The 144179-nt window shown below is 39.8% G+C and overlaps 2 protein-coding genes and 1 pseudogene across 4 annotated transcripts; all 3 read left to right on the top strand.

Moving 5' to 3' along the window:
* The first annotated feature begins 46592 nt into the window (after nt 1–46592).
* Nucleotides 46593–59590, top strand: Epcam (epithelial cell adhesion molecule). The gene is made up of 9 exons (XM_046424692.2): nt 46593–46866; nt 49591–49698; nt 50361–50601; nt 51642–51707; nt 52954–53017; nt 53382–53483; nt 54489–54689; nt 57436–57480; nt 59138–59590. Exons 1-9 carry the CDS (start codon nt 46791–46793, stop codon nt 59177–59179), a joined length of 945 nt encoding a protein of 314 aa, XP_046280648.1. The 5' UTR covers nt 46593–46790; the 3' UTR covers nt 59180–59590.
* A 7050-nt stretch (nt 59591–66640) lies between these two features.
* On the top strand, nt 66641–128582 carry Msh2 (mutS homolog 2). Of its 3 annotated transcripts, none has more exons than XM_058573286.1 (16): nt 66641–66930; nt 74973–75127; nt 77480–77758; nt 79867–80013; nt 82457–82606; nt 83085–83218; nt 93144–93343; nt 104252–104361; nt 110424–110547; nt 113973–114123; nt 116712–116809; nt 120728–120973; nt 121973–122177; nt 123860–124107; nt 125633–125808; nt 127000–128128. In XM_058573286.1, exons 1-16 carry the CDS (start codon nt 66720–66722, stop codon nt 127087–127089), a joined length of 2724 nt encoding a protein of 907 aa, XP_058429269.1. In that variant the 5' UTR covers nt 66641–66719; the 3' UTR covers nt 127090–128128. The 3 variants fall into 3 exon arrangements, with proteins under 3 accessions (XP_058429269.1, XP_058429271.1, XP_046280626.1); XM_046424670.2 differs by lacking the exon at nt 127000–128128 and adding an exon at nt 128146–128582 and having other exon boundaries at nt 66642–66930; XM_058573288.1 differs by lacking the exons at nt 120728–120973; nt 127000–128128 and adding an exon at nt 128146–128582.
* LOC124079243 (peptidyl-prolyl cis-trans isomerase FKBP1A-like) lies at nt 84171–87949 on the top strand (annotated as a pseudogene).
* Nucleotides 128583–144179: the final 15597 nt, after the last annotated feature.

The following is a 144179-nucleotide window of genomic DNA, read 5'->3' as shown; positions in this document are numbered from 1 at the left end:
ATTTTTTGAGACAGGGTCTCACTAAGTTGCTGAGGCTGGCCTCAAACTTGCAATCCTCCTGCTTCAGCCTCCCAGGTTGCTGGGATTACAGGTGTGTGTCACTGCACCTGGCTTGGTCCTGCCATTTTTAAAGTTATGTGTCTTTAAACAAGTCTTGGCTTCTCTTTTTTCCCCCAAATAGACTGGGGGCGAATAAGACTCTCCCTGTGTACCTTGCAGAGGGTTTGTGAGGATCAAATGAGTCAACACTGTGGTCCCCAGGTAGGGATCCTTAAATAGGAGCCCCCTATAAAGACCCCTTCACCAGCACACAGTGAGATGAGGAGAATGAGGACAATGGAGGGAGGCTTCTGCAAAGGTAAGTTTATTGACCTTAAATGACTGACCTTCCCTCCTAGAGTGTGTCTTTCTTGGGGTTTACTTGCATTGAAATTACACTCATGAAATTAATTATATTGTGAAATTACTAAATTATACAATTATGAAATAATATTTATTTACATTTATGAAACAGTAATGTTAGAAGTTTTTTTTTTTTTTTTTAATTTAAAGATTATGCTGGGCTCAGTGCACATGTGCACGCCTAGGTGCACGCCTACAATCTCAGTGACTCGGGAGGCTGAGGCAGGAGGATCACAAGTTCAAGACCAGCCTCAGCAACTTAACAGAGCCCTAAACAACTCAGGGAGACCTTGTTTCAAAATAAGAAATAAAAAGGGCTGGGGAATGTGAGTTAATGGTTGAGTGCCCCTGAGGTCAGTCCCCAGTACCAAAAAATTTAAAAAAATAATTTATATAGATAAAAAAGTAAACATTTTTTTAAAATGTCTTTACTTGACAAAATAAAAGGTAATGACCCAATCTGAGCGCACATACTTGTCTGAAACTCAAATCATCCCAAGTGAAACAGAAAGGCTCTGCAAACCAGAAAGAGAAATCACCAGGTGCAATTCTCACAGACTCCCCTGGCTGCCCTCTTCCTCACTAAGCTAGGTCCTCTGGGGAGAGCTCTGAGGCTCAAGCCCACTGATATGCTTTCTTTTTTAGCTGGGGACGGTACTGGGGATTGAACATAGGAGTGCTCTACCATTGAGCTACAATATATATATATATATATATATATATATATTTTAGACAGGACCTAAGTTGTTGAGGCTGGCCTCAAACTTGCAATCCTCCTGCCTCAGCTTCCCAAGGCACTGGGATCACAGGTGTGCATCCCTGCACCTGACCACTGATGCGATTTCATCCTGTCTCTAATACCACAGATCCTGAAGCCAGACAGTTAGGGTTTAAACACTGGTGTGGCATTTTCTGGCTGTCTGTGATCTTGTTTGTGTCCTCTGTGCTTTGGTTTCCTTGCTTATAACATGTGCCTGGTAGTAAAGATTAGATGGAAGTCACGGAGCAGAGTGTGGCCCATGTGGCACTCAGAGAATGTTAGCCATGATTATTTTGTTATTTTGCCTCCCAGCCCCAGCTCACCAGGTCACAGCTGCCTGGGCCAAACTGGAAGCCATTATGCCCTCTGCTTCTCCTTCCCCATCTTCAAGACCTGTCAGAACGGCCTCAGAGGCCAGGAAACCGCTGGCTTCTCCTTGGAAAGTTCCAGGAAAGGAAATGGTCAGGAATATTTCTAAAAGCAGGCAGAAGAGGAGTATTGACTGCGTTTCTGTTTTCATATAAAAATATGCTTCTCAATTTGCAAATGAGGAATTGCTTCCAGCTTCTCAGCCACCATTAGTGACAAAAAAGCCCGGAAGCAGAACTGAGAAGCAGACCTGGAGAAGCCTTTGCTTGGCAGAGGCCAGGGGTGCATCGTTTACAGAGAAACCTTTTCTAGTTCAAATATTGCTTCATCGGGATGCAGGCTCTCAATCCCTTCGGCTCCCATGAGATATGTGTGCTTCCGGCCATCAGCCAAGAGGACTTTGCAGCATTTGTCCCTCTCGTGATTACAAGAGCACAGGGTACTGAACTGTGCATACCCCTCCAAGGTTTTTGTTTCAATAGGAGAGAACTTGCAGCTGGCCTTCTGGAGTGGGGCCATCCAATCCTGATTTTAGTGTGTGAAGACTAAATGCCTGGTCCTAGACTTCTAGAACAAGCTGAAAACGCCAGCTAGTTATATGGCCACACTCCTGGGAGTCAGTGACTGAAAAGGCAGAGGTGACATGCTTTTGCTCTCGCCTGTGGCTTTGGAGCATCTGCATAATTGGAAGTTAGAAGTTTATACGCAAAGGTGTATTAGGAGGATATCGAGATATATACTTTGAAAAAAAAAGATACATAGTGGTCACCTTTTTTTTTAATTTAGTTAGGGTCTCTACATTAGTACCAGCTGCTCTAAAATGTATGCAGAGCTTTGCCTTGCAAAGTGGCCTTAATCCAGGGCTGGCTCCTCTCCTCTCCTGGTGGCTCAGTCAGGACAGTAATGTCTCCAGGAAGAAGAGGAAGCAGCCTCTGATTGAGTGGCTCAAACCCCAGGTCCCCAGGCAAAGCAGTGACTGTCTTCAGGGGAATGCAAATGTGCTGACCGGCTGTGCTCACCAGGGACCTCCCCAGGAACTAGATGTGGGGACCCCTTCCCCTGGTGTTTGCGGGCTGTGTGAAGAAGGGGTGGATATGGAGGTGGGTAGGCAATGTCCACTATATCAGCTTTGAAAAGTAGGCAAGATGAGCACAGTGGCACACGCCTGTGATCCCAGCAGCTCAGAAGGCTGAGGTAGGAGGATATTGAGTTCAAAGCCAGCCTCCGCAATTTAGTAAGGCCCTGTGCAACTTAGTGAGACCCTGTCTCAAAAAATAAAAAGGACTGGGGGTGTGACTTAATGGTTAAGTGCCTCTGGGTTTAATCTCTGGTATTAAGAAAGAAAGAAAACTAGCTGAAAGTTTTGGACACTCCCTGAAAAATGAACACATGCAAATAATGTACGATTGCACATTCAAATACCAGGGCTTTGGGGATTCCTGAAAGCCTTCTGTGGCTGTCGGGTCAAGAGCCACTGCACTGTCCTACTTACTCAACATCAGCTCAAACCTGGAACTCCCATCCTAGAAACTGCCACAGCCCCTCACTGAATGAACACTGTCTCCTTGATGGTGGCTCGTGTCCCCTCCATCTGGTACCCCCTTCCTTCTTCACCTCAGATCCGCCCTCTTCTACTTGCAGAGCCTGCTGCTCCTCGAGGTCTATGTAGGTGGCCTCTGTACTGGCTGCTCCTCCCATTTACAATCTTCTCTTTTTTTTTGGTACTGGGGACTGAACTTAGGGGCACTTAACCATTGAGGCACATCCCCACCCCTTTTTGTGTTTTATTTAGAGACAGGGTCTCACTGAGTTGCTTAGGGCCTTGCTAAGTTGCTGAGGCTGGCTTTGAACTCCAGATCCTCCTGCCTCAGCCTCCTGAGCTGCTGGGATTACAGGCATGCACCACCACGCCCAACACTTAGAATGTTCTCCCTGTGGTCTCCTCACAGCCAAACTGCTCCCCTCATAGCTGAGCCTCCCTGAAGGCCGCTGCCTCCACAGAGACCTACCCAATCTCTCTGAAGCATGCAGCGCCTTCCCTAGTTGGCAACGCCATGCTCTGGCTGTTAACTGACCAGCAGAACAGAAGGAAGCATCAGGCCTTTGGAATACTGTACTTCCTTTTTGTTTACTGTGTGCCTTTCCCCTCTAGGAAGAACACTCCATAAGGACGTATTAGTGTTTTGCTCCTGTCTCTACTCTCTAGAACAATTCCTGGTACACGGTAGATGCTCGAAGACTATGTGTTGAATTCATTTAGGAACGTGCTCAACAGGTTCTTTCTTACTGCAGATCAGGTCTCGCTTCATGGTTTGTGGCTCCGGAAGGCTGCTTCTCCTGCTTATGTCAGAGAGGATAAGGGGGTGACTTTGACAATAGGGATTCATTTCATTCTAATAATTAATTCACTTGTTCAGTAACAGAGAACAGGTCTCCAGGTCTCCTGGTGACAACCCCTTAGGTAGAGCAGGAGACTATTTGGTAGTAACGGAAAGAGAGCGTAAGTGACCAAAGCCTGCATTTGCACCACCCCCCAACCAACCTTGCTTAGGTCATCGTCTCCTTCTGTGTCCTCTCTTATTGGTCTGTGAAACTGAGCCAAGTGCCATAACCTACCCAGGAAAGGGACATGTGACTCTGACTCAGAGGTGACTCTGACCTCCCTATTAGCACAGGCCCTAAATAGCTGAGGTACCCAGGTCTGGAGCACCTGTGTGCATAGTTTACGGTGACAGCGAGTCATTACTGCTATCCATGAATTCAAGTGGCAGTGACCCAATTGTTAGATAGAAATGAGTCCTTTTTCCCCAAGTCACCACCTCTCTCTGACCCACACAGGAGAAGCAGCCTCAGAGAGCTACAAATCATGCAACAAGACTGACTGAAGTAAATAAGAACCTGTTGAACGTGTTCTTTAATGAATTCAACATGTAGATTTTGAGTATCTCTCAGGTGCCAGGAATTGTTCTAGGTAGTGAGGATGTATCAGTGAACCAAACAGATGAGCCAGGTGTGGTGGTGCTCACCTGTAATCCCAGAGACTCTAGAGGCTGAGGGGAGGATCCCATATTCAAGGCCAGCTTCAGCAACTTAGAGACCTTGTCTCAGAGTAAAAAATTAAAAGGTCTGAGGATGTGGCTCAATGGTAAAGTGCCCAGTACCAAAAAAATAATAATAATAAAAAAATAAAAAGTACAATATTCAACATGCCTGATGGGATAATACTTTAGAAGAAAACAAATTTGGGGATTGGGATAGAGGTTTGGAATGTTCTACAGGACACTCCGGGAAGGCTTCATTGATGAGGTGACATTTGAGCAAAGCCCTGAAAGAAGGGAGGGATCAAGCCCTGCAAATTGACTTTTTTTTTTTTTTTTTGTACCAGGGATTGAACCCAGGGAGTTTCATCACTGAGCCACATCCCCAGCCCTTTTTCTATTTTACTCTGGGACAAGGTCTCACTGTGTTGCTAAGGGTCTAAGTTGCTGAAGCTGGCCTTGCACATGGGGTCCACCTGCCGCAGTCTCCAAAATCTCTGGGATTACAGGTGAGCGCCACCACACCTGGCTCATCTGTTTGGTTCACTGATACATTCTTACTATCTAGAACAATTTCTGGCACATGCTAGATACTCAAAATCTATGTGTTGAATTCAGAAAGTGAGGCGGGGTTGCACATACCTGTAATCTCAGCAAGTCAGGAGGCTAAGGCAGGTGGATCACAAGTTCAAGGCTGGACTCAGCAATTTAGCAAGGCCCTAAGCAACTTAGAGACACCCTGACTCAAACAATAAAAAGGACTGAGAATGTGACTTAATGGTAAAGCAATCCCCCAATACTACTACTACTAATAATAATACTAAGCTCAAGGACTCAAAACAGGTGCAAAGGGAGAAGGTAGAGACCAGCTGAGAGGCATCAGGCAAGCAAGGAAGGAGTGAGGTCAGTGGGTGCTGAAGGGCATTCATGTTAAATATCAGCCACATTTGCTATGCTATGGGCAATTTTGAATTATTATGCCTTGATATTTTGAGAGACAAATCAACAGAGAGATTCATAATGGGCTAGTATTTCCCCCCAGGAGGGGAAATTCCCTCTGGAGGTTCCTGTATTTTCCTAGTGAGAAAGGTGCTATCCCTGAGCCTCTTGACAACAGCACTCAAGCAGCAAGCAGCCTGGGTGGAGTGGCGAGGAGAGCGTACCAGCCCCAGGACACTGGCTGGCCTGAGAGCATCTTCTACAGAGACTTCAGGAGCTGTCTTCCTTGCAGGCCCAACGGCTCCCATGGGCCCCAGATTTTTCCTGCTCAGCCTCTGCCTCTTGTTCTGAGGCAAATAACTGTATTTGAGCCTATATGATATTTGAGCCTATATGATAGGTCATATTTTGAGCCTATCACACATTTCTCAGTCCTTTGGGTGGGATTAAACCCAGGGGCACTTTACCACTAAACTACATCCCCAGCCCTATTTTGTATTTTATTTAGAGACAGTGTCTCACTGAGTTGCTTAGAGCCTCGCTGTTGTTGAGGCTGGCTTTGAACTCTTGATCCTCCTTCCTCAGCCTCCCAAGTTACTGGGATTACAGGCATGAACCATGGCACCCGGCCCCTTTTTATTATTTTGAGACAGGGTCTCTCTACATTGCTTAGTAGAGAGTAATTTATGAGTCTCTGCATGGAATGAAAATATGAGGTCCCTTCCAAATTGCTGATGCTGACCTTGAATTTGCGATCCTTCTGCCTCAGCCTCCTGACTTGCTGGGATTGCAGGTGAACCCTTGTTTACTTCCTTTTTTCTTTAGTGGTGGGGATCAAACCCAAGGTCTTATGCATGCTAGACAAGTGTCCTACCCCTGAATTACAACCCAACCACCATGTTCCTTAGTTTGTTGTTTTATTCTTTCATTCTTTTATTCATCAACACATTCAGCAAATATTTACAGATCTACTCTCACAGGCCCACTGTCACCCATTGTCCGTGGCTCCCTCTGTGACCCCCATACCCACAGTCCCTAAAGTTTTTCATCTGTGCTCATGAAAAGTCGATCAAACATCTATAACAGGCTGGGGTTGTGGCTCAGTGGTAGAGCGCTTTCCTAGCACGTGTGAGGCCCTGGGTTTGATCCTCAGCACCACATAAAAATAAATAAAGGTATTGTATACAACTAAAAAATAAATATTAAAAAAAATCTATAACAAGAGTCCACAACTTGAGATGTCACACAAACAGAATTGGAAAGTTTCACCCTCTGCTACAGTCAGGGCCAGCTACCTAATTTATGAGTCCCTACATGGAATGAAAATATGAGGTCCCTTGTTCAAAGTGCCCGGGGGGACATTCCCATTAAAGCCATGAATAGAGAAAGCCTCTTCTTCCCTTCCATAGTCTTTTGCCCTCTCCTAGAGTTTCTTATTTGCTATTTCATGGCAGGCTTCCTCAAGCCCAGGGACGTTTGTAGAGTGAGTGAGACCCTCACAGGCACTGGGGGTTTGGGAATGGGAGACAGGTTGACCTGTGACTGCAGATGCATGCCTAGTCCACCAGCCCCAGGCTTCCTCCTCTGGCCAGTCACCAAACTGACATGCCATACTTCAGCCAGAGTTGGGGATGTCAATTCCCCCCTCCATGGGCCTGCAGCTCCTGGGCTGAGAGGGGATGCCCAGGAGATTAAATCTCCATTCCAGAACAATCTCAGCTCCTAGATCAGAGATGCATCAGAGGCTCATGCCTGCTATTGCCCACCACCATTGCCAACATACCTCTCCCTGTGACATGGCAGGACACACATGCTCAACCCAGTTCTCCCTGGGCCCACATCCAGGTCCCTACTGAGGGTGGATGTTGGCAGTGGTTTTAGGGCAAGGGCAGGGAAGGGGAAGCTAGCCATGGCTCAAGGAACCAGAGTAGGCCACAAGCAGCTGGGCAGATGGCCCAAGGAGGCAGGGAGCTCGAAAGAGGCAGATCATGCATGAGTTGAGGCTCCAAGTCCCCAGTGCATGCTTCATTGTCCCCTCAGAGTTCACTTACAAAACATAAATGCAAAGGTAAGATTATTAAGAATTCCAAGACAGTTCTCACAGAGCATTAAAGTCCCAGGCAAGCCTCTTTTGAGCACAGAACCCTTCTGGGCTGGGGCCCTGTGCAACTGCACTGGTTGCAGGCCCATGATACTGACCTTGATTACAACTTTCCATTCAAATTGCTTACAGTTTAGGTCCTCTACAAAAAGCAACTTGCTTTTCCAGGAGCTCCTGGCAGAGCCAAGTCGAGTCCTTACACTGGCACTAGGGGAGGTGTAAAACTTCCCTCTGCAGCAGTAAAAACATCAATGAAGGTCCAAGGCGCAATCCTTGAGCATCCTCAGACTCAGCTCACCAGCTCCTTCCAGATGCTACAAAGCACCTCAGAGTCTTGGGACTCTGGTTTGTGTCACAAAAAGTAACATGCATTTGATTTTGGTCCTAAAAACTGGATACACTTTCATTTGTCAGTCTCTAAATTCAGACCTATGCTTCTTGTTTTCTGGTGTGCCTATGAGTAAGATCCACAAACCCAGACATTTTCCATCCTCTCCCCAAGGTGAAGTTTAACCTTACACTTAATGCCACTGATTATTGAAGGGTTGTGTTGAGAACATCTCCAGGTTCCATTTCTCTTCTTAAGGGACCCACATGTCATTGTGGAAGGGTTTAAAGGCCTCTGACTACAATTAAAGCATATATATACTTACTTATTTACTAATTTTATGTGGTGCTGAGGATCGAAACCAGCTCCTCACAAATGCCAGACAAGTGTGCTACCACTGAGCCACAACCCCAGTCCCAGGAAAGCAGATTTTGAGTAAGACCTTTTAAAGGAAAGAAAGAAGTACTAATAGGGTTTCCACTCTGATTTCAGAATCAACTTGTAGAGATCCAGTTTCCAAACCCAGTAGAGATCCATAAGAATGAAAAAAGTCCCTAAGTGGGTTGGGGCTGTGGATCAGTAGCAGAGTGCTTACCTAGCATGTGCGAGACACTGGGTTCGATTCTCAGCACCACGTATCAATAAATAAAATAAAGGTGCATTGACAACTAAAAAAATATTTTTAAAAAAATATTTATTTTCCAGTTGTAGTAGGACACAATATCTTTATTTATTTATTTTTATATGGTGCTGGGGATCGAAACCGGGAACTTGCCTGTGCTAGGCGATCACTCTACCACTAAGTCACAACCCCAGCCCCCTAAAAAATTAAATAAATAAATAAAGATTTAGGTGTTCTGGTTTAAAAAAAAAAAAAAAGTCCCTAAGTATGGTAGGTTTCCCTCCCTCCCTCCCTCCCTTCCTTCCTCCTAAAGGAACACCAGGCAACTGAGAGAGCAACTCACTTGAGTTATTTGGTCATCTTAGTCTATCTGAATAAATTCCAAATCTCTGCTGGGCCCCTTTTTATAGAAACTGGCACTAGCAGGATTGGTGAATGTGGCAGATTCCTGCTCTGGAAGTGCCAGGGTCAGTAGAGGAACAGGAAATGTCCTTTCAAGGGGCCAGGAAGCAGCAAGAACATGGCGGACTCTTCATGGTGTTGGCAGCCCCAGACCATGAACCTCTATTCCCTGAGAACACTCCAGAATTGCCACAGTCTGGCTGGGCACGATTCAGGAGCCACTTGTCAAAAGAAACGAACTTTATTTTTAGAACCACACATGCCAAACAGGAAAACCTTCAGAGCCCAACTGCCACCACCCGCTTCCCAAAAGCCTCTCCACCTCCCCCACTCCTCCTGCTCTTGAGGCCGATTGGCTGGGTCGCATGGGCGGAGCCAAAAAAGTCCCCCAATGAGCAGCTTCGTGGTCTGAAAGGGCAGGGAAACAGCCCAATGAGCATCACCGCAGAGGAGCCAATCAGTTGGCAGCTAGAAGTTGCTGGGGCCTCTGTGAGCCAATCATCAGCTGGCAGCTGGAAGTTTGCTGGCAGCTGGAAGTTTGCTGGGGCCCCTTCGGCTGTGGCTCTCAACACAGAATCTCTTAGGAAGGCTTGGGAGGGAGTCAAGGTCCTGAAATCAGATAGATGGGTGCAGCTTGGAGCCTTTGTTAAGCCCTGTCTGTTTAAATTCTAAGGCAAAGGCACCAAGGAAGCAGTCACAGTGTCTGAGGCTGGAAGATGGCAAGTTCAAGGCCAGCCTCAGCAACTTAGCAAGACTCTAAGCAATTTAGCAAGATCTGTCTCAAAATTAAAAAATAAAAAGGGCTGGGAATGTGTCCCAGTGATAAAACACCCCTGGGTTCAATCTCTAGTACCAAAAAAAAAAAAAAAAAAAAAAGTAAAATAAAATAAATAATAAAGACATGAATGAATGTTTTCTGAGGGGATGTGATGGTTGAAAAATCATTTCATATTTTACTTATTTCCCACTTCTTGTCTAGAATCCATTCCTGTCTTTCTCAAATGAGGGAAAAGGACTTTGAGAGTCATCCTCCGGGGTTTTTTGTTTTATGAGCTATACCACACTGCGGCCAGCAGAGGGCAGTACTGCATTTCAGGGCAGCAGTATGAACCCTCTGAAAGGTTTTAGATCAAGAATTGGAGCCCCAGGTCACTCCCACTCACTTCATTCCCTTGCCTAGAAGAAAGATCTTGCTTTCCTGTGCTTCCTAAATCTAGGAAAGCTTAGTCATTCTGAAATGATTCTGTTGCCAGCGTGAGAAGGAAAAGATCCACATTGCTTCATTGGATGGCCTGGAGCAAAATTACACATACCAGTGAACACATCATATTCACTTTCTCTCTCTCTCTCTCTCTCTCTCTCTCTCTCTCTCTCTCTCTCTCTCTCTCTCTCTCTCTCTCTCTCTCGTTTCTCTTCCCTTGCCATCTTAAGTCTGCTCTTCACTCTGGAGAGCAAGCCTTTGTACCTTTCCTTTGTTCCCTGTTAAAAGGAACGTCAGGCATCAGTGGGCAGGTAAGGAAAACATTTCAGGAAGTGGGGGGCCTTCCTAGCATACCTGCCATCAATTCTACCTTGAAGGCAGGTCAAGCCAGTATGCTGAGTCCTGGTCCCTGTGCTAGCCAGTTCAGGGACACTGAGATGGTAGAAGCAGGGAACAAGAAAAATGTCCCTGGAGATGAGTCATCATGTCCTTGTTTCTGATAAATCCCATTTACCCATGACAACTCCCACTACTGAGGATTTACCATCCCGCCACAGGTTTGGTATTCTAAAGTAACCAATGGGGGTAAACTGGACAGTATTCTAATTTGGTACCAGAAGGTAACCAATGGGAGCAAATGGGGTAAGGTCTTCAATCAGGTCCGTTTAGGGAAGAGAACACCTTAAAGCTCGGCTTTTAAGACAAGAATTTCCAGACACTGGGGCCTTAAGCTTCTGTCTCCCTCTCCTTTTCTTTCTCTCTACCCACTCTGCTCTCCCTTACAGAGTGCTACTTTTACCTTTACCTTCAATAAACCTGTGCAGGGTCCGTTACTTCTGCCTGTCTTGCCCAGTTCTTTGTTCCAGCCATTAAGCACCTAGACCCCAAATGGACAACCTAACAATATCTGAAGCATCAGCAGCTCTAACTTGAGGTCCTGACTCCCAGCTCTCCTTGGTAGTGACATCACAGCTTCCAAACTCCTACCTGACCACACCAATAACCAAACCAGTGTGAATTTGCCTATGGGTGCCAGAGGATTTCCTGTCTGGAATGTTGTCCTTTACTCTGTCTCAAATTCACAGTATAAGCACAAGCTACCCGCTGGTGTGGGAAGCTATGAGGTCTCTCCTTGCCCCTGCCTCTGCCGTCCCCACTGTTCTGGGAACCAGAGCTACTTCACTGGTTTGTACAGAACCTAAAGTCACTTTTACCATCTCATCTGGAAGGATGTGGTTCTTAACTAGGAGCCCTAATAGGGGAGAATAATATTCATTCACCATTCATGATGAGAAATTCCCTTTTAACAGGGAAATATAACCAGATCTCTTTAACTTGCCTTTAAGTCTAATGAATAATCAAGTAACTTATAGAAAAACAACAGGTGTACTAACCCTGAAAATAAATAGGTGGAAATGAAGGGAGCCAACTAAGAAATACATCAAGAAAGAAAGATCAAGGGGGCTACCTCCTGGCAGGGTCTACTGGGATCATTGTACAGTTAGGATTTATGGCCATAGGTTTCTCAAAGTATTTCCAAAGGGAAGTTTCATTAGAAGTACAGGTGCACTGAGATAAAGTTTGCCTGGTCAAACTTGTGCATGACCCCTGATGTGGGTGACCCCGGCATCTGCATTAACATAGAATTGACTTGTAGATGAAAATTCCTGAATGGGAAGATTGCCATGAAAATTCCAGAAAGGACCAACTGGGATCAACCCCACCCCCAACACACACACACACACACACACACACACACACACACGGACTTGAAGGAGGAGTGAAACAGCTGATCGGTAAAGACCTCAGAAGGTGGACCCCAGTTCTCCTGGTAAACATCAAACAGTAATCAACTTGGAAGTAGCATGACTTTGCTTCCTTTGTCCTCTGCTCAGAGAGGATCTGCTGGGAGCCATTAGCCAAGTAGGTATGACAATTTCCTTGCCAGCGTACCCCATGTTGCTTAGTGGAAGGACTCGTGGAAATAGGACATTTTGCAGTGACATTGAATGTAGATGACCTTGCTCAAGGACCAGGGCGGATCAGGGTGGATCAGGGTGTTCCCGGTTTAGGATAATTGGGTTTAGGGTGTTCCAGTTTAGGGCGTTCCAGGTTTAAGATTATTCCTGCTGGGAAAATAGGGCATATCCTGCTGCTTGAGTTCCCCTTGAGTTCTCACGGGATTCAGACAGTATTTTTTGGGAGACAGAAGCCCAGTGGAGGTGGATTTGGGCAGAGAACGTGGATTTCCCCAGAACGTGATTGTAGACGGCTGGTGTGAGTTCGGGAATAAAGAGTTGCTGTTTGAATCTACAAACGGTGTGGTGGCTCGTGATTGTGTGCCCAGCCAGACTGCGGCATTTGTGCCCAGCCAGGCTGTGGCAAGGATCCATTCTTTTTTTTGGAGAGTGCTCTCTGCTTGAGTCTTACCTTCACTTATGATAAAATTCTCTTGCTTGTCTGACTACATTTTCTCTGGTCAGGACCCAAAGCTTGGAACTTAGGCTCCCACTCACCTGTGACAACGCCAAGGAATGTAATTCTAAAGCAGGGCTCCTAGCTTTAGGAGAGAGACATTTGAGTGGAGGAGACTAGCCAAAGTCCAATTCCATGGAGTGACACCGCACAGGAGAAGGATCACGTCAGCCTTTGTCATGCATTCCCATTACAAACTTCTGCGTGTGATGTTTATATAGGCACTGGCTCTCACCAGGAACTCAAAGCCATTTATGGATCCTGTCTCATTACCTCCCATAGGAGCCCTGAAGGTAGACAAGGGGTAAAGAAGACATGGACTCATCATTCCTTGGGAAAACAAGCCACCTGGAAGGAACATCCAGGCCTCTGTTAAAACAGACTTATCCAACATTCATGATGGTCATGAATCTGAGCTTTGTAGACAACTTTCTTTTCTTTTCTCTCTCTTTCTTTCTTTCTTTCCTTTCTTTCTTTCTACCAGGGGTTGAACTCAAGGGTGCTTAACCACTGAGCCACACCCAGCCCTTTTTTAATATTTTATTTACAGACAGGGTCTCACTAAGTTGCTTAGGGTCTCGCTAAGTTGCTTAGAGCCTCGCTAAGTTGCTAAGGCTGGCTTTGAACTCACAATGCTCCTGCCTTAGCTTCCAGAGCTGCTGGGATTACAGGCATGTACCATGGCACTGGCCATTTTGGTTTGATAATCCTAGGCCATTTTGTGAAACTTGCATTCTGCAATATGATGACCTTCACTCAGTATGATAATCCCCATTGAGTTAAAAAGGCAAATTAAAACACTATGAATTGTGTGGTATGGAGGGACTCACTCCAAGGTTAGTTTAAGGACCAAGGCTTAAAAATTTACCTGAATTGCCATTGGGACATAAGCCATATCAAGTCTCAGGGGATTAAACAGAAATCAGAACAACCTAGATATTGTGATTAAAATGGTGATTCATTATCATACAGGCACAGGAGAAAGATAAAAACCAACATGCATAGTAGCATCTTTGGGAACGCGACATCAGGCCAATAGTGTCAAGAAGATTGAGGGAAAAAGAGGCTAGAGAATCAGGTGGTGGCCAAACCACACAGGTCCCTGTGGACTCTAACAAGGCTGTGACAGTGCACAGCAAATATTTTAATATGAATTCTGGTACCTATTATAGGACTCCTAGGGTACTCCTGGGCCTGGCTATCCCCCCTCATCAGGCCTTTACTAATGATTCTCTTAGCACTTCTTATAGGTCCCTGTATTTTCCATGGTCTCCAAAATTTCCTGATGAATCAGATAAAGATCTTCACCAATCCAACAGTCAACCAGATGGTCCTGGGTAGCTACACAAGACTCCAAGCTGAAAGACACCCAGAGGATCACAGAATGACCACACCCGGAAACTTTAAAAAAAAACAAAAACCTTAAATCCCATGACCCCCATTCCCTGCCTAGAGACCATCACCCCTTCCCAGCAGGAAGAAGCTACAGAAGACTGACTTTCAGCCTCTGTCATAATAAAACAAAAAGGGGAAAATAATGGGATATTCTGAACATTAGTGACTCCATTTTGGTTCTGGAAGTGCCTCTTGGCCCATGGCTACCAAGAAAAAGAAACCTAAGCCAGGTGTGGTGAGGTACGCCTGTAATCCCAGAGGTTTGGGAGGCTGAAACAGAAGAATCGAAAGTTCAAAGCCAGCCTCAGCAAAAAAGGGGTGTTAAGCAACTCAGTGAGACTCTGTCTCTAAATAAAATACAAAATAGGGCTGGGGATGTGGCTCAGTGGTCCAATGCCCCTGAGTTCAATCCCTGGTAACCCCCTCAAAAAAACTTAAAATACCCTTTTCTTATAGCTTCCTCACTCCAAGGTCCCTAAATACAAAATTCTGTTATTGCCCAGCCACCTGCAGTCAAGGTCAATTCTAGCTGTCACACTGAAGGCTATGTCTAACTTGCTCTTATTCCTTGTTAAAAAATATATATAAACACTATTAAGATAACTCTGCTGCTGCTGAGCCATTCTACTGGGCAGCCCGGAAGGCTTTCCCTGTCATTAAACTTTGTTTTTGAACATGAGACTCTGTCTTGAGAGATTTCTTTGAGCATTTCATCCTAACACCAATTATAATCTATCTCCTTTGAGGTACCAGGTATCTAGGAGGGTAATGAAATAAAAGAAGAGTCTAATAATATTTATCAAGAATTCCTATTAGGCCAGGTGCAGTGGTGCACACTTGTAATCCCAGCAACTCAGGAGGCTGAGACAAGAGGATTACAAATTGGAGGCTAGTCTCAGCAATTTGGCAAAACCCTGTTTCAAAATAAAAAATAAAAAGGGCTGGGAATATAGCTCAGTGGTAAAGCATCCCCTAGGTCCAAACCCCAGTACAAAATAATAATAATAATAATTGTTATTATTATTATTTTTCCTATTAGTCAGGCATGGTGGCACATGCCTGTAATCCAAGGTACGTGGGAAGACTAAGGCAGGAGGATCACAAATTCAAGCCAGCCTTGGCAATTTAGTGAGACTCTTTTTTTTTTTTTTTTCCTTTTTAAACTGGGGACTGAATACTTACCAATTTCATAGCAAGACCGTCTGAAAATAAAATCTTAAAAAGAGCTGGGGAGGGGCTGCAGTTGTGGCTCAGTGGTAGAGTGCTTGCCTAGCCTGTGTGAGGCACTGGCTTCAATTCTCAGCACCACATATAAATAAATGAATAAAATAAAGGTTCATCAACATCTAAAAAAAAAAAGAGCTGGGGATATACTCAGAGGTAGAATGTTCCAGGGTTCAATTCTCAGCACTGGGGGGAAAAAAGAAAAAAAAGAACATGGCCTTTGTTGGGGAGGGGTGTTAGAGTGAAAAAGATTAAGAGGTACAGGGGTGCAGCTGGCTAGGAGGAGTAACTTTTCTTTCTTTCTTTGTTTAATTTTGGTATTGGGCATTGAATCCAGAGGTGCTTTACTACCAATTTACATTACCAGCCATTTTTATTTTTATTTAGTTTTTAAAATTTTGAATCAGGTTCTTGCTAAATTGTTGAGACTGGCCTCAAACTTGCAATCCTCCTCCCTTAGCCTTCTGAATGGCTGAGATGACAGGTGTGTGTTACTGGGTCTGGGCAGAAGTAACTTCTAAAAGCACAGTAGAAGAATATGGTTGTCAACAATTAATTGGCTATTTCAAAATAGCTAATAGAGAAGATTTTGAATAGAAGAATATTGCTAGCACCAAGAAATGATAAAATGTCTGAGATGTCAGCAGCTGCAAAAAGACGAGGAAGGATCCTCCTCCTCCAGGAAGTCTGGGCCTGATGACACTGTGATCTTGGTCTTCAGGCCTCCAGAACTACTAGAGAATTGCTATTGTTGCTGGTGTGGTGGTGCACACCAGAATCCCAGCATCTTGGGAGGCTGAGGCAGGAGGATCACGAGTTCCAAGCCAGCCTCAACAATTTAGCGAGGTTCTTAGCAAGACCCTGTCCCAAAATAAATTATAAAAAGGGTTGGGGATGTGTAACAGTGGTAAAGAGCCCCTGGGTTCAATCCCTGCTACCAAAAAAAAAAAAAAAAAAAAAAGCTATTGTTTTAAGCTACTGAGTTTGTGGTCCTTTATTACAGCAGCCCTGGGGAACTAATAATATAATTCCTAAAACTTCCCTTTTCCTCATGCTCCAAGTCTTCACAAGGTGGAGAAGCTCAGCCAGGCTGGTGTGAAGTGAGTGCTGACAGCAGGGTATTAAGTTGACAAAACAGAAGTGCTCAGGAGCACAGGACACAGCAGGAAGGCTGGAACTGGTTGGACTGGTTTTCTCATAAATCCCCATGACTTTAATCTCAACAGCCTGAATATTAAAGTGACTTGATGTGGGGAGTGAGGCCTGAGCAGCAGCCCCACACTGTGTGTGTGTGTGTGTGTGTGTGTGTGTGTGTGTGTGTGTGTGTGGCCGGTCTTAAGCCCACAGGGGAAGCCGGATGAGTCAGGGCTGGGCCTTGGAGGCGCTCTTTCTAATAGCTTACCTCTGTGCAAGGTATAATGAAATAGGCAGCAATTAGTCAAGGTGTGAAGGACAGGCTGTGAAGGCTCAAAATTAAGAGAGTGATTCATTCCACCCAGCAGAGGATCCGCTGGTCTCACTAAGCGGTGCTTGATGTGGAGTCCCCAGTCTGGGCCATATTATTTGTCAGTTAGAGACAAGCAGAGGAAAAGAGCTTGCAGAAATGCTGTCAGTGTTTTTCTGGGCTAGTGCTGGGAGAGGAGGTGCAAAGCTGTGCACCCCTGGTTCACACAGATTCAGAATCTCTTCTCTTCCCTTCTGGCCACATCCGCCTGGCGACAGTGTGCCTGACCATCTTTGCACAGGTTGAGGACTGTGGAGAAGGAACATAGAGGATATGGAGCTGCTACTGAGCTCTTCTCAGCTCGATTGGTTAGAGAGCTGCTGGCGTGAGAAGGCGGGACAAGCCCTTGTCAAACATTTGTAGGAACCAAGGCAAGCAGAAGGCTAGCCAATTAGAGAAATGCAAATTGAAACTATACTGAGATTTCGTCTCACTCCAGTCAGAATGGCAATCATCAAGAACACAAGTAACTAGGGACTGGGGTTGTGGCTCAGTGGTAGAGCGCTTGCCTAGCATGCGTGAGGCACTGAGTTTAACCTGGCACCACATAAAAAATAAAAATAAAAACAAATAAAATAAAGGGATTGTGTCCATCTACAACTAAAAAAAAATTCAATAAAAATACAATGTGTTCTCATAAGCAGAGAACAGAAGAGTTAAAAAAAAAAGAATAAAAGTAACATTAAATGTTGGTGGGACTGGGGCTGTAGCCCATTGGTAGAGCATATTTGCCCAGCATGTCTGAGGCACTGGGTTCAATCCTCAGCATCATATAAAAATAAATAAATAAATAATAAAGGTCCATCTACATCTAAAAAATATTTTAAAACAAAATAAGTGTTGGTGTGGATATGGAAAAGGTACACTCATACACTGCTGGTGGGACTGCAAATTTGTGCAGCCATTCTGGAAAGCAGTATGGAGATTCCTCAGAAAACTTGGAATACCATTTGACCCAGTTATCCCACTCCTCAGAATATATCCAAAGAACTTAAAATCACCATACTACAATGATGCATCCACATCAATGTTTATAGCAGCTCAATTCACAAGAGCTAAGCTATAGAACCAACCTAGATGCCCTTTATCAGATAAATGGATAAAGAAAATGTGGTGTATATACTCACTGGAGTATTACTCAGCTATAAAGAAGAATGAAATTGTGGCATTTGCTGCTAAATGGATGGATCTGGAGACTCTCATGCTAAGTGAAATAAGCCAATCCCAAAACACCAAAGGCTATATATTCTTTCTGATACATGGATGCTAACACACAATAAGGGGAGAGGAAAGAATAGAAGTTCATTGGATTAGATAAAAGGGAATGAAGAAAAGGGAGGGGCGATAGGAACAGGAAAGACTGTGATAGTGGAAGCAAATGTGACTCCACTTTGTTTTATGACTTCATCCTGTAAAACAACCATGCCAAGTAGAAGAGTCATGACTGGGGCAAGATGTTCTTTTCCTTTTGCTATAGAAACCTTTAAGAACATGGAACTACCTAATGGGGCATTGTTTCTGTAACTAGGGTAACGGGGCTCTGTTTCTGTAACTGGGGTGACTGGGCTAACTGTGATTGGTTAGGGTTCCCGCCACTTGAATGCACTCTCTCGCTTCTGAAACCTGGCTTGCTTGCATTGGCTAGACCCCCAAACATCCCTTTTGGGGTTTTCAGGCTTATAAGGAGCGCCCTTGCAATTGTTCGGGGCTGATCAGGGGAACAGCTTTATGCTCTGGTCAGCTGTCACCGGTGTGCTTCAATAAAGGCTTGATTCGATTATACGTGAGTGGTCTGGAAGTAAGTTTATGAAACTCTGGGATGAAGCTTTAACTATAACAGACCGTAGAATGAATTGGACATAATTGTCCTATGCTCATATATGAATACACGACCAGTATAACTCCACGTCAATGTACAATCACAAAAATGGGAAGTTATAGCCCATGTATGTATGATATGTAAAAATATACTCTACTGTCATGTATATGAAAAAAACAACAACAAAAGTATGGCTAGCACATCTAAGAGCCATCAACATTATTGAGAATTGACACTTTGTGGCTCCACTTGGGCCTCCTTAGTGGTATGGCACATAGTCTAGAGAAATGACCCAGAGAAGGAGCCTTGAAGTGGACTTGATCCTTTTGTGCAAGTAACTTTTTTGTCCTGAGAACCCAGAACATGTCTAGGAGAGAAGGCACAAGCTCCAGGGGCATATTCACGTGGCCCTGATGACTCCTTCCCTCATACAAAATGACATGGCTGAACAAGCTCAGAGTAGAACGCTCCAAGGCCTGGTGCCCTGAGAAGGAACAACAAGTCAAAGGTAGCATAGCATTGAGGAGCATTCATAAATTCCACATAAACCACACACACACACACACACACACACACACACAGGCCTCAGCCTCCCAAGATGCTGGGATTACAGGTGTGCACCATTGTACTCAGCAAGAGTGGTGAAGTTTACTAAATGAATTTTTTGTATCTTGAGCATGTGCACTTGAACTTGTTTGCTGAAGGATGCTGAATGGGGAAGGCATAACACCTTAAGTAGTCAAGGCCCCTAAAGAAGGACCTGGAACTTAAGTCAGAATCATCATCAGCAAAACAATTTGGTGAACTTGGGATTATACTATCAGCTGGAATAGATGGGCTTGGGGACTAGCAATTGGCTATGCCAAGCTTTCTAAGACCCGAATTATTCATGCAACTTTGCCACCCACTAGGCTCCCAGTACTCTGCTTAAGGACAGCTCTTCATTCAACAAAATCCCCAATACTTAAGCCAATTGTCTTAAATTTTCCTGTAGTTTATTATTCCCCTTGTCTCACAGTGCTAGATGACCCAGGATATGGGCAGAATTTAGACTTAGGTCTGTGTGACCTCAAAAGCCATGCTCAACCAATAGCCACCTCCCCAGAGTGGCCAGGGTTTGGGGAGGGATGCTTTGAACATTTTACCAAATATTTGTGACTTCTCACACACCCAGCACAGAAATTGGAGGTCAGGGTGTTCTAAACACCACAACCCCAAATACAACATGACAATTTTTTTTAATCTTTTTGTTTGGGTTTGTTTAAATAGTTGTATATGGACTCAATGCCTTTATTTGTTTTTATGTGATGCTAGGATCAAACCCAGTGCCTCATACTTGCAAGACAAGTGCTCTACCACTGAGTTACAACTCCAGCCCTTTTTTTTTTAATTGATTATAGGGGTGCTCTACCACTGAGATACACCTCCAGCTCTTTTTATTTTTTGAAACAGGGTCTACATTGCCCAGGCTGACCTTGAACTTACAAACCTCCTGCTTCAGTCTCCTGAGTCCCTGGCATTACAGGTGTGCAGCACCATGCCAGGCTCATGACAACTTTTGAAGCTGGCATACCACGATCACTTTTTCTAGATAATAACCAGTAGCTATGTCTGCTCTCAGCTTATAAGGAGGTAGAGCCAAGTCTAAGACCATCTCTTCTTTCCACTGACCTTAAAAATTGAGACCATGAGGGCTGGGGATGTGGCTCAAGGGGTAGCACGCTCGCCTGGCATGCATGCAACCCGGGTTCGATCCTCAGCACCACATACAAACAAAGATGTTGTGTCCGCCAAAATCTGAAAAATAAATATTGAAATTCTCTCTCTCTCTCTAAAAAAAAAAAAAAAAAAATTGAGACCATGATGGGCAAGGTGGCACATGCTTGTAATCCCAGCAGCTCAGGAGGCTGAGGCCGGAGGATTGTGAGTTCAAAGCCAGCCTCAGCAATTTAGTAAAGCCTAAGTAACTCAGTGAGACTCTGTCTCTAAATAAAATGTAAAAACGGCTGGAGATGTGGCTCAGTGGTTATGTACCCCTGGGTTCAATCCCCAGTACCAAAAAATAAAAAATTTAAAAAAAAAAATAAAATTTGAGACCATGACCTGAGCAGATCTGGAGTCTAGCAGCAGTCTAGCTCCTAAAGTTTCCTGTTTCCAATATTGTTTTTATCTAAATTATTTCCCCAATAACTAGCTAAGCAAAGAGAAAAACAATGTACTTTCATTTGTTTATTTTTGCAGTGTTGGGCATCAAAACCAGGGCTTTGCACATGCTAGGTAAGTGCTTTATCACTGAACTACATGCCCAGGCCCAAAGAGTACACGAAATGCAATTCTTGATGAGTTGGGGGAAAATTCTCCCAGTTTGGAAATCTTCAGTTTTTTCTCCTAGGCTCTTCTTCATTCATTCCTTCAGCAGATATTTACCTGGCATCAGCTAGACACTAGGGACTGTGCCAAGCACAGGTGCACAGCTATGAAGAGCCATTTTCTTGTACAATATTGGCCAGGCTGACTCCAAGATTTACCATTACAGTCAAAATAGAGAGAAGAGTCTTTTTTTTTTTTTAAGTTTTCAGCGGACACAACATCTTTATTTGTATGTGGTGCTGAGGATGGAACCCAGCGCTGCGCAATGCCAGGCGAGGGCACTACCACTTGAGCCACATCCCCAGCCCCAGAGAGAGAAGAGTCTTAATGAAATATTTGCCATGCAATTTCACCAGAGTTAAAACAACAGTACAGTAAATAACTCTTTATGTTTCAGTTATTTTGGGTGGTATTGAGAGAGAGTCTTTAAGAAAGCGATATCAAGCCAGCCCATGATGTACTCCTGTAATCCCAGGTACTTGGGAGGCCAGGTAGAAGGTCAAAAGTTTGAGGCCAGCCTGGGTAACTTAGTGAGATCCTGTCTCAAAATAATTTTTTTTAAAGGGCTGGAGTTGTAACTCAAAAGTAGAACATTCCTAGATTTTGATCCCTAGTATCACAAAACAACAACAAAAAAACAACAATAACAAACACACACACACACACTCACTCACCAAGAAGCGAGAAAAAGATGGCAGAAACAGAAAAGGAGAAAAAAAACAAAGTGCCTGGTTGATTTTTACAAGCACCTGCATCTGTGCATTTCCTATAAATAAATAGTACCCATTACTTTCGACGTCTGAGAACTACTAGTGAACGTTGGTTTAGGAAAGAAATAGAACAAATCTTCCTTTCCGCAGCAAATTTGATGTTGCTTTTTCAAAAGTTTCCACTGACCTTAAGACTGAGATCTAAGAAACTGGATTCTAGAGTGGAAGGGGAAGGAGTCCCAGAGCTGTAGACTTGCAGCACATCAAAACACACCAAAAACAAAGGAAAATGGGGTAGGAACCTGAAATACTAAGAATCCTGGTCCCTGCCAGGAACCCAGGGGACTGCCAGGAACACGGCCCCATTTGTGCCACGTGATCATGCTCTAGCCTTCCCCTGGGGCCTGGAGACAAAGGAGAGGGGAGGAGACTTGGGGACAAAGAGCAAAAGCTGTAGAAACTAGCTCCAGGATAAGGATGCCACTGTAAACCAGGTCTGAGGTTTCTACCTTAGTATTTTATCTCAACCAAAGGATGTTAAAAATTAACCCAAGCTGTAAAGGGAGTCAGGAAGCAAAGGCACCCGGGAGGACCTCCAAGGGCACCTACTCATCAGTCTATTCGCTGCACTGAGAGCAGAGAGGGAGAGGCTTTCAGGGCCATCTGGAGCCCCCAGCCCCTCCTCTGTTGTCTTGCCTCCCCCCCCCCCCCCCCCCCCCCCCCCCGCCTCCATCTTAGTGTTTGTGTCTTACATTGCATTGCTGTCCCTAGGCGGGATAGATGCATTCTGCCAGAGAAAATGCCCCTGAACAAATGCGTGTCACCCAAAAAAGGTGAGAAAGGAGTTGCTTTTGCTATTTGATGTTGTTTAGAAAAGTGCAAACATCAGGATAATGAGGCCGGTCTCCAAGACAATTGAAAGCAGGACAGAGTCAGGTCTCTCTGAGTACAGGGAAACCATTTCCTAGTCTAGTTCACATTTAAGGAGATTTCCATTATATGGAATGTTTCTCTCTCTCTCTCTCTCTCTGTCTCTCTCTCACTCACACACACACACACACACACACACACACACAGATGTAATTGTAAAGCAAATCTGTCAAACAGACTGGATTTAAATTTTGCAGGAAAGAAATAAAATTCCAGTCTATAACTTAGTGTTGGGCTTATCTGCTGTGTCTTTCCATCAGTAGTTTTGCTGTGGGATCTGGTACCAGGTGGCACCAATACCACCCAGGGGAAATGAACAAGGCTACAAGGCTCCCACAGCTCCATCCAGAAATATTGAAATTGGTAAGAAAACAGGTTTTATTCAAAGCCAGCTTTGAAAGAGGACAGAAGAAAATTATTGTTTCAAAAGTTCTATCTTTGAAATCCCTGAAGGTAAGCAAAGCTTTTAAAGAGGAAGAGGCAGAGAAGGGAGACCAAAGGCAGGAAGTGTACTTACACATAGATTTAATTAGCCTGCACCAAACAGGCCAGGTCACCCTCAGCTTCCTTGGCACCTGTCAGGCCACAAGGGGCTCAGCCCTTCCGCTTTTGTCCTAGGCATGAGGAAGTTATTTCTTAATTTTAGAGGGGGCCCACAAATTCCGTCTGTTTTAGCTCCTACCTGCTTCTACTCCCCTGATTTCTCTTCTGGTTCATGAAGCACAATCTTGGAATTGCAGGCTCTTTCAAGACTCCTAACAGGTCCTGTAGATCCTTTATCAATCACAGAATGAGGATTTGCATTGACAAAGTCAATCTCCTACAAACGGCCAGCTGGGTTGGTGTAATAGCTCAGTGGTAAAGTGCTTGCCTGGCATGCCCAAGGCCCTGGGATTAATCCTCAGCAGGACCAAAAGGAAAACAAAACAAAACAACGCAGGCCAGCTGAGCAGACACAAGATCACAAAATGTAGTTTTTGTTTTTCTTGGTTGCTTATTAGTCTGTTATTAGCTTTAAGGGTTCTTTTCTTTAAGGTGGAGATATAGTTTACATACAATAAAGTGCACAGGTCCTAGGATTGCTGTTGCTGTTCAGAGAGTCTTTTTTTTTTTTATTTGATACTGGGGATTGAACTCCAGAACACTTAAACCACTGAGCCACATCCCCAAATCTTTTTATATTTTATTTAGAGACAGGATCTTAACTAAGTTGCTTAGGGCCTCGATGAATTGCTGAGGCTAGCTTTGAACTCCTGATCCTCCTGCTCAGCCTCCCCAGCTGCTGGGATTACAGGTGTGGTGTTCAGGGAGTCTTGACAAATGTATATACTTGTGTAAATCATGCCTTATCAAAATTAGAAACATACTCATTATCCTACAAAATTTCTTTTCACTCCCCTCCCAAACCCACCTCTGTCCCCAAATTTTTTCTGATTTGTCACCAAAGATTAGCTTCACCTGTTCTAGAATTTCATATAAATGGAATTGTAGGGTGCATACTCTTTTGTATCTTGCTTTTATTGTGTAGCATAATTTTCCTGAGATTCATCCATGTTCTTATAGGTATCTGTAGTATGGTTTGAAGGTACTTTTGATAGAAAACCCCACAAGTTATTAAGTCCCTTTGTACAGGGTCTGTTCCTAGGGATTGTGCTTGATGTTGAGGGAGTATGGTGGCTTGGTGGCTTTCTTCTAGGGCAACTTGACTGAGCTGGACCAAGATTTTCCAGAATCCTTATCCCTGTACATTTCAAGTTAGTGTTGGCTATGAGAGAGATTTGCATGGTATTTTGAAGATGTTAGTGAAGCAGCAACCATGTTTTTTTATTGCTCTGAAGGTAAGGTGAGGATAGTAGGCACCGAGGCAGCTCACATGCGTTGTTACTGAGATGGTAGTTCAGAAGCATGACGCAATGCCCAGACAGCAGCTCCTCTAGCTCCCAAGGTCTGGGTTGAGTGCATGCAGCTCCAAGGTGCACCTGATGCCAGGTACCTGTAGCACCATGTTGGAAAGGATGAGATTCAGATCTGGATTTTAGTTTTTCCTCATAGGTTCTAGTCGTCCTCAATATTTCCATGTGTCCTCTAATTCAAGTCCAGCTTTCTTTCCTGACTGCCAGTGTGGTGACCTACAGTGACTTCAGTCTAAACACTAGGTACAGAGGCAACACCTGATATTTTCCACCAGTTCCCCCAATTTTGTGACTTTTTCTTCTTCTTGCAGTACTGGGGATTAAACTCAGGATTGTACTACCACTGAGCTAAATCCCCAACCCTTTTTATATTTTATTTTTGAGACAAGGCTTTGCTAAGTTGTCCAGGCTGGCCTCAAATTTACAATCCTCCTGCCTCAGTCCCCTGAGAGACTGGGAATATAGGCATATACTGCTGCACCCAGCTCCCCCCAATTTTGATTCTATATAAGCTCCATAATAAATGCTTTGTTCTCTGCTCTTTCCAGTGGCTCCTCTGCTCTAATTAAGTCCTAACTGATTCAAGAGGGACAAAAGTCAACATCTGTGTGGACAATGCATCCAGCATCCAACCTGTCCCTTAGTGCCTTAGATTTGAAACCCAGCTATCATTTCCTGCTGTCCACTTCAGCAGTCTTCTGCTGCAACCACAACCTGGATTCTGGGATCCCCCGGGACTATTCCATCATGATTTCTGCCCACACAGATTCTTGTCCTTCCCATTTTCTAACTCCCTGGACCACATCTAGACCATCCGCCCTGAATTTCTCCTTTTTGCAGGTCTATCAGCCTCCTTCTAGATTCACTTTTTCTCTTCTCCAGTTTATGCCTCATAGAATATCACCTTACCCACTTTCTTGCCAACAGCTTCAGTGCTGTTAAGAAAAAATTATCCTGGGCTGGGGATGTGGCTCAAGCGGTAGCGCGCTCACCTGGCATGCGTGCGGCCCGGGTTCGATCCTCAGCACCACATACAAACAAAGATGTTGTGTCCGCCAAGTACTAAAAAATAAATATTAAAATTCTCTCTCTCTCTTAAAAAAAAATAACATGCATGCATTAAGGAAGAACTCTCATAAGAAATACATAAATATTAAAAAAAAGAAAAAGAAAAAATTATCCTTATAGTTTCATTTTCCTCTTTTTTAAAAAAAACTTCTCTCACCCTAGTTTCCTTAACTCACTCTTTCAGTTCTTTCTTCTTAATGTTCTCTAAGAGCTCTCTATCTTCCAACTCCCCCTCAAATACCAGGGATCCCAGAAACCCTGCCTCAGTTTTCTTTTTTTTCTGGGTAATGAATTCATACATATTTAAAACTCTACTACATGGGGCTGCGGTTGTAGCTCAGTGGTAGAGCACCTGCCTAGCATGTGTGAGGCTCTGGGTTTGATCCTCAGCACCACATAAAGGTAAATAAATAAAATAAAGGTAATATGTTCTTCTACAACTAAAAAGATATATAGATAGATATAGATATATATTTATATATATTTTTAATATATATTGATATCTATATATCTATATCTATATTAACTCCACTACAACCTTATATATACTTGTTTTTGTTTTTTTGTGGTACTGGGGATTGAACCCAGGACCTTGTGCTTATGAGGCAAGCACTCTACCAACCCTTAATAACCTCAGATATTAATGACTCTGATACATATCCACAAATCAATCCTACAATTTCCATCTTAGCTCCAGATACATGTTTTCAACAGTCTACTAACGATCTGTCCCTAGATGTACCACCAGCATCTCAGACTCAAATGTGAACTCATTCTTTCCTTCAAATCCAACATTAAAATTTCCTTCCCCTTCATGCCCTGTCTTTGTAAATGGAATAAACATTGGCCTTGTCACCAAATCTAGAAAGCTGGAGTCATCCTAAATGGATCTCTTTTCTAATCGCCTATGTCATGCTGATTCTGTCTCCCAAACCTGCTGGGTCTGTGCCCTCTTCTCTGTGGTCGCCTCCCCACTGGTGTCTTGGCTGAAGCCATTCTGTGATTTCTCCTTTTACATGATCTCCAGGCCTCGGTCCTCTGCCACCTTCAAGTAGACCTCTGTATTACTACCAAAGGAATTATTAGACACATCTGACTCCCTGCATTAGTCACCACTTACATAACATCCAAACTCCCTTATCTTCTGTCCTTTACCTTCAGCTTTATCTCCCCTTGTACTCTACAACCCAGACATATTCAGCTGCTTTTAGTTTCCCAAACTCATCACAGAGTTTATTCATCTATATTTTTAAAATATTTTTTGTTGTCAATGGATCTTTATTTATATGCAGTGCTGAGAATCAAATCCAGTGCTTCACACGTTAGGCAAGCGCTCTACCACTGAGCCACAACCCAGCCCAAGTTATCTTTAGATCATTATATAAGCTGTTTCCTATGTCCAAAGGCCCTTTCCACTTGTTGGCTTCATAACCGCTGTCCATCCTCAGAACAACTGGAGGACTCCCTCCTCTGTCCAGCCTTCTCTGTGCTCTCAGCGCCCCTTGATATTTCTATGTCATACCACCCACCTTCTACTGCAGGTCTTCTTTCTGCATCCTGGACTGTGAACTCCTTGAGCAGAGGGACCCTGTCATTGTCATTTTATGAGCTCCAGTGTCAGCTGAGCATAATGGCACAGGCCTGTGATCCTAGCTTCTCAGGAGACTGAGGCAGGAGGATCACAAATCCAAGACCAATTTGGTGAGACCCTTTCTCAAAATAAAAAATAAAGGGTTGGGAATGTAACTCAGTGGTAGAGTGCCCCTGAATTCAATCCCTCATATGAAAAAGAGAGAGAGAGAGAGAAAGTCCCAAAGTCAACTACTGAGGCTAATCCCATAAACATTGATCGGGAAGACAGATGATATAAGTGGAAAAAAAAAAAACAAGCCTATTTAGTCAAGAAATTTACTATTAAGGGGCTGGGGTTGTGGCTCAGTGGTAGAGCACTTGCCTAGCATGTGTGAGTCACTGGGTTCAATCCTCAGCACCGCATATAAATAAATAAATTAAAGGTCCATTGACAACTAAAAAATATTTTTAAAAAACTACTATTAAACAAATTAATCTATAAATAAAGGCTGGAGATGTAGCTCAGCAGCAGAATGCTTGCCTAGCATGTGCAAGCCCCTGGGTTCAATTCCTGCTAATAATAATAATAAAACAAAATCAATCAATCTATAAATAAAAATGGGAAAGGAATGCAGAATTATGTATGAATGAATGCAAATTAATAAAATGCCAGTAGACTAAGACCAGAACTTATCAATAAAACAAGCTTTCATTGAAAACTTAAGATAGTTTTAAATTGACATAAGAATTATATATATTTATGGGGGTACCGACCATCTGATTTTTTTTTTGTACTAGGGATTGAATGAAGGAGTGCTTAGCCATTGACCTACATTCCCAGTCCCTTTTTATTTTATTTTTTAAAACAACTTTATTTGCTTTTATTTTTTTATTTTATTTTTTAGTTATAGTTGGACACAATACCTTTATTTTTGTTTATTTATTTTTATATAGTGCTGAGGATCGAACCCAGGGCCTTGCACATCCTAGGTGAGCACTCAACCACTGACCTACAACTCAGCCCCATATTTGCTTTTTTTTTTCATAAAAAAGGGTTGCTGGGGATTAAACCCATTGCCCCATACATGCTAGGCACTGAGCCACATGCCCAGCTCCTTATTTTATATTTTGAGTCAGGGTCTCACTAAAGTTGCTGATGATAGCCTCAAACATGCAATCCTCCTGCCTGTGCCTCCCGAGTTGCTGGAATTACAGGCATGCGCCATAGTGCCTTGTCCATGTGGCATGTACACATTGTATAACATGCAAATCAGGGTCAACATAAATATGTCTTCTCAAATATTTATCATTTGTTTTTGGCAAAGACATTCAATGAAATGCTTTTTTCTAGTTTTTTTGAAATATACAGTTTATTATTGTTATCTATAGTCGCCCTCCTCTACAATAAAACATTAGAACTTAGTAATTTTAAAATCAATTTTTATAAGGTCTTATATGAAAAACAAACACTTGTCATGTTTATAAACAAAATTTTGTTCCCCAATTTGTTTGTTTTATAATTGTAAGTTTCTCTCTCTCTCTCTCTGGGGTGTGTGTGTGTGTGTGTGTGTGTGTGAATTGAACCCAGGGCCTTATACATGTTAGGCAAGCACTATACTTCTGAGCTATGTCTGAGCCCTTTTTAAAATTTTATTTTTCTCCTTCCTTTCATCTCCAGGGACTCACTTTCATCTCCAGGAACTCTCCTTGTCTCATTTTATTTCCAACTATAAATGGGCCATTTTTTTGGGCTGGGGATGTGGCTCAAGCGGTAGCGTGCTCGCCTGGCATGCGTGCGGCCCGGGTTCAATCCTCAGCACCACATACAAACAAAGATGTTGTGTCTGCCGAAAACTAAAAAATAAATATTAAAAAATTCTCTCTCTCTCTCTCTCTCTCTCTCTCCTTTAAAAAAAATATAAATAAATGGGCCATTTTCCTTGGTCCCTTGTATTTTGGGACTGGGTCCCTTGTAGTGCCTCCTCTTTTTCTCTGTCCATACCTTCTTTTTTCCTTCTATTTTTTTGTTAAAGTAATCTTTAAAAAGTCATAAGAAGGGGGATTGGATTAGACAAAGGGAAATAAAGGGAAAGAACGGGGGATAATAGGAATGACAGTGGTATGAATCTGACATGACTTTCCTATGTACATGTATGAATACACCACAGTGAACGTCATGTACACCTACAAGACTGGGATCCTAATTAGAATAAGATATATTCCAAATTTGTATAAATATTTCAAAATAGATTATACTGTCATATATAACTAAAAAGAATAAATACAAATTTTTAAAAATCATGGGAAAATATTCATAACATGTCAGGTGTGGTCATTCATACATGCCTGTATTCCCAGAGACATCGGAGACTGAGGCAGGACAATTGCAGGTTCAAGGCCAGCTTCAGCAAATTAGTGAGACCCTGTCTCAGAATTGAAAGGGCTGGGGATGTAGCTCAGCAGTGGAGCATCCCCTAGTTCAATCTATAGTACATAAAAAAAAAAAAAAAGAGCTGGGTATGGTGGTGCACACCTGTAATCCCAGAGATTCAGGAAGCTGAGGCCAGCCTCACCAATTTAGTGAGGCCCCAATCTAGTGAGACCTTGTCTCAAAATAAGCTGAGGATGCATCTCAGTGATTGAGTGCCACTGGGTTCAAACCCTGATACCAAAAAAAAAAAAAAAAAAAAAAGAAAGAAAAAAATATATAAACACAGTTTTATTTTATTATATTTATTTTGTGTTATTGTATTCTAAGACTAGGTCTTGCTAAATTGCCCAAGCTGGTCTTGAACTTGTAATCCTCCTGCCTCACCTTCCCCAGTATCTAGGATTACAAACATGTACCACCTACTGCTCTTGATTTATGTTATTTTTACAAAAGATTTCCATTTTCATATAGCCACATCTATGAATCTTTTTCATTAAGTTGTTTTCTTCCATTACTTTATGCTTAGAAAGAAATTCCCCATTCAGAAAGCAAATTACATTGGCCAAGGTTTTATCTATTTATTTATTTATTTTTATTGGGAGGGGGAACCGGGGATTGAACTTAGTGACACTTGACCCCCGAGTCACATCCCCAGCCCTATTTTGTATTTTATCTAGAGACAGGGTCTCACTGAGTTGCTTAGTGCCTTGATTTTGTTAAGGCTGGCTTTGAACTTGCAATCCTACTGCCTCAGCCTCCTTAGCCACTGGGATTACAGCCACCTGCCTATTTTTTTTTTTTAAATTTTTACCCATGGTGCTGATTGAACATAGGGCCTTGTACAAGCAAGGTAATTACTCTACCACTGACTGAACTAAATCTCCAGCTCTCTTCTAGGGTTTGTTTTTTTTTTTTCCCCCAGGACTGGAGAATGAATACAGGGCCTAACACATGTTAGGCAAGTGCTCTGTCACAGAGCTATATCCCCAAGCATTCTTCTATGTTTTTAAATGATTTTATTATTTAGAGAATTTCTTCAATTCACATGGATTTAATCTCAGGACACACAGTATACTTTAATTACTGCTTTTTAAAAACTAACTCTAAACCAGGCTTGGTGGTGCATGTCTACAATCCTTCTACTCAGCAGGCCAAGGCAGAAGGAACAGAAGTTTCAGGCCAGCCTAGGCAACTTGACAAGACTCCATCTCAAATTAAAAAAGGATGGGGGATGTAGCTCAGTGGTAGAGAGCTTGCCTAGCATGATTGAGGCCCTGGATTCAATCCCCAATACAGCACCTCCCCTCGAAAAAATGGGGCTGGGGGTATAGCTCAATGTTATAGTTATTAAGTATGGACTTGCATGGAAAATGGGTTCAATCCCAAGCACCACAAAACAAAATAAAAAACACTTGTGGAGATTAGTTTATGGACTTCACCAACCCCAGCCTCATGGATGGATGATGGGGCACAAACAACCCCTGAAGTTTTTCTGTCTTCTGAAAACTCAGTCTGGTACCCTACTAGAGTTGCCTGGTATTTACATGTAGTTCTTTCTTTTTAGTTTCACATATCCATCTGATCTCTCCCCCTGGGCTAGAGATTCCTTAAGGGCCTGAATGTTTTCTCTGATATGCAGATGCTAATTCAAGATAAGGGTAGAAGGAAGAATAGAGGTATTTTGGAATAGACAGTGAATGGAGTAGAGGGGGGATGCGGGTAGCAATGATAGTAGAATCTGATATTATTACCCTGTGTTCACATATAACTACTACATGACCTGGGTAACTCTACATCATGTACAACTAGACAAATGAGAAGTTATGCTCCATGTATGTATGATGTATCAAAATACATTCTACTGTCATATATAACTAATTAGAACAAATTTTAAAATATTTAAAAAAAAAAAAAAAAGAACAGGGCCTATATCTTTTCACCCTTGGAAAGTGCACTTAGTCCAGAGTTTCACATATAAATTAAGTACTTTAAGTGCTTAGTAAGTAGATTACAAATTAATATTAGAAAGGTCTTAAAAGGCCCTGCTGCCTTAAACATATCCTTCAAAGACATGTTCCGGTGCCTAAGATTCCCACTATCACTTGCTTCTTTTGGATAAAACATAGTCACTAGAAGGTCTACATTGGGCTGAGGATATAGCTCAGTTGGTAGAATGCATGCATAAGGCCCTGGGTTTAATCCCTAGCAACACACACAGACAGAAGGCCTCTATTAAAACATAACCGGTCATGGTGGTGCACGCCTGTAATACCAGCAGCATCTCGGGAGACTGAGATGGTAGGATGGTGAGTTCAAAGCCAGCCTCAGCAAAAGCGAGGTGCTAAGCAACTCAGTGAGACCCTGTCTCTAAATAAAATATGAAATAGGGCTGAGGATATGGCTCAGTGGTTGAGTGCCCCTGAGTTCAATCCCCAGTATTCACACCTCCCAAAATAAAATAAAACATAAAAAGGGCTGAGGATGTGGCTCAGTGGTAAAGTACCCCTGGGTTCAATCCCTGGTTCCCCTCCACAAAAAGCAAAACACCAGAACTATATAACTTGGGAGGTGTAACTCACCAGCACTTTGTCTTAGTTTCCTAGCAGAGAGCTGAGTCCCAGAATTGTGTCCAGGGAAAGAGCTAAGTGCCCCTGGAGTTGTTGAAGGTGGAGCCCCTAACCAGAGCTGTGAAAAGATGAGTTCATTGGGCAGGGCACTTGCAAGGTACAGGGGAACACCTACCTGGGCCAGAGGGCATCTCAACACAACCAGAGTTCATCTGTAATATAGAGCCTTTATAAGTCAACCCAGTGCTCTTCGGTATTAACAAGTGTTGGAGTGAATTCCCATCTGACCTTGGTAGACAAATGACTGACCCAAGGTTACATTCAGAGAGTGGTCTTGGTGGTAACTGGGAGCAAGGTCAATATTCTCAGCCAGTTGTTCTACTTTCAGAAACACCTGCTATCTCAATTTATCTCACTGCAAATGCAAGGAGAACCAAAGCAGGGAGAAGAGAAAAATAATTTCTGGGATAACCAGAGGGCTTTGTGAACTCAAGCTCCCCTCTTGAATTGCCCTCAAGAATCATGTTGGAGGGGCTGGGGCTGGGGCTCAGTAGCAGAGCAGTTGCCTAGCACATGTAAGGCACTAAGTTGGATCCTTAGCATTGCATACAAAAATAAGCAAATAAAATAAAGGCATGCTGTCCATCTACAACTACAAAAAAAAAAAAAAAGAATCACGCTGGAATGGATTGAAATGCCATGGCCCTGGACCCACAACTAACAGAGCTTATGAATTGAGTTATTTGTGCACAAACACACCTGTGCTTACATGTTACACTGTAAGGCCTCTGTGTTTTTCTACAAACTTCTTGCAAAGGTGATGGGCAGGAGTCAGAAATCCCAAAGTGAGTGGGAGGTGACGGCCACCAAGCTGGATCCTCTGCCTTGCAGCAATTCCAGAAGGAAGCAGACAGGGAAGGTTCCTGTGGTTACAAGGGCTTGGCTGCTTTATTACATTCATTCTGATGAACATATAAGATGTAAGCAAAGTACAAAGTATTTTACAGCTATTTGGATAGAAAGACTGACACCCATGTGAAAGAATGAAGGCCTTCTGTGAAGATGAGGACCTAGCCACGAGCACTTTTGGAAATTGGTTGGAAATTAAGTGCCAGAACTTATCTGATATACAAATAAGCATTTCTCTTAAGTTTTGACCACTGAGATATAAACTGCAGGGCTGACAGCAGTGAGGCTGCTGGAGCAGTGAGAGAGGACAGGTGTAGAGTGCTCAGGCCTAGGATCAAGCTTTATGGACACCACTCTCCAACAATGGGACCATAAGCACTACTTAAAATTGCTTAACCATTTTGTAATTCATTGGAAATAAGTGATACCTAGTCCACAATCGCTGTGAAGATTAAATGAGAGGTGAAAAGAAAGCACAGTGTGGGTGCTAACCAAATGGTCTCTTCCTTTACAAAGGAAGGAGGACTTTTTACCAGTAGTCAAATAAGGCTTTGAAAATCCCAAGGATAAGAAGAACCTAAAAAATAATGTGAAAAAAGGAAAGTGGTATGTTTAAAATTAGAAAGATTATAGTTATCTTGAACTCGATAGTGGCCATGCCAAAGCAGATTCTGTGCAATGGGGATATCTGTTTGGCCAATGAAGAGGAGATGGAAATTTGGGTCTTTTTTGGGGGGAGGGGGCACTTAACCACTGAGCCACATCCCCAGCCCTTTTTACTTTTTATTTTGAAAGAGGGTCTCTCTAAGTTGCTGAGCTGACCTTGAACTTGTGATCCTTCTGTCTAGCTTCTTAAACCACTGGGATTACAGGAATGCCCCACCATGTCCAGCTGAAATTTGGCTCTTTTTTTTTTTTTTTTTTTTTTAGAGAGAGTGAGGTGGGGGGGGAGAGAGAGAGAGAGAGAGAGAGAGAGAGAGAAAGTTTTTAATATTTATTTTTTAGTTATCGGCGGACACAACATCTTTGTTTTGTATGTGGTGCTGAGGATCGAACCCGGGCCGCACGCATGCCAGGCGAGCGCGCTTGAGCCACATCCCCAGCCCTGAAATTTGGCTCTTAACATTGCTCTAACTGTGTGAGGGATTCGATTCAGCAGCCATTAGCTGCTAGCTAAATTCTAACGAGTTCTGTGAGTTGCTAACTGGGGAGGTGGGGAAGGTAGATGCTAACTGTAGATTTACTTTCTATAGGACTTTATATCATCACATCACCACCACTATTTTAACCAGCTGCTACTCCACCTAATAAATTCTACATGGATGTGGAAATGTGGTCATTACTTTATCTGCCCCTTGCTTTTGCAATCAGGGATCCAACAAGCATATGACATTTCTTACCCTTCCTCTATCTGTTTTCTTTTTTTGCAGGGGGTACCAGAGATTGAACTCTGAGGTACCTGGCCACTGAGCCACATCCCCAGCCCTATTTTGTATTTTATTTAGAGACAGGGTCTCACTGAGTTGCTTAGTGCCTCGCCATTGCTGAAGCTGGCTCTGAACTCTCTATCCTCCTGTCTCTGCCTCCCAAACTGCTGGGATTACAGGCATACACATCTGTGCCGGGCTCTCTTATTCACTTTCTTGATTTGCTTCTCTTACTTCTTTCTGTAATTCATTGCAATTCTTCCTTCTCTTACTCACTCAATCCTCAATGACTTCTGATTCTTTGTGGTAGAGATGGGGACAATCAGGACTCCCAGGAATATTATGAAGTTGGGTACATTCTGAGTCAGTTTTGTGTACAGTGATGATATGTATTGTAGATGGCTCAGCCGAACTATGACATTTGATAACTCATCCTGAGTAGGATACAAAGGAAATTAAGTTTGTGACATCTAGTTCATTCTTATCACACACCCTGATTTTCCAGAGACATCTCAAGGGTTGGGACATACAGATCATTCCAGAAAGAAAAATAATCTAAGTGTGTATTTTCTTTTTTTTTTCCTTATCACGCCTTACAAATAGCCAATGCATTAGCTCTCAACCAGTCCCTTGAGAATCCACCCACAGCCAGACCCACGGCCAGGCCTGGTGGCACATGACTGCAATCCCAGTGACTTGGGAGGCTGAGATAAAAGAATTGCAAATTCCATGTTAGCCTGGGCAAATTAGTAAGGCCCTGTCTCAAAACAAAAAATAAAAAGGGCTGGGGTGTAGCTCAGTGGTGAAGTGCCTCTGGGTTCAATCTCTAGCACAGAGAGAAAGGGGTGGGGCAGGCCCATACTCTAAAGGGCTGAGGATGGTAGCTAAGAGACAGAGTATTTACCTAGCATACTTAAGGCCCTGAGTTCCATCCCCAGCACTGCACCCACCCGGGCAGCCTCAAAATACACACACACACTCAGAACCCACACTGACATTTTTGTTTGCAGCTGACTGGTTACCAGAAGGGGGAATTTCCTCATAATTATGTATATGCTTCATTAGTCTCATTAAACATGAATACTGCCATGTTTGAAAAAAAAATGCTCAGGTTTTCTCAGGGAGGTTGCTCACACTGTAAATGACCCATCATAAAGACCCACACCTTTCCACTCCTGATAAGGGAAAGGTGAAGGTCCAGCTCTGTCACACATTTCCTTCTAAGTCTGAATAATGTTGGAACCAATTGTTTCCTCCCTCGGCTGGTTCAAAGGACACTGTATTTTTTTTCACAGTGTCAAATGCTCAAATTGTACACCAAGTAGATAACCAATAAATAGCTATTAATGATCATGACTCAACCATTCTGGAAGTTATTAAGGTAAGGCCAGTCACCGCACAGACCCTTGTTACCATATTCTCCCAGAGAGTGCTCTTTCCATCCCCCGCTACCAAGGTTGCCACCAACATGTCCTCTGCAGGGGAGAACAGTCATTTATTAGCCCCTTAATCTTCCTACTAACTTTCCAAAATTCGCACCATTTAGGCTGATTTCCCTTTTCTCTCTGACAGCCCCTCAGGCTAATTCCATGGTGCCCTGTATTTCCATTAGCCTCAGTCAGTCCTAGAAGAAGGAACTTCTCGGTCATCCAAGATCATCACTGGAAACCCATCCTGCCACCTGTGTCTGTCCTCAAATCTGCCCAAAGACCTCTCCCTTCCCTTTCCAAAGTCTTTCACTGCGCCCTTTGCAGCTCTGTATCTGTAACTGTCAAACATCCTTGCTGTCTCATCTGCTTCTTTGGATGTTTCTCTGAAGCTTTTTTTTTTTTTTAACTTTTCTCCTCATATCACAAGCACCTGAAAGCCAGAGGTGGTATAGCAGAAGTATAGTAGATTTTTCACTTGCCATTTCTTTTATTTCTTTCTTTCTTTTTCTTTTCTTTTCTTTCTTTCTTTCTTTTTTTTGGTACTGGGTATTAAACTCAGGGGCACTTCACCATTGAGCTATGTCCCTGCCCCTTTTTTTTTTTTTTTTGAAACAAGGTGTCACTAAGTTGCTGAGGCTGGCCCTGAACCTGTGATCCTCCTGCCTCAGTACCCTGCTTGCCATTTCTTTTTTTTTTTTTTTAATATTTATTTTTAGTTGTAGATGGACACAATACCTTTATTTTACTTATTTTTATGTAGTGCTGAGGATCGAACCCAGGATCTCAGACATGCTAGTCAGGCACTCTATCCCTGAGCCACAACCCCAGCCCCGCCCTCTGCTTGCCATTTCTAAACTATTTCTTCACTTTCAACACCCAGCTCCTTTGAAAGTCCCTGTTACCACTTCCCATCCTTTTGGCTCTCCTACTCAAGGACCCCATTGCCACAGTTCTTCAACCTCCTCTGACAACTACTACTCTCAACCTTGTCCTCTTCCCTTCTACCCTCTGCTTAGGTTCCACGGCACATCATTTTCATCCCACTTTTGCAAACACCTTCCTTGATGATTATGCCCCTGTTATGATAGAAATATCATAATGACCTTGAATGTCCCATTCGGGTTGAATCCAAATAACTACCCTATGGAAAGCTGCCCCTAGCCAGATGCAGTGGTGCACTCCTGTAATCCCAGCAGCTCAGGAGGCCAAGACAAGAGGATCATGAGTTCAAAGCCAGCCTCAGCAAAAAACAAGGTTCTAAACAACTCAGTGAGACCATGTCTCTAAATAAAATACAAAATAGGGCTGGGGCTCAGTGATTAAGTGCCCTTGAGTTAAATTCCTGGTACAAAAAATAAAGAAAAAAAAAAGGAAATTAAACAGTGGAAAAATCTGGCAGATATGACCTTTTCCAAGTGATCAAGGTTAACATCACCAGTAATAAATCACATTGATATCATGTATCTGCTGATCTGACTTGATGAGAAGGGTGTCACATGGCTGGGCATTCTTTCCCCAAACTCACAACCTCAGTTTACTCAGGGGAAAAAAAAACAAAACAACATTTGTGGGACATTCTACAAAACACCTGACTGGTACTCTTCAAAAGTGTCAAGGTCATGAAAGATAGGAAAAGACTGAGAATAGATTAGAGAAGACTAAGGGGATGACTAAATACAATGTGAGATCCTGGATTACATCCTAAAAGAATGAAAAGACAACAGTGGGAAAACTGGGAAATTCCAAATAAAGTTTGTAGCTTAGTAATGCCATACCAATGTTAAGGTACCAAGGTCATATAAAGCGTCATTAGGAGCGACTTGGTAAAGGGCCTGTACTATATTTGCAACTCTGATAAATATAAAATTATTTCAAAATAAATAAAAAATAAAAGCCCCTTGGACTGGAGGTATAGGGAAGTCAAAGAGCACTTGCTCAGAAAGCACAAGGCCCTGGGCTCAATCCCCAGCACCATCTTCTCAGGGCCAGCCTCTCTTCTCTGTGGCAGTATGTGGGGTATTTTGAAAACCTCTTCTAGTTTATTCCGACTTTATTTGGCCAACTGCCCTTCCATCTCCTTTCTTTCCTCCTCCACCCCGCCCCACTTTTTTTTTTTCCTGGTTGCTGCAGATTGAACCCAAGGCCTTGTGCTTGTTAGGCAAGCACTCTACCAACTGAACTATATCCCCAGACCCCTCCTGTTTTTAAGAGGGAGTACCTCAGGGTTTAATCCTGAAACTCCTCTTTTTCCTATCTACACCATCTCCCTAATTATTTTTATCCTTCCTTAGCTTTAAAGTACCATCTATATTGGGCTGGGAATGTGGCTCAAGCGGTAGCGCGCTCGCCTGGCATGCGTGCGGCCCGAGTTCGACACTCAGCACCACATACAAACAAAGATGTTGTGTCTGCCGAGAACTAAAAAAATAAATATTAAAAAATTCTCTCTCTCTCTCTCTCTTAAAAAAAAAATAAAGTACCATCTACAGTGGCTGGGTTCAGTGATAGAGGTCTTGCCCAGCATGTATAAGGTCCTGTGTTCTAACCCCAGCACCACAAAATAAAATAGGTAGGTAGGAAGGAAGGAAGGAAGGATGGATACTACATATGTGAAGATGACTCCCACTTCCATACTCTACTTTGACATTTCTATATAATTTTGGGGGGAGGGTTGCTGAGGATAACCCAGGGACACTCTACCACTGAACTATATTCCCAGTGCTTTTTAGTTTTTATTTTGAAATAAGAGTCTCACTGAGTTGCTGAGGGTCTTGCTAAATTATCCAGGTTGGCCTTGAATTTTTGATCCTCCTGCCTCTACCTCCTGAGTTGCTGGGATTACAGGCATAGACATTATGTCTGGCTGTATATATCATTGAAGGGACAAAAGAACTTCCCTCAAGTCCTTTCCTCCTGAAATCCTCCCCATGTCAGCAAATGGTACCATCATTCTCCCACAGCTGCTCAAGCTAAAAATCCTGAAGTCATCTTTGATTCTTCTCTTTTTCTTATACCCACACATGAGTATTAGAAATCCTATTTGCTCTAACTCCCAAAATTCATCTCTTCTATATTGATACTTCTCACCATTGTCACACTGTTCTTGCCCACGTTAACATTACTTCTCACTTAGTGCAACAGCCTCTTCATCTCCATCCTTGCACTTACAATCCATTCTCTACAAAGCGCCCAGAAAAAGTATTCTATTTACAGTATAAATCATGTCTGGCCCCTGCCTCTCTCCCTAGTTAGAATAATAACCTTGATATTCCTTACCTTTCAAACTTGGCCTGAGCTTACTCCTGCCTCAAGCCCCTCCTCCCTTGGTCACCAAATTCCAGCTCCATTGACCTCCTTTCTGTTCTTCCAGTGTTCTGTGTGTATACTACACTTTTTCTATCTTATCAATAGCTATGTTGAGACATTTTATTGAATGTGTTCCTGAATCAAGGTACCGCTATCATTTAAGGAAGTGGCTTCCAAGCAGAAGTGATACTGCTTGCTCTGGAAGGTAGGAGATGTGTGGAGGCTTTTTGAGATTGTTGAAGTGACTGAAGGCATTGAGTGGTAGACTCGAATCTTGAAATTCTATGAAGAATATCCTGTCGAAAATTCCCTTACTGCTCCATGCGGTGACACCCATCTAAGGTATTCTTATATCCAGAAAACCATGTAGGCAAGGATATGCACAGGAACTTTTATTTATCAGAGTCCCAAAGTGGAAACAAGCTGATGTTCACCACGAGAGAAGGACCAAAAAAAAAAAAAAATGTGGTATGTTCATATAATGGAATGCTGTTCAGTAATTAAACAACAAAAAAGACTGGGGGAGGTGGACCACGCCTGTAATCCCAATGGCTCAGGAGACTGAGACAGGAGGATTGAGAGTTCAAAAGCCAGCCTCAGCAACAGCATGAGGCACTGTCTCTAAATAAAATACAAAAGGGGGGGCGGGGTTGGGGTTGTGGCTCAGTGGGAGAGCACTTGCCTAGCATGTGTGACATACTGGGTTTGATACTCAGCACCACATAGAAATAAATACATAAAATAAAGGCATTGTGCCCATTCATAACTAAAAAAAAATATTAAAAAAATACAAAATAGGGCTGGTGATGTTGCTAATAACATCATGAATTTCAAAAGCATTTTGCAATATTTTTGTTCAATCCCAGTACCAACCAACCAACAAATAGGGGCACAAAGTTAAGTAACTTGCTCAAGCTTTTTCCAGGACAAGAATTAGGATCCTGTCTTTGAGTCCCTCTGCCACGTGGGCAGGGCAGACTCCTCCCCTGCTGGGATCATGTAAGAGTCCCACAAAGGCAAGATGCTGCAGATCTTCCTATGTGTGTTTGGTTAAATTCTGTTTCAACATCTTATGTTTTAAACACTGACCTTATGTCTCCCTCCACTGCCCATCCATGTGAAATGGATCCTTGGGCAATGAATCATTCTATAAAAGCAAAAATTGGGGGGGTGCTGGAGATTGAACCACTGAGCCACATTCCAGCCCTTCTATTTATTTATTTGTTTGCTTATTTATTTTTAAAACATCAAATTGTATACTTTATTTATTTATTTTTATGTGGTGTTGAGAATCAAACCCAGTGCCTCGCACACGCCAGGCAAGTACTCTACCACTGAGCCACAACTCCAGCCCTATTTTTTATTTTTTGGTGGTGCTGGGGATTGATCCCAGGGCTTTATGTATGCTAGACAAACACTCTACCAAATGACCTATACCCCCAACCTTTTATTTTTTATTTTGAAACAGGATCTTGCTAAGTTACTTAGGGCCTTGCTAAATTGCTGAGCTGGCTTCAGACTTGCAATCCTGCCTCAGCCTCCAGAATTGCTGGGATTATAGGCGTACACAACTGTGCTTGGCAAAATAAAACAATTTTAGGGTGGGGTTTGAACTCAGGGACACTCAATCACTGAGCTACATCCCCAGCACTATTTTGTATTTTATTTAGAGACAGGGTTTCACTGAGTTGCTTAGCTCCTTGCTTTTGCTGAGGCTGCCTTAGCCTCCTGAGGTGCTGGGATTACAGATGTGCACCACTGCGCCTGGCAAAATAAAACAAAGCTGGAAAAGCTGGGTGTGGTGGCACAAGCCTGTAATCCCAGCAGCTCAGAAGGCTGAGGCAGGAGGATCCCGAATTCAAAGCCAGCCTCAGTTATCAACTTAACAAGGCACTTAGCAACTCAGTGAGACCCTGTCTTTAAATAAAATATTTAAAAGAACTGAGAATGTAGCTAAGTGGTTAAACCTCCCTGGGTTCAATCCCCAGTACCAAAAAAAAAAAGGTGTGTGCGGTGGGGGACTGGAGATAAAGCTCAAAGCACCCTGGGTTTACTCCTCAGCACACAAAAAAGGAAAACTCTGAGATGGTGACAACAGGGCATTAAGTGCAGGACCCTTCTACCCATGGGGTCCTATGAGACTGCCCAGGTTGTACATCACGCAGTCATCCTTGATTTCTAGAACAGGCAAACTAACTGACGATGGTGGTGGAATTAGAATTGGGGCAGGAACTGGAGAAGGCAGGGATTGACTGAGAAGCGGAGAATGGAACTTTCTGAAGATACGAGTTATGTTTACCTGGGTAGAATCTGGATCACAGGAATATGCATTTGTCAAATTCATTTATGTTACACTCAAAATTTTCCTTTTGGGGCTAGAATGTAGCTCAATGGCAGAATGTTTGTCTCACCCGCACAGGGCACTGGGTTTGATCCCTAGCACTGAAAAAAAATTTTTCTTTCTTACAAATTTTATCTCAAAGGGAAAAAAAAAGATTCAAAACAAATACTGTTCTCTAGGTGATGATCTATATACTACGTATTTAGGGAGAAGTATACCTAAGTCTACAACTGACTTTGTTTTTTGGGGCGCTTAACCACTGAGACACATCCCAGTCCCCTCCCCTTTTTAAAAAATTATTATTATTATATTTTTAGTTGTAGTTGTCAGTACCTTTATTTATTTATTTATGTGGTGCTGAGGATCAAATCCAGGGTATCGCACTTGCTAGGCAGTGCTCTACCGCTGAGCCACAACCCCAGCCCCTTTTTTTTTGTTTTCTTAGGAACAAGGCCTAAATTGCTGAGGCTGGCTTTGAACTCGAAATCCTCCTACCTCAGCCTCCTGAGCTGCTGGGATTACAGGCGGGCACCACTGCACCCAGTTTACAATTGAGTTTTTTGGTTTTTTTTAAATTTTTTAAAATTTTGTTTTTTTTAAACAAAAATACGGACAACATGCCTTTATTTTATTTTTATGGGGTGGTAGGCATTGAGCTACAGCCTCAGCTCTACAACTGACTTTTGTTTTGTCTTTGTGTTGGTGGGGATTGAACCCAGGGCCTTGTGCATGTGAGGCAAGCACTCTACCAACTGAGCTATGTCCCCAGCCCTCCAATTGACTTTTAAATGCATCAAAATAATAAGACAGACAGATAGGTACATGATAAAGCAAGTGTAGGAAACATTATTGGTATAATAACTGGGTAGGTATACAATTTCATTGTAAAATGTTTTCAAATTTTATCTACGTTTGAAAATTTTCATAATAAATAGTGAAAACATGTATGCATCTAATAAAGTTTTCAACTACTGAAACAAAAATTGACAGAACTGAAAGGAAATAATAATAATGATAAAAAATTTGGCCACAATATCCCCAATTATAGTTGAATATTTTAATGTTCCACCATTCAATTCTAGTAATTCACATAAGTGGGCAGAAAGTTAAAAGAACTGAACAATACTTCTAATCAATTTGACCTAGTTGATAATTTACTGAACACACCACCTACCAAAATACTCATTCTTGTCAAGTACATATAAAACATTAAACAACATGTACCATATGGTGGGTTATAAAACACTTTTTTTTTGGTGTTAGGGCTGGAACACAGGCCCTCAAGCAAGCTAAGCATGTACTCTACTGAGCTATACCCAAAGCCCCATAAAACAAGTTTTGGTAAATTTAGAAGGATTAAAATCACCCAGTTTGTTGTTGAAATTAATTTAGAAATCAATAGCAAAAATATATATGGACAATCCCTAAATATTTGGAAATTAAACAACATATTAAGTGATCTATGGATCAATGAAAAATCATAAAAGAAACTAGAAACCATTTGGAACTGGATGATAATTACAAAACAACATACCAAAATTTATAGGCAACAGTTAAAGTGATGACATAAGCTTAAATGGTTATGATATGGGGAAGAAAGATCTAAAATAATCTAAGTTTTTACCTTAGAAAGTTAGAAAAAGAAGTTAAGTTCAAAGTAAATAGACGATAGAAATAATAAAAATAAGATTGAGGACTGAGGGTGTAGGTCAGTGATAGAGTGCTTGCTTAGCATGTATGAGGCCATGGGTTAAATTCCCAGCACTAAAATAAATAATAAAGCAAGAAAATCAATGAAATAAAAAATAAAAAAAGTAAACAAAAATCAATAAAACCCCAAATTAATTCTTTTTAAAAATATATACTTATAAATCTCTAACCAGACTGACAATATAAAAGGAGGGGTGGTACAAATTACTCATAAAAGGAATAAAGTAAAGCACATATGTACTTATTCTACAGATATTCAAAACACAGAGGGGAATATGACAAACAACTTTATCTCAATAAATATGTCAATTTAGACACAATAAAAAAAATTTTTTTTAAACACAGACTGCAGACTGTAGCTCTGTGGTAGCATATACATGCTTAGCATGCTCAAGGGTCCTGGGTTCAATTCCCAGAACCAAAAAAATAAATAAACAAATAAAATTCAAGCAAGATTTTTTGCAGAAATTGATAAGATGATTCTAAAATTAATATGGAAATACAAAGGAGCACAAAACAGCTTTGAAAAACCACCACAAAAGGAAAAGATTTCTGGGCTGGGGTTGTAACTTTGTGGAAGAGAGCTTGCCTACTGTGTGTGAGGCATTGGGTTCGATTCTACAAATAAATAAAATAAAGGTGCATTCACAACTAAAAAAAATTTGAAAAACAAAAGGATTTCTATTATTAGATTATAAGACTCAGTAATCAACATAGCATAGTACTAGAGCAAGGGCAGACACATAATGTGCATGAAACAGAATTCAGAATTCAGAAACAGACTTTACATATGGTTAATTTTTTTTTTTTTTAACTGGGTATTGAACCCAGGGGCGCTTAACCACTGAACTACATTTAATTTTGAGACAGGGTCTTGAAAAGTTGCTGAGTGTGGGCTTTGAAATTGTGATCCTCCTCCCTCATTCCCCTAAGCAGCTGGGATCACAGGTGAGCACCACTGCAAAAGGCTAAAAGCATTCTTTAATAGTAAAGAGAAAGTCATTATTAATATCCCCAGTCTATTGCCACCACGCCCAGTTGGCTATCTTTTCTTTTTTCTTTTGGTACTAGGGATTGAATCCAGGGAACTTTACTACTGAGCAACATTCCCAGTTCTTTTTATTGATTTATTTGTTCGAAACAGGATCTCACTATGTTGCCCTCAAACTTTCAGTCCCTCTCCTCAGCCTCCCAAGTGGATTACAGGTGAGATTACAGGTGTGCACTGGGCTGGCTTTCTGCTTGGGTTCTTAGTTGATGGGATGCAGAAGCTGAAAAAGCTTAACTACAAATTTTAATCTTGTCATTTTTCTTTCTTAGTCAAGTACTATTTATCAAACTGACTCTTAACAAAATAAAAAAAAAAAAACAACTACCCATAAAATTGAGAATAATTTTAAGGGTATTATTGGGTGCAAAAATCATACAAAAATATTAATAAACGTTTTAAAATATGGTGCTGGAATTACAAAATGTTCAAAATGAAAGCATAAAATGGTAGTAATTTTCAGCAGTGAATGACAAATTGAGAAGGCATTAAAGAGCTAAAAAAAATAAATAAACAATACCTAGGATGTTGTGAATCAGAGATTGATGATTGGTTTTGTCATTTAATAATCATGTTTACTCAGTTCACTTTATTGAAATGAATAATTTAGTAAACAGCTGTCAAATTTTAAGAGAGTGAGTTTCTCCTTGATTAGGTAATTGATTTAGCCCTGACAATGGAACGCGGTGCAAATAGAGCCACAATAACCAGTTACATTATTCTTGAGAAAAGCATGTGTAGTTAGGGGAGGGAGGTTCAACTTCCTGAAATCATCCCAAACTCAGCAGGCAACAAAAATCTGGTTAACTGGTTCCTGATTTATTAGTAATATTCTCTTCATGGAAACAAATTGCTTAACAGATCACAACGTTCCAAAACCAGATCTGGCAGCTCAAATTTAGATTTAAAAGGCTGACAGGATTTTCTTAAGATGTCAACCATGGCTGGGGTGGTAGCAAATAAATGCCTGTAGTCTCAGCTACTTGGGAGCTGAGAGGAGAGGATAACTTGAGCCCACCATTTAGGAACCTAGACAGTGAGACCCAGATGGGGTGGGGTGGCTTGAGATGCCAATCATTAAATAATTAAATAGTTTATTTAATGTACCAAGTAAAATTCAAATTATAGAGTTACTTATAGCTATGATTATTTACATTAATCAATTTTCTTACACTTAAACAGGAGAGTAAAACTTAAGTTATTGTTCAATAAAAGCATAATCTTTGACTTAACATAGATTATGTAAAAGCTAATCAAATTTAGTTGAATCTTTAAATTGCTTTTTTGTCTCTCCTCTCTTGAATTCTTACTCCCAGGATTTAAGCAGATAAAAAGTCTCTTTTCAACAGGTTATAACGATAGTACAGCTTAAAAAAAAGCATTAAAACAACTATGCTTTAATAGTTATTAAAAACTTAAAATATTACAATTATTTTAAGACTAATAATACAGTTTGAATTCATTTGCATTGAAATATCTTTTGTGTACACTTGCCTACATTTAGTTTTCTCTAATATTAATCAAAACTAGCCAGGCGTGATGGCACACACCTGTAACCCCAGCGGCTGGGGAGGCTGAGAATGAAGAGTTCAAAGCCAGCCTCAGCGATGACAAGGAACTAAGCAGCTCAGTGAGACCCTGTCTCTAAAGAAAATACAAAATAGGGCTGGGGATGTGGCTCAGTGGTCGAATGCCCCCGAATTCAATCCCCGGTAATAAACAAACAAACAAGAACCTGAAGCAAATTTCCCAGCATTTGCCTCCAAGGGAAAACCTTTTCATCAAGATCCCAAAATGTTTATACGAAAAAGGATTATTGATAATTTTAAAGAACACACGAATTTGTCATCGTCAGGAAGCCAGGGAAACTCTGTCTTGTTTCGAAAAATAAACTGTCCGGTAAAGCTCAAAGGTCGTCTTTTTTATTGTGCTCAGGGTGGTTCCCGGTTCTTAGTTTCTCTGTCACTCTCCCCGCCCCCGCGTCCCCCACCCACCCCCTTTCCCGTGTACACTTTAGTAGCGTTCCTTCGGAGGAAAGGAAGCCTCAGTATTTTCAAACCTACTCTGGAGCCACCAAGAGCCCTATCTTCTTTCCTAGGGAGCAAGCACCTGGAAGCCACACGCGAGCGCCCACCTGGAGTGGGGGCGGCGCCCCCGACGGCTGCGGTGGGGATGGGGGATGGGGGATGGGAGCCTGTCCCTTGCCCCGCCCCCAGGAGGTGACTCACTCCCGGCCCCGGCGGGCTGAGTCGAGAGGCCCCAGGAAGGGGCCGAGGGGCGGGGCCGCCAGGTGCCGCGGGTCTGCGCTCCACCCCGCCGCGTGTCCAGAGCGCTCACTCCTTAGGCGAGTTCGCACTTAAGTCCGGTCCACCGACGCGATCCTCGCGCCCCAGGCCTCGCGCGCACGGCTCTCTGAGCCCTAGTCCCTCCACCGAGTCGCGGGACGACGCCGCACCCCTCTTCTCGACGCGCGCGCAGCATGGCGCGCCCCCAGGTCCTAGCGTTCGGACTCCTGCTAGCAGCGGCGACGGCAGCGGTGGCCGCGGCTCAGAAAGGTGAGATGCGGACCTGGAGCGGAGTTGCGCAGTTGGGCCGGGCCGGGCCGGGCCCGCCGGGACCTGGCGGCTTTCGGCGCCGGAGTCGAGAATAACGAGGAAGGGACCGAGAGCCCACGCTTTGCCGCCTGAAGACCGGACGGCGCGGGCAGCGCGCGGGTCGAGGTCCTCCGCACCGTGGAGGCGGTGAGAAGGCGCCCGCCCACCCGTTGCGGACCGAGGGAGCAGCCGCCCTTTGCACTTGTCTCTAGAGAAAGGAGCCGGGTTGGGGCGAAGGGGCAGGCGGGGATCCGAGTGAGCAGGTTGGGTCGCTCCTAAGGCCACAGAACCCGAACCTCAAGCTGGGGCGCGCCCACCTCACCGGCCCCAGCCGACTTTGGATTTGAAACCAGTGGGGTCCGGTAGCGGAGCCTTTGTGGCCGCTGCTATCCTCCCGATAGCAGCTCCTCCCGAGGCACCTGCAGCGGGCCCCGGATGTGGGCCTCGGGCGGGGACAGGTAACTGTGAGAGCCGCTATGCACCTGCGCGCTGGAGACGAGCCTTCTGGGACTTGACTACCAGACGTGTTTTCCCTTTTCTAAGAATAATATGAGTATAAATCAAGTTTGTTGTAGGGAACCCAGAAATAAAGGTAATTGCACGGGGTAAAAATCCCATAATCCCACCACTTCGAGAATCCCATAATTAATAATTGGGTATATGTCTATATGTCTAAAGGCCCCTCCTTTAGACGTTGCTCTAAACACTGCCCTAAATCTAGACATGTAGGTTTTTATATCTCCCCACCCCACTCATAGCATCCAGAGTTTTCCATTTCCTTTAGTCTTTAAAAGCAAGATTTAAATGGTGGGTGAACAATAGGATGGTCAGTATCCAAATGTTGGAATATAGTTTAGTTTGATTCCAGTTCTTCTTGCTCTGAAATAGATTGGCTGTGGTTGTTTGATTTATTTGTAAGATACTATCTAGAAGTAGGGAAAATTGGACAAAGCTCTTAAGTCATGTTTTTCTACCTTGAATCTTGAGCTAAATACTTAATCTTAATTGCAACTTAAATGGGAAAATTAAAACCAATTGGAAACATGGGATATGAAGTGCTGATATAAAAATTATTTTATTTGTCATGTGTTTTAAATGTTTGCACTATCTTAACTAGACAGATAAAGGGATTGGATGGACTAGATGTAATATCACAGCACTGAGATTGAAGACTGGAGACTGGCCTGGGCAATTTAGTAGATCCTGTCTCAAAATAAAAAGGGGAGATACAGCTTAGTTCTAGAGCATCCGTGGGTTCAAACCCCAATACTGTGCCAAGAGGAAATAGTAGAGGGGCCAATTTGAAGTTAAAATGAACTTTCCAGGTAGTCAAGGATAAAACAATTAAACTGACATCCGTACCTCAATGAGTGTTTAGTATCACTTTGAGAATGGGATACTAGGGTTTGATGTAGTTAGGTAACAAAGATGCACCCACATGCAATCTAAAGTGTAATTTTTCCAAGATAGAAAATGTTCTAGCTGGGCTTGGTGGTACATGTCTATAATTCCAAGGACTCAGGAGGCTGAAGCAGGAGCATCACAAAGTCAATCTTGGCAATTTAGTGAGACCCTGTCTCAAAGAGAGAGAGAGAGAGAGAGAGAAAGTAAAAGGAAATGCTCTGAATGTTGAATATGTTTCTACCAAGCAAGCATCCCTTAAGAAAATGGGGTAGAAGCCAGGTGTGGTGTTGCACACATATAATCACATATAATCCCAGTGACTCTGGAGGCTGAGGCTGGAAAATCACAAGTTCAAGGCCAACCTCAGCAATTTAATGAGACCCTTAAATAATTTAGGGAGAACCTGTCTCAAAATAAAAGGGGGTAGGGACGTAGTTCAGTGTTAAATTGACCCTGAGTTAAAAAAAAAAAGGGCAGTAACTGAAAGGCAGGGATTAACAGGATAGAAGAAGGGACAGAGCTGAAAGTAGAAGTATAGCAAAGGCAGAGCTGATAATGACCTTTGGCGAGCTGTGTTTACCAGCATTGTGTAGCTCAGTGATAGAGTGTATGCTTGGAATTCTGGATTCAATCCCAAGCACTGCAAAAACAAAAATAAAAACAAAAAACAATTGTTTAAAAAAATTGAAATGGGGATCCCAGGATGTACTCAGCGTTAGAGGGCTTGCTTCGTGTGTGAAAGGCCCTGGGTTCTATCCTTAGTACTTCAAAAAAGAAAAGAAAAAATTGAAATGAGATCGAGTACAGATTAGGCTATCTGTGTGTGTATAATGTATACAAGTTGTGTAGCAGGTGCCAGGCAGTTAGGAAGCACTTAAATTATAGCTGAAAAAACATTTAGGACCACTTGTTAAGATTTTGTGTCCCTGTCACTTGGGCATTACTGTCAGAACATCATTTAGTAAGGACATCAGAGTTGATAGTTGGATTGGATGCTGAGGCCGGCTTTGAACTCATGATCCTCCTGCCTCAGCCTCCTGAGCCAGGCTGGATCCACATTTTAAATTACATTTGTGGGACTGGGGTTGTGGCTCAGTGGTAGAATGCTCTCCTAGCATGTCCAAGACCCTGGGTTCGATCCTCAGCACCACATAAAAATAAATAAGTAAAAGGTATCATGTCCAGCCACAACTGAAAAAATAAAATTGAATTTTAAAAATTATATTTGTATGAGTGTATGTGTCTGTATGTATGTATGTAATATTTATTTTTATTTTCTAGAATGTATCTGTGAAAACTATAAGCTCGCTACAGACTGCTATAAGAATGAAAATGATGAATGCCAGTGTACATCCATGGGTACAAAAAATACTGTCATTTGTTCCAAACGTGAGTAAAATACTTTTTTTTTTTTTTTTTAATATTTATTTATTTTTTTAGTTCTCGGTGGACACAACATCTTTGTTTGTATGTGGTGCTGAGGATCGAACCCAGGCCGCACGCATGACAGACGAGCGCGCTACCGCTTGAGCCACATCCCCAGCCCGAGTAAAATACTTTTACTACTGCCTTTAAGCTTATCTTTTTTTTTTTTTTTTGGTACCAGGGATTGAACTCAGGGGCACTCGGCCACTGAGCCACATCTCCAGCCCTATTTTTGTATTTTATTTAGAGACTGGGTCTCACTGTGTTCTTAGTGCCTTGCCATTGCTGAGGCTAACTTTAAACTCTCAATCCTCCTGTCTCAGCCTCCCGAGCTGCTGGGATCACAGGAGTGCTCTTTAAGCTTATCTTGATAAAGAGTTTTGTTTTTTTTTTAATTGATATGCTTCAAATTGGAAAGGGTTTTATTGGCTCAAATCTGAATTGTTTTGTTTTGTCATAATTATCCTACATCTGAAGCGTCTTATCTTCAGCAAGTAATTAAGTGTGGGAAAATGGAAATATGAAATAATCTTTGGCCTGGGAGTTTAGTGTTAGATTAAAAAGCGTTTTTCCCTGGGCATGTAAAACTACAGTTATTTTTCAGTTTGACTTTAAACTCTTTTCAGTGGCATCCAAATGTTTGGTGATGAAGGCAGAAATGAATTCCTCAAAGTCTGGGAGAAGAGGGAAACCGGAAGGGGCGATCCAGAACAATGACGGGCTGTATGACCCTGACTGTGACGAGAAAGGGCTCTTTAAAGCCAAGCAGTGCAATGGCACTGCCACGTGCTGGTGTGTGAACACTGCTGGGGTCCGAAGAACTGACAAGGATACTGAAATTACCTGCTCCGAACGAGTGAGGACCTTGTAAGTGGAGCTGCCCATATTACTGTTTTTTTGCTTTTCAGATTTATTAGTTAAGTTTGTTTTTGTATGTAAATATGATTTCATGGTTTAGAATTCAAAATATAGGAAAGGGTGTAACTCTTTCCATCCCATCCCCAGGCCCCATTTTCCCAGTGTACCTGCCTAGAACTGTGTCATCAGCTTATTCCATCAGCTTCCAAAGAGAATATATGAATTTAATATGTAGACAGACAAATATATATAAATATTTTTTTTGTGTGTGTGTGTGTGTACCAGGGATTGAACTCAGGGGTGCTTAACCACTAAGCCACATCCCCAGCCCTTTTATTTTTTTATGTAAATGGTAGCATACTAGGCATAATTTTCCTTTCTTATTTTCACTTAACACTGTTCAGTATTTTAATGTTGGAATAGTGTTAATGTATGTAACTTAAGCTATTTCCATATTTGTTCATTTATTGTGTTGTGAAAGTAAGATAGGAGGGCTGAGGCTCAGTGGTAGAAAGACCCTGGGTCCAATCCCCAGCACCAAAACAAAGATTGGTGGGGAGAGATGGTTGTCTCCAGGATTATTTAATGGAAAGGAACAGAAACACACTAAAGCTGGCTTAAGCTAACAAGACTTTGTTAGAAGGAGCTGGAAACTGGAAAGGTGTCAAGCCCCAAATCCTGACTCTGCAGTTCTTTCTTGTGGAGACTCATGGTCAATTTTCTCTGGTTCTTTCAGTTCCCTTTTGTCTTTTTTACTTGAGAAGGGCCCAATACAGCTAGCTTAGCCTTCACTTTCATGTGACTTTATATGTTGTAGCCAGAGGCCAGAGGGTCAATATGAGAAAGGGTGTTCCCTCTGGATCGGTTCTGTATGATGGATGTGTGAGAATGAGGGAAAAAATTATGGACATATTTAATTACTGCAACAATCCTTGTTCTGTTAGCTCTATTGTAATTCCACTTGAGAATTTTAGCATTTTTTTGTTTATTAGGAAAATAGTATAAAAGATTGAGTTATAGACCATTGTCACTGTCTTTTCACTTTACAGCTGGATCATGATTGAACTGAAACACAAAGCAAGGGAAAAACCTTACAATGTTCAAAGTTTGCAGACGTAAGTGCAATTACACGGATCCTATTTCCTTTCAAAATTGTTTCTCAGATATTTTCATTCTGCACCATTAGAAAAACTAAAATTAAATGCCTTTTCTTACTTTCTTAAAATAATTTTTCGAAATAGATTTGCAATAATTGTGCCAGTATTTCCTCACCAGTTAACAATATGCCCCATTGTCTGTTAAGTGAATGTACTTTATATCTATCTGTGCATGTACAGGTATTTTTCCTAGAACTACTTGAGAGCAAGTTGTAGGTGTCATGTTCCTTTCCCCTACTTGAGTGTATCGTTTCTTAAGAAAAAAAAAAGGCGTTGTCATGTATAACCACTGTATGATGATCAAAGTTAGGAAATTAACCATAATCCCATATCATGCCAGTTTTCCCATTGATGTTCTTTGTAGCAAACTCCTCCACCTCATTACTGGGGATTGAATCCCAGGGTGCTTTACCACTGAGCCATATTCCCAGTTTTTTTTTTTTTTATTATTTTTAAAAAAATTTTGAGACAAGGTCTTAGTAAGTTACTGGGGCTGGCCTTGAACTTGGAATCCTCCTGCCTTAACCTACCTGGTAACTGGGATTACAGGTGCCACCACACCGGTCAGGGTTTGCATTTTTGATATGAAAACTATACAAGTGATCTTGTGTCCTTTCCAGTACTCACGTCAGAAGGTCCATAATGTTACCTTGTCCCTTCACTGGTAATGTTAATTGCTTAAAGTGATGTCTACCAGGTTTCTCCACTGGTAGAGTTAACATTTTCCCCTTTGTAATTAATAAACTGGGCAGATTCTTGGATACTGTGTGAATGTTTTCTCTTTCTATTCAGACTGGCTCTCAATAGTTTTGGTAACAATGAATGAATGATGCTAGCCTGAACCAATTATTATTATTGCTTGCAAAGTATCATGAAATTCTTAGCACTGTGGGGCACAGTGCCTTAGGGCTGTAATCTCGGCAATTCAGGCAGCTGAAAAAGGAAGATCATAAGTATGAGGCCTGCCTAGGCAACTTAGCAAGACCATGTCTCAAGAAATAAAAAGGATTAGAAATATGTAACTCAATGGTAGAGCATCCCTGGGTTCAGTCCAGTAATAGCCCAAATAATAATACCAAGAGTAAAAATAATAAAAACTTTGAAATGATGACTGTAGACCTCAAGCTATCTGCTTAGTTAGAAAGCAGAGCTGCTTCTTATTGCACAAATTTTTTTAAAAACACAAATTTTTAATTATTTACAGTGCAATCCAAGAAATGATGACTACTCGGTATCTACTGGATCCAAAATTTATCACAAATATTCTGGTATGATTTTTTTTTTTAAATATATGAGTTTTATCAGAAAGTTGGTGGGACAGTATTTATTGGGCATAAGGGCAGATGGTGTAGTAGTGGTAAATGCATTTGAGTAGCAACATAAGTCCTGGATACTTAATGTGAAATTCCTGTTGATATTTACCTTCTGTAGCCTTTGAAAAACCCAAGTTTTGCTGTCTTATTCCCTTGGATAACTTCTTCAATTATTAGTGATAAATTTACTTAGTAATGGAAAAGAATACTTCTGTATGTAGATTACAGAAAAACAAACACTAAATATTCTATTGAATGTTGATATTTTCATATGCTTTTGATTACACTAATAATCTGTATTTTCTACTGTTTCCCTCAGTATGAGAATAATGTTATCACTATTGATCTGGTGCAAAATTCTTCTCAGAAAACTCAAAATGATGTGGACATAGCTGATGTGGCTTATTATTTTGAAAAAGATGTAAGTATAAACTTTATTCATGTGTTCAGAAATATAATGTGTGGGGCTGGGGTTGTGGCTCAGTGGTAGAGCCTTTGCCTCGCACATGTGGGGTACTGGGTTCGATACTCAGCACCATATAAAAAATATAAAAATAAAGATATTGTTTCTGTCTACAACTAAAAAACAATATTCTTAAAAAAGAAAGATACTGCTTACTAAAAAAAAGAAATATAATGTGTGTCATGCTTCAGTGGAGTCAAGATCTTTTATTACCTTTTTCTCCACATGTAGTTCAACTTTCTCTCTGATTCTTAGAATCAAGTTTGTTTTCTTGGTCATTCATATACACCTTTCTTACTTGTATGTATATTTGTATGTCTATCAAATTTTTCTGCCTAGATTATTTCATCTTCTTCCTCCTCTTCCTCTTTTTTTTTTTTTTTAATTGTAGTGCGGAGTTCAAACCCAAGTCCTTGAGCATGCCAGGAAAACAGTCGACCACTGAGCATACCTGCTAGCCCTCTTCTCTCTCATACTTATTATTACCTCCCTAGTAGTTACTTTGGGTGTATATTCTCCCCTATTCAACTAATAATTTACATGGGCCAGAGTTTACATTTCTAAAAAAGCTATGTTAACTGGTGTGATTGAAATGTTTTGTTTACAAAAAGTTTTGTTTAAACTTTTATGATAATGAGATATTTCTGTTGAATCTGAGATTTTTTTTTTTTTAAATCCGGACTTGAGTGGGGTACAGGGATAGAAGGACAAATACATGAAATAAGATTGGTTATATGTTGATATTTTTTAATTTGGGTGTTAGCTTCATTATATGAATCTGATTTATATGTGTTTGAAATTTTCCTGTAATTTTTCAAAGATTTCAGTGGGTCAGATCATTATTACTGAAACCATAAAGATTCTTGGCAGCAGTTCTTTGGTACACAATTGGCATGTAATTTAATTATAAGTGACTGAAATTGGTTTGCTTAGATGTTTTCGTTTTTCTCCTTTTTATTATAGGTGAAAGGGGAATCCTTGTTCCGTACATCAAAAATAGACCTGAGAGTAGATGGGGAGCAACTAGAACTGGATCCTGGTCAAACTTTAATTTACTATGTTGATGAAAAGGCCCCTGAATTTTCAATGCAGGGCCTAAAAGCTGGTATTATAGCTGTCATCGTGGTTGTGACAATAGCAGTTATTGCTGGTATTGTTGTCCTGGTAAGTACAGAATAAGTAAAAAATTTCATTTAAGGATATAGCTTTTTTTTTTTTGTACTGGGGATTGAACCCAGGGGCACTTAACCACATCCCCAGCCCTTTATTTTTGCATTTTATTTAAAGACCGGGTCTAACTGAGTTGCTTAGGGTCTCACTAAGTTGCTAAAGCTAGCTTTGAACTTGTAGTCCTCCTGCCTCAGCCTCCTGAGCTGCTGGTATTATTACAGGCATGCATCACTGTGCCCAGCAAGGATATATTCTTTTACTTACATTTTTTTGCCCCCAATATTGGGGATTAAACTCAGGACCATATGTATATGTTTACGAATATATTCCTTTTTTTCCCTAAGTACTAGAGATTGAACCCAGGGGTATTTTACCACTAAGTTGCTTAGGGTCTTGCTGAGTCTGGCCTTGAACTTCTGATCCTCCTGCCTCAACCTCCCAAATTGCTGGGATTACAGATGTGCACCATGTCATGGGCTTTCAGATATATTCTTAAAAGTTAAGAGCTGTGGGTGTAGTTTATTGGGAGAGTGCTTGCCTTGCATCCATGGAACACAGGGTTTGATCTCTAGCATGGCAATAAAAGGGAAAAAAAGTTAATTAAAAAAACTGCAGGGCTGGGGTTGTGGCTCAGTGATGGAGCACTTGCCTTGCGAGGCACTGGGTTCAATCCTCAGCACCACATAAAAATAAGTAAATAAAGATATTGTGTCCACCTATAACTAAAAAAAATATTTTAAAAAATAAAACAAAAAAAATTTGCTTGCTGGGCATAGTGCACACACCCATAATCCTAGCATCTTGGAAGACTAAGACAAGAGGATTGAGAGTTCAAAGCCAGCCTCAGCAATTTAGTGAGGTTTAAAGCAACTTAGCAAGACCCTGTCTCAAAATAAAAAAGGGGATAGGGATGTGGCTCAGTGTTTAAATGCTCCTGGGTTTGATTCCCTGTTCAAATTCCACATTCATGTTCTAAAACATATTAAATAAAGCAAAATTTTTATCCACCCCCGCTAATTTTATAATTCTGTAGTGAATGAATGTCAAGCAGGGTGGTTCTCTTCTGTAATCCAAGCAACTTGGGAGGCTTGCTCAACATCAGTAAATTTCATCAACACAACAGAATTCAGAAATAGATTTGAGGGTATGTAGGAACCTATATATTTAAATTTTTGAAAAAAAAATTTTCAGTTATAGATACAATATTTTGTTTAATGTATTTATTTTTATGTGGTGCTGAGGATTGAACCCAGTGGCTCTCACATGCTAGGCAAGTGCTCTCCCACTGAGCCACAACTGTAGCCCTATATTTTTAACTCAGTAGAGTAATCCTCCTCCATCTCAATAAAACAAATGTTGAATTCCTATTTCACCCCACCAGGGCACAGGCCATGTTGCCCAACTGTGTGTGACAGGTGTATTTAGAGCCTAGTAACGCGAACAGAATAGGCAGAAAGATAAGTTTCAAGAAAATTAACTTAGAAAATGTTTCTATAACTTTGTGATAAGGAAAACCATCTAAGGCAAGAAATCTAAAATCCATAAAAGACTATATCTCTATAAGTTAAACTTTTTTTTTTAATTTCTTTTTTTGGTACCAGGAGTGTTAACTACTGAGTTAACCACATCCCTATCCTTATTTTTTATTTTGAAACAGGGTTTCTAAGGTGCTTTGGACCTTGATAAGTTACTGAGGCTGGCTTTGAACTTGCCATCCTCTAGTCTCAGCCTCCTGGTCTGCTAGGATTATAGGCGTGTGCCGCTGAACCTGGCTGAGCTGGAACTTTTGATCTTCCTGCCTCAGCCTCCTGAGTATCTGGAATTCCAAGCATGTGTCAGCATGATTGACTTAAAATTAAATGTTTGTGACATTTTGTATGTCAAAAAATATTATAAAGTAAAAAGTGTGAAGCTGGGCCCCATGGTCAAACCTATAATCCCAGGTACTTGGAAGGCTGAGGTTCCAGACTCGCCTGGGTAATGTAATGAGTTTCTATATTAAAAAAAAAAAAAAATCAATGATAGACTGGGAAAAATATTTATGATTCTTAAAAAATTGATATTATGCATAGTATGCAAAGAGATCCTACAAATTGATGAGGAAAAAAAAGGGATGGCAACTTGTATAGATATACAATTTATAGAAGAGTACTTTCAGATAGCAAAGCCAACACAAAAGATTCATAGAAATCTATTCGTCCTGTAGAAATGAAATTACAAGTTGCAAAAAGGAAGCACAAAGTTTGTCTTGCAGTGCTGCTTTTAAGGCTGAATCTGGAAAATAACCTGAGTGTATATTAGCAGGAGGATGCATGAGTAAATAGCAGTATTCCATGCTATGCTCTGTTGTCAGTGAGTTCAGTCTAGCTCTTTTGATCTGGAAGATCAAAAAAATCTGTTCCAAGATGGAATTGATATAACATGATCCCATTTTTAGACCTCCAAACTTACATACATGTGTTTCTGTGTTTGTTTTAATATGGAAAAAGAAGAATGTACATCAAACTCTTAAATTGCACTAAAAGATGATTCACTGTTTTCTTGATATATTTTTTGGTTTGTTTCAATGGTTGTGGTGCACTTTTTTTAGGTTAATAGTCAATTTTTGACTTAAGAAACATATTAATAGAGTTTGAAATTGTTCAGATGGAATTATGGTACATTAAAAGCACATACATCAATCTAGACTTTAATGTTTGAGTAGCAATACTAAAGTAGTAATCATTTATCTCCCTTTCAGGTTATTTCCAGAAGGAAGAAAACAACAAAGTATGAGAAGGCTGAGGTAAATGGACTGCTATGTAATTTTAAAAAACCCTGTTTAGTCTCTCATTCCTTAGTAGTAATTGTTCTTTCCTAGATACTGATGGATCTCATTTATACTGAAGGTCCTTAGGGTCTTAGGGACACTCCTTAGGGTCTGAGAATGAACTCTTACCTCTTAATGTATGAGTTTCATGGCAGACCACCTCATATTGAATTCTGCTTCACTAGTGTCAACATTTAAAGGAATCTTTTAGAGCCATATTCTAGTGGAGTCATATTAGAAAAGCTCCTTGTGGTTAATGATCTGATTTATTGTGTCTGTATCAATAAGTAATAATAATTTAAGATGAATTTAATTTGTCATAGTAAATCTATTACATACTAACTAGTTCTGCACACTGGGGTGAAGTCAGTTTCAGATTGTTAGTGTGTTGCAGTCACTTGGAATTGGATGTGGACATATTTGTCCTTGAACTCTTATTAATAACATTTTCTGCATATTCACCAATTTTTGTATATTTGCATATTTATTTGTAGTTGTATAGGTGCCACTTATTAATATTTTATAAAATAACAAAAAGAAATGTAAAAGAATATTGAAAAAAATCTAATAAAACCAGAAAGTTCTAACATTTTCTTCCTGTTCCATAATAGATCATCTGGCTTATCTAATTGGGATCGTAGGCCCAGGAGACTGTCCCTGAACTGAATATTGACAGGCAAAATGATATAATATATAATTAAGAGCAATATAGACCTGGGTTTGGCCACTTACTAACTAGACAGTACAACTTCTTTAAACCTCCATGCTTTCTTAACTGAAAAAAGGAGATAATAGTACAGACCTGCTGTCATTGTTGTTTCAGTTCTACCCCTAATTAATAGTGAGATCTGGGACAGGTCACTTAATTCTGAACTTCAGTTTCCTGCTAGGCTTGGTAGCTCTCGCCTTTAATCCCAGCAATTTGGGAGGCTGAGGCAGGATGATTGCAAATTTGAGGCCAGCCTCAGCAATTTAATGACACCTTGTCTCAAAAACAAAGGAGGGGGCTAGGAACGTAGTTCAGTGATAAAGTGCCCTGGCTTCAGTCCCCAGTACTGCTCTCCCAAAAAAGAACTTCAATTTTCCTCACTTATAAAATGAAAGATCAATAATAGAAAATGATGCTGAGTACAGTGGCACATGCCTGTAATCCCAGTGGTTTGGGAGGCTGAGGCAGGAGGATCTCCATTTCAAAGCCAGCCTCAGCAACAGCAAGGAACTAAGCAACTCAGTGAGATCCTGTCTCTAAATAAAAGAGAAAAAGGGGCTGGGGATGTGGCTCAGTGGTCGAGTGTCCTGAGTTCAATCCCTAATACCACCATCCCACCCCTACCCCCTGCAAAAAAATAATATGATTTGATTCTTCCTTGGTATAAAAATAGCATGCATTTAGTAAAAATCTTGTCTGTTCTTAAAGGTCTAGTTTATTCTTTTCCAAAAAGTCAACTTTGGCCATTTTGATTCGAATAACAGCTTGGATAATGCCTATAATGTGTTTCCTTGTAATATAACTTTCTCTTTTTTATTTACATAAATGAGTCATTCATTTAAAAACCTAAATAGGTTTTTGAAAAACTGTTTTACAATGAACAACATTATTTTAAAATTTCTGTACTTTCCCCCTCTGTTTCAGATAAAGGAGATGGGTGAGATGCATAGAGAACTCAGTACATAACTACTGTAATGTGAAGATTAACTACAAGAAAGGAAGTTATCAAAAGAACTCAGATTACGAACATATGAAGATAGAAAAAAAAGGGAGACCTTTGAGGGTTACTATTTTGTTGGTTAACATCATATATTTGTAATAATTAACTTGTACTCACAATATAAGCAACTTGAAATTGGCATTATCAATCTTAAAATTTGACCAGTGTCTTACATGTGCAAATCTAATAATATAAAACCAGGTACTTTGGCTGAATAGGTAAAATTATTTATGCTTAATATTGAAAAGTGTGCATTAAATATGCTTCCACAGTAGTGTTTGAATGATTTGTGATTGAAACTGCCTTTCTATTTACTTTGACACTTGTACATAAACTTTTTTTATGAAGTATGAAATAAAACATTTTGAATTTCCTAACTTTGTTTGAATCAAATTTTCTAGCATTTACCTCTGATAAATAATTGCTGAGGATGTAGCTCAGTGGCAAAGTACATGCTTAGCATGCTCAAGGTCCTGGGTTCAATCCCCAGCACCAATAACTAAAACAAAACAAAAATGCTCTGAGTGCTAATTACAAGTTAGAATTCTGCATAAATATTTACATGTGTAATATATAACACATGACAATATAGAACTTTTACATAGAAAAATAATTTTATTCAGAATGAATCTTAATGTTCTGTTTTTTGGTCTTGTGTGTTGAGGAAGAATTGATGGAGAATATTGTAAATTATTACTATGGTTGAGTTAGAGCAGCACTCAGTACATGCTTTATCAATCTATCTAGTTTTTTTTTTTTTTTTTCTGGTACCAGGGAGTGCCATATCCCTAGCCCTTTTTATTTTTTGAGATAGGAGCTCACTAAATTGCTTAGGGCCTTGCTAAATTGCCGAGGCTGGCTTTGAACTTTTGATCCTCCTGCCTCAGTCTCTGAGCTGCTGGTGTTACAGGCATGTGCCTCCGCTGCTTGGCCCCTTTATCAATATCTTAACATAATAAACAATTATGGTTCAAATTCGGGCCTTCACATCAGTACTAAGAAAGGATCCTTTCCTTCTGCAGTGCCTCTCTAGTGCCCTCTGCTGACCAAGCTTCAGATCCACTTTCACAGAGCAGGCAAAAAAAAAATGGGTGAATTTTATTCAGGCTTGCTCAACTACCTGTAATCCTAGCGACTCTGGAGGCTGAGGTAGGAGGATGGAAAATTCAAAGCCAGCCTCAGCAAGAGCAAGGTGCTAAGCAACTCATTGAGACCCTTTCTCTAGATAAAATACAAAGTCGGGCTGGGGTTGTGGCTCAGTGGTTGAATGCCTCTGAGTTCAATCCCTAGTACTGCCCCCTCCCCACCCGCAAAAGGGGAAGTTTGAAAGGGGCAATAAATCACTAACTGGCACATTCTTCAACACATTGCTTTCTAGTCTGTCCTATTTCTTCTGAATATATTCTTACTAAGGTTGACGCTGACTAATTAGCAATGAATATTCTCCAAGGTCTGTCACTGTGCTGAATGTTCACTGATTTCTTCTGGTTATTTTTCTCTTCCATTGACCATATCGATACTGATGTTCCCAGGATTTGTCCTTATTTCTTCCACCATGCGGCCTGTGCAATAGTTTCATTAATGAGGTTCTTGGCATAAAAGTTAGCTAGAAGAGATCGAAATAAAGCACACAGACTCAGTTACCTTATTTCTATTGCCAGGTCCGAGACGGCTCCCCTCTCTGGCTGCAACCTCTAACCGCCCAGCAGGGCAGCAAGGATTACTCAGGGCTAGCAGGAGAGAGAGAGCGAGCCCGCCAGGGAGTAGCCTTTTATTGGGGAACAAGAAATTCAGGGGATAATTCCATCCAATGAAGGTTGAGGGGGGGCCCGCACTCCAAGGTCAGGGTCAGTGATTGGGCCCCCGGGGTCAGTGGTCAGTCACACCCCCACACCGACGGGTTCTCTCATCAGGAGAGGGCCAGGAAAATTCCGACACAGCCAGAAGCCTCAGACCCAAACCGGGAGTCACCCAGTCACGCATGAGAATGGCTCCCCACATATTTCTGTCTTTCCTCCTAGAGGACTTCATCCATTCTCTTGACTTAGTTACCATCTGACTATATGATAACAGATGCACAATCCATTTCTGTTCATCTTAAATTTTAGACTGTTTCAATGATGTCACGTCTTTCTCCATAAACCTTTCATCCCTCCCTCTTTTTCCCTCCCTCCCATAAGAGGGTCTCATGCATCTTAGTCAAGTGCTGTATCACTGAGCTACATCCTCAGCCCCACTTTATTTATTGTTTTCTCAGAATCAGTTAATGCCCACACCATGAACCAAGTCCAAAATTCCTTTCCTTTTCACCTCCATTCTTCTAGTTGCCAGACCCTGTGATTCTCCTTCAGAAATGTTTTTCTCTAATGTCTTAAACATTTTCACTGATCTCTGCCACCAATTTATTGCATCTCTCCTGAACAATCTAGTGACCGAAAATTATTTGCCTAAAGTTGTTTTTCCCCCCAATTCTGTATATAGAACCTCATGTATGCTAGGCAAGCATTTTATCACTCAGCTATATCCTTAGTCCCTTGCCAGTTATGTTTATAAATTCAGTTTCCCAAGTGAGATAGGGAATTATATGAAACTTAAGTAAGACACAATTATTTAATATAACGTAAGAGTTTATCATCAGCAGTTAATACATCTATATGGTTGAATAAACAGATACTGTTAAAACAACCTCTTATACAAAATGATTACAAGCACATATTCAACTCTAATTTGAAGCTGGTCTTCAAGCATGCCAAATCCTCAATGACATTTTGTAGGAAAAAATATCTGGAATCATCAGCTATCTTCTAAGTCTGGTTAAAGGTCATTGTCCTCTGTCAGGGCTAATAGCCTGCTGGATGAATTTTCTAGACTTTATGCCAGTTAAAGTCTTACCAGAAATGGTAATGACTTCCTCAACAGGAACCATATGTAAAAAACTTAAAAAGTACCACACAACTTTACTGGGCCTGGTGGTGCATGCTTGTAATCCAGCAACTCAGATGCCGAAGTAGGAGGATCCCAAGTTTGAGGTCAGTCTCAGCAAGTTAGCAAGACCCTGTCTCAAAATTAGAAAAACAAGAACTGGGGCCGGGCAACAAGAACTGGGGCCGGGCACAGTGGTGCATACTCATAATCCCAGCAGCTTGGGAGGCTGAGACAGGAGGATCACAAGTTCAAACCCAGCCTCAGCAAAAAGCAAAGCTCTAAGCAACTCAGTGAGACTCTGTCTCTAAGTAAAATACAAAATAGGGTTGGGGATGTGGTTCAGTGGTCAAGTGTCCCTGAGTTCAACCCCCAGTACTGCCCCCGCCCCCGCAAAAAAAAAAAAAAAAAAAAAAGAAAGAAAACTGGGGATGTTGCTCAGTGGTTAAGGCTCACTGGGTTAAATCTTAGGTACCAAAAACAAACAAGCAAACAAAAAACAACTTAGGAGTCTGAAACAAGAGGATCACAAGTTCATGTGCCACCTGGACAACTTAGCAAAACCCTGTTTCAAAAAATACAGAGGCTGGAGATACAGGTCAATTGGGAGAGTGCTTGCCTCCCCTCGCATGCACAGTTCAATCCCCAGCAGCATCAAAAAAAAAAAACAACAAAAGGGAGCCTGGTGCAGTGGCTCTGGAGGCTGAGGCAGAAGGGTCATGAATTCAAAGCCAGCCTCAGCAACAGGGATATGTTAAGCAACTCAGTGAAACCTAGGCTCTAAATAAAATACAAAAAGGCTGGGGATGTGTTTCACCGGTTAAGCACCCCTGGTTTTAATCCCTGGTACCAAAAAAAAAAAGGGCTGGGAATGTAGCTCTTTGATAAAACACACCTGGCCTGAGTTCAAACCTCAATAGCACAAAACAAAACAACAACCCCCAAATCAGTAGATGTTGATAAAATGTTTGCCACTATTACTTACTATTTTGTATACTGGTGATTGAACTCAGGGGCACTCAACCACTGACTTGCTTAACACCTCACCGTTGCTGAGGCTGGCTATGAACTTGTGATCTTCCTGTCTCAGCCTCCTGAGCCACTGGGATTACAGCTGTGTGCCACCATACCTGGCACCAATATTATTAACTGTGAATAAACATACATAAGTATCATCCCTGTCCTTTCCAGGTGTACAGTAAGAAAGGCAAATATATTCCTAAAACAACATGGTAAATATTGTAATAAAATCTAAGAATTAAGTGGGACATTGGAGGAAAATGCAAATAATTACACTTGTGGAAGCTGAGCAGGCTTTCCTAAGATGTCTGAGTTGAGGACAAGAGGAAAATCCAGAGTGGGCAATACAAAGGACTGGGGAGGGCGAAGTGTGTGAGGAAGTCGCAAGGTGCAAAGGAAAGGAAGTTCTTGGCCGCAGATCAGAGTTAGGGAAAGAAGAGCGGAATGTTGCCAAGTTAGCCACGTTGCTGGGAAGGTCATGTGCAGTCAAATGGTCCAAAATTTCTTCAATTATCCAAAGCATTTGAATTTTAACCTGTAGGCCATTTGTTTCTGAATTGAACTGATTGTCAAGAATACTCAAGAAGCTGATTTATTTTTGTTTTTATACTTAGGGGATAGAATCCAGGGGGCTTTACCCCTGAGTTACATCCCTAGCCCTTTAAAAAATAATAATAATAATTTTTGAGACATTATCTCACTAAGTTGCCCATGCTGGCCTTGAACTTAGGATTTTCTTTCCTCCTAGAAATTCTAAACCTCCTAGAATTGCAGGGAGTATAGGCATTCACCATCACTCCTCCAGACCACAGAAACTTTTAAAAAAAGACTGAAAGGCCCTTTCTTCCAGACATTACAACTCATTATAGGTGAGTGGGACTCAGATATGTGTTTGAAAAGCTGCTAGGGTGATTTTGCTGCAGAATATTTTGGGGCCCCTTCTTTGGGGGAAGAGTGACCACTTAAGAGTGCGATACTTGTAAGTATGGCCTTAGGCTTTAGCCTGAGCAATTCCATTTTAAAACTTCATTTTAAAATAAACCTTCAGGGCTGGGGATGTGGCTCAAGCAGTAGCGTGCTCGCCTGACATGCGTGTGGCCCGGGTCCGATCCTCAGCACCACATACAAACAAAGATGTTGTGTTCACTGAAAACTAAAAAATAAATAAATAAATAAATATTAAAATTAAAAAATAAAATAAAATAAACCTTCAGTCTCACTAGGAAAGCCTACAAAGCTCTCCAATATGTCATCAGGCATAGCCTGATAAAAGCAAGTCACTTTCCACAACCCTGGTAAGAGTCAGGATGAAGTCACATGTCATTTGTTGTAACCCTGATAAGAGTCAAAAGTGTAATATCAGGGCGGAAATCACCAAACCATATGTCCTGACTCTAAATGCAAGATGTCACTAAGAAACCTGGTGAGGGCTGGGGAATGTGGCTCAAGCTGTAGCGCGCTCTCCTGGCTTGCCCGGGTCACTGGGCTCTATCCTCAGCACCACATAAAAACAAAGTAAAGATGTTGCGTCCACCGAAAACTTAAAAATAAATAAATAAATAAATATTAAAAAATTCTAAAAAAAAATGAAAGAGACCTGGTGATAGGGACCCAAAGGGCGACCAGGAGCTCCCAAAATTTAGTATAAATGATGGAACAAATGAACAGACTCTGGATCCAGCTGACACTGATGCACACAAGCTTGAGCCTGATGAGGACCTAGACTGACATCCCAACTCTTCTCATCATCTACCTAATCCTCTGCATTGTCCTCACAACTCTCAAACTCTACAGCAGCCTCTTGACCCTGGTAAGGACTGTGACATTGTCTTAAAACAGTGTCCTCAGCCAGCCACCAACTCCACACCAGGAGAAGCCTCTAAGGGTTCCTGACCTGGTTGCTGCGGTCTGAGGGAGTGTGCATCTGCTGTACTTATGATCTAAGGCTTAAGACTCTAAACCTAGCACTTAAGCTTAGCATGCAGAGGGAATGTCTGTAATAGGTCTGTCATGATTAAGTGTTTGCAGTGCTTAAAAATTAACTTAGAATTGTTCGCCTTGAATTGATCATGTCTATTGCAGTACCCAGCATTAAGTGTTATTTCTTGATTAAGAACGTATAGAGCGAAAAGTGTATTGAGTGATTTTCAATAAAGCATTGAAAAAGGGCATAGCACTTGGACATTCTTTCTCTCTCCCCTTGACTGCAGATGTTACACCTTTGCCTACAGCGACAATACCTTTCTAAGGTATTAAGTCAGCAGAAGGAATACTGACTTCCTCCAGGTCATTGCTTAAGGTTTAAAAATATTCCAACCCCCTCACCTTCTGAATTTTTTCTTACCCAAACACTTGGCAACATTTAGGTTATCTACTACATTACCTGAATCCATTCATTAGAAGGTAAGCAGAACAAATGTTGTGAGTTTTCTTCTTTTTTTAAATTTTAATATTTATTTATTTATTTTTTAGTTTTCGGCAGATACAACATCTTTGTTTTTTGTATGTGGTGCTGAGGATCGAACCCTGGCCGCACGCATGCCAGGCGTGCGCGCTACCGCTTGAGCCACATCCCCAGCCCATGTTGTGAGTTTTCTACTTGCTGGTGATCCCCAGAACCAAGAACACTATGGCACCTTTCAGGCCTTATAAATGTTTTTCCTTTTTTCTCCCCTTCCTTTCCGGGGAAGAGCACTGAACCCAGAACCTCCCACATGCCAAGCACTCTACAACGGAAAGATACCCCCCAGGCCCTAACTTAATTTTGAGGGGGGGGGGCTACCGGGGATTGAACCCAGGGCGCTTAACCACTGAGCCACGTCCCCAGACCTTTTTATTTTTTGAGACACGGCCTCGCTCAATTGCTGAGGCTAGCCTCCAATTTTGTGATCCTGATCCTCCTGCTTTAGCCTCTAGAGGCACAGGGATTAAAGGCGTGAGCGACCACGCCCCGCTAAATCAATGTTTTCCAATGAATTCAACGGATGGGACAATGAAAAAAAAAAAAATCTGGCTAACAGGGAGCAGTAAAAAGGCTGTGGAGTATAAACCTGAAATATTGACGTTGGCAGTTTGCTTAGAAAGGAAAAGGGAGAGTGTCCCGGGAACAAGTTTAAAAACATACTGAAAGAAGGAAGGCTAGGTTTTGTTTTCAAGCTTCTTCGTGATTTTATCACCAAGCTTCAAGGTACAAAATAAACTCAATAGCTTCCCATCTGGTCACCGCCTACCCCAGCTGCCCGCCCACCTGGGCTGCAAGAGGCGCACCCAGGAAAACCCGGAGAACTGATCCATTTTAAGGATTTGCGTCCGAGGGTCTGCAGGTGACCCCGCAGGCATGCGCAGTAAGCAGAGTCCTCAGCGTGCGCGGGAAGCTGGACGGCGTCCGTTTATGATTGGCTACCGCGGCGGACTCCCACCCACCGAGGTACAACACTGGATGCTGATTGGACGCGGCCTCAGAGGCCGGACGCCGCCGGGGGGCCGAGGGAGGGGAGGCGGGAAACATCCTGGTGGGTGCTGGGTCGTGCTGCTCCCTCCGTTCGTCTGTAGATAGGTTCCGAAATGGCGGTGCAACCGAAGGAAACGCTGCAGTTGGAAAGCGCGGCCGAGGTCGGCTTCGTGCGCTTCTTCCAGAGCATGCCAGAGAAGCCGACCACCACCGTGCGCCTCTTCGACCGGGGCGACTTCTACACGGCTCACGGCGAGGACGCGCTGCTGGCCGCCCGAGAGGTGTTCAAGACCCAGGGGGTGATCAAGTACTTGGGTCCTGCAGGTGAGACTGGGCGGCGCGGGTTCCAGAGGACCGGGCTCCCGGGGCCTGTGGGCGGCTCCGGGGCCTGTGGGCGGCTCCCGTGCCCTGTCGGGAAGTGGGCGGCGGGCAGCTTTCCTGCGCCGAGCTCCGGGGGTGCTAACGATGCTTCCCCCAAAGGGAATTCCGCTTTCTTCGGTGCCTGCACCGCCAGGGAGGAGCGGCCGCGCACCTGGGCTCCCAGCGAACCCTCCTGGAATGTTTCTGGAGCCAGGTGCTCGGTTGCATTTTCCCGCAGTCTCGCCTCGGCGGGATAGATGTCTGTAACTGCATCCAGCAGCCCAGGAATGCGACTTACGATGGTGGAGGTGTTGATAACTTCATTGTGTTACCCACTTCAATTTGCTCACAACAACACGCCATTTTTACCGTTAGTCCCTCTCGGGGACCTGTAATGGACCGCTTCAGGTGAAGGGAAGTGTGGAGAAGCGGTCACCACTATGAGCTCGTGCTGGAGTCGGGCTCCCTGGATTCTGGTTGAGGCTCTCTCGCTTTATTTATGGCTGTGTGATCTTGAAGTGGTCATGGAAACCGTGTGCTTCAGCTCAGGATTCAGTGCTCTCTCTCTCTCTCTCTCTCTCTCTTTTTTTTTTTTTTTGTCACCTGGCCTTACCTGTGCAGCATCATTTCTTCCTGAAGGGCTACAAACTTTTCACTGTGTGTGGCTGGATGTTCTAGATGGTTAATGCTAATATCTTTTCTCCCTTGTTTCTTTGCTATTTCTTGGGGTTATGATAACGGAAAGAACATTCTGGGGGAGTAAAGGAGTTCTTTGCTGATCTTTATGCTGCTACGTGCAAATGGGATGTGGCTGGAAAATGTTTTATTCATTAGATAGAAATTTGTTGTCAGGGTTTTGGACGCTAGGTGAAAAGACCGTCTTCGCTCTCACAGAGCTCCCTTGAGCGGCGAGAGAGCAGAAATAATCGCAGTTCAAAGTGAAGCTAAGATGGAAGTGGAAGTAACAAGTTGGTCAGCAGGCATAGAAGCAGGATCACCAAAGACTGGAGACACCAGAAGAGGCATTACCAAAGATGCCAAATTTCACTTGAGACTTGGTTGACCGGGAGTATGCTGGGGAAGAGGGCCCTGAAAGGTTGATTAGTATTACTGGTGTAGAAAATTATGGGTGCAGGTAGATGGGATCAAGATCATGGACTGGGGGTGTGCCTCAGTGGTGAAGCTGTTGCTTGTCAGACTTAAGGCCCTGAGTTTGATTCCCAGCGTGGGGGTGGGGTGGGGGTGGGGAGATCACAAAAAGCTTTTTCTTTTTCGTGTGTGTGTGTGTGTGTGTGTGTGTGTGTGTGTGTGTCTGAGAGTGGAATCCAGGGCCTCTTGCATGCTAAGTAAGTGCTCTAACAGTTAGCTATATCCCCAGTCCATGAAAGGGTTTTTTATGTTGTAGGCAATGAGAGATCTGAAGACTTAAGTAAATACCCAGTAGACTGTTGGATCTCTTTGGCTGTAGTTTGGAGGATGGCAGAAGGGGGCAAGTGTAGAAGCATACAAGGAGTTAAAAGACCACCCAGGAATAGTTTATGGGTTGCTTCATAATTAATTAATGATGGTCTAAATTGCTTTCTAATTTTTACGTAGCTATTTTATGTTTGAGTTAGAGTAGTTTTTAGCATTTGATGTAAAAACTCTTTTTTAGAACAGGGGATTGAACCTAAGGGGTGCTTACCTATAGAGTCACGTCCCTGGCCTTTTTTATTTTTAATTTCCATTTATCTGTCTATCTATTTATTTATTGGTACCGGGGATTGAACTCTGGGGCACTAGAACACTGAGCCATATTCCCAGCCCTTTTTTGTATTTTATTTAGATACAGGGTCTCACTAAGTTGCCAAGGCTGGCTTTGAATTTGCAATCTTCCTGCTTCAGCCTCTCAAGTTGCTGGCATTATAGGCATGCTGTACCACGCCTAGCTGATGTGAAAAGTTCTCAACTTTCTCGTATAATTTGGATCACTGATTTTTCTAAATACCTATTCTAATACTTGGTTTTTTATTTTTTTTTTTCCTCCCTTCTCTTTACTGGGGATTGAGGTCGGGGCACTTTTCCACTGAGCCAAATTCCCAGCCTTTTTATATTTTATTTTGAGACAAGGTCTTACTAAATTGCTGAGGCTGGCCTTGAACTTGGAATCCTCCTGCCTCAGCCTCCCAAGTGCCTGGGATTACAGGCGTGGTTTTTCTGATTTACATTATGAAAGGAATTATGGGTGCTAAGTATTACATCTGTTTATTGGGAAGAAAATGTAGTATGAACATTCAGAAATCTTATTTTGAAGCATAGATTTTTTTTTTTTTAATATAATGCTTTTATTTTGTTGCCCTTGAAGATTAAAATGTGGTTTTTTTTGCTGGGATATAGCTTGGTGGCAGGAGTGCTTGCCTGGTATGCCTCAGTTCAGTCCCCAGTACTGCCAAAAACCAAACAAGCAAAAAACAGTGTTTTGCAGGGATGTTTTCTTAGACTAACCTAGATGGTCCCTTCATCTTAATCATGTTGAGAATGTGGCTAGAGGTGAATTTAACTTTCCGAAGAGGTCAGCAAAGAAATGTGTGTTATTCTCAAGGATCTCTTTCTTACATTAGAGACTTAATTCTGCAGGCATATTTAAATATTGTTCTAGTCTTTATTTGGGCAGTATAATAAGAATTATAAAAAGATTGAAACTTTATTACTAGAAGTTGACAAAAGTAATTGAAAAAGGGAAGAAGTCCAGCCCAAAATGTACCATTGTTTCCCAAAGCTGGTAAATTATCCGAAGTGAAATGTAAGCTTGGAATATTATTCAGGCTTAAAAATGAAGACCCTAACTAGGTGCGGTGGTGCACCCTGTAATCCTATTGGCTTGTCTGGGGCAGAGGCAGGAGGATCAGAGTTTAAAGCCAGCCTCAGCAATTTAGCAGGTGTGCTAAGCAACTCAGTGAGACCCTGTCTCTAAATAAAATACAAAAATAGGGCTGGGGGTGTGGCTCAGTGGTCAAGTGCTCCTGAGTTCAATCCCTAGTACCAAAAAAAGAAAAAGAAGACCCTGAATTTTTTGATATGTATGAAACTTGAGTACATTATGCTAAGTGAAATAAGCCAGGCACAGAAAAAAAATACTGCATGATCTCATTTACATGTGGACTCTCAAAACAGTCAACTACATAGAAACAGTGGAATGATGATTACCAGGAGCAGAAAGGAAATAGGGAGTCAGAGGGTACAGAGTTGTAGTTATATAGAATTAACAACTAGAGATCTAATTTGCTATCTCTAGTGATCCTAGAGGACTATAGTTAATGTTGTATCTTGCAGATTTACCAAGAGAGTAGATTTTAGGTGCTTTCCCCACAAAAGGTAACTGTGAATTAATGGTTGTGTTAGTTTGCTTGACTATAATAATAATTTCACTATGCATATGTATGTTAAATGTGTTTGAAACACCAGCTACTCGGGAAGATCTCAAGTTCAAGGCCATCCTGGACAACTCAGTCTCAATATACAAAAGGGCCAGAGATATAATTCAGTTTTAAAGTATCCCCTGAGTTCAGTCCCCAGTACCACAAAACAATGTGTTGTATACAATTTAAGATAATGAACAGAAGGAAATAGTTCTTTAAATTATTGCACTGAATACTTAAAATCCATCCATATCTGTCCTACCAGGAGACTGACTTCCCGTATTATTTCTGCAATCCTAAATGCATCTAAATTTTCTGCCCCAAAGTCTTCATACTACTTTGTTCTGTCTCTGTTCTCCCTCCTTTGACTCCTAACAATTGTTCCTCTTTTTTTTTCCTAAACTTTTCTGCTGTTTATTTTTAGTTCGTATTCCATGGAAAACAATTTTCTGTTTGTTTCTGGCCTCCTCATCTGCCCAAACCTGAAATCCAATACTCTTTTGAGAAATCCTATTCAGTATTATATACAAACCAGAGCATTGGTATCACTTGGGTGTTTGTTAGAGTTTGGGAATATGAGGCCCCACTCCAGACTTGCCAAATTGGAATTTTCGTTTAAGGATATCCTCAGTGATTTCTATACATCCCAGTTTCTGAGGAGCCTTTTAGAGTAGAATGATTTCCTGGTTAGGCTGTACTTCCAGTTTTGACAAATCTTAGACCTGTCATTCCTCCTTATTTTTTTTAATGCATTTTTCTTTTGTTGCCCAGGCTGGCCTGTAACTCAAGATCTTCCTGCCTCAATTCTAGAGTATAGAATGTATTCCATGTGAGTATGGAATTACAGGTGCATGCCAAAACATCCAGCTCCTTTCCCTATTTTCTCTTTCAAATGGTACTGAGGATTGAACCTAGGGCCGGGCTACGCAAGTGTTTTTTCACTGAGTCATGTCCCCAGCCTCATAGTAAATTTTAGAATATTTTCATCTATTTAGAAAGAAACCCATACCCTTTGTTAGTTAGTCCCTGTTTCCCCCCAAAATCTTTCCAGCCCTAAGCAGCCAGTATCTACTTGGCATGTAAATGGAATCATATAGTATGTGGTCTTTTGTTTCAAGGTTCATATGTGTTATAATTATATTTCATTCCTTGTGTATGAGGGTACTAGGGATTGAACTCAGGGACTCTCTATCACTGAACTATATATACCCCCAGCCCTTTTTTATTTTTTACTTTGAGACAGGGTCTTGTTAAGTTGTTCCAGCTGGCCTTGAACTTGGGATCCTCCTGTCTTAGACTCTGGAGTAGCAGACATGTGCCATCACACCTTATGGATTTTTTTAAATGATTTTTTTGTCATAAGCACAAGAAAACTTACATGGAGTTCAACTAGTTCGATTAATGGAACAATCAGTCAGTCTGGTTTGCCTGGGACTGATGGGTTCCTGAAACAGGACTTTTCAGTAGTGAAGTTGGGGAAGGCTTGGGCAAACCCAAATGAGTTGTTACCTTCTGTGCTATGCAAAAGTGGGAAATAATTTAAATGGGGCCTGCCATTGTATGCTGAAGTTCTGATCCATAGTGAATGCTGGTTAGGATATTTAAATCTGCTGCAACCTAGATAGGCCTCTGAGAATTTGAGTACTGGTTTTGCTGAATGAAAATCTAGAAAAGGTATTTGTAATTTTCATGCAACTTGCTTTCTAAATGCAAACTACAGAAACAGCAAATCTGTTCAATTCAAGAAAATGTGGGTGTGTTGAACTTACTGAGATGAAAACTGAGGCCTAAAAAGTGCTTTGATAAGAATTTGAATTAGTTGACTGTATTTTTTAAATTGGGAGATTTCATGAAAAAAATTTATATTGTGAGATTCTTTTGAAAAATCTGGGGCTGGGGTATGGTAGAGTGCTTGTCTAGTGTGCTTAAGGCCCAGGGCCCAGCACTGCAAAACAAAAATAAAAATCCACCAAGTTGGAAACTTTGGACAGAAATATTCCTGTAGTTCAGCATTAAGATGGTACTGAATAGTAGCTGTTCCCTCTGACCTAAAGAGTCCAGAGTCTTCCTTTATCACCTTTTTGTTACAGGTCCCATGATTACTTAGGTCTTTGTTGAAGCTATATGCCATCTATCAGATCTATTATCTTGGATCTCTATTGCTTATTTGTTATCTGCCTGGTCTGTAGATATTGCAGTTTGGATTAAATTATAAGAAATGTTCTAAGGGACCAACCTAGAGATTTGAGATTTGAGTGAATTTTAGGATGTCTGTTGGCAGTAGGGATTTCTGTCTGGTATGTAAAATTAATTACCTGATTGGGGCCTAAGCTGTGTCCCAAATTTTGAGTATAAATCTTTTCCTTTTCTTTCTTTCTTTCTTTTTTTTTTTTTTTTTCCTTTTTTTGGGTCCTCCTTCTTTCTCTCTCTCACTAGAGTTTGAACTCAAGGAAACTCAACCACTCTATTCCCTACCACAGTCTCTCTGGATTGCATACAGCTTTACTAGATTCTAAGGCTGATTTTGAACGTGCAGTCCTCCTTTTTCAGACTCCCGAGCCTCTGGGATTACAGGCATGTGCCACTATGCTCTGCTGCCATTTATTTATTTATATTTGTTATTTGTATGTTACCCCCAGCCCTGCCATTATCTTTTCATTTTTGGTGGTGATGGTGGGGCTACAGGAATTGAACCCAGGGAAGCTTACCACTGAGCCACATCCCCAGCCCTTTTTATGTTGAGATAGGTGGCCTTGGAACTTGTAATCCTTCTGCCTTAGCCTCCCAAGTCACTAGGATTAGAGGTGTGAGCCACCAGACCCAGCAGCAAGTGTATACTCTAAACTAATAATTCATGCTATCTGTATTTGACAAAAACGGAACACCCCTTCTTAGCATTGAACCAGTTGGAAACTTTGGACAGAAATATTCCTGTAGCTACAATCCTAGCCATTTTTATTTTTTATTTTGAGACATGGTTTCACTAAGTTGCCCACGGAGGCTTGGAATTTGTGATCCTCCTGCCTCAGCCTTCCAAGGCAGGGATTATAGGCATGGGATACCATGTCTGGAGAAAATTTAGTATTCTACTTGACAGTGTGGGTGGTTTTATTTATTTTACAAAGAAACTGATATCTGCCAATTAAAACCTAGCTGAAACACTTATTTTTCATGTAAGACTGCGTCTCCACTGTGGAACTATTAACATTTTGGACTAAACAAATAACTTGATATTGTGAAGAGTGTCATTTTAAATTTTTTTGTGGTTGTGAAACTGGAGTTTCTCCACTTCTAAGCTGACTGGTGGGTCTGCCTAAGCTGCAAGCCTCTGTAGCTCAGAAAGTCTGTTTCTTCTCTATTACCATTAAGTGACATGTTGCAGCTCTTAATGGCAGACTGTGACCTCCAGTGTTTCAGCAGACCCCAGTAGTTCACTGCCAATTTCTTCTTTCTGGGTTCTTATCTCACGGATTGGAAGAATGAAATCCTCAGGCAAGGATGAATGAGTGTAAGAGTAGGATTTATGCAGTGTAAATAGAAACAGAACTCTAACAGGGCAATAGGGATCTGATAGGGGTTGCTGCTTGAGTGTGCTAAGCTGGGGGTTTATATTAGCACTTGGGACACTGCTATTAGTCCAAATTTTTGCTAATCATGGTTTAGAAAAGTACTGATACTATTGGTTAACCATTGAGTTTGAACTTGCGTTCAGGTCTGACCCATTTCTGTGGCTGCTCACCTGCAATCCCGGCTTCCTGGGGGGTTGAGGTTGGCGGATCATGGATGCTTGGGGGAGCTCCAGTGCTGTGTGGAGCAGGTAATAAATATGATTGGTGACCTGGATGTGTAGGGGACTGTGGTGAAAGAAAGACTTTGCAGTACTCCTTTGAACCTTTGAATTTTGAGCTATGTGAATGAATAATGACTTTTTGGGGTGGTGGTGGTGGTTTTGCACATGCTAGACAAGTGCCCTACCAGTGAGCTACATTCCCAGCTCTTTTTTAAATTAAAATTTTTTAATTTTGAGAAATAGACTAGTACTGAACTTGGAATCTGTTTGTCTCAGCCTCTGAAGTAGCTGGGATTTTAGTTGTGGGCCACTATGCCCAGCCAGCTTTTGGTGTTTTTGTTTTTGTTGTAATACTTGGGTTTGAACCCAGGAGCACTTCACCACTGAACCTTATCCCTAGACCTTTTTATGTTTTATTTTGAGACAGGGTCTTGCCAAGGCTGGCTTTGAAATCGTGACCATCCTGCCTCAGCCTCTTGTCACTGTTCCTGTCTCAAAAAAGGGCCAGGGACACTCTCCTGGGTTCAATCCCCCCATACCAAAATAAAACCACAACAACAAAAAGTTGGCTATATGCACGTACTGATTCTTTCGTCTTTATATTTTTTCCAGAATTTTAAGTTGTAGACTCCACAGGACCAGGGGAGTTAAGTCTTTTCACCATTTTATACCCTTTATCTGCTGTAGCTCCTGGGGCATACAGTAGTTCCTCCAGAAACAATTAATTGAGTGAGTTAGTTACCTGGGGCTGGAAGGATTGTTAGGTGCTTGAACACTTATCAAAATTGTAAAAAAATATTTATTTATTTGTTTTTTAGGAGCAAAGACTCTGCAGAGTGTTGTGCTTAGTAAAATGAATTTTGAATCTTTTGTAAAAGATCTTCTTCTTGTTCGTCAGTATAGAGTTGAAGTTTATAAAAACAGAGCTGGAAATAAGGCATCCAAGGAGAATGATTGGTATTTGGCATTTAAGGTAATTATCTTCCTTTTTAATAAACTCTTTTTTTTTAAGGGTAGAAAAAATTGTAAAGTATTTAACTAGATGTTTAATATGTTAGCCAGATTGTGATAATAAAATGCTTTGAGAAACTTTCATATAATTTAGCATGTGGTTGTTAAAAGGTTACAGTTCATGTGTTCGGAAATTTAGTAGCTCTCCATTATAAGATGTTTTTGAATACTCTTAACCTTGTCACAGTTCCTTAAAACTATTGATAATATCCTGTACATAAAGTTGAATTCCAGCATTAAACAAGGATTTTATTTTACTGTAATTAAAGAATAGCAAATAATTTGCATTGTCTCACTTATGTACACTTGTTATGTACACATTTGTATCTTTGTATTTACTCTGTTAGAATGTATATTTATATAAACCTGGAAATTTTGAATGTTGATCATATTTGAGCACTGTCACTGTGCTTCTAATGCCTTCAAGGAAATTAGTGCAACTGATCTTCCTTATCTGTGAGGCCATGTTTTTGTGCACACACAATACTTACATAAAGTGTTTTCTCAAATACTGGAATAAATTAATGGTTAAAATGTGGGGAAGGTGAGGTTTATTCTTGATAGGAATGAATGTGTAGTAAGAGGGACAGTGCTCTGGATTATAGCAGATTTCATTTCCTCTGTCCCTAATGTCTAATGTATGGCAAGTCGTTCAAACTTCTCCTGTATCTGTACCTCATAAATGGTAAAATTACAAGTTTTTTAAAGATATTTTCTGGTTTTAAATTTCTGTGAGCTCCCCCCACACACACACTCATTGTGTCATATAATATTCAGTATTTTGATGGAGCTGCTTCAAATATAGTGTAGTTCAATCTTTATCCCATATTTCCCCCACTCCATTGTAAATGTAGATATATAATATCTGGAAAAACTTAGCATCCCACATTGTAGACTTTGCTAGGAATTTTTTTTTTTTTTTAAGTTTTGTGGTATTGGGGATTGAACCCAAGGGCCCTTTACCACTGAACTACATCCCTAGCCCTTTTTATTTTTTATTTTGAGACAGGGTCTCACTAAGTTGCTTAAGCTAGCCTCAAACTTATTGTCCTCTTGCTTTAATCTCCTGAGATTATAGTTATGTCCTACCATGTCCAGTTTGGTCCAGATTTAATCAGCAATCCATAATTATAAAGAATTAAGAAATATGAAAAGATAAATGAGCATCATGATTATGATGCGAAAGAAATTAAAAGACTATTTGTGGCTACTGGTTGCTTAAATTTGGCTGTTACTGTGCTTATTTGAAGAACTGTGATTATTGCATGTGTAATACATATTGAGTATCCCTTATCTGGATGTTTAAGACCTGAAATGTTTTAGATTTTGAAATATTTTCATATAATATATTTTTAGAATAAGGCTTAACTCTAAACACAATTCGTTCATCTTTCATATATGTATACTTTTTACACATAGCCTGAAGGTAATTTTATACAACATTTTAAATAATTTTTTTAAAGTTTTTTTTTTTTAAAGAGAGAATTTTTTAAATATTTATTGTTTAGTTTTCGGTGGACAAAACATTTTTATTTTATTTGTATGTGGTGCTGAGGATCAAACCCAGCGCTGCGCGCATGCCATGCAAACGCGCTACCGCTTGAGCCACATCCCCAGCCCTTAAATAATTTTTGTGTAAACAGTTTTATGGTATGGAATTTTCCATTTAAGGCACCATGACAGTACTCCAAAAATTAACAGCAACCTGGGTTTAAGTATGTAGAAGCTCCCACTGGCAATTAAATCAGACCATTAGTTAGCTAATACAGTCTTAAGGAGATATTTTCAACCTTTTTGAAATATTGAAAATAGATCAAGGATCCTTTATTTGGAAATCATTGATCTAGGAAAATCTCTGTCTTTTACAGATAGATAAAGTGATCTAGTGAGGTGACTTTCCAAGGTCAATACTTAAGCTAATTATACTGCTCTTCTATATTATATAACTATTGTGTGAAAATACGAGTATATGTAACTAATGGGTAGTTTGGCAGAGTGTAGAAATTTAAGCAGAATTAAAAGGTTACTGGTTTGAGTAGTTTTACAACTGTGTGTATATAAATCCAGTGGCCACACTTAAAATTGAAAATCACTTTTGAAAGAATTATTTTTAAATGTGCCCAGGTGTTGTGAAAACAGCTGAACAGGGAGGATGTTACTTTATAGAACGTGTTAACAATAATTTGAATATGTGGTGATGAGCAATTTTTTAAAAAAATTAATAAAATTAATTAAGGTTGGACAATTCTTGTTTGCAAGTAAGATTTTAAAACTATTGAACAGTTTCTTAAAATTTTTCTTTATTTTTGCATAGGCTTCTCCTGGCAATCTTTCTCAGTTTGAAGACATTCTGTTTGGTAACAATGATATGTCAGCTTCCATTGGTGTTGTGGGCGTTAAAATGTCCACAGTTGATGGTCAAAGACAGGTTGGAGTTGGGTATGTTGATACCATACAGAGGAAGCTAGGACTGTGTGAATTCCCTGATAATGATCAGTTTTCCAATCTGGAGGCTCTCCTGATTCAGATTGGACCAAAGGAATGTATTTTACCAGGAGGAGAGACTGCTGGAGATATGGGGAAACTGAGGCAGGTAAGGAATTGGGTCTTAGTGACAGGGAATCTAAGTCTAGGAAACGTTCTTTAGTTCACAATTTGCTGTTTTATTTTTCAAAAAACATAATTTAAAAGTCTCCTCTTTTTTTTTTTTTTTCTTTAATGGTTTGAGACAGGATCTTGCTAGTCCTTAGGGACCTCATTAAGTTGTTGAGGTTGGTGTCAAACCTATGATCCTAGCCTCCTGAGTTGCTGGGATTATAGGCATGTGCCACCCTGTTTGGCCTTGATGTTTATCTTTGAAAGAAATGTAGTTACCTTTAAGAAGATAACAGGCCAATATGGAAATTTTTAGAAAAGAAAAAAAATGAAGAAGTTTAAGAAAAGGATATCAAGCTAGGTACCATGGAGTATGCCTGTTATCCCAGCGATTTGGGAAGCTGAGACCGGAGGATCACAATTTCAAGGCACGGTTAAAAAAAAAAAATGCGGGGGGGATGGGGATGGGGATGTAGCTCTGTCAGTGGTTAGTGCTTGTCTAACATGAGGCTCTGGGTTCTATTTCCAGCACCCAGAATAAGCTCTTGTAAGACTTGTTCTACCTAACATCTTTTCTCAGATCTCCCTTTTTCATGTCCTTTCTGCCTTCCTTCATTCCGAAAAAGTAACCATTACAGTAACTATTATTGCATGATATATTAAATAAATAGCATGTAGTTCTTTAGGATTTCTTTGCTTTTAGTAGAGCTGGGATTCTAACCCGTTCCCTGGAACTTGTTAAACAAGAGCTAAACATGAGTTACACCCTCAGACCTAGTATTACATTTTGATATTTCATGTAGGAATTTTAGTCTCTTATTTTACTGATTCTTTTTATTTTAATCAAATTTTGATTGTTCCATTTACATAGACATAATTGTTTAGGTTTTTTTCAGTACTGGGAATTGAACCCAGTGGCTTTTTTCGCTAAGCTACATCCTAAGCTCTTTATTTATGTACACATATATGTGCACATACATGCATACTGTTTTTTGAGACAGGTTCTCCTTAAGTTGTTGATTTACTGATGCTTACCTTGAACTTGTGATCCTCCTGCCCCAGCCGCTGAGATTGTAGGTGTGTGCCACTGTGCCTAGCCATTTAGATATTTTTATTTTATTTTAATTAGTTAATTTTATTTAATTTTTGTGATACTGGAGATTGAAACTAGGGGTGCTCTACCACTTAGCTATACCCCCAGCTCTTTTTTTTTTTTTTTTTTTTTAATATACCTGGGATTGAACCCAGGGGCACTTAACCACTGAGCCATATCTCCAGCCTTTTTTATTCATTTATCTGTTTATTGGTTGGTTGGTTTTTTTTAAAGATCTAGTCTTAAGTTTTAGGTGGACACAGTATCTTTATTTTGCATTTATGTGGTGCTGAGGATCGAACCCAGTGCCTTGTGTATGCTAGGCGAGCACTCTACCACTGAGCTGGAACCCCAACCCCGCTCCAGCCCTTTTCAATATTTTATTTTAAGGCAGGGTCTCGCTAAGTTGCTTAAGCTGGGTTTCAACTCGTGATCCTCCTACCTCAGCTCCAAAACCACTGATATTACAGACTTGCGCCACATTGCCTGGCCCGTTTAGATATTTTTAAAAGGATGTTTCCCTTAAAGAATTTTTTTCAGTTTGTAGGCCTCAAATACCATAAGAACTTCTATGATATAGCAAATCTATGTTAAACATTTTTAGCACAGATAGTATCTAATGCAGTTTTCCATGAGTAATTATATCTGTTAAGTTTGTACTTTGGGTCTGTAATTTTGACAGTGTTATAGCCACATTACTTCATACTTCAAATTTCCATTAAACTTTATATATTTAAAACATGTATATTATTAAGTAATAATGCCAATGGCTATCACGTGTGTAAAAGTTAATAAATATGGGGCTTGTGTAAAAGTTAATAAATATGGGGCTGGGAATCTAGCTCAGCTGTATTGTGTTGCCTAGCATGAGCAAGGTGCCAGGTTTGATCCCCAGTACTCCACCCCCCAAATTAATATGGATTAATATCTATTAAACGGTTGTCACTTTATATTTGTCAGTGTTAACAGCTTTTCTTTTATCATAGTATTTTATAGTATTTTTTATAAAATAGGTTATTCAGAGAGGAGGAATTCTGATCACAGAAAGAAAAAGAACTGACTTTTCCACAAAAGACATTTATCAGGATCTAAATCGGTTGTTGAAAGGCAAAAAGGGAGAACAGATGAACAGTGCTGTCTTGCCAGAAATGGAGAATCAGGTATGTTGATTATTAAATGTGAATTTATTCTTAAATTATAATAGTCACTTTTTAGAAGGTTAACTTTGTGCACTTATATCAAAACCTAAACTGTATATCATTGATATTTAAGCTAATTTCCAAGGAAATGATGGAAAATTTTAAACATAATCCTAAATATAAGTTAATTATATTTAAATGAAGAATATCCCTGGGGTATGGAGGGATTTTAGTAGTTTCACATGAGAGAGCTTGATCACCCATCTCAGCTTTATTATTTACCAGCTCTTGGTGTCTTCAATAAATTACTTCACCTTTCTGACAGAGCAGTTTCATTATTGTTAAATTAGTTTATGGAGATTAGTAGGTAATAAAACTGGAAGTTTGTGCAGTACATAATAATTGGATAATAAATGGTACATTTAAGCAATTGAACTAAAAAATTGGCTTGAGTTGTATATGTTCATTGGTGAAAATGAAGATGCTACAGTGTAACTTTCAGTTGGAGTTTCTGTTGCTGGTCAAATCTTAGATGTGTGCATGGCTTTAGAGATGTATTTTTTAGGTAAAATATTGGAAAGTCTTGACTGGATATTTGTGGATTCCTTGTAACAGCCCATGCATTAGTTATAGACTTTAGCAAATAGAGAAAGATAAATGTTATTAAGTAGGAAAAATGGGTACACTAACAATGAAGCTAGTGTTAAGTATATTTTACTTTCTTTCTTTTCTTTTTTTAATGGTTCTAAGGGGGGATTTAACCCATGCCATCACACATGCTAAATACACAGTCTACTATTGAGCCACATCCCTAACCCCTCAAATATATTTTAATAAGTTTAAGTTGTCACTTGATATCAGTTTGATGTATTCAACTTTTTGTTTTCTGTTATAGTGATAACTTAGGCAAAAGGATATATATAAATAATTTAAACTTACTTTGTTTAAATATGCATACGGAGGTGTTAGGGTTGTGGCTCAGTGGCAGAGCACTTGCCTAGCATGTGTGAGGCACTGGGTTTTATTCTCAGCACTGCATATAAGTAAATAAAGGTCCATTGATAACTATAAAATATTTTAAAAATAAATGAATATCCATATAGGAAAGTACTTATACCATAAGTATATAACTGAATTTTCTTAAAACTGATCATACCTATACATGAAACAGAATAATAATGGAACCCTAGAAGCTCTTCTTATGCTTCCTTTCCCTACCAGCAATAACCTTGGTTCTAATCTTTAATAGAATAGATTAGTTTTGCTTTTTTTTTTTTTTGAACCTAGGAGTGCTTAACCGCTGAGCCACAACCACATACCTTTTTATTTTTATTGAGACAGGGTCTCACTAAGTTGCTAAGGCTGGCTGTGAACTTTTGATCATCCTGCCTCACAGTCTCCCAAGTCACTGGGATTATAGGCATGTGACACCACACCTGACAGTTTCTCCTTACCCTCCAAAGGCATAGAGAAGTTTATTTAGGAAAGTAGATACATATTCAAGAAGAATAGGGCAATCTCAAGAAAGACGCCTTTGGGGCAAAACAAGGAATACACCTTCTTGAGTGCTGGCTATCTCCAGAGGGAGAGAGTCCACGCTGGCAGTTTTGCCTATTTTTGTAGTCTATATAAAGGGAATCATGACTTTCTTTCAAGTCTATTTTTTTCCAGTCATTATTATGTTTGTAAGATTTATTTATACTGTTTGAGTTCGGCGATTTTGGGGGGATGGGGGTGGTGGTTACTGGGGAATGAACTCAAGGGTACTTGACAACTGAGCCACATCCCCAGCCCTATTTTGTATTAAAAAAAAAAAATTTTTTTTAGAGACAGGGTCTCACTGAGTTGCTTAGTGCCTCGCTTTTTGCTGAGAATTAGAGGGTGTGCCACCATGCCTGGCTTATGTTCAGTTTTATTGTGTTGTACTTCATACTGGAAACTTGCCAGCGTTTATCCATTTTAGTGTTGATGGGCATTTGAGTAATTTCCATTTTTTACTGTTTTATTATTTATGGTACTGGGGCTCATGCATATTAGGCAAGTGCTCTACCACTGAGCTACATCCCCAGCCCTTAGCTATTTTAAATAATGCTAGTATTTCAAGTAATTTTCACTTTCTAAAAATTGCTTTCTAATCTTCATAGATGTATTTAAACTTTTTTTAATATTTATTTTTTAGTTGTAGTTAGACACAACACCCTTATTTACTTACTTACTTACTTACTTATTTATTTATGTGGTGCTGAGGATGGAACCCAGGGCCTCGAATGTGCTAGGCGAGTGCTCTACTGCTGAGCCACAACCCCAGCCCCATATTTAAACTTTGATTTTCTTGGTTCATATGGGGGAGGAACACCAAGGAAAATGATAGTACTCAGAGTTTATTTTCATTCTTCATTTTTTTTCCTCTCTAGAAGTAGTCCTACTTGTATAGAAATCTTTCATTTTTAATTCTTAATTTTAGGTTGCAGTTTCATCATTGTCTGCGATAATTAAGTTTTTAGAACTCTTATCAGATGATTCAAATTTTGGACAGTTTGAACTGACTACTTTTGACTTCAGCCAGTACATGAAACTGGATATTGCAGCAGTGAGAGCTCTTAACCTTTTCCAGGTAAAACGTGTGTGTTAAAATTATTAAATAGCTATAAAATGTTTTCCTTTTGTAAATACTGAAAAATCTTATTAAGGAATATGAATGTTTTGAAATATTATTATACTTAGAATATATAAATAATTTTGAATTGTTCTAATTTATTTTTCTACTTCCTAGCTATATATAGATATTTGTCCTAGCATTATGAGTCATTTTGTATATTAACAGAAGTTCTTTAACATTACATTTTGAGATGTTTTTATGTCTAAAATTGCAGTAATTATAAGTGATTTTAGTTTGAGGGAAAATGTATAGTTGAAAATACAGAAAAACAGGTTGAAAGTTGATCTCAGTAGAAGGAATTTTTATTGAAATTTCTCATTTTATATTTGAAGAGTATTATATGTTCTTTCTCCAAAATTGTTGAGTTATTTTTCATGGCATAGTTTATTTTTCATTAATGGAGTGTGGCATTATTTTATTTTTTGTTCATAAGGGTTCTGTTGAAGATACTTCTGGCTCTCAGTCTCTGGCTGCATTGCTGAATAAATGCAAAACTCCTCAAGGACAAAGACTGGTTAACCAGTGGATTAAGCAGCCTCTCATGGATAAGAAGAGAATAGAAGAAAGGTATTATTGGTGTGCACTTGTGTCACCTTCAAGTAATTGCAGTTATTTCATATGAAGCCATTTAACTGCATAGAAAGCTATTTATCAATAGAGTATTAATCATTTAGATTAATTAAAGAACTTATTTCCTTAAATAAGGTTTTTTAAACTCTAAAAACATAAAAATTTATTAGGTTTTGTTTGTTTGTTTGTTTGTTTTGGTTTATTTTAAAGCATAAGAGCCAGTTTGGTTCAAACTGAATTTTAGGCAGGTTACTCAATGTGTACTTCATAGGGTCGTTAGGATGTGTATAGAAGACTTTCTTTAAAAAAAAATTTTTTTTTTAAATTTTTATTATGGGGGGTGGAGTACCAGAGAGTGGACTCACATCCCAGCCCTATTTCTTATTTTAGAGACAGGGTCTCACTGAGTTGCTTAGTGCCTTGCTGTTACTGAGGCTAGCTTTGAATTCACAATCCTCTTGCCTCAGCCTCCAGAGCCAATGGGATTACAGGCATGAGCCACCATGCTGGGCTTGTTCTTTTTAGTTAGGGCTTATTCTTTTTAGTTATACACCATCATAGAATGTATTTGACCTATGAATTTTCAATAGGGTCTGACACATGGGAAGCATTTACTCTTCTTTATTCTAGAAAGGATTGAAGGTGACCTAAACATATAATTTTTAAGGCTAGGGCTATAAGTTCAGTGGTACAGTACCTAGCATTTGGCCTAGAGTTTGATCCCTAGCACTGGGGTTGAGGGTGGGAAGAAGTCTTTGAAAATGAAGAAATAAAAAGATGATTCCATGGGGCTGGATTTGTAGCTCAGTGGTAGAGTGCTTGCCTAGCATGTGTGAGGTACTGGGTTTGAACCTCAACACCAACATTTAAAAAAATAATAGTAAATAAAAGATTAAAAGAGTCAAGGGGTGTCCGCAGAGCCGTGGAACAGCCTTCAGTCACTGCCGCCATGGGAATGCAGGTGGAGACCACCTCCCCCGAGACGGGTGTACCTTCCCAAAGCACGGCCAGACCTGTGTGGTGCACTACACCAGGATGCTTGAAGATGGAAAGAAATTTGATTCTTCCCAGGACTGAAACAAGCCCTTTAAGTTTATGCTAGGCAAGCCGGAGGTGATCCGAGGCTGGGAGAAGGGGTGGCCCAGATGTGTGTGGGTCAGAGAGCCAAACTAACCATCTCCCCAGACTATGCCTATGGGCATCATCCCACCACATGCCACTCTGGTCTTCGATGTTACGCTTCTAAAACTGGAGTGACAGAGTGGCTCTTCTCTCAGCTCCCTGTTCTTGGATCTGCCTTGGAGGCATCCGGGCATAATCCTTGCGGAACTTTCCTTGGCATCCCACTACACTTTGTATAAACATCTACTCTGAATATGTTCTGTTACTCAGCTTTGCTTCTGATACCTCCATTTCCTCTTCCCCTTTATCCTTGTATGTGTGTTTACCTAAACTATATGCCATAAACTTCAAGTTAGTCGTTTTGTTTTTATTTTGGGGTGAAGATTCAGTTTTAGTCTTTTGGATCTAGGTTTCCATTTAAGTACCTTGACAGGTATTAACAGCACAAATGATGGGTTAACTTTAGAATAGGAATTGGTGTTAGGGGAGATGAGGTTTGCAAGAATATTTTATTTTGGGGCATGAAATTTTTATCTATTATGTATAAAACATTCTTGCTGCTGCGCTGCAAAGCCATAACAGATTTGAGACGCTGTGGAGGGCTGAGCTATTCTCCAATGTGAGAAGTGTCCTTGGGTAAAATTAAAAGCCCTACCCAAAACTGCAGTGGGGAGGGGAGAGCCTTTACCTCACCAGCCCTGCCAGCCCTGCCACCCTCCCCTGAACCCATCTTCCTTTTGAAAGAAGATCACTTTCACTGTGATTTTGGACACTACAGGTATCTGTCCCTGGGCCAGGGACCTCTGAAGGCACCTTTGTGACCTGGCTGGTTTTGGTTTTGGATTTTTTTTTTTTTTTTTAGTATTTATTTTTTAGTTGTAGTTGGACACAGTATCTTTGTTTTATTTATTTATTTTTATATAGTGCTGAGGGTCAAACCCAGGGCCTAGCATGTGCTAGGCAAGCACTCTACCGCTGAGCCACAACCCCAGCCCCTGGTTTTGGTTTTTTTAGGTCCCCCCCTTCTTTCTTTCCTCCATCTTGTGGTTTTTCTAATGGATTTTTAGAACTTTTGTAATATCGAAGTTATTCAAGTTCCACTTTATAAATTTTAAGAACTTTAATTGAAAGTTTAAATTGAAGGTATTATTTATAGGCTTCAACACCCAATGAAAGCCTGGCCTTTGTGACACATCCTTGGGTGTTCTCTCAGAAAACGCTGCTGGCCACTGCAGCTTCAGCATCCCCTGTCTTTTGATACTTGGCTCTCTGCCAATTTCCAGGTTTCCTGTCTTTTTGTCCCTCAGCCTCTTACCCTTTGCTGTCCAGTGTAATGATTTGGTGAGAGAAATTGTTGCTTTGTCCTGGCTTCCCCCACATCATGTATGAGTTTCATATTTTGCTATTGCAATAAAAGTGCTTTATGCTGGCTTTTCCGAAAGAAAAAAAAAAGATGAATATGCTACTCTAATATGACTAATGCTTGGATACAGTTTAGTACAGTTTATCTTTGTTTAGATAGACATTTAAAAACTTTTAAATGAAGTATAATATACATAAGAGCACAAATCCTAAGTGTATATCTTGAATTTTCACAAAGTTAACATATCTGTGTAACAAGCCAGGTCAAGAAAAAATATAACTAGCACCGCCAATCTGCCCATTTTTCATGTTAATTACCATCCCTCCTTATTCTAAGAGTAACCACAGTCCTGACTTCTGGTATCACAGATTGATTATTTTTGTCTGTTTTCTTTAAATAATGTAAAGTTTCTGTTCTCTCTCTTTAAAATTGTTTTTAAAGGAAATGAACAGTAATTAATTTCCAAGGTAATGGTCATTGGTTTTATAGGGTATTTAAAAAGTGGTTTTCTTCTGGCTTAAACTATAGACATGGCTAGTAAACCTGAGATGTCACTCACATATTACTACTATAGTAACATTATTTGGAAGGCAAGCTATGAAAATCTGATCCCTCACCCCCATAAGTAAAGTTAGTTTTGTAGAACAAAGTAATAATTTTCAAAATCTGATTGTCTTGTTTTGCAATGCTGAGGATTAAACCCAGGGCCTCATGCATGGTGGGCAAACATTCTACCTTTGAGCTATACCCTCTGGTACACATACCAAATCTGGTAGTCTTGACAAGTGGAGGAGACTTATTTATTAGAAATAACATCTAGGAGTGTAGCTTTATAAGTTAGAATTTTATCTGCTGACTAACTCAAGTGTATGGTAAAAGAAATACTTTTTTTTCCTTCTTGGTGAGAATTTTTTTTTTAACCAGCAAATAGGAAAGCCTGTGATTTTTCAAGGCCAAGTATGGAAATTCCACAGAGTAGGAAGATCAAGTTACATTCTTGTTGTTTGAACAATCTCCTTGTTTTTATCACCCTTTCATAACTCTACTTGATGTGGTAACCCCATATTTCTTAGTTTAAGCCATTCTGGTAATCCTCAAATCTGTTTTGTCTCTAAATCTTTTGATCTTCCTTCAGGATTACAGGGGGAAAAAATCAGATTTCTCTTTTCTTTCCTTGCTCTCTCACAATCCCTCCCTCCCTCCTTTCCTTTCTCATCTGACCCAAGGCCTTACACAAGTTTTTGTTTCTTACTGTCATTGTTTTGGGGTGATTTTTCAGGAGGGAAGGTACTGGGGATTGAACCCAAGGGCACTTTACCCACTGAGCCACATCCCTAGTCCTTCTTTTTTGGGGGGTGGGGGTATTGGGGATTGAACTCAGGGGCACTCAACCACTAAGCCACACCCCCAGCCCTATTTTCTATTTTATTTAGAGAGAGGGTCTCACTGAGTTGCTTAGCATCTTGCTTTTTGCTGAGGCTTGCTTTGGACTCAAGATTCTCCTGTCTCAGCCCCCTGAGCCACTAGGATTACAGGTGTGCGCCACCGTGCCTGGCCCTTTTATTTTTTATTTTGAAACAGGATCTTGCTAAGTTGCCAAGGGCCTTGCCACGTTGCTGAGACTGGTTTGAACTTGGGAACCTCCTGCCTTAGCCTCCTGAGTGACTGGGATTACAGGTGTGCGCCACTTTATGTGACTTTTTAATTACTGTAAAGAGGTTAGGATTTAGCAAGGCCCTGAATCAACTTACCAAGACCCTGTCTTAAAATAAAAATTTAAGTGGGCTGGGTATGTAGCTCAGTGATTAAGCACCCCTGGGTTCAATCCCTGGTACCAAAAAAAAAAAAAAAGATTAAGAGAAGGTGGAGTGATACTGGTGTTTACTATGTCCCTGATACTTTGTAAGCAACCTACATTTGGTTTTAATATGGTGGAGAGTAGGTTTAAATTTCCTGGCTGATTCTAGAGCCAGCCTATTCCCCTTTTTTTTTTTTTTAGTTGTGGATAGACATTTATTTATTCTTATGTGGTGCTGAGGATTGAGCCCAGTGCCTCACACGTGCTAGGCAAGTACTGTACCACTGAGCTACAACCCTGGCCTTCATCCCATTATCTTTGTACTATATTGCTCCTTTCAGTTCTATTTAATTTGATTCCAATTGTATTTTTTTTTTCCTTGCAGCCTTATAAATATGTTGTCCTACATTTTCATTAAACTCTTCTAAAGATAAACCAGATATACTGGTTTTAAAGAAATGACAGAACGTTGACTTTAAAAATATCTAGTTTCATGGTTAATTTCATAATTAGTTGAAATTTCAGGGATTAATGATCTTAAAATCTTACCTTGTATACCAGTCAATTTGTAGGTGAGTACTGTTTCAGTTTGTATACAGCTGAGATATTTCATTCAGATTGATGGTATAGGATGTTATGTCAATAGTAACTTTGACACTTCTGAAATTGTGATTTGCAAGTGGCATTGTCATGGAAACAGCTGAGCAGTCTTCTTTTTTCTTTTAGCTAGAAACATAAACTGACACTGTAATTATTTCTGAAATGGTATACTGAATAGACTTGTGAAACTAGCAATTTATTAAACTTTACATGATATCTGAACCAAAGACTGAAGGGGAGTGTATATTGCTTTGTGGGGTTTTTTTTTTTTTTTTTTTTTTGTTGTTGTTGTTTTGTGTTTTTTTTTAAAAAGCTTCCACAGTTTCTTTGCTTAAGGGCTGGAGATATAGCTTAGTGGCAGAGTGTGTGGCCCTGGGTTCAATCCCCAGCATTGCAAATAAACAAATTAAAAAAATAATTTCTTTGTTCATTTTATTTCTTTCTTAATGCTCTTATTGGAACTTTATAAATGAAAATTGGGAAATAACTTGAAGTTCATTTTTTAAGTTAGAAATTACCCAATGTAAGACTGACATATTCCTTTGGATATTATAATTACTATATATATGGCTTTTTAATTTGGTGGCTTAGGAAGGAAAGGAGGAGGATGGTTGTTTGTGAAATTTTGAAAATTGTTAGAAAATGAGTGTGGGTATAGTATGTGTGAAGTCAATTTTAGAGAATTTGTCCATGGCAAAGGAAGACTTAATTCATGATAAAGATTTGTTCAGGATAAAACATTTTGAATCATTTGGAAGTGGTTTGAATGTCTTTAAGATCATTTAGCATAAGCTAGAGATATCACCTTTATTCATGGGCTTTGGGGAAATAACACAGAGGAAAAAGATTATGTATCTTCAATGTAGGAAGTTTTTGTTCTCAGAAGTACTTGTCAATGGTGCATCTCTTTGTTGGTTTTTTTATTTATTTAATCTTTATACTCCCTGTTTCCCGGTTCACAATACTACCATCCTGGGGTTTTTTAGAACCCCTCTCCCACTGGTTTTCTGTTATTCAAGTTTGCTTATAGTTTTTGGCTATTTTTAAGATTCAAATAAGAAGTTACACTGTTGCTGTTTGAGAGAAAGAAGTTTATAACTTTGTTGGCAAACAGATTTGTGAAAGTATAAAAGTGCATTTATGGTTCTTTGTTAATGGCTCCTTATCATTGCTGTCTCAGAATTTAATTATTATTTTTTGGACCGGCGATCGAACCCAGTGGTGCTTAGTCACTGAGCTATATACCCAGCCCCTTTATAGAATATTTTATTTTGAGATAGGGTCTTCCTGAATTGCGTGGGCTGTCCTTGGGATCCTCTTGCCTCAGTCTCAAATTGGGATTACAGTTGTGTGCCACCACGCCCAGCATTTAACTTTTTATTTACTTAAAAATGTCTGCATGGTCATTGTTTTTAAAAAAAGACAAATAAGAAAAGCATTCACTCTACTTGCTCATGGTGGTAGTCACTTTTAACAGTTTAGTATATCTCCTTATCATCTAGGTCATGCACCTGTGCGTACGCAGAAAAAATAGATACCTTAAATAATATCAGGTCATGTAAATACAACTTGCTTTTTTTTCTTATCTTTTTTGTCATCCTGGACATTGAACCCAGAGTCTCATGAATGCTAGGTAAGAATTCTACCACAGAGCTTTACCTACAACTTGATTTTTTTTCTCTCTCTTTTTTTTCTAAATAATATCTTCAGGGTTATTTGTTTTGTTTTTCTAGTATTAGGAATTGAACCCAGGGTGCTTTATTGCAAGCTATATCCCCAACCCTTTTTATTTTATTTATTCACATTCATTCATTTATTTTTGGTACTGGGGATTGAACCCAGGGGTGCTTAACCACTGAGCAACACCTCCAGCCCCACCCCCGTTTTTTAAAAAAATTCTGTGAGAGGTTCTCACTAAGTTGCTTAGGGCTTTGCTAAGTTGCTGAAGTTGGCTCTGAACCTTTGATCCTCCTGCCTAGTAGCTTCCCTAGTAGCTGGAATTACAGATGTGTGCCACCATACCCAGCTATAAGGTTTGTTTTCCATTTTATTATATATCTATTGCATTTAAGATAATTTTAATTTCTAGACATTTTGTGAATGGGTAAGATATCATGTGATATAAAACAGTTCTGAGAGGCACAAAATTGACTTTTTCCTTTACACAGAACTGTTTCAGTTCACAGGTGGGAATATACAGACACCTTTTTTATATAGGGAAGAAAAGAATTTACTTATTTCAGTGGTGTTCATTACATATGAGAACTAGAATGGGTAAGATGCATAAGAAGATTCTCATCAGAAATGTATTCCCTATGGCTTTTGTTGTTTACCTGAGAATGTCCAAGGGTTATAGGAGTTTAGAGAAGGAAGAGAGAAAACAGATGAGGGTGTAGGTCAGCCAGCAATGGGTTTCTTTCATTCTTTTTTTTTTTAAACCTCCCCTTGCTTTATTTAATATTTATTTTTTAGTTGTAGTTGGACACATTAATTAATTAATTAATTTATTTATTTATTTATTTATTATGTGGTGCTGAGGCTTGAACCCAGGGCCTTGCATGTGCTAGATGAGTGCTGTACTGCTGAACCACAACCCCAGCCCCTCGAAATAATTTTGATGCTGGTGATCCTTGAATCAAACTTGGAGAAACCCAGTTAAAGGCCATGACTTAGCTAGGAATTGGATTGTGTGACTTAATTACATCCATTATTTGCTTTTTTTTTTACATATCTAGATGCCATTGAAATCTTTTGGAGAACTGGCTGTGGTGGTACATATCTCCGATCCCAGATACTAGGGAATCTAAGACACGAAAATCCAAGTTCAAGGCCAGGCTTGCAGCTTAGCAAGACCCTGTGTCAAAATAAAAAGACTGAAGTTGTAACTCAGTGGCATAGCGCTTGACTAGCATGTACAAGGCCCTGGGTTTGATCCTCAGTGTTATAAAAACAGAAAAGAAAAAGAAAAGCTTTTTGGTTTTTGGTTTTGGTACCAGGGATTGAACCCAGGGGTTTAACCACTGAGTCACATCTCCAGCCCTCTGTTATATTTTATTTAAAGAAAGGGTCTTGTTGAGTTGCTTTAGCATCTGACTAAGTTGCTGAGAGCTGGCTTTGAACTGGAGATCCTCCTACTTTAGCCTTCCAAGTCACTGGGATTATAGGCATGTGACATCACTCCTGGCTCAAGTTCCTTAAACCAGTGGTTCTCAAAGTGGAACAGTTTTCTCCCCATACTCCAGGAGATGTTCATATATGTCTACAGATAGAAGCCAAGGATACTGTTAAATAAGCACAGAATAGGCTGTTACAACAAAGAACTAACTAGCCTGAATTGTCAGTATTACTGAGAGTCAGAAACCATGCTTTCAGATATATGGTCATTAAATGATTACTCCGAGGGTAGAATATTTTTTCCCTCAAATAACAAGCTGGCACGAACATTTTGATGCATGAATTATAAACTCTGATGGAGAGATCAATAAGTAGTTTAGAGGTTAGAAAGCTGATTTGTTTCCTTTTCCTGTAGTTGTTCATCAGACAGCATTCAGAATCAAATAATTCATTGTACCCGTGGTCTCCAGAAAGCTTCTCTAAAGCTATTGCTAGAGATATATAACATGTACAGGAATTTTTTTTTATTATTTTTTTCTCTTCTCAGTACCAGAGACTGAACCCAGGGACACTTAACCACTGATCCACATCACCAGCCCCTTTTTATATTTTATTAGAGACAGGGCCTCACTGAGTTGCTTAGGGCCTTGCTAAGTTGCTGAGGCTGGGTTTGAACTCATATCCTCCTGCCTCAGTCTCCTGAGTCACTGGGATTACAGGTATTCGCCACCGCACTGGGTATTTTTCTTATTCTTTTTCCCTTTGTTCTTGAGTTTGAACCCTGGTCCTCTTGCATGACTAACCAATTGCTCTACCATTGAGCCCAGTCCCAGGAATAATTTTTCCTATCTTCTGTTAACAATTTGCCTTTCATCTGTTAGTTAAGTAATACATACAACATTGTTTTTCAAATGGCAAGTTGTGACTCAGAGGTGGGTTGGAAATTTAGCATTGTAGGTGATAAAACAGTTTTTTTCTTTCTTTTGAGTCCTGGAATCAACCCAAGGTCTTAAGCATGTCACTAACACTGAGCTACACTTTCAACCCTGAAGAGCATTTTTGACAAGAAAATGAAAATAACAGCACATTACAGTAGAAGTGGAAAGCCTCTGATTTCCGACAGATTTCAAAAGCAGTATGTACTACATATTCTAGTTTTTGAAACAGACATGTTATTTATTGACTTTGTCTGACAAGAGATAATTTAAAAAAGTATTCTAAAAATTAAAAAGCTTCTGATAAAATATAGGATTTGACAGTACTGCTGAACTGTAATTTTGTTTAAGTATCACTGTTTACATGTAAAACAATGTGTTAGCAACAGTCTTGTCCCAGTAATGAAATTCATCAATTTAAGAAATATCAGTTCGAAAGGGTGTGTGTTGGTTCATGCTGTAGTCCCAGAGACTCAGGAGGCTGAAGCAGGAGGGTTGCATGTTTGAGGCCAGCGTTGGCAATAGAGAGACCTGTCTCAGAATTTTAAAAAGGGCTCCAGGGTTCAATCTCCAGTACCTGTGGTGAGGATGGAAGATGGGGGGGGTAGTAAATTGGATGAAAGTAAAAAAAAAAAATTGGGTATGTCTCAGTATCTTATGGTACTACTTGATGATTTGTTATCTAACCAGGAAATTTTTGACTCAGCCCTATGGAGCCTTTTTACCCTCTTTTAAAAAAGCTAACAGTTTAGAATATATTCAGGCTTTTTACAAATGGGATTTTTGAGTTTGTTTAATTTGGACTTAAGAGCCTAGTTGACAGATTGGTTTTTTTGTTTTTTTTATTTTGGGGGGATGCTTAGGATTGAACCCAGGGCTTCGCACATGGTAGGCAGGCAATCTACCACTGAGCTACATCCTCAACCCTTGGTGACAGGTTTAACTTTACATTAAAATATTTACTATTCATTTTCATGTAATTAATTTCAGATTAAATTTAGTGGAAGCTTTTGTAGAAGATGCAGAATTGAGACAAAGTTTACAAGAAGATTTACTTCGCCGATTCCCAGATCTTAACCGACTTGCCAAGAAATTTCAAAGACAAGCAGCAAACCTTCAAGATTGTTACCGACTCTATCAGGGCATAAACCAACTCCCTAATGTTATACAGGCTCTGGAAAAATACGAAGGTAACATGATTTTGTTTTTTGTTTTCCTTCACTCTTACCTGGCAGATGTTGGTGCTAATGACTCCCACTTACCACACATTGTTTTTCTGATAGTTTTGTATTAATATATGCTTCGTGGCAGGAGATATCATGGGGCATCCAGCACCCACCAGGATAATTTTCCTGCTCAGGAGTGATGAGCCACCCGAGAAAAGAAAGTCTGAGATAATTAATGGAGAATTAAGAGCCAAAGCCAAATATTAAATTCAAAGATGGGGGGTGCCTGATAGTTTCTCCAGTCCACATAGGAGCTAGAACAGAACAACTAGAAAATGGTTCTGGTCCTTTATTTAAGGGAGAGTACATCAAAGGCAGGGATAGTGTTTCAGCAGGTGGAGTCTTGTTTCATGATGGCTTTCGATCAACAGGTTGATTGGCATCTTGGAAAGCCACACCCATCTCTGAGAGGCTGTGTGTCTATGTGGCTCCAGCAGATTACTCAAACTCCAGTGCAATGCTGAACCTGGCAGGGCTAGGTAGAATATCACGTATATTGGATAGTCTCAAACCAGCAGGAGTGCCACTGAAAGTTCCCAGATACTAGGCTTCCCTACCTAGTGGCTTCCATGCTAATTTGGTTCACGCAGAGTTCATGGATGTCTTCCGACAATGAGACAAGTTAGAATTTTTGTTGTTTTAAAAATAAATTTTAAAATTACTGCATTTATTATTAATGGGTTAATTGCACTAGTAGTGGCAGTTAAATAGGATTTGATTACTAAAGAAAACTCAGGACTCATAATGACAGTACTTAGAATTGTATAGTTTACAATATTATAGGGAAAGGAGAAAGTCCAGCAACACCATTAAAGTAAAGATGTATATCATGGCTAAAAGCTGTCATAGTCAATGTCTTTCCTTTTGAAAAGTTCATGGTGGTGTGCACTTTTTCAAGATATGGGTGCAGAACACCTTGGAACCAGGGATCCCAAAGTAGAGTCTTGGGTAGACTATATTTTTTACTGGTCAAGGGGGTATATTGCCATTTGGTAGCTAGCCTGTGCAGCAGAGCCCTCTGAGGGGAGCCTTTATTGAGAGCAGGTGCAAATCATTTATCACAATAATCAATGCTGATAAACCAAACAAACCGTCCCAAATATCCCTGGACGCATAATTATAAAATAGCCATATTAATCAGTGTTTCATCCCTTGGCCAGCAGTCCTTGCCATGAAAGAATCTTAACAATATAGAGCAGGCAAAGCCAGGCAGAGTGGTATATGCCTGTTGTCCTGGCTACTTGGGAGGCTGAGGTGGATCACTTAAGTTCTGGGATCAGCCCAGCAACACAGTGAGGACCCATCTCAAATCTCTATCCCATCAAAAGCCCAGCAGACTTATTTCAGACCTGCCAGAATTAACCCCCACAGCACACCTATGACAGAAAGTTATGGCAAAAAAAGTGCTCTCTTAGCAGTAGAGGTTGAAACAAATTCAAGTAAAGTGATCAATGTCACTCACTTTAATCAACATACAGTTGATTAATATATTATTGGTTAATAAAATGAAAGTTGCTTGACAAATGTAGCTCCCCCAACCTCCTTAGTACTGGGCATCAAACCCTGGTGCTTTACCATTGAGCTATATCCACAACTCTTTTTATTTTTTGAAGCAGAGTCTTGCTAAGTTGCAGAAATTGGCCTCAAACTTGAGATCCTCCTTGACTTGGCCTCCTGAGTCACTGGAATTATAGAAATGTACCATTACATCCAGCCAAATAATTTTAATTAAGTAAATGTGAGTTTCTGCAACAACTTTAGTTATTATTGTGTTATTATATTTAATATATAAAGCATTTTAAGCTTTAGTTAAAAGTCTGCATCCATTTGAACTATTAAAACATACCTTAGGGGCTGGGGATGTAGCTGAGAGGTAAAGTGCTTACTAGCATATGTGAGGCCCTGGGTTCATTTCCCAAAGCCACAAAACAAAAATATATCTTTTAAGTGTTATGGGAACTTTATTTATTTATTTAATTTCTTTTGGTGCTGGGGATTGGACCCAGGGCCTTGTGCATGCCAGGCAAGCACTCTATCAACTGAGCTATATCCCCAGCCTTATATTTTGTTTTTATTTTGCAGACAGATTTAAAGAAATTGAACTTTATGATGACAGAATACATAACTATAGATTCAACTTAAATTTTATGGTGACCCTTTTCCCTATCTAACATAAAAGGTAGCTAAGTGCTTATCCTCTCATAGTACCTGTGTTATAAAGAATATTACCATTCTGGTCAAGAATCTTTGTTAGACTGGTAAGACTTTGAGCCCTTGCATTTAGTTGCACCAGTGTTGAATTAAATAAAATGGGTCTTGAAACTTTCCTGCTCCACACTTCTTTAGTTTTGGCTTAGCCAGTCACTTATTTTCTTTTCCTCTATCCTATAAATGAATATCTTTTACTTTGCTTTTTTTTTTTTCTTTTTTGATTTTACTTTGCTTTTTTGATTTCATGATCTTTCATCTGATTGCAATAGATTACTGAAAATGAGTTTATTGTCAAGTACTAGATTGACAATTCAAGATTGAACTTGTGTATAAAGAAGATAGCTCTTTAGACAATGCAGTCTGACAACTTAAATCAGCTAATTTGGATCTTTTCTCTTTTCTTGTCTCATGTATCTCCTTCCTCACACAATAAATAACTATCTTTTTATTACTGAGAAAGTACTGGCCTTGAGTGAAGAACTCTCTTAATTTCCTATCTCCCCTCCTGCAGTCACCTGCACAGCATCAATAAGGGATTCTCAAGTAGGGGCAGCTGGAGATGAAAAAACATTGAGACAAAGGAAACACAGACATTATCAAGTAAAGCTGGGGCCAGGTGGGACACTGCACTCTGGAGAAATAGTGACCCAGAACTAGCTCTGCACGTTTATTATATAGGGTCTCATAATCAGGAAATCAAACTATAGGGGCATTGTAAATTGTTTAAGGATTATGAATTGTCTGAGGCTTCTTTGTGCACTAAAAAGTTACAGAGCTAGAAACATTTTTTGCAACTCTACTGTTGAAGGGCTAGGAACATTCTACTGCTCCAGGAAACCCATTGTCCTGGGACATCTGATAACTGTTAGTGTCTGTGCTGAGAGTCAAAGCTAATAATAATCCTCGCCTTTGGCAAGGAATATTTCCCAGGCTTGGCTTTTGCCAATGCTGAAGGATCAGCCAAAGACCAGGGACTCGTTTGCTCTCCACACCCTCCCTATTCCTTTCCTTCTGTATTAGTCAACTCTTTCATCACTGTGACCAAAAGACCAAATAAGAACAATAGAAAAGGAAAAGTTTATTCACACACACACACACACACACAAAAATCTCAACATTTTCATTTTTTATAGCAAACAGATTGACTTCTGTTTTTTTTCCCCCAGTACTAGGATTGAACCCAGGGGCGCTTAACCGCCCAGCCACATCCCCAATTCTTTTTTTTTTTTAATTGAGACAGGGTCTTTCTAAGTTGCTGAGGCTGCCCTTAAACTTTGGAATCTCCTGCCTCAGCCTCCTGAGTTGCTGGGATTACAGGCATGTGCCACTACACCCAGCTGCATTGACTTTAAATCCCAACTCTTCCTCTTCCAATTATATATACTCTTCTGGAATGAAGCATTGGTAGAACTATTTTGTAAATAAGATGGATGTTCTCATGCTTTCTGATTATGTTGATAGAACATGGACAAATAACTTTTATTTTTAGAACCTGGCTTTACCGCATGCCTTGCAGCATTGCTATGTAGTACCAGGGTTAACCTGTCCTTTCATGTTTTATGCTTTAGGGCCGCTGTTATACTTCTATGAACATAGGTTCTGTTGTGCATCTTCTTCCTGAAGAGCCCGGTTTCGATGCAGTTGAAGACCATCTTTGAACATTATTCTGTTCTTCAGCTTCTTCAACTCTGTCAGCAGTGTGGTAGCACTTTTTCATCAGCAGAAGTGGCCTCTTCATTTTCTTTCCAAATTTATCCCTTTATCCATAACCATCCCTTACTTGTAGTTAAGTGGTTCAGTATCACTCCTTTCAGAGGATCCCTTTCTTAAGTCTCTGTATATGCTCAGTGCTTTCTCAGTAATGTGGTGCTGTCATTTGAAGCATGTTTTGTCCGTGTCTTCCACCCAAAAATTTAGTGCTTTTTCATTCCTAAGTGCTTCCCATACAGTGCGGCCATGCTTTTGCTGTTTGAGGTAAAAATAATCATTTTATGGCTTCTCTTTGGCATATATGAATTGCCAGCATCACTACTCTTAGGTTTTGGAGCCTTAGAATTGTAAAATAAATAAGTTGTAAAATAAAAAGTACTTGAACATCACAAGTTGATCTGATAACTGAGATGACTAGTAAGTGACTAATGGGCAAGTAGTTTCTACAATGTAGTTAGCGGGACAAGAGGATGATTCACACCAAGGATGGACTGGCACAGATTTCACACTACTCAGAATACTGTGCGATTTAATCTTTTGTATTATTTCTGGAATTATCCATTTAATGTTTTTGGACCATGGTTGAACATGGGTAACTGAAACAAGCCAAATAAACAAAACCACAGATAGAGGAGAACTGCTGTATACAAAAGCATACATAAACCCTCCCCACAACTCCCAAAGGGAAGAAGTACTGCTCTGCATATTTGGGTGATTTTCCTTGCCCTCTGGGAAAGTTAATAGGAGTTAGGAATTGGGGCTGAGGGTAACTTGGCTTTCTTCCTTATGTTCCTGAACACATGCATGTCTTAATATACCCAATGAAAGTTTTCTAACAGGTCAATAATTCCCTTCTTTTTGGCATTACACTTAAGTTATACAAAACCTATGAGGGCTCATAACATTTGAATCGAGTGCTGCCCATTGTGGGTTTGGCAGCTGATGTTCAATTAAGGTATTTGAAACCACTTAGGCGGGGAGGCATTAGAGGGGGTTATGGTGTTAGAGCTCTCTTCTTCCTCTTGCACAGAATATTTGAGAATTAGGTATATACCCTAGTCATTGGGAAATTAACTCTCAAGTTCTTTTGAAAAAACATGGAGTGACATCAACTCAGCATATTGATTTCATAGACAAAAACAAAAGTGGGACTGATTAATAAAGAAAATAAAACATAGGATTGCGAGATCAAAGCCAGCCTCAGCAAAAGCGAGGTGCTAAGCAACTCAGTGAGACCCTGTCTCTGAATAAAATACAAAATAGGGCTTGGAATGTGGCTTAGTGGTCAAGTGCCCTTGAGTTCCATCCTTGGTATCAAAAAAAGAAAAGAAAGCAAATGTACTATCTTTAAAAGTAAAATCATGATTAAAAGTTTTTAATACATATTATATAGGGATTGCTGTGATGTTCTTGGTTTTTGATTATTTCTAGGTTTAATGTTATTTTTAAAAAAGACCCAAAACAAAAAAACCTGAAAGCAAGGTAGATTTGCAGGCAGCAGGGGGCAGCAACAGTATTGAAAGTGGATTTGCATTGAGGTACAAAGATTAATAGGAGACCTTTAGTCATTTCTCTTAAGTTTAAAGCACATTAATTCCATAATTTGTAGGAAAAGGCCCCGTTTCTTCACATGGCCAGGCTTCTGCTACTCTGTTCAGTCTTCCCTATATTCTCTTTTCCTCCCTTGTATTCCTTCTTCTGTACCCTTTGTCTTAGTACAATATTATCAGTCTCCAGATATGTCACCTCTTTTATGCTTTTGTATGTCTTAAAGGTCCTATACTACTTTTGTCACCTTGATACCCGCCTCCCCCGAGTAAACTTTGTTAAGATTGAGCCATTCTGTCTTATGAGGCTGTTCCCATGCAGAGTTAAAGATTTCTTTCTCCAGTTTTCTTAACACTCTGTGCTTATCTCCAGTGCTTTTCCTCCTTTCCCTCTCTCTCTTTCTCTCCTTTATTATGGGGGGGTTGTATGGGGGTGTTGTTATTGGGGATTGGACCCAGGGCCTAGTGCCCTACACTGAGCTACATCCCCAAACCTTATCTCTGTTATTTCTTAAACCCTAAAAAAACAAAGATAAGGTACTATCACATATTTATTTGATTGCTAGGAAATAAACATAAAAGTGAATTGTTTGGCATTTCTGGAATGTAGGTATTAAAAGGAATCTGCTTTATTTACTTAGCACTTTTTAAATTTTAGCCAATGGATTTTGTATTTTGGAAATATTGTCTTTAAATTTTATCTTTTTCAGTTTATGAAAAGTGGCATAAGGTTAGGTGGTACATGCCTGTAATTCCAGCAGCTCTGGAGGCTGAGGCAGGAGGATCATGAGTTCAAAGCCAGCCTCAGCAACTGTGAGGCACTAAGCAACTCAGTGAGACCTTGTCTCTAAATAAAGTACAAAATAGGGCCCGGGATGTGACTCAAGTGCCCTTTAACCCAGTACCACCACCCCCACCCCCGCCCAATGGCATAAATTCTTTGATACCATCCAGAGGGGTAGTCATTATAAATATTTTAGTGTGTGTTGTTTCAGTCCTTTTTTGTTGTTGTTGTTGTTGTATTACTGAGGACTGAACCAAAGAGACCTCTATCGTTGCGGGTACATCCCCAACTTACTTTTTTCTTTCTTTCTCTCTCTGTTTATTGGTATTAAATATTGAACCCAAAGGTGCTTAACCACCGAGCCACGTCCCCAACCCTTTTTACTTTTTATTCTGAAGCAGGGTCTTGCTAAGTTGCTGAGGCTGGCCTGGAACTTGGGATCCTCCTGCCTGAGCCGCTGGGATTATAGGTGTGTACTACTATGCCAGGCTGTTACAGACTTTAAGCGAAAGTTCTGCTGTAACCCTTATTTTAAAAACAGATTTATTCCAATATGGTTGATATATTAGAGAACAACTTGAGCATAATGTGAATTTCATGTTTTTTTATGCGTGATTTCAGCCTGGGATATACTAGATGAATGCAGAAAATTGCATCCAGCTGAATATACAAAACATAGACATGTACACCCTTCAGATATTTCCCTCAGTTCATTGTATGCCATGAGTCACATCACAAATGTCCTTTTACCGTCGCAAAATAATTCAAGCTGTAGACCTTCAGAAGTTCCACCTCTAAAAGCAAACCTCAGATCTTTTGCAGGGTACATTATTTATTGTAATAGTTATAAATTTCTTATCCATTTAACTTATATGAAACTATACTGCCACTTTTATTAAATTCCTGTTTCTCTCTCTTGGGGATGGGGGGATTGGACCTTGGGGTACTTATCACTGAACTACATCTCCAGCCTTTTTATTTTGAGAGGTGTGGGCAGAGAGGTGAGGCCTATCTGATGTTTTTAATCTTGTGAGTGTGTGTACACGTGCGTGTACCATGTATCCTTTTGGCTTCTAATATAGCCTATGAACTCTTTCTGTGAATAGTGTTTAAATGCATGAAACGTGGAGTTATAAAGGACATCAGTTATGTTGAAATCTGCCTATCTAAATGTAAGACAAACATAGAGAGAGAGTGAGAGCACTCTACCCCTCAGCTACATCCTGTCATTTTTATTTCTGATTTTGAGACAGCCTTGCTAAGTTACCTAGGCTGGCCTCCAACTTGCTATCCTCCTGCCTTGGCCTTCTGAATAGCTGCAGTTACAAGTGTTCAACACTATGCTCAGCTAAAACAAACTCTTGATATAGAAATATGTCCTTTGGGGCTGGGGATGTGGCTCAAGCGGTAGCGCGCTCGCCTGGCATGCGTGCGGCCCGGGTTCAATCCTCAGCACCACATACAAACAAAGACGTTGTGTCTGCCGAAAACTAAAAAATAAATATTAAAAAATTCTCTCTCTCTCTCTCTCTCCTCTCTCATTCTCTCTTTAAAAAAAAAAAAAATGTCCTTTGTATTATGCATTTAAAAACCTACAGCCTAGCTGGGTGCAATGGTACATGCCTGTAATCATAGCAGCTCTGGAGGCTGTGGCAGAGGATGATAAGTTCAAAGCCAGCCTCAGGAAAAGCAAGACACTAAGCAACTCAGTGAGACTCTGTCTGTAGATAAAATATAAAATAGGGCTGGGGATGTGGTTCAGTGGTCAAGTGCCCGTGATTTCAATCCCTGGTCCCCATCTCCCCCTGCAAAAAAGAAAAACCTGATAACCTGGGCATGGTAGAGTATGCATCTAGTTCCAGCTGCTTGGGAGGCTAAGGCAGGAAAATCACTTGGACCCAGGAGATTGAGGCCAGTCTGGACAAAATACAAGACCCTATATCTTTAAAAAAAAAAAATTGACAGAAGGTCTTCTATCCAGGGATGCTTTACCACTGAGCTACATCCCCAACCCTTTTTATTTATTTTGAGGCAGAGTCTCTGTGTTGCCCAGGCTGGTCTCAGATTTTCAGTCCTCCTACCTCAGATTCCTCAGTTTTGGATTATAGGTGTTCATCATTGCACGTGGCTAATTCTTTGAGTTTTGAAGTAATAATGAGCTTAAATGATACTTTAAGATATCTCCAAAAACTATGATATGAAAATATAGGTTTATTTTTATTAGAAACAAAGGCTCAGATACTGGTAGTACTACTGATGTTTATTGCCTACATTAATAATGGAAGGAAATGCTAAATTTTAGTTAGAGATTAGGAAAATAAAGGTGTAATTGACTTCCCTTCTATGCTCATGGTACTACCCTGAATTCAAGGGGTCCATGGATCTTGTTAGCTTACATAGTGCTTTGTAGGCTCTGGTAACTAGTGGAGAATATAGTTTTCAAAGCATCTAGTGGATAGCTGAATGGTTCATTCCTGTAATCCCAGCGGCTCGAGAGGCTGAGGCAGGAGGATCTTGAGTTCAAAGCCAGCCTCAGCAAAAGTGAAGTGCTAAGCAATTCGGTGAGACCCTGTTTCTAAATAAAATACAAAATAGGGCTTGGATGTGGCTCAGTGGTGGAGTTCCCCTGAGTTTGGTCCCCAGGGCCCCCAACAAACAAACAAATAAAAACCCCAGGTGGAAATTGGCAGCCAGGGTTCAGTAGAAGTTAACAGTTAAAAGAAGGGCTCTCTCAAGATGCTAGTGAAAGCTTGCAGGTTAGGAGGCTGGTGAACTCAGAAGGGGAGACAGACTCTATGAAGAGCTACATAAAGTGGGCCTAGGTGTTTGAGGGGCTAGAGGACATGGTGAGAGTGACAGATTTTAATATTTATACAGGCATTTCTGTAATAATAACCATGTGTGTTTTCTTGGAAAACCTACAGTCATGAGCTAGAAAAATAACAGAGCTTATGGGAAAAACAGGGTTGAAGCAGACCTCAAAATACACAAAAATTTTAAAACCATTACTAACACATGTGTCAACAAACTTCAATAGAAACATGGCCTCCACTGCATTTATACCCAACATTAGTCAACCCTTTGTAGCCTTAGAATCTAAGGATCTTGTTTCATCCTGTGTAAGTTCTTGAGGCATTTACTTCTAACGGAGGTCAGTTTCATCAGAACTGTAAATCCGTACCAGGGATAAAATTCGGTTTTTTTATTATTGAGAAACAATTTTGCACATTTCCCCTACACTTTCACAGTGAAAACGCAGTGGCCATTAAGCCGACCCTTTTGAAGTCTTCATTGCTACAGCTTATTCTTTGTGTGAGCTTGTCCTTGATGGTTTGAAAACATTAATGGGCTGGGGGAAAAGAAATCATTCGTGAACCAATGACACCCTTGCTATTTGTTGCCAGCATTCTATTTACCAATAGTGCTTAAGCTAACTAGGAATAAAGGACCAGACATTGTAGCACAACAGACATTATGTGGGCAAAGTGTTGTTTATAATCTGAGTGTTTCACACATGTGTATTCTTTTTTCAGTATGTGTAGATCGTGTTGTGATTAATAATAAAACATGAATTTTAAAAATAATTTTACTGACTTTGTGGTAGCTTTTTCTCATTCAAGAGCTACTGACATTTCTGTAAATTTGAAAATAATTTCTTTGGTGCGACATGTAGTATGTTAAGAGATTACTTTCAGAATCCCTATATAGGTGGAGGAAGTACTTGTGTTGTAATAGTAATAATGCATAGTAACTGTTTTTGAGGTGCTTTTAAATGTCTGGCACTGTACTAGGTGTTGTATATCCATCTTCTGGGTAACTTGTTATTCTGTTGTACAGAAAAGGAAAGGGGGACTAAGAGTAACCTGTTATAGAGGACAAAGACAGAGGGCAGCAAAGCTGGTACTGGCACTTGGTCTCTACTCCTTTACACACCATCTACTCTGTTGCTTCCCTTCTATTCCTCCTCACATCATTCCCTAGCATGTACTTTTACGTAGCATTAAGCAAAGTTCCAGTATTTAAATATTTGATTTGATTTAACCTCTGTTAATTGGAATATACTGTGTTAATTATGGAAATTAGGAATATAGTTGTTAAGGGTCTTATTTTAAAGGCTTTTGGGCTAGGGATGTGGCTCAAGCGGTAGCGGGCCCGCCTGGCATGCGTGCAACCCGGGTTCGATCCTCAGCACCACATACAAAGATGTTGTGTCCACCAAAAACTAAAAAATAAACACTAAAATTCTAAAAAAAAAAAAAAAAAAAAGGCTTTGATTTTGGGTTATTAGATCTATAAAAAATGAAATGAAATTTAGTTGTAATTGATGTTGCATTTCTGCATCTCTAGTACTCCTTTGAAGGAGATGGCAGACATGCAGAGGAGGCATTGATTTATTAGTGGGAAGCTTTGGGTGCTAGATCACATCATTTCCCTCTCTGTAAAATAAACTTAATACTAATTTTTGAGTTAAAACACCTAAATAAATAGTAACTTTGGAGACCTACTGCACTATTCATGCTTTTCGATCAAATGATGTTCACTATCTAAAATTTTTATGATCAGTGGTCTTGTGTTTTTAATAATGAGACCTTTTTCTTTCTTTCTTTTTGTTTCTTTCAGGAAAACACCAGGTGTTGTTGTTGGCAGTTTTTGTGACTCCTCTTATTGATCTTCGGTCTGATTTCTCCAAGTTTCAGGAAATGATCGAAACAACTTTAGATATGGATCAGGTATGCAATATACATTTAATTTAAGCAAAAATATTCCTGAAAAGTAAAGGACAACCAAAAGCAAAAGTTCAAGCACATTAGAAAATATTTCAGGTTTCTCTTTTAGTACCTAGTTTGGGCACAGTTGTGGCATCTTTGCAGGCAGTGGATGTAAGTTAAGTGACAGAAGAGGATTTTGAGCAGGGGCAGGGGGAGGTGGCTGTACTGTGGATTTAATGGAGGGCCTTGCACATGCTAGGCATGGCTGGTCCACTGTGCACCAGGGTTTTTCTTTTGAACAGTGTTTCAGTGGATGAAAATAAATATTAACAGAAGAGATTATTGAGTGAGTATGTGTGGCCTGGTTGAAGAAAATCTTATATAAGTAAGTGATTTTACATATGCAGCTGAGTTTTACTTTAATTCCAATAGAGAAAGAAAATTATAGTCACTGGAAGGGAGGTAAAGGTAGGACCCAAGAAAACTTCCCTTGTTTATTTTCTATGTAGGGAAGTTCTTTGGGGGAGATGGCTAATTTATTATAAATGTAAAATGGAAATAGTTTCTCAAGTAGGAAATATCCTTACGTGAAAAATGAATTTCAAAGCAAAATTTATAAAATTCGTAAAAAGTTTTATTTTTAAAAAGTTGTTTATGAACAAGTTAATATACAGGAGCCCTATAATGCCTCCAAATTGCATGACTTTAAAAATAGTATTTTGAAGGGCTGGGGATATAACTCAGTTGGTAGAGTACTTGCTTCACATGCACAGGCCTTGGGTTCAATCCCCAATACCACAAAAAAAAAAAAAGTATTTTATTTTGAAAACTTTCTTAATTTCCTGTTGAAATTATAGTGTAGGGAATAAGTGCTTGAATTATATTAAGGTTAACAGTTCAGTATCTGTGTTTGTGTTAATATTTGCCTTATATGACTTTGACTTGTTTTGTTTTTACTGTATCATTATTTGAGACTTTAAAAAGTTAGATCCCATTTGCTGTGTGTTCTCTGGATTTTAAAAGTACACGCGTGTGTATGCACATGTGTGCGTGCTTGTGTGTGGGTATAAAATATTTCCGATTTTTAATATATTTTAGTTTACTTGTCAGTTAAGAAACCAAAGAACTTACATAGGTTACTTATTATTTAGGGTAACTTATATTTAATTACTGTTTCCTTTGTAATGTTGCAATTAGTGGAATGGTTTTAGGTGCTCAACTTTTAGATCAATGGGAGTTAGAAATGCTGTTGAAAGCCATCTGGGTTCTAAATGTGTTTTACTTTCCTTGCTGAGGACTTGGCCTTCCCTTCAATTGGGTAAAATTGGATATTTGTAAACATTCCTTTAAATGGAAAATGTAAAGATACTTCTTGATGGTTAACAGAAACTCTGACTATAATAGGGCATAATAGGGAAGTAAACAGTAAGTATTGAGCTTTTTAGTGTCATTGTAGCTAGCGTGAACTCGCTCTTGGGCATGAGCCCATGCACACACTCTCTCCATACACACACACACACACACACACACACACACACACATTTGAAGCAGAGCCAGAGCCCAGGTGAAGCTCTGCTGAAATGCTGCAGTTATTTTGCCACTCTTAGCTACCTTTATTCTTTAAAAAAAAAAAATTGCCGGGGAGGAGGGTACCCGGAATTGAACTTGGGCACTCAACCACTGAGCCACACCCCCAGCCCCATTTTGTATTTTATTTAGAGACAGTCTCACTGAGTTGCTTAGGGCCTCACTTTTGTGGAGGGAGGCTTTGAACTCTTGATTCTCCTGCCTCAGGCATGCTCCATTGCACCTGGCTGTTCTTAAAATTTGCTATAATATTACCTCAGTATTATGGGTCTCAAACTTAAGCTGGTATTAGAATCCCCTGGAGGTCTTAATTGCTAGACTCCAGGCTTTTAATCAGATTCTTTAGGTCTAGGGTTTCGGTAGAAAATTTGCATTTTTAACGCATACCCCTATTTGTTGATGCTGTTTTTCTTGGCTTTGTACTTTGAGAACTACTTGTTTTTAATAGATAATGCAGTTGACTTCAGCGATAATGAATGCAATTTCTTTCCACCAGTTGGTAGCCTTTATGAAATGCTGCACACTTAGCTAGTCAGTGGGCAGTTTTTACCCCCAAATTACTTTATGTATTGAGAATGTTCAAAAGCTTGTTAACATTTGTAGAAAGCATGTGTTTTGCATTCTTGAGGCTCTGGATCCATCCCCAGCAACGCCAATCCCCTCACCCCGCCACCCCCAATTAGATGGGTATAGTTTGAAAAGCATAGGGTATTTGTCTTAATTTTATTATTGCCACTTTAGACATGATAAACCTCAGTTTCTTTTTTTAAAATTTTTTTACTAGTTGCTCAAAACATTACAATGAGCTTGACATATCATACATTTGATTCAAATGGGGTACGTAATCTTAATCTTATTTTTCCACATGTACAGATTGCAGGATCACATTGGTTATACAGCCACATTTATACATAAGGCCATACTAGTGTCTATTGTATTGTGCTACCCTTCCTATCCCCCCTCCCCTCCCCTCCCCTCTTTCTACCCATTCTACTGTGACATGTTTGTCTCTCTCTCTTTTTTCTTCCCCCTCACACCATCTTATATGTAATTTTGCATAACAGTGAGGGTCTCCTACCATCTTCCGTGCAATTCCCCTTCTCTCTCCCATTCCCACGCACCTCTCGTCCCTATTTAATGGTAATCTTCTTCTCATGCTCTTCCTCCCTGCTGTGTTTTGAGTCACCCCCCTTATATCAAAGAAAACATTCTGCATTTGTTTTTTAGGGATTGGCTAGCTTCACTTAGCATAATCTGCTCTAATGCCATCCATTTCCCTGCAAATGCCATGATTTTGTTGTTTTTTAGTGCTGAGTAATATTCCATTGTGTATAAATGCCACATTTTTTTTTTATCCCTTCATCTATTGAAGGGCATCTGGGTTGGTTCCACAGTCTAGCTATTGTGAATTGTGCTGCTATGAACATTGATGTAGCTGTGTCCCTGTTGTATGCTCTTTTTAGGTCTTTTGGGTATAGTCTGAGAAGGGGAATAGCTGGGTCAAATGGTGGTTCCATTCCCAGCTTTCCAAGGAATCTCCATACTGCTTTCCAAATTGGCTGAACCAATTTGCAGTCCCACCAGCAATGTACAAGTGTACCCTTTTCCCCACATTGTCGCCAGCACTTGTTATTGTTTGACTTCATAATGGCTGCCATTCTTACTGGAGTGAGATGGTATCTTAGGGTGGTTTTGATTTGCATTTCTCTGATTGCTAGAGATGGTGAACATTTTTTCGTGTATTTATCGATTGATTGTATATCCTCCTCTGAAAAGCGTCTGTTCAGATCCTTGGCCCATTTGTTGATTGGGTTATTTGTTTTCTTGTTTAATTTTTTGAGTTCTTTGTATACTCTGGAGATTAGAGCTGTATCTGAAGTGTGAGGGGTAAATATTTGTTCCTAGGATGTAGGCTCCCTATTTACCTATCTTACTGTTTCTCTTGCTGGGAAAAAACTTTTTAGTTTGAGTATGTCCCATTTGTTGATTCTTGATTTTAACTCTTGTGCTATAGGTGTAAACCTCAGTTTCTTAATCTGAAAGTAGGACATTAGTATTTAATGGTGTCAGGAAAGTAAAGGTTTTCTTTTTTCAGTTTTAGTGATTGGGTGCAAATTAAATTGACAAAAGATAATTAGCAAGAGAAATGGCTTTTGGAATTTGGGGCTTATATACTGTCAATAGGGAAAATGGAGAGGGAGAAAGGGCAAAAATGACTTAGGAAAGGCAAATAACCCTTAAGAGAATGCAAGAGAGAGAATAGTTTTGAGGCAGTGTCTGTTTAAGTGTGGTGGTTACTTCTTTCCTGATGAGGAGAGCCAGTTTTCTGTGGTCATTGGAGATGATTTCTGACAAGTTAGTTTTTTCAGTAGACTCTTAAGCCGATCTGGGAATTGGGGGAATGGTGGTATTCTTAGATAATTGCAAAACAAATTTTGTGCCATCATGATATGTTCTAGATGCCTTCAGCCTTAACATTATGACAATAAGATGTAAGTTGTGGGTCCTCCCCCCAAAAAATAATAGATTAACTATCTGAGATTAAACTTTTTATAGTTAGGACTTTATTTTTTAGAACCCAAAACTCAGTCTGTTCTGAATCATGTACTTAAGAGTTACTAAATGGCTTGTCTTGTTTTGGATTGCTTGGATCCAGCCATTTAGTGATGCCATTCAGGAGATATGATTTCTTAATCTTGTCTATCTTTTGGGATTTTAATTTCAACTGCCAGAAGTTTGGGGCAACGTTCCAAGCAAGAATCTTGCCATGATAGAACCATTTAAACAGCAATCATGGCCTGGAAAATAGAGTGTGATGATTGACCCGTAACCAAATTGGGCTGTGAAGTCAGTTTCCCTCCAGGGGGAAACAACTGTTATGTAGACCATCAGTAGTATCCACCCAGAACATTGTCCTATAAACTGTAGACTTTCATGGTTTATAGTAATGCATTACTGTCATTTAAGTAAATCAGATTTCTAGCTAAAACCTGCTCTAGATTCTCTAGGGAGTTGACCTAGTATAGTATCTTCTTTATTCTCAGTTATAAACTTTTAAACTTGTTTGAGGTTATAAGGTGAATTCAACCCTTCACTGTCATCATAGGTACTTGAGATGAATTTAGGCATTTAAATTACATGATTCAGAACCATTTTGAGGAGATCTCCAGGGAATATCAATTGTTTCATGTACAATTTCTGAAAGCGTCATTGTTTTCCAGCTGTGCACTTAGGAGTCATGTGAAGGATCACTCATGTACACGGTGGTTTAGTCTTCCACCCCCCTGGGTTCAAAGAGGGAAGGGAGGAAGGAAGGGAACCACTGAGCTTTCTCAGTAAATAGTCCTGACTGGCTTAGAACTTGGGATCTTCCTGCCCTAAACTCCTGAATTGCTGGGATTATAGGCATTCACTACCATTCTTGGCAAAATTTTAACATTTTACTTAGTCTTTCATTTTGATGGTTTAAATATTTTATTTCCTTTTTTACTAGCTTTCTGTAATTTGATTTTAATTCCTTGTTTATGTGTAGTTCATTTTGGGTGTTTGAAGATGTGTTCTGATTAAGTGGAGAACAGAATCAGTTTATTTCAACCTCATTTATTAAAGATGTTTTTGTCATTTTGTTTTAGAAAACTGACTCACTCTCTTGAACTTTTATATATAATTATCTGTTCAATAGTTTCTAATGCCAAGTATTTCATTAGAATTTTAGTCATTTTGTTTTGTTTCAAAAACAGATTCCTAATGAACAATCACTAGGTATGAAGAGCTATTACGATTTGATTTAGTTTTCTCAGAGTTTGTCTCTTCACTTACCAGTTCTTTTAAAATTTTTAGTAGATTGTCTTAATAAAAGTTCTGTATTATCAAGAATTTATTCTAAATATTTTATGTATGTTTTTGCTATTTTAAGTAAGATCTACTTTTCATTTTGGTTTCTTGTTAACACTGGTAAGAATTTAGTAAAACAAAGTACTTTAGGAGTATGTTTAGAGGGGCCGAGGCTATAGCTCAGTTGATATAGTGCTTTCCTTGCATGCACAAGGCCCTGGATTCAATCCCCAGCAACACACACACACACACACAAAATATTAAAAAAAAAAAAATATGTTAACTTTTTGAGATTCCTAGGATGGATTTTTGATTTGAGTAAAGCCACACTTTTTATTATAGGTTTTGAACACTGAGCATTGTTTAGTAATGTTTAGGGAAGATTTAAGAAAAAGTGAAGACTACTGATGGGGTTATTTGGATCATTATTTCTGTATTTACTTCATGTGATTCATTTTCATATATCTAGAACCCTAAGCTTCTAATAATAGAACTTTACATCTCTTAATAAGTACTTCTTAATAATTGTGACTCAGCAACTTTTAGATAGAGAACCATTCAACTGAAAACATTAGCTGAATTTTTAAATAGAAGAAAATATATGCTTTATGATTTCTGTCTCTACCCATTATTTATATAATGTAGCTACTCTTTATTTTTAGGTGGAAAACCATGAATTCCTTGTAAAACCTTCATTTGATCCTAATCTGAGTGAATTAAGAGAAGTAATGGATGACTTGGAAAAGAAGATGCAGTCCACATTAATAAGTGCAGCCCGAGATCTTGGTAAGAATGGAAGTTCAAAAAAAAATTTTTTTGTACTGGGGATTGAACCTGGGAGCATTTTACCACTGAGCTACATCCCCAGTCCTGTTTATTTTTTATTTTAAGACAGAGTCTTCGCTAAGTTGCTGAGGCTTGCCTTAAACTTGTGATCCTCCAGCCTCAGTGTCTGGAGTCAACACTGCACCTGGCTTGAATGATTGTTTTGTCTACACAGTGTACACAGTGGTGCCAGAAGTATCTTACTTACTTCCCCCAGTATTACCCCACATTCCTGCCAAAAGGCCCTTATTTTTATTTTATTTTTTTATTTTTAATATTTATTTTTTAGTTGGAGGTGAATACAATATCTTTATTTCATTTTTATGTGGTGCTGAGGATTGAACCCAGTGCCTCACGTGTGCTAGGCAAGCACTCTAACCACTGAGCTACAATCCCAGCCCCAAGGCCCTTATTTTTTATTATTTATTTATTTATTTAAGAGAGAGAGAGTTTTTAATATTTATTTTTAGTTTTCAGTGGACACAATATCTTTATTTTTATGTGGTGCTGAGGATCAAACCCAGTGCCCCGCGCATGCCAGGCAAGGGCCCTACTGCTTGAACCACATCTCCAGCCCAAGGCCCTTATTTTTAAATGTCAGTTCCACCATTAGCCTTATTCTCCTAGGAATAATAGCTTATTGATTTGGCTTGAAATTTACAAGCACTTTATTAATTCTTTCTTTCTTTTCTTTTTTTTTTTTAAAGCACACTGAGCACGGTGGCCTTAATTCCACCTGCTTGGAGACTAAATAAAGCAGGAGGAGCATAAGTTCAATGCTAGCCTGGGCGATTTAGCAAGACCCTTTCTCAAAATAAAGAGAGTTAAGGATGTAAACATCTCAGTAGACTACTCCTAGGTTTAATCCCCAGTACTACAAAAAATATGAAAAATAAGAATAAATAAAATCAATGTCTATCTTCCACATTAGACTGTTAATTCCCAAGGGTTCACTCTGCTTTACTCTGGATATTAAAATCTCTTTGTGCTGAGCATCTTGTGCATGTTTGTTGAATAACTAAATGAATCCCAGACTTAGAATGAGAAAACCTCTCAGGACATAGTTTAATACTTAAACTTTATGGAGAACCTGATGAAATTTACTGATCCTTTTCCCAGATACAGATTATAGACACAGAAAAATTTGCACATAGTTTTCATGAAGAGTCATATATGAATTAGATCCCAAAATAAGAGCCTTTAACTTAAAGTTATTGAGGTCTACTTTATTCATTTCAAAGGTAAGGATATTGATACTCTTAAGTAATTAGAGTTGACATTATTATATTGACTTACTAGAAGGATAAAATACCCGTGACTTTCTGTGTTTCACAGTATGTTAATTTGGTTGGTTGGACATTTTTCTGATTGATATATATATCTGAGGGGTTAAGTGCCCCTGGGTTCAGTCCCTGGTACCAAAAGGAAAGGAAAAGGAAACACTGCAAATGTAGGTTAAGGAGCTGGGAAATGGAAATGGAAAACATAAATTCATGTTTTGATTTGAATACTTTTTTTTATTATTTGAAAACTTTTCTTTGGGGAGCTTTTTACCAAGTTATTTAATTTTTCTGGTCTTCAACTTTTTTGCCCCCCCCCCCCCCCTATAAAATTAACAGGTCAGATTTAGTGCTTTGGGTTTTTAAACATACATGCCATCAGAAATACCTCTACACTTTGAGGTTGTAAGCCATTAAATAAAGTTGTGATCTTTGTAGTGTTACAAATATGCAAGTGTTAAGTCAATATAGCATTTATTCCATAAATACCATTGTCTTTCATATTTAGGGATATGCTACTAGCACTACACTGAAATATATACGTGAGCAGCAAATAGTATCACATCTTCTTGTGGTCCTTTGGTTTGAGACTTTGATCACTGAATGACTACACTTTTCACTGGAACAACCACTTCCCTTTGAACATTTTGAGACATTCTTTATTCAAAGCAGATTTTATTTTGGCATAGGTCTCTACTATCTTTTTTCTCCCTGGTCAAGTGAAGTCTGCTCTTAGTTGTTTGCCCCTGTAACATTTAATTACTGTTTTTCAATAAATACATTTGTAGATACTATTTTTCTCTTCTAGTTTGAAGTCTAAAGTTGAATGAAATTATGAAGAGAGGGTATTTAATTACAAAAATTAAAACCTAGGTTCATAAAATCTGATTAAGCACATTACTTGCTCTGTGAAGTTTTCTATATTTAACAAAATATATAAATTTCAGTATTCCTGGAGTTTTGTTGTCAGAGTCCTAGATTTGTTTGGAAATTGCCTTTGGGCACCTTATTTAATTTTATTTTTCGGTAATACTGAGAATTTAATCCTGGGCCTTGTACATGCTAGGCCAACACTCTACTGCTGAGCTCTATCCCTAGTCCCCCCCCACACTACCCACTTTTATTCTTTATTTTGAGACAGGATCTTACTAAGTTGACCAGGCTAGACTCAGACTTGCTATCCTCCTGCTCACTTCCCAGGTAACTAGGATTACAGGCATGTACTGTTGCTTATGGCAGTATCTGATCACTTTAATTATACTCTAATTAACTTTAAAGAAATGATTTGGTTAAGAAAAGGATTCATGTATAATTTGTCCTGGGTGGGCCAGTCCTTACGCATCTTCATATGTCCAAAACGTCGGGTACAGTGTATGCTACCTCATGCTGATGGTCTGCACCCTTTGAGGATTTACCCTGCAAACAACTTCCATCAGAAGCCAGCACTTATGAGGGACTTTAAGGATTTTTATAGATATTCTTTTTTTTTTTTTTTCTTTCTTTTGGTAATGGGAATTGAACCCAGGGTCACTTAATCACTGGACCACATCCCCAGCCCTTTTTATTTTTTATCTTGAGACAGAATCTTGCAAAGTTGCTTAGACTGGCCTTTTTTTGGGGGGCGGTACCAGGATTGAACTTGGGCACTCAACCACTGAGCCACATCCCAAACCCTATTTTGTGTTTCTTATTAAGAGACAGGGTCTCACTGAGTTGCTTAGTGTCTTGCCATTGCTGAGGCTGGCTTTGAACTTGTGATCTTCCTGTCTCAGCCTCCTGAGCTGCTAGGATTACAGGCGTGAGCCACCATACCTGGCTTAGACTGGCTTTGAATTTGGCAATCCTCCTGCCTCAGCCTTCTAAGCCACTGGGATTAAAAGGCATACACCACCATGCCCAGCTAGGTATCCTTATTTCGTGTAGTTTCTTGAGTGAAGTGAAATTTTTATCTTTTCCAGGATGCTAATACTAATAATTTCCAGAATGCTATCACATAATAAAAGTGTATATTTTACTAATTAGATTTAATGATTTTAAACATTTACACTGATAAGTGGCTGCAGGTATTTATGACATACTATTCTTTTTTTTTTTTTTATCTTAAAGGATTGGACCCTGGCAAACAGATTAAATTGGATTCCAGTGCACAGTTTGGATACTACTTTCGTGTAACCTGTAAGGAAGAAAAGGTCCTTCGTAATAATAAAAACTTTAGTACAGTAGATATCCAGAAGAATGGTGTTAAATTTACTAACAGGTTTGCACATCTATATTATATATATTTTTTTTTTTTTTTTTTTTTTTTTTTTTTTATATTTATTTATTTTTCGGTGGACACAACATCTTTGTTTGTATGTGGTGCTGAGGATCGAACCCGGGCCGCACGCATGCCAGGCAAGCGCGCTACCACTTGAGCCACATCCCCAGCCCCTATATTATATTTTTAAGCCTTCAATACTTGCATGGATTCTCTAGTGAAATGTGAATTATCTGTAATCGGAAGATTTTACCTTAGTTATTATTCATTGGTATAAAGCATTAGGTAAGAGTCAAGTTTTACTTTCTTCCAAGAGGCTAGTCAAATGTCCCAACACCATTTGTAAAGTAATCCTCTCCCTCCTTGACTGAAGTGGAAATTTGAGCCTATTTAAGGCTATTTTTTTTCTCTTAACTGTCTCACCATTCTTTTGTCATACTCTATAGTTTGAATCCTTATTTATATTATGTTTTCATATCCATTAGAGCTAGTTCCTCCTAATGCCTCTGCTTTAGTTATTTTGTTATTTTTTTCCTAAGAAAACTTTACTATCATTTATCAAATTAAAAATTTTCGGTATTTCAACTGAATGTATAAATTAGTTTAGGAGAGCCTTCACGAGGCCATTCACTAAATTACAGCTTTTTTATTATGTTCTGTGTTGAAAAAAATTCCTTACCAGTTTCTGTTGCCTTTTCACTTGCTAATTTTAGAAAATTCCTGATGCAAATCATTCATAGAAGAATATTAAGAAATCTTCTAGGTGGGCTTGGTGACACACTGTAGTCCCAGCAGTTCAGGAGGCTGAGATAGAAGGAACACAAGTTCAAAGCCAGCCTCACCAAAATCGAGGTGCTAAATAACTCAGTGAGACCCTGTTTCTTAGTAATACAAAATAGGGCTGGGGATGTGGCTCAGTGGCCAAGTGACCCTGGGTTCAATCCCTGGTAACCCCCAATCTATCAAGTTTGTTTTTTATAACACCTTTCTGAAGTAAATGGAACATGAATATTACTTTCATAGATTTCAGTTCCCCCAAGTTAGACGGCTAATATTAATGGATATGAAACTCAGGTCTTCTGTTGTCAAGTCTAGTTCTGTTGTTTTCCCAACACACTGTATTCCTCCTGTTTTAAGAAATATATATATTTTAGCTTACATAAGACTGAACTTTTAGCCGAGCCTGATGGTGCACACCTGTAATCCCAGCGGCTCGGGAGGCGAGACAGGAGGATCACGAGTTCAAAGACAGCCTCAGCACTTTAGTGAGGTGCTAAGCAGCTCAGTGAGACCCTGTCTGTAAATAAAATACAAAATAGGGCTAGGGGATATGGCTCAGTGGTTGGGTGCCCCTGAGTTCAATCCCTGGTACCGAAAGGAAGGAAGGAAAGAAGGGAGGAAGGAAGGACTTTTGGTGTTATAATCATCTTTAGATCAACATGGGTTGGTTACATAAAAGAAATTAAACTGGATGACCTCATGGTACCAAAAGTTGCAGAAAAATTTTTCACTTGTAAGGAGTGAGCAGTTGAATGCTTCCTTTGTGTGACTCTGTGATCATATCATTTTTCTCCTTAAAACCTCCAGTGCCAGGCCTGGGGATGTGGTCAAGTGGTAGTGCGCTCACCTGGCATGCGTGAGGCACTGGGTTTGATCCTCAGCACCACATAAAAAAATAAAATAAAGATATTGTGTCCACCTAAAACGAAAACAAACAAAAATCCCTCCAGTGCCTATTGATTATTCAGAATAAAATCTAAAAGTCTTCATATGGGCTATGTAATCTGGTCTCTGCCTACTTCAGCTTTTCTTTCAGTTCACTTCTTCACTCAGTGGTTCTGTTTTTACAATGTGTTTGCCTCTTGCTTTTCTTCCTTTAATTATTTCCATTTACCCTTTCAGAGAGAGAGAGAGAGAGAGAGAGAGTGTGTGTGTGTGTGTGTGTGTTTTCCTACTTGCTCATTCTTGAGCTATACTGTGCTGTGCTATTGACCAAGTACACAGTCGCTGCCCTAACCCTTCCACTTCAGATGCTTACTTCCCTCTCTCTTCTAGGTCCCTTCTTTTGGTAATTTCATTCCCTTTCTTTGATGCCAGTGAATATTTTTCCTCTTTTTCATCTTCATTTTTTGTTATTTTAATTTCTAGTTTTATATTCACATTTTTCAATTAATAAGATATAGTTTTCAAAGCATTTTCCTCATTTGTAGAACTTTGGTAGCAAAAGATAGTTATATACAGTCAAAATGAGAAGAAACATATTTGTGTGTTAAAATGGGAATGGCCCTCTTCTTAAGTAAGGATTCATTTAAGTATTTATAAAAGGTCATAGGTCAGAATTTTAATCGAGTGAAAAATCTTTATAGCCAATGCTGTGCCAATGTGTTATTCTAAACATTGGAGAGGAATATAAATAAACAGTTCTAGCCACATCTGCACCTTATAGGTTGTCCCACTTTCTACTTGTATTTCCATTTTAATGATCAGTTTTGATGTTTCATAAGACAGATACTCTGGATATGTTTTAGGTAATGTACATCTAGTAAATATTTTGATGTTTTTAATGATGCCATTATCTTGATTTGCAGTAAGTTGTCTTCTTTAAATGAAGAATATACTAAAAATAAAGCTGAATACGAAGAGGCCCAGGATGCCATTGTCAAAGAAATTGTCAATATTTCTTCAGGTAAATTTAAGAGAACCATTATATTAACTGTTCTGAATGTGACCTGGGTTTTGCTAATAAAAAAGAATCAGGATGTTTGAAGAATGTTTTGTTTTACAAAAATTGTTTTAACCCACTATCTATGGGTTCAACAGATTAGGTTGTAGAAATATAAATTAGAAATGAAGCAAGACATTTTGAGTTCTGTGTGCCATTTTGTAGATGTTCAGAATCTGGTCCACTCTGGATCCACTGTTTGAAATGATTTTTTTAATTAAAGCGATAGCACAACTTGGCATTATGTTGTTGCCTTTAGAACAGAATTCAACCTATGTTACAGGTGACAGTGTATTCCACTGAAAGGTTTGACCACCACTGTGTGTATATTGACCTTTATTGTACCTTTCAGAAATGTGCAAGCAACCGAGTGATCAAAGTTAGCATCACCAGTCATGGGACAAATGACATTAAGTGCTTCCTGATATGGTACAGAGAGGATATACAGTCACCTAGTATTTCCCCACCACCACCACCCAGCGCCCCAAATGCTTGGGATCAAACCCAGGGCCTTGTACACACTATGCAGGTACCCCACCACTGAGCTACATCCCTGGGCCTCTTTGAGACAGGATCTTGCTAAATTGTAAGGCTAACTTCAAAACTCCAGATCCGCCTGCCTCAGCCTCCAGAATAGCTGGGATTACAAACATGTAATCCCATGTATATGAGATTACATGGCCATGTATGTAGTATTCTTAACAAAAAAATATTTAATTCAGCTATAATTAAGGAGAAAAATTGTGGGACTTTCTTTTTTAGGTCTAAACTCTTTAAAAATGTCATGATCATGAAGTAAAAAGAGGAACGGACATATCTGTTCTACATTAAAGGAGATATTTCTGGGCAAGGTGGCACATGACTGTAATCCCAGTGGGTCAGGAGGCTGAGGATGGAAGATTGTGAGTTCAAATCCAGCTCAGCAATTTAGCAAAGCCCTAATCGATTTAAAAAGGGCGGATGATGTGGCTAAATAGTTAAGTGCCCCTGGGTTCACTCCCTGGTACCCCCCCCCCAAAAAAAGGAGATATAAAAAGACAGGACAACCAAATGCAGTGGGGTCTATAGTCATTTACTAGATTAGGTTAGAGTTGAGGACACTTTTGGGACAATTGGGAAAGTTTAATATGAGACCATCTTCTATCAATATTCAATTTCTTGGATATGTTAATGGCATTATGATTAAGTAGGAGGATGTCCTTGTTCTCAGAATATGTATGCTGAATTATTTGAGGGTAAAGAATCTTTTTTTTTTTAATTGTTTGGAGGTATAATTTTATAAATTGGGTTCAGTGACACTTGTCTTTATCCCAGCTACTTGGGAGACTAAGGCATGCAGATACCAAGTTTGTGGCCAGCCTAGACAACTTGGAGAGACTCTTCTGAAATAAAAAGCACCAAGGGCAGAGGGTATGGCTAGCATGTGTGAGACAGAATTCAATTCCTAGTACTAGTTGTAGATTGTTTTATTGTTACAACATAGTGAGGGAGAAGGAAATGTAAAACTTAAAAGATTTTATTTTAATATGCTTTATGTATTGGTATTGAGATGAATTGAATTGATTTGTAAAATTTGCATTTCTCTTGGTGATATCAGATAACTGTAGCACAATAATTTAGCTGAATTGTGTTCCCAAACTTTGTTTGCATTTTTAAGAACCCATGTAAATACTGTGAATCTTTAAAAAAAAAAAAGAACATTCACCACTTAGCTAGTGAAAGGGTCTAGGTTTTAACATTTAAATGGAAGGTTCTGTATATGGAGTTAACCTGAATTGAAACAGAACCTTTTTTAATATTTATTTTTTAGTTTTCGGCAGACACAACATCTTTGTTTGTATGTGGTGCTGAGGATTGAACCCGGGCCGCATGCATGCCAGGCGAGCGCACTACCTCTTGAGCCACATCCCCAGCCCCAAGCCACATTTTGTCGTGCTAAAGACTATATACTTTTTGTTAAGATGCTTTCTAAAAATATATATGTAAAATTATTCTCAGTATGTAAGAAATCTTATGAATTTGAAAATAATTATAGGGGCTGGTGTTGTAGCTCAGTGGTAGGGTGCTTACCTAGCATATACAAGGCCATGGGTTTGATCCCCTGCACTGCTAAAAATAAATAATCATTGTAAATACTCCACTCTTTCCTAGAGGTTTCTAAAGAAAAGATCTGCTAGAGAAAAATATAATAAAAATTTTTTAAAAAACTGGGTCATTTTAGAGATGAGCTCAACATTCCTACCCCTTTTTATTTATTTTGAGACAGGCTCTCACTAAGTTGCTTTAAGGCTTTGCTAATTTGCTGAAGCTATCCTTGAACTTCCTATCCTTCTGCCTCAGCCTCCCAATTTGCTAATATTACAGGTGTGCACCAAAGTATGATAAAACAGAACAGAATTATTTGTACTCAACCCATTCATAAGTAAATGAATTTTTAAAATATTTTTAAATTTTATTTATTTATTTGTATGTGGTGATGAGAATCAAACCCAGTGCCTCACATATATTAGGCAAGTGCTCTACGACTGAGCCACAATCCCGCTCCAATAAGTAAACTTTTATTGTCAAAACATTTTATCACTTTTATGGAAACAATTAAAAATAAGTCCTGCCTTTTGATTAAATTTATAATTTGGGGTTTTTCTAAAATTAAATACTTTACACTTGAATGACTAGTGAAATAGTGTGACATGTGAGTCTGTCATACTGTTGTTATACCACCCCTCCAAACTGTTGACATTTAGAATCTATTCTGAAAATTTGGACCATTGTTACTGTCTTCACATGTTGTCTAGCCTGTGTCGGGGGCTTTTGAATGCTCTAGTGAATAGAATCTTGTGTTTTAAGTGGCAATTATGGATCTAAATTTATGCTAAAATTCTCTGCATGTGGTACTGATTGAAAAATATAAAAACTCAGCTAACAATCTTACAGTCGTTGGTTTGTAAATGCATAAGTCTTAATAGTCTCCTTATAGCTTGCTACTGAGTGCATGCATATTTCTTGTGATGGTTGTGAGGTGTCATCCTGTTTTCAGATTCTTAAAATTCAGGAAAAAGTATGTTTTAAAATTGAGGGTATGATATTTTGTTGGATTTTGGTAAGTAAAAGCATCACATTCTTTTGAAACAGCACTGGACATTGAACCTAGGGCCTTGCAGATGCTAGACAAGAGCTATGACCTTTGACCCTTGAGCCATGACCTCAACCTTTTTTGTGTTCGGGTTGTTTTTTGGTGGAACAGTGTCTAGTAAAATTTTGTTTAAAAAGTATGTTAGGAGGCTCGGCTCAGTGGCAGAGCACTTAACCTAGCATGTGTGAGGCACTGGGTTCAATTCTCAACACTGCAAATAAATAAATTAAAGTCCTAACAACAACTAAAACATATTTAAGAAAAGAAAAGGACTTTCTGACTTTGGATGGATCTGGAGACTCTTGTGCTAAATGAAATAAACCAATCCCAAGAACCATATTTCTGATGTGCGGATACTAACACCCAATAAGGGAGCGGGGAATAGAAGTTCATTGGATTAGACAAAGGGGAATGAAGGGAAGGAAGGAGGATGGTGTTAGGAAAGATGAATGAATCACACATGAGTTTCCTATGTTTGTATATGAATACACCACCTGTGAAACTCCGCATCATGTTCAGCCACAAGAATGGGACCTAATTAAGTTTTACTTCATGTATGTATAATATGTCATAATATAGTCTACTGTCATATATATCTAAAAATAACAAATTTAAAAAGGAAAAAGTATGTTAGGGAAATGGGTTTTAAAACTCCCATATGTGGGAGTTAAATTTATTCTTATAGCTTATATCTTTTTAAAAATTATTTGATATTCCTTTGTACATTTTCTGTTTTTAATTTTATACAGGCTATGTAGAGCCAATGCAGACACTAAATGATGTGTTAGCTCAGCTAGATGCTGTTGTCAGCTTTGCTCATGTGTCAAATGGAGCACCTGTTCCATATGTACGACCAGTCATTTTGGAGAAAGGACAAGGAAGAATTATATTGAAAGCATCCAGACATGCTTGTGTTGAAATTCAAGATGAAGTTGCATTTATTCCTAATGATGTACACTTTGAAAAAGATAAACAGATGTTCCACATCATTACTGGTATTTAAAAAAAAAAAAAACTTTGGGGCGGGTAACATTTTTCTTTTATGTTAGAATACAAATGTTTTAAATTTACGAAGAAAATCCAACCCTTGACATTAGAAAACGAACATGTTCATTCTGGTTAGTAAAATATTCACATTTGGATTAAAGGGAAGATTTGGAGGGGAGATTAAGGCTTATGTGAAAATATTGTATTCTGATTCAGTGGTTCACAGCATTTAAAAACCAGCATCCCCCTCAAAGCTTGTATTTGAGTCAGTTACTTTCAGAAGTTGAGGTCGTTGAAGGAGAGGCAAAATTTGATGGCTAGAAGAACCTCAGCTTAGGTAGCAGTTTCTTTTAAGACATGGCACTATATTCATATTAAACACAGCATAGCCTTGCATATAGACCAATGTAACATATCTAAGCTGAGGTGTTTTGAGAGATCATAACAAGACTCGAGAGATCAAAAGAGGGAAGGAAGTAGGAGTCTTAGGACAGATATATTTGGGAAACAGGATTGTATTTTATTTCTTCAAATATGTTTTTAAGTTATGTACTTAATCTAATCCTAGCAAATAATTTGATGGTTGCCAAAAGAGGAGTTGTATCTTAGAGCTTTAAGATGAAATTTAAGTGATTTGAAGAATTTGACCAATGCTGATCCATTCAGTTAGACTTTGACTACTTTATAAGTAAATAAGGTACAGGCATCTCTGTGAGCTGCAGGGAGATATGTGTATGATCTTTCTAGACCATAGTCAAATTATAGTTGAGATATTTTTCATACTCCTCCTGATGAAGGACCCAGTGCTGGTTTTTCTGAAGAAATAATAGCATTGCCTTAAGGGGTAGGATGGGCAGTGACTTGGTCCACGTCTTTGAGTGGCTTATGGTTCTTCTAATTTGCCATGTGGCTTAGATGAATAATCATCAGTATACAGCTTAGGACTAGCAGTCCACTTATTAGCAGAAAGAAGTTAATAATGCTTTTTGATATAATTTGCTTTATAGGTCCCAATATGGGAGGTAAATCAACATATATTCGCCAAACTGGGGTGATAGTACTCATGGCCCAAATTGGATGTTTTGTACCGTGTGAATCAGCAGAAGTATCCATTGTGGACTGCATCTTGGCTCGGGTGGGGGCTGGTGACAGTCAGTTAAAAGGAGTCTCCACATTCATGGCTGAAATGCTGGAAACTGCTTCTATCCTCAGGTAATTGCTTGTTCTAGTGCCCTGAAGTGGAAATGAATGTACATCTCATAAGAAGTACATTAAAAGATTTATCCATAAAATATCTGAAAACATTATCAGAGTCTAATGGTTGTGTTCCTACAAACTTTGTGCACTTTGTATTTTCTTAAAAGGGTGTTTGAAGCTGGGTGCTGTAACTTGTCCCTCTACTCCCACCTACTAGGGAGGCCAGGGCGGTAGGATCACTTGACCCCAGGAAGTTTTGAGACCAGCTTAGGCAACATATGAGACCCTGTCCCAAAAAAGTGGGGAAGGTATGATTGGTGATTTTTTTTTTTTTTTTTTTAAGTTTTGAGACTGATTCCTTGCTAAGTTGCTGAGACTGTACTCAAACCTATGATCCTCCTGCCTCAGCCTCCCAAGAAGATGAGATTACTGACATGTACCATCCTGTCTGGCAAAGCTTTGATTAATTTTGAAGTTGTTTCCCTACAGTTTCTGGTAGTAGCCCCTCCTTATAAGTCTGCCTCCCTGTGATGCTTTTGCTTCGACTGTTTATACTACTTGGAATACTCCTTCTTGCCCTTTATCCAAGTCCTTTCCAGTCTTTAAGGCCCTAATGATGAAAATTCTGATGAATTTTCTTTACATAAAAAACTAAGATCATAGGTGTTTCTTTTCAGCTACTGCTGTTTGATATGAGTGTAGTTCATTGTTTATTTTATAGGTTACTGAAATTCTTTGTCTTTATTTTACTTTCTAGAAGTTTCCTTGAAATCAGGGACTTTACTTTCTGTTTCTTGGTATCTCCTAAAGTACTTTCAATACATTAGGTTTCTAGTAAATTATGTGTTAATATAGTTTCTAGAAGGATCTGTTGTTCGTGAGGAATAATAAAAGCAATACAAATGTTTGGCATAGTAGTTAGATTAATATTCATAATTTGAAAGATAATCTGGTAATTTACAGAAAAAAAGAAATAACCAAGGATCACTGAAAGGCTGGCAAATTCACTAATTTTTTAAAAAATCCTCATACTTGTTTAAAGATAAGAATAGTAATAACTGGGATTGATGAGGCTTTGGCAGACACACAATTTACACAACCACCATCAGGGTATGTGAGTGTTCATGTCATCAAACGCTGCTCCCATCTTTATTCAATTTTATTTTATTTTTTAAAAATTTGGGGGTGATTTGCTGGGCTTGGTGGCACATGCCTGGAATCCCAGCAGCTTGCTAAAACAGGAGGATTCCAAATTCAAAGTCAGCCTCAGCAACAGAAAGGTACTAAGCAACTCAGACCCTGTCTCTAAATAAAATACAAAACAGGACTGGGAATGTGCTCAGTGGTTGCGTACCCCTGAGTTCATTGCCCTGTACTTTAAAACAAAAAAAAAGTGATTTAGCTGGGTATGTGATGCGTACCTGTAATCTCAGTAGTTTAGGAGAATGGTGACTTCTGAGGCTGGCCTCAGCATTTTTGATTCTGTCTCAAAAAGGGGAGGGGCTCCGGGATTTACCACTCAGTGGTAGAGTGCTCCCAGATTCAGTCCCTAGTACCACACACATAAAATCTTAGAGTGATTAATCTATTATGTTTGTGCTATATATCTTTCCCAATGTATTATCTTAATTTTGGTTTTTGTTTTGTATTACTAAATACTGTGCCATGGCAAATTTTCATGTAATTATGTGTTTCAGGTCTGCAACCAAAGATTCTTTAATAATCATAGATGAATTGGGAAGAGGAACCTCTACCTATGATGGATTTGGACTAGCGTGGGCTATATCCGATTACATTGCAACAAAGATTGGTGCTTTTTGCATGTTTGCAACTCATTTTCATGAACTTACTGCCTTAGCCAAACAGATTCCCACTGTTAATAACCTACATGTCACAGCATTAACCACTGAAGAGACCTTAACTATGCTTTATCAGGTGAAGAAAGGTAAGTATGTACCATTGATGTACCTTAAATTCAGAATGTGACAGTGGAAAACTTATTGAATTTAAAATAATCAATAAATTGCCTTATTCCTTCTTAGTATCAATCATTGAGATTTTTGTAAAGCACATTTAGTTGTAACTTTCCAGTCTCAGGAGCCAGGAACATTGTATATTATCTATATTTCTGTATCTTGAGATAGGACCTCTTATTCCAAACATAGAATAATCTATAGTCTCAAACATCGCCACAGAGGGATTTACCCACCTCTGTAGCAGTATTCCTTGTCAGATTAGCTCTAGCTAATAACGATATGCTTTGAAGTTCCAAGGCTCTAGGTTATTTTATTGTTAATAAAATAATTAATTACTTGATTGGGGGAGCAGGTATCAGAGATTGAACTCAGAGCACTCGACCACTGAGCCGCATCTCCAATGTATTTTATTTAGAGACAGGGTCTCACTGAGTTGCTGAGGGCCTTTCTTTTGCTGAGGCTGGCTTTTAACTTGCGATCCTCCTGCCTCCCAAGCTGCTGGATTTCAGGCGTGCGCCACCACGCCCAGCTAATTTTTTTTTTTTTTTAACAGTTGATATATAATTGCGGCAAAAATAGAAAGTCTGTAATAACTTTGTAGTCGCCATTCATATTAAATGTTTGGAAAGACTGTCTTAATTCACCTTATTTTATATAAATGGGAATGAATATAAGCTACCTACTTGGGTCAAAAATTCCATTATCATTTGTTTTCACTGATTCAGAATCAGGATGAGAGTGTATGCTGGGCAACAGCTCCAGAGGCTGAGGCAGGAAGATTGTGAGTTCAAAGCCAGCCTCAGCAATTCATCGAGGTGCTTATTAACTCAGTGAGAACCTGTCTCTAAATAAAATAGGGCTGGAGATGTGGCTCAGTGGTTGAGTGCCCCTGAGTTCAACCTCTGGTGCCCACCATCCTCCCAAAAAGAGAGTGTAGAAGAATGGTGAACAACTTTTCTAAGAAAAAATACTATAAATTCTTCAATACACTCATCTTACTGATTTTCTTGAGTGACTTATCCCGGGAAAATAATAGGACCATTCACTAGTAATGAGTCAGTATGTCTTGAATTTAATTCTGTTCTTAACTAGTGACACTTGTATATGTAACCCTTTTCTCCTTAGTACTTTTTTCCTCATAAAATGGGAAAACCACAGAGATGGTAGGTTTTTGTTTGTTTCTCTCCCTCTCAGCTTTAGATAGTAGGCCTCTGAGGATTCATCTATCAAGCTTTTCCTCTGCTATTTTTATTTTTCATGCTACATTTGTCAAGGATAAAATACAGCACTAAGTGCCAAGTCATAATCACTTCTCACTTGAAGCTTGATTAAAATCCTTTTATCTAAGTTACTCTGAAACATTTGGCTAATGTATTTGAAAGAATCCAAAATTAAGTTTCCTGATGACAAGGTAAGAAGGATAAATTCATTTACATAAATTGCTGTCTTTCACCGTCTTCCCTCACGCACTCTTTCCCTCCCAATTTCTTTTAGGTGCTTGTGATCAGAGTTTTGGGATTCACGTTGCAGAGCTTGCTAATTTCCCTAGGCATGTAATAGAATGTGCCAAACAAAAAGCCCTGGAACTCGAAGAGTTTCAGAATATTGGAGTCTCACAAGGAGGTGATGAAACAGAACCAGCGGCAAAGAAGTGCTATCTGGAAAGAGAGGTTTGTCAGTTTGTTTTTGTAGTTATTTAATGATCTCTGTGTTACATAAACCAAATCACCAAGATGAATTAGTTTCTTTCCTGTATAAATGATTCCAGTGTTTACTTTCTTTTTTTGCAACCAAGGGTGCTCTATTACTGAACTGCATCCCCAGGCTGCCTCAAACTTGTGATCCTTCTGCCTTGGCCTTCTGAGTCATTGGGTTTATAGGCATTTGCCACTGTACCCAGGCTCTGATCATTCTTATTGGCTTTCACATGTTTCTTTGCATGGCCAAGAATCCATCTCTGATATTTTGATTTCTGTACCATGTAAATCTGCATGATGAAATCATAGCATTTTCAAGGGGTAGCAGGCCAAAAAAAAAAAAATTATAGCATTCAGGACTGGGATATAGCTCAGTGGTAGATTACACACTTAGTATGGGCAAGGACCTGGTTTCAATCCCTATTACCAAAAAGAGGGGAAAAAAAAAAGATTTTAAAATTAGGAATACTAAATCTAGGTTTAAAATTAGTTATTCAAAGGAGCTAAAGATAAAGATGTCCAGTTAAGTTAGATGGTGAAGATATCTAAAGATATTCTTCATTTCTGCCTTCCATTTATTTACACTGTAGTTGAGGAGATAAGAACAATAAATATACCATAGAGTATAAAGTGGTATGAGACAAATGTTTGTTAAAATAAGTTGTTTGTGGGCAGGATGCTTGTTCTAATGGGAGGAATGGAGCTTATTTTGGGCCTTCTCTAAGTAAGGGGTCAAACTTAGATGTTTACACAGAAAGGTACAACATATGTCTAACTTGTTTTTTGGTTTTTTTTAAAGCTAAGTCTTGTATGCCTGTAATCCCAGCAGCTCAGGATACTAAGGCAGGAGGATCACAAGTTTTAAAGCCAGCTTCAGCAACTAGTGAGGCCCTATCTCAAAATAAAATATGAAAAACAGCTGGGGATGTAGCTCAGTGGTTGAGTGCCCTGGGTTCAATTCCTGGTACCAAAAAAAAAAAAAAAAAACAATTATTTGAAGATTTCTAAAAAAAAATTGTATGCCAGGAAAATATTAAGTAAAGAAAATTAAGCAGTAAATTTTTTTTTTCTCTCTCTCTCTCTTTAACAGTTTTTTTTTTTTTTTTTTTTTTTTTTTAGAGAGAGGGAGAGAGAGAATTTTTTTAATATTTATTTATTTTTCAGCTTTTGGCGGACACAACATCTTTGTTTGTATGTGGTGCTGAGGATCGAACCCGGGCCGCACGCATGCCAGGCGAGCGCGCTACCACTTGAGCCACATCCCCAGCCCAGCAGTAAATTTTTATAGACACAAAATAAAAGAATCTTAATTGATGCACTGCCTAGTCCTGTAACATTTATTGCAGCATTTATTATGACAACTTTTTACTTGGCATTATTTTAACTTTTACCCAGTGAGTTTTTTGTTGTTGTTGATTTTTTTTTTTTTCTTCTTACTTGAAGGATAGATGGTTGCTACAATATCAAACTTACTTGCTTTTGGTGATCTGGGATTGGAAAAGTTCTTATATGGAATCGTTGGTTTCCAAGTAGAACAAAAGTCGTATGCTTTTGATATTATAATATATCCAAAAGTTTTAAAGCTTTATGCTAAATTGCTGGGGCTTTGAGCTCATGATCCTCCTGCCTCAGCCTACTAAGCCACTGGGATTACAGGCATGTGCTGCTGCACCCAGCTACCATTTACTTTTAAGATACTTATTACCAATCAACTCCCTGGTGTGAAAGCATCCTATTTACTTCTGCTTTATGTGCAGTAATATACATTTATATAGTACATGCTTTGTCAGGACTGTTCTAAACAACTTACACATATTAACTCTTTTTAATTCTCATAACAGATGTATGAGGTTGGTAATATTAATATCCCCATTTTATAGGTGAGGAATGGAATGTGAGCTTATGTCCAAGGGTCACATAGCAAATAATAACCACAGCAAAAACTGTAAATAAAACAGAAGCATTGTGTGCTTGTGTGTGAGAGAGAATTTTGGTTACTATTTGCCTTAACAATAAACCTTGAATTCTTTTTTTCCCCAGAAGATTGTTTATATATGAATTATAAAAGCAGAGGGACTTGAGAACTACTAAAAATTCCAATTCCTTTGTTATCAGCAGCTGAAAAAAAATTAATAAATGTATTTTTAAAGATTTTATTATGTATCCTAGACATTGCATACATACTAATAAAAATGTTCTTTAAATGTAGGTAGTATATTTACATTGAAATTTTTTAAAAACAATTTATTGCTAACTAATGTGACTTAGAAAAGACATCTTAATGACTGTTGGGATGTTCTTATTTTTCAGCAAGGTGAAAAAATTATTCAGGAGTTTCTATCCAAGGTGAAGCAAGTGCCCTTTACTGAAATGTCGGAAGAAAACATTAAAATAAAGTTAAAACAGCTGAAAGCTGAAGTAATAGCAAAGAATAATAGTTTTGTAAATGAAATCATTTCACGAATAAAGGTTACTACATGAAAGAAAATCCAGGAATGGAATGAAAATAGTATTGATAAGCTATTGTCTGTAAGACTTTTGTATTGTTTTATAGTAACCCTTTTTCTGTAGTGTTTGACTAGTTGACTATCAATGCCCATTGAATATCAATTTAATAAAATATTTAGTAATAGTACATTTTCAAAGATCTTTATTTTGGAAATTGAGAGCTGTAACTAAGGACTATTTAAATGGACATGGGGCAAAATTTGCTGAATTTTATAAATAAAATCATGTAGTTTGTGGAATATCGAATGTGTCGTATTTCTTTGTACTAAGTTTTATTCATATGTGTTCTAATAAATAAGTGCCCCAAAGTCTTGTAAACTTGAAGAATCTGGAAGGCACCATTGAAGATCACTTCCAGTAGCTGAGCACAGTGGTATACCTGTAATCCCAGTGCCCCAGGAGGCTGAAGCCCCAGGATCACAAGTTCAAAGCCAGCCTCAACAATTTAATTAGCAAGGCCCTAAGTAACTCAGTAAGACCCTGTCTCTAATAAGATATGAAAGGGCTGGGGATATGACTTAAGTGGTTAAGTGCCCCTGGGGTTCAATCCCCAGTCTCCACCCCACTTACTCCCCAAATTAATTTCCAGTGATTTCTCAGTGTCCATCAGCTAACTGCATGTACTTTAGCCAAGGGATTTATTTATAATATATATATATATATTTTAGTTGTAGTTGGATATAATACCTTTATTTACTTATTTATTTTTATGTGGTGCTGAGGATTGAACCCAGTGCCTCACACATGGTAGGCTAGTGTTCTACCACTGAGCCACAACCCCAGCCCACCAAGGAATTTATTAATTCAGAGTCTGAGTATGACCTTGCACTCAACCTGCTATTCACTCACCTCTAATCTGTGGTGAGACTTAGAAATCTGGATTTTAACAAAGCATTGCTTTGGGAATCTTGATTTAATCTATTATTTTATAGGAAAAAAAAATGAGGGGTTAAGAGTTAAGGGCTTGGTTGTGCACCATGCGGGGCGGGGGGGGTGGGGTGTTGAAGAACAGTCTTCAGTAAATAAATTGTAGTGAGATGGGGAGGGGGGATATCCATATAGAAACTAATAAAATTGTACTCCGTGTAATATATAAAAATCAAGTCCAGTGAATTTTAGACCAAATGTACAAAACTATCAAGCTTTTAGTGCTTGGTTTATAGTTCTGTACAAGATAATACTTAAATACTTTTATATCTTTGGGGGAAATTCCTTAAGTCATACATTTAGCTATATTGAAATGCAAAACAAAGGTATCACAAAGTAAAAAGACAAGACCCTTTGTGGAGCCAGTGAGGTGGTCCATGGTTCTAATCCAGCAATTGAGGTAGGATTGTAATTCAAGGCCAGTCTTGGTAACTTAGTGATACCTTATTTCATAATAAAAAATGGGCTGGGGTAGAGTGCTTCCCTAGCATGTGAGAGGCCCTCTGTTCAGTCCCTAGTATCAGATGCATACAAAATCAAAGACCTTATATTCAGATAAAGAATCAAAATCACTAAGGAAAGAAACATTTAAGGGTCTCCATACAGCTCAATAACAAAAAGATAACTGGATTTAAAAGTGGGCAAAAAAATCTAAATATTTTTCCAAGGAAGATAAGTAAATAGTTATAGATGAAAAGAGACAGACAAGGGAAATGCAAGTTAAATCTCTGAAGAACTACCATTTAACAATTAGGATAGTTAAAAAGTCAGATGGTAAGCATTGGCAAGGATGTGGGAAAATTGGAACTCTCATACACCAGTGGCGGGAATGTAAAATGATGTAACTGCTTTGGAAAACAGGCAGGTCCTCAATTACCTTAAGACCCAGCAATTCCTCACCTATGTACTTATCAGAAATAAAAATATTAAGTCCACACAAAAACTCGTACACAAATGTTTATAGTAGAATTGCTTGTGATATTTAAAAGGCGAAAACACCCCAAATGCCTGTCAGTGAGTGAAGATATCAATAAAATGTAGAATACCCATACAGTGGAACATTATTCTACCATAAAAGGAATGAAGCATTAACACATGGTAAAACTTGGATGAACCTTAAAAATTGTGCCAGGTGAAAGAAAATCTCACAAGAGACTACATGTTATATGATTCTGTTTGTACAACAATTCAGAATGGGGAAAGCTAGAAATAAAGTAGATATGTAGTGGTTTGGGGCCAGAGGGTGGTAGGGTCACTAAAAGTTCCAGTATTAAAGCTGAGATGAAGGTTCTAAAATTGATGACTGTATCCATAAATGTTCCAAAAACCATTGAATTTTTTTTTGTGTGTGTATCTTAAATGGATAATCATGGTATATGAATTATAGCAATAAAGCTATTTTTAGTTTTAAGTTTCAGATACTTCACCCCAAAGGAAATAAGTAATCCATAATCATGAAAAGTTCTTCAGTCACAAGACAGAAAAATGAAAATAAAAACCATGCCAGGCCACTTCCACAATCTCCTCCTTTACCTCCTCCTCACCCCCCAGCTTGGCAACCATTTTTTTCCCTCCATTCATATGAAGTTGAAAATAAGTGATGTTTAGGGGTCTGTTCTTGGGGAATGGAAACTATGAAGGAAAATAAAGTGATTAAGTCATGAGAGTGGTTGCTGATAGGAAGAAGGCAAATCAGGTCTCCAGAGGGCTGCTGTATTATTTTTCTACAAAATGTGGACTATCCATACGGTGGAACATGGGTTTGGAACTTGCTTTACAGTTATTATTAAGCTGTGCAATTTTGTTTATACAAGTAATCTTTGGTATGAGAACAAGTTGAAATTTAAGCTTAATGCTTTAAAATAACTTACCATGTTATTTTTCTTCATCATCATTGATAATTTTACAGTCAGTCACATTTTGCTTTTCTTTTTTTGGATACCACAAGCTTGGGAAGAAGACTAAACTTAAAGAAGAAAATTTAAAATGTGGAAACTCTTAATTGGTTTACAAAATCATTTAATCACAAGTGGGAAACTTTTTCATATAATTCAAAAAGCAATTCCAGTGAAATATTTCATCCCTTGGCTGTGAAAGAGTGTTTTTAGATTGCTGTATAAAAATATTTAAAAATGGAAATCAGTTCGTGGTTTTAGTTGTTAGGGCTACAAGAAATGGGGCGAATCAATGTTGATTCCAAGGTAACATGTTATCTCTCAAGCTCTAGAAATCAGGCTACTTTCCCTTCTCTTAACAGGCTTAGTGTTTAGTTCTGAGATGTTTTTTAAAATGAAGAAACATAACATCTATATTCAACTTGAGCTGTATTTATTACATGAATATGCTAATGGAACAACCAGGCCTTCAATTAAAGAGTCCCCCTTCCTTTTGGAATGGAGCATGTAAAGCAAAATAAACTAATTTCTGACTGTCAAAGGAAGTTATATTTAAAATTTTTAATTGTAATTCTTTTTTGTCCCTCACTCAAGCATTGACATGGGTAACCAGAATAAACCTGAATGTATAAATAAATATTCAAGGATTTGGAACTCAACCATACTGTTGTCATAAAATCTGCTGGCCACAATTCTCTTTTGGAGAAATTACTTGGTTTTTGTATTTTAAAAAAGCACTAAGAATCCATCTAAGATGCAATTGTATAAAAAAATTAGAGTTTTCCCCTTTAGAACATTGTTTTGGGTTTAAAGGTTGCAACAAAACAGGAAAGATGTCTCAGGGTAGATATGTTTAAGAATCTTCAGCTCTTCCAACTTAGCTAGCCAGGTGACCAGGGTAGATATATTTAAAGAATAACTTGTTCCCTTTGGCATCTCAGTCTTCCACACACTAAGCACATCCTGTTAGACTTCTTCAGTATTAAATACATCTTCTATCCTTGGTCTTTCTGCATTTAGCTTTTTTGGGGAAGTGTGTTTTTACCCTCAGCATATGGTAAGAGCTGCTGATTCAGTATTGAATGGCTCTTTAAGCTTGTTAGTTACATTCTGTTGATTAAAATGTGTGCAGAATAGTCAGGAAAAACCAGTCCCTGATCTGAAATAAATTAAACATTGTTAATTAGCTTATGGGGAAGAACATATGAATAAAGAGCATTTTCATATACAAAGGAAATCTCTCACTGCCTTCGTCAATTCCCTGTGTTTGGGTTAAGGAGCTAGGATGTGGCTGGAGAAATGATGAAAGTGCCCAGAATGGTCCATGCATTTTTAGACTGAAACTGGAAGTGCAGCCAACTTAAAATAATAGTTTTCTCCCTGACGTTGTCCCCTCCCTGTGTCCATGCTACTATCCCTGATAGACAGGACAGAAGTACTGCTTTCTCTTACTGCTCTACCTCAGAACGTACCTCTGACCAGTTTTACATTGTGAACATCCTGGTGCAGTGCTGGACTGTGGCAGGGGAAATAAACCCTGTAGACAGGGTGCAGTGGTTGTGATGGGTGCTTCCTGTTCTTTCAGAGAGAAATGGGAAGCCCTTGCCTTGCATTGCCACAGCAGTTTCCCCAGCCTGGTGACAATGGTAACTATAGTTAATAACTTGTTCCCCTTAAAGTCTCTGTTTCACATACTGAGCACATCCTGTTAGACATCTTCAGACGATATTCAGAATATGATCAAATTTAATGTATGTCAGCATATTTTCACTTTGTGTGTGGTTTGTCTGAACTGGAGTATCCTACACATCTGTCATCTAGCCTACCTCATCTAGCTGTGCTGTGAAGCACGTGATAGTGGGGGGCAGGGGGAGCGACTTGTTTGTGCCTGAAGGCCATACTGGAGGGATCAGTTAGATGTGCCTAGTGAGACTGCAGGTGTGACTGGGCTGCCTGTTTTTTGGTTCTGGGGCTCCAACCCAAGACCTCTAGCTAGATAAGTGCTCTCCTGGGGAGCTACACTCCTAGCCCCTCGATTGTCCTAATTTTTATTTCTAGACTTGATGACTAGAAGAGCACACTATGCTGCCTTTAGTTCACCTCAACAAGGTAAAGAGATTAGAAACTCCATTAAATCATTAAATTTAGAAAGAAGAAGCTATCAGTTTCTTAATTCTAGCAAGAGGACAGTGGCAGTGGATTCCTTGGTGTATAGAATCCATCAGTAAACACAGCCATTGTAATTAGTCTATGATATCACACTGTTGTGTTTATTTCCTGGAATTTAAAAAAAAATTTTTTGGTTGAACTTGGACACAATACCTTTGTTTTACTTATTTATTTTATGTGGTGCTGAGGATCCAACCCAGTGCCTCACATGTGCAAAGCAATTGCTCTACCACTGAGCCACAATCCCAGCCCCTATTTCCTGGAATTTTGTTGACACTTAATTGTTAGATAAATTTTATGAATGATCTTGAATGGAGATATCTTAAATGATAAACCCAGCCTAATTCCCTCTTAAGATCGGGAGCCATCTCCTCACAAAGGCATGAAAAGTTAATTTCGGCTTTACTATAAACGACTGCGATTTCTAAACTTGCTTGGAATGCCTGCCTGTGCCTTGAACTCACCCATGCCTGGCTCCCCCTGACCAGGTAAGGACCCTCTCTGAAACTCTAGTGGTGCCTCATAAATTCTGATATTGGGATCTAAATTTACTCCCTAAATGCTGGACCATTAACCTACTACCTGCCTTTGTGTTATGCTTGTTAAAAACTTGTTTTCTTTAAGTTCTCAAGACACCCCTTTTTGCAACTTTCTGTACTATAAAACTGTGCTCCTAGAGAGCTGCAGGGCTGTCTTCTATTCCCATGGGTTTCCGGCCCCTGGCTGGTCGGAATTACAAGCTTGCTTTAATTTGATTTAAATTGGAGCCCGTGGTCTTTTCTTTGCATCGTGGTTTAACATTAAAGCCAAATTAAGTATAATTATTTGTAGTGGAGACACTGACTGGCCATTAAAATGTACATTGTCTATCCAGCATGATGTATTTTATCTTTTTTTTTTGGGGGGGGTCACATAATCAGGATCTAATATTTATTATCAGTTATAATTTGACATTTTATTGCTAAATTGTAAGAGTAAAAGAAATTGAAGTTAAAGTGTAAAAGACCGGGTGTTGTAAAGTTTCTAAGCTGCAAAGCCTGAGTTAAAATGTAAAGGACCCAAAACCTGAAATTCCTGTAGCTGTTAGGACAATTCCTGGACTGCCCAGTAAATATTCCCCCTGACCATCTAGTTGTTTAATAACCTAGGACCCTGTGCAGCTTGGCATGTAGGCATTCAGGGCCCAAACCAATCAGTTTGAATGTACCCCCCTCCTTAGAACTCACCTATCACTCCCGCCTGACCTGTTCCCGCCAATGAATGTGCTAATCAAGTTTGAGAGTTGTTGTTCGATTTTCCCGCACCTCATGATGATTTGCTCTGATGTATGCAGAGCCCCCGCCTTCCCCAAAAAGTGTACTTAAGCACTGCTTAACCTCTGCTCGGGGCTCTTGGCTGCTCTCCCTTGTTGAGTGAGCACGGAGCCCCAGCGCGCTGGATTGGATCCTCAATAAATCCCCTTTTGCTGTTGCATGAGCCGGTCTCTTGGTGGTCTCTTCCTCCGACGTCCACCGTACCCTTACAAAATGTTATCTGGCTCCATCAAATCAATCATAAAAATAAGCCCACATGAAATCCTTAACATGGATTACAATTTTGCATATTACAAAAAGTGCAAACTATTGTGAGGGGCTACTCCAAAGACTCCTTCTCTTAAACAGCATTGAAAGGTAGATGCTAGTAGTTATTATTTACATTGTACAGATGAAATCTAGGTTCAGAAGGTCAGTCATGTACCCAGGTCACACAGCCAGTAAGTGACAAAGTTGAGATTTGTACCTCAGCACCCTGTCTCCAGAACCTACATTTTTTTTTTTTTATTTAGAAACTTGAAATATGGTTGGGAATCTGAGATGTACATGTGTGATTTCATCTTTCTAAATAATAAATGTCAAAATGAGTGATGTAGGCAATGCAACTGGAATTAAGAAAAACAGAGGTGTTGTCATGATGGGCAAAAGGTGCGACTTATGCAGTTGAGGGGGAGAAATAAAGAATGTCCACGAGCTTCTGCCCTTTTCAATGCTGTATTCACTCAAATCACTCAATACAATTTCACTCTATAGGACAATTCTAGATTAATTAATTCACAGCAAACATTCCAGATTAATTCTAAGCATTGCAAACATAATCATGACAGGCTCATGACAGACATTCCCTCTGCGTGTTAAATTCAGGTGTCAATCAAAAGTCCCAAGCCTTAGGCTTAAAGTCCAGTAGATGCACACTCAGACCAAGGTGATCAGGTCTGGAACCAAGGCAGGCTTCTCCAGGGGTGGAGCTGACGAGTTGTGGCTCTCACCAGGGTCAAGATGTGGCTGTAGAGTTTGAGAGCGGTGAGGAAGATGCAGAGGATCAACAAATGATGAAAAGTGTTGGGGTGTCAGTCCAGGTCCTCATCAGGCTCTCCAGCTTGTGTGCATCAATATTGGCTGGCTGAATGTCTGTTCATTTGCTTTATTATTTATACTAAATTTTGGGGCTTTTGACCCCCCCCCCTTTCAATCCTTATCAGCTGCCACTGGATTTCTAGTGACATCATTTACCCTGGGGTTAAAACATTGGGTCTGGTGGTCCCCACCCAGATCTTTCCCTCTAATGGTTGCCCCTGCCAGAGGCTTCACTTGGAGTTTATGGAGGCAGGGGGAAGTGACTTGTTTGTACCTGAGGGCCATACTGGAGGGCTCTGTTAGATGTGTCTGCAGGTTTCAAACTGGAGTTTTTAAAATGGAGTTGCTTAGGCTCAGGCCCAAGGCCATCCTCACAGGTGTGTACCAGAATATCCGTATGTTCTATTATACACCAAGAATGCTCCCCAACCTGTAAGGAATAACCCTGGTGATTATTTTTATTACTCTGCTTTGAACATGCGCTTATTGAGTAAATTTTGGATGACAAAGTGTTCTGGGTTGGATATGCAGTCAGTGTCCCCCAAAAGCTCCTCTGTTAATGCAGAAATGTTCAGAGGTGAAATGATTGCGTTTTGAGAGCTGTGACCTAATCAGCCCATCCTAATTTGAATGGACTGACTGGGTGGTAACTCTCATCTCCCCTCCCCTTCCCACCTCTCTTGGCTACAATAAACTGAGCAGCTTCCTTCCACCACACCCTTGGTTCCCAAAAGCTTGGTCCTTGCCCCTCAAGCCAATCCAATAACAAGGACAATGTTTTGAGTAAAAGGAAAAAGAAGGTTTATTACTTTGTAGCAAAGGATAAACACGAAGTCCCAAAGGCTGTGATTCTGCCTGTCAGCAGGAACAGGGGGCTTTTAAGGAGGTGATTCAAAGGCTCCATTCTGTGCGTTCTCTGTTGTAATTCACTTGTTAATTTGGGAGATAGTCGATTCTGAGATCTTTGGGTACCATCCCCAAAGTCTGGATTACTTCCTATGGTGGGTGTGTACTCAGGGACTGATAACTCTGCCTACATGGGAAAGAAAGGTAATCCTGTGTCCCCTGAGATTAGGGAGAGGAAGAGATTAGGGAGGAGCAGGGAGAGAGGAAGAGAAAGAATCGTCCATTTGAAGAATCAGTAGCAGTGGCAGAGCAGCAAGGGCTGTATTCAAAGCATAAAGTGGGCCACTGTTAACTTCTGCCATGATGTTTTGCCTCTCCTTGGACCCAGAGCAATGGAATTGGCTGACCGTGGACTAAATCTCTGAAACTGAGCCAAAATAAACTTTCCCTTCTCTTAAATTGTCTTGTCAGGTATTTTGATCACAGAGATGCAAACCCGACTAACACAGTGAGCCACCAGGGCCTGGACACATGGGGAGTTGAAGTGAGCAGCACTGTGGGCTTTTTTATTTTTATTTTTTTTAGTTTTATTTTTTGGTACCAGGGTTTGAATTCAGAAGCGTGCGACCACTGAGCCACATCCCCAGCCCTATTTTGTATTTTATTTAGAGACAGGGTCTCACTGAGTTGCTTAGCACCTCTCTTTTGTTGAGGCTGACTTTGAATTCCTGATCCTCCTGCCTCAGCCTCCCTAGCTGCTGGGATTACAGGCGTGCGCCACAGCACCCATCACCCAGCAGCACTGTGGTTTATTAAGAAAACTGTTTGCCTTGGGATGAATCCTTGTTTCACCATTTAGCTGTATGACTTGTAAATTGGTTACTTCTCTTCCTGTTTTTGTTGTTGTTTTCCCCTCTTCTGTAATTTAAGGGAAGTGGATGATTAGAGTTCTCAAATGCCATACTTGTAAGGCCAGGAAGGTGCAAGATATACATAGTGGAATTAAGGGGAGATTCCCAACCTAAAAGCAGTAGCTTCTGTTAGGTCGGTGGCAGCGACTTAGAACAAAGCAGCCCACATGGGAAAAGAACGTCAATCAGGCGCCACTGGAAACGCCTGTCAATCAGCAGGACCCCCTGGCCAATCCTGGAGTTCAGCCAACTCCCCTGACCAACTCCAACAGGACAAGGGACCCTAAAAACACCTTTTCCTGTCCCAAGCCCTTCTATTCCTGCTGGAAGCCCCATAAAAGTCCAGTCCGGTCGAGCTTCCACGGGGTTTCTCCTCAGACCCTTCTCCTATCCACTCTGTGGGCCTGATCGAGTTCCGCCCAGGAGTGATATCTCAATAAAGCAGCCCTTTTTAAATCTGCCTCCTTTGGTCACTGCTGGCCTCGCCTGATCTGACAGCTTCAGGCCTGAATCTGGTTGAAGATGGCTAGTTTTGTGCCCTCGGATGTTCTCTAATAGTTCACGATTCTGTGAAATGATTTATTTCATTCACAATGAAAAGAAGCTTCAGCTGAAGTCTGTGTCATCATCCAAATAGCCACCCCAAGGTGGTCTCCCACCTCTGTCCTCCTCTAAGTATCAATATTCCAGCTCATATTTTTCTAATCAGCAATGGAGCACTTTGCTGCTCCATTTGTTGTAATTAGCTGTGATCCTAGTGTTACCGATAACGAGTTCTTGTGAAAAACCAGCCTCTATCTCAGAGCAAAGCTGTCCAAGGAAGGGACATGGCCTTTGTCCTTGGAAAAACCCACAGAGCACTCCTAGGCACATTCCCACCCTGCTAAGTTGTTTATCTACAGGAGAGATCTGCTGCGCCAGGTGTCCCTGACTCAGTCAGGCTAGGTGGGGATCCATAGCAGCCCCCTAGCAGCCACCAATCAGCATGAGACAGGGAAATACCTGGGATGCCAGATGACCCTCCCAGTAGTTTATGGTAGTTGATAACCTGTTGGGAAACCATGTAGTTCAGCATGTACACCCCTCTTGGCTTAAACCAATCAGTTTGAATGTATACCCCTCCTTAGGACTGACCTATCACCCCCGCCCGACCTGTTCCAGCCAGTGAATGTACTAATCATGTTTAAGAGTTGTTATTTGATTTTCCCGCGGTGTACAGTGATTTGCTAAGGGAGACTATGATGTATGTAGAGTCCCTGCCCTCTCCAAAGAATGTATATAAGCTCTGCTTAAGTTGTTCTCGGGGCTCTTTGTTCTCTGCTCTTCTGAAGTGAGCTCTGAGCCCCAGCATGCTAGACCCCCAATAAACCCTTTGCTGTTGCATGAGACGGTCTCTTGGTGACCTTTTCACTTGCTTCCCCGAATGCTGAAGTATAATGCCAGAGAAGGGCGCAGAGGCAGGTGTAGAGTGGAAAGTAGAAGCTTTATTAAAGGACAGCAGAAAAGACTTCTCCCTGGAGGAAGAAGGGGACCCAAAAGGGCGATGTTTTCCCTTTTTTATAGCTAAGGTCTTCTTTCAGCTTTCCCACACTCCTTTTCTTTGTTTCCCTTTATCTTTCAGTGATAGAATGCAGGTGGGAAGGTCCAAAAGGTGGGAGATAGGTGGGCTGGAGGAGTAACAAGGGCAGGAAGGGCCTGGGGCAGCTTTTGATTAGCACCTCCTTGTCTGTTGGGAGCTGCTTCATTAATATTTCCTTAGGAAGGGTTCAGAGGACTTGGGGACATTAACATTTCAATTTCCCCAAGTGCTGCTTTGCTTTCCTGGACTCCATTCTCTATAATGGCCTCCATTCTTTATTTTATTCATATTTATATTAGACCTGATTTACCTAATTACACTAACTACCTATCTTTAAATCTGGCTTCACTAGCAGCCCTGGTCCATTGAGGCTTAGAAACATTCGTCAATAGTGTTTTTCCCTGAGGCCTTCTTGGTGACCACTTCACAAGAATCAGACTAGGAGCTGGGGGTGGGGGGTAGGGGGTAGGGGGGTGGGGGGGGGTGGCACACACCTATAATCCCAGCTATTCAGAAGACTCAGGCAGGAAAATGGAAAGCTCAAGGCCAGACTGGGCAATATAGCCAGACTGTCTCAAAAAATAAAAAGGGCTGGGATATAGCTCAATGGTAGAGCATCCCTGGGGTCAGTCCCTAGTACAAACACGGAGGGAAAAAAAGACCTAATGAGCTAGGCAGGGTGGTTCATGCCTGTAATCCCAGCAGTTTGGAAGGCTGAGGCAGGAGGATCTCGAGTTCAAGGCCAGCCTCAGCAATTTAGCAAGGCCCTAAGCAGCTCAGTGAGACCCTGTCTCTAAATACCAAATGGGGCTGGGGATGTGGTTCAGTGGTCGAGTGCCCTTGAGTTCAAAAAATATTTTAAAAAATATTTAAAAACAAAAAGACCTATGGGGCTGGGGATGTGGCTCAAGCGGTAGCGCGCTCGCCTGGCATGTGTGCGGCCCGGGTTCGATCCTCAGCACCACATACAAACAAAGATGTTGTGTCCGCCAAATACTAAAAAATAAATATTAAAAAAAAAAAGACCTAATGAATTCCAAGCAGAGGGGAACAGGGGAGGAGCTAGTGAACAATCTGTGATTACCTGATTACTGTAGGAAGAGAAGGCAAGATGGTTGGAATAAAGTAACACTTCCAAGCCTACAGTAATCAGGTAATCACAGACTTAGGGGGAATAAGAAAGTAATTTGGGCCCTTCAGCATTGAGTATGACTCAGGTAGCTTGCAAGATTGGCTAATAGAAGTTTAAACATGGACAGGTCCTGAGGAGGGAGGAGTACAAGTTAAAACAGATGATGTTGAATCACGATGAGACCACTGACTCCAATTTTAAATCAAATTAAAATGAGCTTGTATTTGTATACACTGGAGCTGGCCAGGACTGTCTCTCCTGAAAGCCCTGGGCCGGAGATCAGTACCCCAGCTCTCCAGGAACAAAGTTTAGTTGTAGGTGGGCATAATACTTTTATTTCATTTTTATGTGGTGCTGAGGATCAAACCCAGCGCCCCACACATGCCAGGCGAGCGCTCTACCTGTGAGCCACAACCTCAGCCCCACATTTTTTTAAAAAATATCTTTATTTATTTATATATTTATTTATGGAGTACCGTGGATTGAACTCAGGGGCCCTCGACCACTAAGCAACATCTCCAGCCTTATGTTGTATTTTATTTAGAGACAGGGTCTCACTGAGTTGCTTAGTGCCTCTCTTTTGCTGAGGCTGGCTTTGAACTTTTGATCCTCCTGTCTCAGTCTCTCGTGAAAGGAAAGTGACCACAACACTCAGAGCAACCAAAAGATCTTTATTGCAGCAGTGCAACAAAGAGAAAGGAAAGAAGGAAAGAGAGAGAGAGAAAAGAGAAGAGATGAACAGGGAGAGAGCAAGAGCAAGAGAGAGACAGAGAGCGTGCGTAAGAAAGATAAAGAGCAAGAGAGAGAGAGCAAGAGAGAAAGAGCAAGAGAGAGAGGGAGAGAGAGGGGGGCCTGGCAGGAGGGAGTTTTTATAGCCCAAATCTAATGGGGCCTCTGGGTCTGCAAGCTGCCTTGTTGGCCCAAGGGGGGGTTAAGTGTTCAGCCTTAAGCGGGATTTGACACAAACAGGTGATAAAGGACCAGATAGAGGGGGGTTTGAGTGTGTGGGCTATCTTGCAGCCAACATCTGTTCAGCCTGCCCTGCAGACAACACAGTTCAGCCTGCTCCGCACCCAACATTCCTCCCTTTTTGTTTTTCTAAGTGACACGGGGGACGGAGTAAAGTCCTCTGGCTTCTTCCTGCTTAATGGTGGGCGGCGTTAGACCTAGAAGGGGAAGTGGAGGAATGTTCGGGGGACAGGTCTGAGAACACCAGGGCAGCCAGAAATAACACTCAGTGGCTACAGACAACTACTGTGGTAGGGGTAAAGTCCATAAAAGTTCCTTGAAGCCACAAGTCCTCGATGGCATCAAACCAGTCCTAGATGGAGGAGATTCTTGGTATCAGCCACTGGTCCTGTAGCGGGGACTCTAGGAAGTATTGGAGGTGGCTTGGTTGAATCCAGTAATGTTAAGGGTGACAGACCGATTGCAGCCAGTGGAAGGGCAATCGCCTTGACCCATAAACTGAGAGTGGGTGGTGTCATCCTGGTGTTATGTCGCTTGGATGTAGAAGCCAAGCCGTATCTATGATTTGAGATAAAAACTTGAGAGAGAATAATGATTAGTAAAAGAAGAAGAGGGTTGGTGAGAAATTTTGAGTTTGGTGGGCATGGTGGAAGTCCAGGACTGGACATTTGGAACAAGTGCCTTTTTAAGGTGGGAGACATGGTGGTACCGGGGGAGTTTAGGTTTGATGCTTCCTTGTGGGGATACTGTAGAGCAGACAGAATAAGCAGAGTGGACGTGCTGGAGAGTAGTTCTCATTCCTAGGAAGTGAAAGAGGGGTTGTGAAAATTGGAAAAAGGGTTAGAGAGGGTTTTAGATGGGCACAGAGTCTCTGGAGCCAGAGGAGTTGGTCATGAGTCGTAGGTGTCCATCTTGGGCATCAGGGCTGGTAGTCTTAAAGAAGAAGTTGATTGACCAGCTTGTTGGTGTATCTGATCTTGCATGAACTTCTGTAGGCAATTTAATAGACATGGTTCTATTAGGAGAAACATAGAGAGGACTAATAGGGGTCCTGTGAGGGGGAGGAGCCAAGGCCATACTTAACTGAACATTCCCCATGGAGCCTGTTGGCTTAGTTGCTGTCTCCTCTTTTCTAGCTGTTCTTGTCCTTCATTACTCCCAGGAATGACTGGTTTTGGCTTAACTGGTTTTGATAGGTGTTTAAGACCAAGTTGGTCAAAATTGACTTTGTTTCTATCTATTGTTAAGAGTCAGCCGAGTTCCCATAGGGGTCGCTCGTGGGGAAACTTAAGAGCAGCTTCCTAGTTCTGCTAGTGCCATTTGCGCTAGGATAGGTCCAGGTCTTGCTTGACCATGTGGCTTCCCTTGGAAGCATCAGGGATGTCTCCTGTCTCCAATGACCCTCCTATTCACAGCAAATGTACTGATTGGCTTTTCATTCTCCAGTCGTCTCAATAATCTCCCTGATCAGGAGGTTATGTGGCCCAGAGTTGCAAAGCTCTTTAGAGAAGTTCCCTGTTCCCTGGATTCAGACTGACTCAGAGGGCCAGAGCCAAATATTGGTTTTCTTGGCCATTTTAATTTAACTTTAAGTCTTGATCATAAACATCCAGCAAAGTCAGTTTCACCCTAAATTAAGAGTATTGGGCTTTAGCTGAAGTCTGGCCTACTTTGGAGTCATTCTTACATGTAGTAAGATGGGAAGCACAGCCTTATCTCAGGTAAGGCTAAGATTTATAAATCTTAGGTAAAGTGTTCTAGTATTGAAGCTGATCTTTTTTTTTTTTAATATTATTTTATAAAATTTACATATATTGTTGCTTGATGTCATATGAATACTAGATAATACAGTATATTACATTTAAATTGTACCCAGTGTATAGAACTTTATATTAATCTTATTGATAACGGGTCCAGTTATAAAACATTAAATGATTTAAATAAATCTCCGATATGTTATTTTTATAAGCCTAAAATAACCATGCAACTTTTTGGAGAACACCAGCTTGATATAGTTTTTTAAAGCTTCTATCTTAATGACATATACCTGGAAAATATGAGCATATTTAATATACAAAGAAGAGTAATAGTACCACAATTATCATTGATGTTTTTATATTAGTCAAGTTTAGCTTTTAGAGAAATAACATATTACAATATTGCAAAATAACAGTTGTTGTTTAACCATAGTTGTATATACAGACCTTCTTTAGCACTTACTTAAACCCTCTTATTTACTTAACAGACTCTCTTATCCAGAAACACATTTTTCTTCTATTAAATCCATATCTAGAACCTTCTAATTTCTCTTTCCTATTTGTTAACTCTTTCTTTTTTTTATATATTTTTAAATAATCCTTGTAAATTTCTGAATTTAGGCAAATTATTTCATTTTAATAAGAGATATTTTGTTATTTGCAGTACACAATTATCTGTTGACCATTTCATGAAAACATGAACAATGTTTAAGTATATAGAATTATACTGTTGTAGGAACAGACAAGGCAAGGCACCTAAGATAGCACTGAAGATAGGGAAATAGTTTTATTTGGTTGCAGCCGGATTTAGAGGGCACATCTTCTGCTGCAATCAATTAATCCCCTGAACCCCAAGTTTAGGTTGTTTCAGAATTTTGTACCCAACATGTAAGGGAAGGGGCTCAGAAGTTCGCAGTCTGCAGAAGTTCACAAAAAGCAGTTTTTTTTTTCCCCCTCTGTTCTGGGCAAGTTAACCCTTCAAGGACACTTGGGAGGGGGAGAGCCTTTTTTTTCCTTTCTCTCCTCTTCCCCCCACCCTCCCCACACCTGCCAGCTGTTATCATGGAGCCCAGTTGGTAACTTCCTTATCTTAGACGTGTAGCCTTCCCTGTGAAGCCCCAGCTCAAGGCCAGAGGCCTTGTTTTACATATTTTGTGAAAAACTAGTAAGGGGGTGTCTAGCTTTTGGAGTGCTGATTTTTCCAGCCAGTGACCAAGTAAAACAGGGCAACAGGAAAATAGGAAGTTTATCTACATTGAAC

This window comes from Marmota monax, unplaced genomic scaffold, assembly GCF_021218885.2.
Source record: "Marmota monax isolate L192 unplaced genomic scaffold, Marmota_monax_Labrador192_F-V1.1 WCK01_AAM20220418_F8-fsc00015, whole genome shotgun sequence".
NCBI classification, from domain to species: Eukaryota; Metazoa; Chordata; class Mammalia; order Rodentia; family Sciuridae; genus Marmota; species Marmota monax.
This window is presented reverse-complemented; position numbering and strand designations above follow the sequence as displayed.

Coding starts and splice junctions, on each gene's coding strand:
- Msh2 (XM_046424670.2), top strand. CDS start 66,720: ATGGCGGTGCAACCGAAGGAAACGCTGCAGTTGGAAAGCGCGGCCGAG. Junction 77,759..79,866: donor ATATGGGGAAACTGAGGCAG/GTAAGGAATTGG, acceptor TTTATAAAATAG/GTTATTCAGAGAGGAGGAAT. Junction 93,344..104,251: donor GGCTCTGGAAAAATACGAAG/GTAACATGATTT, acceptor TGTTTCTTTCAG/GAAAACACCAGGTGTTGTTG.
- Epcam (XM_046424692.2), top strand. CDS start 46,791: ATGGCGCGCCCCCAGGTCCTAGCGTTCGGACTCCTGCTAGCAGCGGCG. Junction 49,699..50,360: donor TACTGTCATTTGTTCCAAAC/GTGAGTAAAATA, acceptor AACTCTTTTCAG/TGGCATCCAAATGTTTGGTG. Junction 51,708..52,953: donor AATGTTCAAAGTTTGCAGAC/GTAAGTGCAATT, acceptor AATTATTTACAG/TGCAATCCAAGAAATGATGA.